The 144,179-nt window shown below is 36.8% G+C and overlaps 1 pseudogene; it reads left to right on the forward strand.

Annotated features, from left to right (window-relative positions):
• Positions 1 to 28,069: 28,069 nt before the first annotated feature.
• Positions 28,070 to 73,135, forward strand: LOC116869861 (annotated as a pseudogene).
• Positions 73,136 to 144,179: the final 71,044 nt, after the last annotated feature.

Below are 144,179 nucleotides of genomic sequence, written 5' to 3' on the forward strand. Positions count from 1 at the left end.
AGAAACTCTTGGTGATTAAGCTTGAAGTGTTTTTTTGTTTTGTTTTGTTTTGAGATAATTATCATCAGCAGTTCAACTAATACCACTGAGTAAAATGATAGAGCTTCTTGATCTCATGACCCTGAGACCAAGACCTGAGCTGAGATGAAGAGTCTGGCACTTAACCAACTGAGCCACGCAGTCACCCCAAAACAATACTGCTTCTCAAGTAACCTTATTAAGTAGAATTTTTTATGATGCTTAAATAGTTAAGCAAAACATTTGTATCCAACTTTGGATATATATAATTCAGGTGATCTGTTTCTGAGAATACAGCCAAAATAGGAAGAAAATACAGTGGAATAATAATGAGAAGAGTGGTCTTAAATCTGTTATTAATGAAAAGCCCTTAAATGGCTTTGTCGAAGTTTCTACATATACAGGAAAGAATTGGACTGGATCTTTAAAATTTAATATTTAGAAATTCTATGTTTAAAAAGTGATCAGATTCATATTAGAGAGAACACTCTGATACAATTTAGGAGGTTTGAATGTCCTTTACTTGCCCTCCCTGCTCCCTGTTCTCCCTAATTTTTTTTCTTGCTTTTCTCCACTCTCTCTTCCTTTCTTCTGCCTCCCCCTCCTCTTCTCTTTTCTGTCTCCCCTCCCCCACTTCTCCTTCTTTCTCTAACTTCTCTTTCTAACTTCTTTTCTTACTTCTTTTCTCTTTTCTTCCTCCTCCCTTCCTCTCCTTTCTTCCTTTCCTTCACTGTTTAGCATATGGATCATGCCTTTAATAAAAGCAAATACATTATATTAACATAGAGGATGAGGAAGTTATACTAGCAGCTTAAAAGAGGAGATGGGGAGTAGGAAAGACACAGTTCAAAGAAGTGATAAATATCTTGGGTTCGAAAACAGCAGTCTTGGAAGATACTTTAGTTTTTTATTTATTTATTTACTTCAGAGAGAGAGCGTGCACACAGAGCGAGAAGGAGAAGCAGACTCCCTGCTGAGCAAAGTCAGATCGAAGCAGGGCTCGATCCCAGGACCCCAGGATCATGGCCTCAGTCAAAGGCAGACACTTAACCAACTGAGCCACTCAGGTGTCCCTTGGTAGAGCCCTTACATGTGGCACCAACAGAAGAAGACAGGGAGCTCTGAACTGTGGGATGTGGATGAAGAGTGTCAGAAATGCCTTGGTGAGAGATGGAAATTGAAAATCATGTTTAGACGTTTAGAACCGCCCGGGCCACAGTCACTCCTATAGGTACTGCACTTTAGAAACTCCTTTGCCGGGGATTCAGGTTCTCTAAAACACTCACCTCACCATGTAGAACTCCCAGAAGAGAATTAGTGTTCTACTCATGCCGTAAAATTAGTGGAGGTCAAAAGCAAACAAATCCTTGTCATATAAACAAAACTTGTCCTCTAGAGCACTTAGGGCAGGTGGGAGGCAGCACAGTACTGTAAAAAAATCACAGCCCTGATGTTGACTTTTACGAGCCATTTGGCGTATGACAAGTTTTTCCTTTTCTTTTTTTTCTTTGACTCTCAATTTCCTCATGCATAACTGGAGATTATACTCATTCCCATGGAGGGATGATGGGAGGATTAAATGAAGCAAAACTGCAAAGCACGTCACATTGAGCCTGAAAACAATGGGTGCTTTCCCTTCAGGTTTTCGTTTTCTCCCCTTTTACCTCTCCCCCTTTTCCTTGCTTCTGATTCTTTTCCTCTCCCTCTTTCCACAGAAGAAACAGAAGTTTGCAATTAAGAGCCCTTAAAATCCAAATGTTCTGTTGAGTTGTTCCTCAGTTTCTTCGGGTCTTTGTGGTGGGCTGTTCCTCCTAAGGACTTCCTGCTGACCTCAGTTTCCAATGTCCTGGACCTATGATGGATCTCCAAGGTGCTGTGGGGCATTTTTAAGATTCTCTCCTCCACCAGTTGGTTTTTAATCCCCTTGGGGACTCTTTGTAATTCCTTAAACTAAAGCTCCCCTAAGGCTATTTATTGGCAATGACAGCCTCTTCCTTTTTTTTTTATTTAAAGAGTGGCTTTACCAGGAAGGAACAATGAGCCTTCTTCTAGGAATATAGGGACAAACCAAGATATGCTTTTTTTGCTGCTTATATTGCATGACCATTGGGTTAACGCTGAAATTACTTTTTCTGAGCATGTTGTATGATTTCATTATATGTAAAATTTACTATGAAATCTTTCATAGATTTTGCCTCTTGGTTTAATCCAGACTGACAGTTTTCATAATCTCAGTAGAGATTCTATCTGGGGCCCTGCATTCAAAGCATGTCTCAGAAATACCTGAGACGAGAGGCTCCCTTTGGATCTGGCCATTGAACCTGACCAACCATTCCACACCATTTGGCATTCAGTTTAGTTTATGAAGGGTGATACCTGTCATTGCTTTATAGTTTAAAGAATGCAAAATAGAGATTCTGCCAAAGAAAAGAGCTACCTGAGAATGGGTGATATTCCAAATCCATCAGGATGAAATAAAGGGACTAGAACAGGGGACTAGAGTTTTACTGTTGACGAGAGAGCAACTTCAATGTGTAGTCGTGGGAAAATGTAGTAGTAGTTCCTGCTGAACAACAGCAACAACACACACACACAAAAAAACAGTTTAAAAGTAGAAGTTGTCCCTGGTTACATTTTATCAAAAAACAATAAATATATCTGCCATGATATTTCCTTACAACTTTATTGAAATAGTTGCCGGGACTCTGAATAGTTTTCAAGATTCCTATGACTAGCACTTCAGCTGTCACTGGTAGACATGGGAGGACTGTGCTCTTTCTGTGGAACCCTGAGAAATCAAGACAGGGGTCAACTACCAGGACTCCATGGCTTGGCTCTTCAGAGGTCAGGATAGGCTCCCCATTACCTGCAGGCATCTGAAGGAGCGGAAGAGACAGCTCATGATGTCACGAACAGCAGCTGTGCCAGCTCCTTTAAAGACTCTGCTCTGGGCTCAGGTCATGATCCTGGGGTTCTGGGATCAAGCCCTGCATCAAGCTCTCTGCTCAGCGGGGTGCCTGCTTCCTCCCCTCTCTCTGCCTGCCTCTCTGCCTGCTTGTGATCTCTGTCTGTCAAATAAATAAATAAAATCTTGAAAAAAAAAAAAGAAGCTTGAAACATTCCTTTTGTTCTAGAAGGTACATGAAGAAGAGGGACCTTCATGAAACACACGCCAAAGACACGTATCTGGTAGGCTGTTTGCGTGTAGAAAATGTCATCTTCAGAACGGAGCAGTACATGCATTGGTAAGAGCTATTTGGTGTTATTGCCATAGCCAATATTTCAGAATCATCTGGTGATCTAACATTACTGAATGTAACTGTCACTGAAGATCCTAAATTGTTTTATTATTTTAAGCTTGTCAAGGCAGTGTAGTGAGAGGTTGAAAGTGTGGGCTTACATTTCTAAGTCTACCTCAAACCTGTGGGTAAAAAACCCAAAAAACAAAAACAAAAAACCCTCAATTTTGTTCTAATTATCTCTAATTAATACCATCTCTATCCAGATAACCCAGTGCTTTGCATAGTTGAGAAGCAGAGGTCTAGATTTTTGATGTTCCTCACTAAGGTAATATCACTAAGCTAGCCATTTGTCCCATGAAATCCATCCCCAAGAAAGTGGTCAGCCCAAAGAGACAAATTTTTTTTTAATGATTTTATTTATTTATTTGACAGAGAGAGAGAGAGACAATGAGAGGGAACACAAGAAGGGGGAGGGTAGAGGGAGAAACAGGCTTCCCTCTGAGCAGGGAGCAGGGCTTGATCCCAGGTCCCTAGGATCACAACCTGAGCTGAAGGCAGACGCTTAACATCTGAGACATCCAGGCACCCCCCAAAGAGACATCTTGAGATGACTTGTTGAACGAGATTCACCAAAAGGAGACTTACATTTCTTGCTATTCAAAATGACAGAGATAAAATGCCTACTTGTTAATGTGGCTCTGTGTCAAGACTTATTTTGGTTTTATCTGGTTAACTTTAGCTGAGGACTTGTAAGAATATCAAGAATATATTCTGGGGACGCCTGGGTGGCTCAGTTGGTTGGGCAGCTGCCTTCGGCTCAGGTCATGATCCCAGCGTCCTGGGATCGAGTCCCACATCGGGCTCCTTGCTCGGCAGAGAGCCTGCTTCTCCCTCTGCCTCTGCCTGCCACTCTGCCTGTGCTCGCTCTTTCTCTGACAAATAAATAAATAAAATCTTAAAATAAAAAGAGAGAATATATTCTGAATAATTTTCTGTAACTATTCCCAATATTTTTTCCCAATATTTAATTTATGAACTAAAATATAGAACTTTTTTCTTATTCTGAAGGCAATCTATGTTTACTGTAGAAAACCAGAAAAGTAGAAAGACAAGTAAAAATGACTTGTGGTTTTACTGTTAAGATATGTTCACAAACTTTAGGTGTATTCTCTTATAGCTATATGTGCATGTGTATGTGTGAGTGTGTATATGTGTGTGAGTGTGTGTGTGTGTGTGTGTATACACATATGTACACTCTCAGGACCAGACTGTATGGAGCAGCTTATCTTCTGCCCTTTAAGACATGAACAGACACTTCTCCAAAGAAGACATACAAATGGACAACAGACACATGAAAAAATGTTCATCATCATTAGCCATGATTTGATTTGATTCAAATCAAAACCACATTGAGATACCACTTACAGCAGTTAGAATGGCCAAAATTAACAAGACAGGAAACAACATGTGTTGGACAGGATGTGGAGAAAGGGGAACCTTCTTACACGGTTGGTGGGAATGCAAGTTGGTGCAGCCATTTTAGGAAACCGTGTGGAGATTCTTTAAGAAATTAAAAATAGAGCTTCCCTAGGACCCTGCAATTGCACTACTGGGTATTTACCCCAAAGATACAGATGTAGTGAAAAGAAGGGCCACCTGTACCCCCATGTTCATAGCAGCAATGGCCACAGTCGCCAAACTGTGGAAAGAACCAAGGTGTCCTTTCAACAAACGAATAGATAAAGAAGATGTCGTCCATATATACAATGGAGTATTATGCCTCCATCAGAAAGGATGAATACCCAACCTTTGTATCAACATGGACAGGACTGGAAGAGATTGTGCTGAATGAAATAAGTCAAGCAGAGACAGTCAGTTATCATATGGTTTCACTTACTTGTGGAGCATAAGGAATAACATGGAGTACATTGGGAGATGGAGAGGAGAAATGAATTGGGGGAAATTGGAGGGGGAGACAAACCATGAGAGACTGTGGTCTCTGAGAGACAACCTGAGGGGTTTTGGGGGAGTGGGGGGTTGGGTGAGCCTGGTGGTGGGTATTACGGTGGGCACTATTGCATGGAGCACTGGGTGTGGTGCCTAAACAATGAATTTTGGAACACTAAAAAAAAAATTAAAATAAATCTTCTGCCTTTTAAAAAACAAAACAAACTTACCATTATATGTTAAGCATTTCTCCAATCTCAAATATTCTATAAGACATTATACTTAATGCCTACATTATTTTTTAATGCTGTTATCATGTGGCTAAACCATATTTTATTTATTTTTAGATGGCTTAAACTGTCTCCAGTCTTATAAGTAATGTTGCTATAAATGTTTGGGAATGAGAATTTTCCAGGCAATATTACCAGCTTGTTTGAGAAGTTTGCACCTATGCGCACTTTTGCCAGCAGTAGACTAGGCAGAGCCAGTCTTGGTGCCCCTTCAATGATTACCAGTGATTACTTTAGGGAGGCAGTCAGGATATTGGTTAAGAGCACAGAGCTCCATTCTGCCACTCAGTAGCACAGTCTTTTTAGCAACTTACTAACCTTTCTGTGTATCATTTTCCTCATCTGTAAAACTGGGGTTAAAATAATAACAAATTCCAGAGTGTTGTAAAGAGTAAATGAGAAAACAAGTATAAATCTCTTAATATAGCAGCTGTCACCTAGTAAGCAGAAAGCTCACTTTTATTAATCTCGCAGATGATCAATACTTTGATAAGCAAAGTATATATCACCATGATTTTGATTGGCATTAATTTAACTTTAGTGAATTTGAACATTGTTTCACAAGTTTCTTATTCTTTGTCTTTTGTAAGATTAACTGTCTGGTCACATCATTTACTCACCATGGTAGCCACGGAGATGAGCTGTTCAAGGAACCATGTCAAGCAAGATGTTGCTGTGGGACCTAAGAGAGCTGTCAGTCGGTCTCTCTCAGCAGTCAGCTCCCTTAGAAATTACTTCAGCTGTGGAGGCTGCTGACCCAGAAATCATGCACCTTCCTAGGGTAGCCCACATTCATTGATGGATAGATGTGGAGTTATAAAGGAATGGACATCTTGGCTCAACCTGGGATAATTCTGAATGGCCATTCTAGCTGTAGAGCCCAACCTTCCCCCCACCATCAATGTTCCCGCCAATGTGGAGTTAGCTGTCAGGTTTATACCAAGCCTCCATTTCTTCTTCTGCCTTATCTTGCTCTACTCCCCCCCCACCCCCGCCAGGAATTGATTCCAAGAACAGTTTCAGTTAAGCCTCTTAAAAAACACTAAACTTTGTCTCCATGTTGCTTTCTGGAGAATCCAAACACTGACACCCATTTTCTCTTGAGGTCTGTATTTTTCTTGTTGACTTGTTATGGTTTTCTCTATATACATATACCCTGTTTATTACAAAATATTTTCTGCTACTTTTTGGTATTTGATTTTGTTTCAGTGTGCTTTTTTGACATACAGAAGTTTTTAATGCTCAAATTATTGAGTCTATCACTTTTATTGTTTTCATGCTTTAAAAAATCCTTATATGATTTCATTTTTAACTCTTTAAATCATTGAGAATACATGTGGGTTAAAGATATAAGTAGAGAATGGAAAAAAATGTACCCCAATGAATAAAATATAGAAGCACTATTTTATTAAATAAAATTTCCTTTACTGGTACAATTTTGAGTTACATTTTTAGGTTACATTTATTACTTAAAATTATTACATATCTTGTGGTTTGTTCCAAGATGATATTGATCAACTTTAGGCCAGTACCACATTACCTTGATTACCCCAGCTTTATAGCGCATTTGTTAATTTTTTAGGATAGTGTTTTCAGGGCACTTTTCTTTATCCCCAAAACATTTTTGTCCACTTTTACACATCATTCTCCAAAATGAGACTTACAATCATTTTGTCAAGCTTCTATCCTATTTCTCCATCCCCACCAAATTTCCTGTTGGGAGTTGGAATACATTTAATGGTATTAAGCCTAAAAATGAACTTGGGTTGTGGTGAATAAACTCTGTAAATTTACTAAAAATGATTGAATTGTACACTTAAAATGGGTGAGTTTTTGCGTATTGAAATTATACTTCAGTAGAGCTGTTCTTAAAAAATGAGTTTTCTATGCAGAAATGTTTTATCTTTAAGCCTTCTTTATATATTTTTTAAAAATTTATTAACTTACCTGAAGTGGGGAAGAGGTGGAGGGAGAGGGAGAACCTCAAGCAGACTCCTTGCTGAGCACTGAATGCTGAGCCTGACATGGGGCTGGATCCCAGGACCTCAAGATCATGACCTGAGCCAAAATCAAGAGTCGGACACTCAGCCAACTGAGACACCCAGGTGCCCCAACCTTCTTTATATTTTTAATGATGTTAGTTGTCTTCACCTCCAACAGGTTCTACCTGTTAAACATTTGTATTTTTTTTTTTTAAGGTAGTCTCAAATGAGATACTGTGATTAAGTCCAGGGGTTGTGAAATCCAAAGAGTGGAATGAACAAAGTGATATCCATATGATAGGCAGCTAAGAGGATAAAATGGTAGTAGAATCACTAGAACAGTGTTTTTTCTACAGGGGTCACAACCACCTTTGTCTTTCGGGCTGAGCAGCTCACATGGAAAATTATAATATCTTGAGGGGAGAGAAGAGCGTATGGGAAAAGCTATGGACACTAAAAGCTGGGTCCCTCTTATAGAGGCATGCCAGTTTAGATTTTTTGAAGAACATAGTGTTAGCCAATCAAACCCCCTCTATCATGTAAATTCAGCCCACTTGCCTCCAATTTATAGCCTTGTTTTATGGTCACCTGAAATTCATATTGAGTTGCCTGCTCTGAGAATTCATCAACAACATGACCATAAAGGGAAAAAAATTCAGCCTAAAACACGGTAACTGCTGAATTAGAGGGAGCTGGCATTTCTCCATAGGCTCCTCTAACTTAGAGGTGAGTGTTTAAGAAAAAAATACAGCCGGTGTCTGGGAGAGCTAATGTGTATGAGAGAAGTCATGGGGATTCTCTGCTAGCCCATTGGGTCTTTTTTCTGCCTGGTTCTAGGCATGTATCATTTTGTGCTGCTGCTTGTTCTTCACCAATTTTCCTACAACATCCACTAAGGACATACTTGAAAGACTTAATTCATAGAAAATGGTCAAGATGTTTTTAAAATTTATTTTTAATTGAAATATAATTGACACATAATGTTATATTAATTTCAGGTGTACAACATAGTGATTCAACAAATCTATACATTATTCTATACTCACCATAAGTTAACTACCATCAGTTGTATTGTTCCAATTTTAGTATATGTGCTGCCGAAGCGAGCACAACTACCATCAGTTGTCATGCAAAACTGTTATATACCATTGACTATATTCCCTATGCTGTCGCTTTTATGTCTGTGACTTCTTCACTCTGTTAGTGAAAGCCTATATCTCCCACTCTCACTCACTCATTTTGCCCATTCCCCTGCTCTGGTAATCATCAGTTTGTTCTCTGTATTTATGGGTCTGCTTCTGCTTTTTGATTTGTTTGTTTGTTTTGTGTGTTTTTTTTTTTTTTGATTACAAATATAAATGAAATCATATGATATTTGTCTTTCTCTATCTGACTTATTTTACTTAACATAACACCTTCTAGGTCTATTCATGTTAGAAGTGGCAAGATCTCATCCTCGTTACAGCCAAGTAATATTTCATTATATATGTATGTATATATATATATAATACACTTACATTATATAATTTAAAATAAATCAATAAATATATATACCACAGATGATCAAGATTTAAAATTCATTACTCGACTGCTTATAATTATCAAAATATATTTCTTCCTGCTAATATGTGGGTAGCAAAACTTGTGCAATGCTTAATAATGTAATCTTATATCATAGGCTTTTTGGTTAAAAATTATATATATAATTTTATAATTTATTAACTTGTGTCTAATTTAATAAAATATAAAAAGCCAATTATATTTTTACAACATAATTTCTCTATTTTTATATTTTAATTGACATGTACATCTTTTTCTTGCCCAAGGACTCTTGCCCAATGGCTCAATGAAGGAATGAATATGAATTCATTCAAATGGATTTGTGTTGTCAGTTCTGATTAGAAGGGGCTTATATCTTAAAATGATACATAACCTCACCAAATGAAAACTTTCCTACTTAGTATATTAATTTAGTCTTTGACAAAAATCTCAGCCTTGTTTTTAAGAGAAGACATTTTGTTTGCATAATTTTTAGGATTGCCAAGTAAGTTATATTCTCTTAATGTAATAATTTCTTAATATTTTCCTAACTATGAATCTCTTTATTTTTTAATTTTTTTTAATAAATTTTATTTTTTTTTAACATATAATATATTTTTATCCCCAGGGGTATAGGTCTGTGAATCGCCAGGTTTACACATTTCACAGCACTCACCATAGCACATACCCTCCCCAGTGTCCATAACCCCACCCCCCCTCTCCCAACCCCCCTCCCCCCATCAATGCTGTTTGTTTTGTGAGATTAAGAGTGACTTATGGTTTGTCTCCCTCCCAATCCCAACTTGTTTCATTTACTCTTCTCCTACCCCCTTAACCCTCCATGTTGTATCTCCTCTCCCTCATATGAGGGAGGTCATATGATAATTGTCTTTCTCTGATTGACTTACTTCGCTAAGCATGATACCCTCTAGTTCCATCCACGTAGTCGCAAATGGCAAGATTTCATTTCTTTTGATGGCTGCATAGTATTCCATCGTGTATATATACCACATCTTCTTTATCCATTTGTCTGTTGATGGACTTCTAGGTTCTTTCCATAGTTTGGCTATTGTAGACATTGCTGCTATAAACATTCGGGTGCACGTGCCCCTTCGGATCACTACGTTTGTATCCTTAGGGTAAATACCCAGTAGTGCAATTGCTGGGTCATAGGGTAGTTCTATTTTCAACATTTTGAGGAACCTCCATGCTGTTTTCCAGAGTGGTTGCACCAGCTTGCATTCCCACCAACAGTATAGGAGGGTTCCCCTTTCTCCACATCCTCGCCAGCATCTGTCATTTCCTGACTTGTTCATTTTAGCCATTCTGACTGGTGTGAGGTGATATCTCATTGTGGTTTTGATTTGTATTTCCCTGATGCCGAGTGATATGGAGCACTTTTTCATGTGTCTGTTGGCCATCTGGATGTCTTCTTTGCAGAAATGTCTGTTCATGTCCTCTGCCCATTTCTTGATTGGATTATTTGTTCTTTGGGTGTTGAGTTTGCTAAGTTCTTTATAGATTTTGGACACTAGCCCTTTATCTGATATGTCGTTTGCAAATATCTTCTCCCATTCTGTCAGTTGTCTTTTGGTTTTGTGAACTGTTTCCTTTGCTGTGCAAAAGCTTTTGATCTTGATAAAATCCCAATAGTTCATTTTTGCCCTTGCTTCCCTTGCCTTTGGCGATGTTCCTAGGAAGATGTTGCTGCGGCTGAGGTCGAAGAGGTTGCTGCCTGTGTTCTCCTCAAGGATTTTGATGGATTCCTTTCTCACATTGAGGTCCTTCATCCACTTTGAGTCTATTTTCATGTGTGGTGTAAGGAAATGATCCAATTTCATTTTTCTGCATGTGGCTGTCCAATTTTCCCAACACCATTTATTGAAGAGGCTGTCTTTTTTCCATTGGACATTCTTTCCTGCTTTGTCGAAGATTAGTTGACCATAGAGTTGAGGGTCTATTTCTGGGCTCTCTATTCTGTTCCATTGATCTATGTGTCTGCTTTTGTGCCAGTACCATGCTGTCTTGATGATGACAGCTTTGTAATAGAGCTTGAAGTCTGGGATTGTGATGCCACCGACTTTGGCTTTCTTTTTCAACATTCCTTTGGCTATTCAAGGTCTTTTCTGGTTCCATATAAATTTTAGGATTGTTTGTTCCATTTCTTTGAAAAAAATGGATGGTACTTTGATAGGAATTGCATTAAATGTGTAGATTGCTTTAGGTAGCATAGACATTTTCACAATATTTATTCTTCCAATCCAGGAGCATGGAACATTTTTCCATTTCTTTGTGTCTTCCTCAATTTCTTTCATGAGTACTTTATAGTTTTCTGAGTATAGATTCTTAGCCTCTTTGGTTAGGTTTATTAGTAGGTATCTTATAGTTTTGGGGGCAATTGTAAATGGGATGGACTCCTTAATTTCTCTTTCTTCTGTCTTGTTGTTGGTGTAGAGAAATACAACTGATTTCTGCGCATTGATTTTATATCCTGACACTTTACTGAATTCCTATACAAGTTCAAGCAGTTTTGGAGTGGAGTCTTTTGGGTTTTCCACATATAGTATCATATCATCTTCAAAGAGTGATAGTTTGACTTCTTCTTTGCCTGTTTGGATGCCTTTAATTTCCTTTTGTTGTCTGATTGCTGAGGCTAGGACTTCTAGTACTATGTTGAATAGCAGTGGTGATAATGGACATCCCTGCCATGTTCCTGACCTTAGCGGAAAAGCTTTCAGTTTTTCTCCATTGAGAATGATATTTGCGATGGGTTTTTCATAGATGGCTTTGATAATATTGAGGTATGTGCCCTCTATCCCTACACTTTGAAGAGTTTTGATCAGGAAGGGATGCTGTACTTTGTCAAATGCTTTTTCAGCATCTATGGAGAGTATCATATGGTTCCTGTTTTTTCTTTTATTAATGTGTTGTATCACATTGATTGATTTGCGGATGTTGAACCAACCTTGCAGCCCTGGAATAAATCCCACTTGGTCGTGGTGAATAATCCTTTTAATGTACTGTTGAATCCTATTGGCTAGTATTTTGGTGAGAATTTTTGCATCTGTGTTCATCCAGGATATTGGTCTGTAGTTCTCTTTTTTGATGGGATCCTTGTCTGGTTTTGGGATCAAGGTGATGCTGGCCTCATAAAATGAGTTTGGAAGTTTTCCTTCCATTTCTATTTTTTGGAACAGTTTCAGGAGAATAGGAATTAGTTCTTCTTTAAATGTTTGGTAGAATTCCCCCGGGAAGCCATCTGGCCCTGGGCTTTTGTTTGTTTGGAGATTTCTGATGACTGTTTCAATCTCCTTACTGGTTATGGGTCTGTTCAGGCTTTCTATTTCTTCCTGGTTCAGTTGTGGTAGTTTATATGTCTCTAGGAATGCATCCATTTCTTCCAGATTGTCAAATTTGTTGGCGTAGAGTTGCTCATAGTATGTTCTTATAATTGTCTGTATTTCTTTGGTGTTTGTTGTGATCTCTCCTCTTTCATTCATGATTTTATTTATTTGGGTCCTTTCTCTTTTCGTTTTGTTAAGTCTGGCCAGGCGTTTACAAATCTTATTAATTCTTTCAAAGAGCCAGCTCCTAGTTTCGTTGATTTGTTCTATTGTTTTTTTTTGGTTTCTATTTCATTGATTTCTGCTCTGATCTTTATGATTTCTCTTCTCCTGCTGGGTTTAGGGTTTCTTTCTTGTTCTTTCTCCAGCTGCTTTATGTGTAGGGTTAGGTTGTGTACCTGAGACCTTTCTTGTTTCTTGAGGAAGGCTTGTACCGCTATATATTTTCCTCTCAGGACTGCCTTTGTTGTGTCCCACAGATTTTGAACCATTGTGTTTTCATTATCATTTATTTCCATGAATTTTTTCAATTCTTCTTTAATTTCCTGGTTGACCCATTCATTCTTTAGAAGGATGCTGTTTAGTCGCCATATATTTGGGTTCTTTCCAAATTTCCTCTTGTGATTGAGTTCTAGCTTCAGAGCATTTTGGTCTGAAAATATGCAGGGAATGATCCCAATCTTTTGATACTGGTTGAGACCTGATTTAGGACCGAGGATGTGATCTATTCTGGAGAATGTTCCATGTGCACTAAAGAAGAATGTGTATTCTGTTGCTTTGGGATGAAATGTTCTGAATATATCTGTGATGTCCATCTGGTCCAATGTGTCATTTAAGGCCTTTACTTCCTTGTTGATCTTTTGCTTGGATGATCTGTCCATTTCAGTGAGGGGAGTGTTAAAGTCCCCTACGATTATTGTATTATTGTTGATGTGTTTCTTTTATTTTGTTATTAATTGGTTTATATAGTTGGGTGCTCCCACGTTAGGGGCATAGATATTTACAATTGTTAGATCTTCTTGTTGGACAGATCCTTTGAGTATGATATAGTGTCCTTCCTCATCTCTTATTATAGTCTTTGGCTTAAAATCTAATTGATCTGATATAAGGATTGCCACTCCTGCTTTCTTCTGATGTCCATTAGCATGGTAAATTCTTTTCCACTCCCTCACTTTAAATCTGGAGGTGTCCTCGGGTCTAAAATGAGTTTCTTGTAGGCAACATATAGATGGGTTTTGTTTTTTTATCCATTCTGATACCCTGTGTCTTTTGATTGGGGCATTTAGCCCATTAACATTCAGGGTAACTATTGAGAGATATGAATTTAGTGCCATTGTATTGCCTGTAAGGTGACTGTTACTGTATATTGTCTCTGTTCCTTTCTGATCTACTACTTTTAGGGTCTCTCTTTGCTTAGAGGACCCCTTTCAATATTTCCTGTAGAGCTGGCTTGGTGTTTGCAAATTCTTTCAGTTTTTGTTTGTCCTGGAAGCTTTTAATCTCTCCTTCTATTTTCAATGATAGCCTAGCTGGATATAGTATTCTTGGCTGCATGTTTTTCTCGTTGAGTGCTCTGAATATATCATGCCAGCTCTTTCTGGCCTGCCAGGTCTCTGTGGATAAGTCTGCTGCCAATCTAATGTTTTTACCATTGTATGTTACAGACTTCTTTTCCCAGGCTGCTCTCAGGATTTTCTCTTTGTCACTAAGACTTGTAAATTTGACTATTAGGTGACGGGGTGTGGACCTATTCTTATTGATTTTGAGTGGGGTTCTCTGAACCTCCTGGATTTTGATGCTTGTTCCCTTCGCCATATTGGGGAAATTCTCTCCAATAATTCTCTCCAATATACCTTCTGCTCCCCTCTCTCTTTCTTTTTCTTCTGGAATCCCAATTATTCTAATGTTGTTTTGTCTTATGGTGTCACTTATCTCTCGAATTCTCCCCTCGTGGTCCAGTAGCTGTTTGTCCCTCTTTTGCTCAGCTTCTTTGTCATTTGGTCTGTCATTTGGTCTTCTATATCGCTAATTCTTTCTTCTGCCTCATTTATCCTAGCAGTGAGAGCCTCCATTTTTGATTGCACCTCATTAATAGCTTTTTTGATTTCAACTTGGTTAGATTTTAGTTCTTTTATTTCTCCAGAAAGGGCTTTTATATCTCCTGAGAGGGCTTCTCTAATATCTTCCATACCTTTTTCGAGCCCAGCTAGAACCTTGAGAATCGTCATTCTGAACTCTAGATCTGACATATTACCAATGTCTGTATTGATTAGGTCCCTAGCCTTTTGTACTGCCTCTTGTTTTTTTTTTTTTTTTTTTTTTTTTTTTTGTGGTGAATTTTTTCGCCGTGTCATTTTGTCCAGATAAGAGTATATGAAGGAGCAAGTAAAATACTAAAAGGGTGGCAACAACCTCAGGAAAATATGCTTTAACCAAATCAGAAGAGTTCCCAAATCGTGAGGGGGGAGAAAGGGGATAAAAAGAGGTTCAGAAAGAAAAAAAAAAAAATTAAACAAAGGAAGAAAACGAATAAAGAGAAAATATAAAAAGGAAAAAAATATATATATTAGATAAACTAGTTAAAAAATGTGAAAAAAGAAAAGGGTAAAAGTTTAAAAAAATTTAGCAGAAGAAGAGAAAAAAATTTGAAAAAGAAAAAAAATTTAATTAACTGCAAGGCTAAAGAATCATGGGGAGAAAGCCATGAGTTCCGTGCTTTGCTTTCTCCTCCTCTGGGATTCCGCTGCTCTCCTTGGTATTGAAACTGTGCTCCTTGTTAGGTGAACTTGGTCCTGGCTGGGTTTCTTGTTGATCTTCTGGGGGAGGGGCCTGTTGTAGTGATTCTCAAGTGTCTTTGCCCCAGGCGGAGTTGCACCGCCCTTACCAGGGGCTGGGCTGAGTAATCTGCTTGGGTTTGCTTTCGGGAGCTTTTGTTCCCTGAGCGCTTTCCGTAGAGTTCCGGAAGACGGGAATGAAGATGGCGGCCTCCCAGTCTCCAGCCCGGAGAAGCCGAGAGCCTGGGGCCCCACTCAGTGCGCCCTCAGAGAACAGCGCCCAATTACTCCCGTCACCCTGGCCTCTGGTCGCGCTCCGAGCTCACCGAGCCTGCGACCGGTTCAAGGTAATCCTAGTTTAGAGCTCACTCCTCGGCTCTGTCTCTGTAGCCAGCTTCCCCGTTCTAATACCTGTAAGCTCTGCGACACTCAGACACCCCCGATCCTCTGTGACCCTGCGGGACCTGAGGCCACACTGACCGCGCGTGGGCTTCACCCCAGTTAAGCCTGTGGAGCGATGTCGTTCAGTGGAACAGACTTTTAAGAGTCCTGATTTTGTGCTCCGTTGCTCTGCGGCTTGCCGGGAGCCGGCCCCTCCCCCCCGTGGTCTATCTTCCTGTCGCTTTGGATTCACTTCTCTGCCAGTCCTACCTTTCAGAAAGTGGTTGATTTTCTGTTTCCAGAATTGCTGTTCTTCTTCTCTTCGATCTCTCATTGGATTTGTAGGTGTTTACAATCTTCAGATAAGCTGTCTAGCTCATATCCCGCTACCTGAAGCAGTCTCAGCCTCCTACTTCTCCGCCATCTTGACTCCTCCCTGAATCTCTTTAAGTTTTATTTGAAAATATTGTATATGTTATGTAAATGGAATAGTAGTGACAGGTATCACTAAATTTTATAGATAATACTTATATTACAAAAAATTTCATACAGCTTAATATGTTATATATTGTTATATATTACAAATGTTAATATTAATATATTATTATTATATGTTATCATTATCTTTATGATTCATCTGTTGATCTAATTACTTTAATGTTAGGTATTTTTGTCTTAGTATAGGTCTCTTTCAGGGTCACAATAATCTTTAGCTTCTTTTTTATTTTATTATATAAGACATTTCATAAAATTGTTTTTTTTCTTTTTCTAAGACTTTAAAAAAAATAAAAAAAAAATTTTATAAACATATAATGTATTATTAGCCCCTGGGGTACAGGTCTGTGAATTGCCAGGTTTATACACTTCACAGCACTCACCATAGCACATACCCTCCCAATAAAATTGGTTTTAATCAATGACACTATTAACCAAAATCTTCTCTAAATTATTTGAATATTTAAAGTACTTAAATTATGGTAAAATTTAAGGCTTTAAGCTTTATTTGGGGATTCACCTTCTACCAAAATTCTCCTTCCCTGATAATATTATAATTATACTTCAGTCTGTATTTTATCACAGTTTGTTTAAGAGATGAATAGTTATCAACCAATGATCTTCCGAGTTAGATTTTGTAACCATGAGAAACTTCCAGAAGGTGAATTGCTGAGACATTTAAGAAGGTTTGACCAAAGTTACAGACAAATCGCTTACAAAGGGATACATTGACAACGAGCCTTGTGCTCTTTCATTTAAAAGGAAGAGTACAAACCATTGTTCTAAAAACACACACATGTTTCAACATAGAGAAAAAAGATGGCACCACCATCATCATCAACCATCACCACCCCACATCTCTACTTTAACCACCACTTAAAAACTCAAAACATGAACTCCACAATTGAATGACATCTTGAACAAGTTTCCCCATCTAAATCCTCTATTATCTACTAAGACACAAAGGTATTCCAGCCCCAATAGTTAGTAATCTTTGCTGTCAACATCTTGATGACATTTTATTTTAATAAAGAGACGTTCTTCCAAACTACTTTGAATCTCTAAATTAGGTGTTAGCTGTAGCACAGTTATTTCTTCCTCTTCCTCAGAGTTAAGGTTTATCAAAAATAAAGAATTTTTAGTCCCAAAGGACTTGGCATATTTCAGAATGTAAGGAGACAGACAGCACCATAATTAATTTTTAAAAGATATAACAAATATTCTGACAGGTTAGTTTGAATAAATGAAAGCTTTTAAGACAGAAAAATTTATTGTTTTGGAAACTACTAAATATCAATTCTGAGTATTTTCCATTTACTGTAACTATTTGTCAAAATTTGATAAAGTGAACTTTGCCCTCAAGTAGTTGGTAGCGAGAGCATAAGCAAGAAGTCTGCTGTCACAGCTGATGGGAATTTTAATTAGGTTGGAGAATAGATGTCTAGGGTTGGGGACAGACTTTCCCTCCAGTTGTAGTCTAAAGAAATAATATTGGACTTTTAAAAAGATTTTATTTATTTATTTGACACAAAGAGACAGATCACAAGGAGGCAAAGAGGCAGGTGGTGGGGGTGGGGAGCGGGCTCCTTGCTGAGCACAGAGCCAGATGTGGGGCTCGATTCCAGGACCCCAAGATGATGACCTGAGCTGAAGACAGAGGCTTAACTCACTGAGCCACCCAGGCACCCCAATAATGTTGGATTTCTAAGATATTACTGTCTTTACCATTTTCAAGGGTAAAAGAGTAGGAAAACTCAGGGAAGCAAGCATTAAAACATATGCACTTCCTATAGCTGAAGAAATCCAAAAGGTTCTGAACAAAGAACAGTGCAAAATGGTCAGTCACTCTTTCTGAATTACAAGGAGATTATAGGCCACAACAAGCAATAACAGATTAATTTGTAGGATGTACACCCCCCCAAAATAGAATGAATGTGTTCATAGGCATCTTTAATAATTTTGATCAATTGACTGTTTTATATTGGATTTAGTTTCTGATGCCCTGAAATAGTCTTTCAGTTTTAGAAATAAAATTTTTAACATTTATCATGGGCACCATGATAAGTACTTTATATATATTATCTAATTTAACTTTTATATACTCTTTTTTGGAGATGGTGAAATGAAGCTTAGATTAAAAAATAGCTATTAAGTGGTACAGGTTGGATTTAAATCTAACTCTATTTACTCCTTATCTCAAAGGGATACTAAAATCAGGTACTTACTTCTGATGAATTTGGAGTAACAAGGATCTCTCACCTGAGAAATCTTGCTAACCCAACAAAAGAAAAAAACTGAGACAAAATATGTGAAAGAATAATCTCAGACATTGGACATTAAGTCAGAGCAGGCTAGTAATCTCTGAGATAAGAAGGAAATAAAGACAGTAAGTCTTACAATTGTCCTGGTGCACTACTTGGAGAGAGTGCTGAGGTCACAACACAGGAAGGGAGCAGAGCCAGTGGTCAGTTGTGGCACTGTCTCACTTGTGATCCACACTGGGAGTATGGGGAAGCAATAGCAGCTGAAGTTAGCAGAGATGACTACCAGGTTGAAGAGAGGGGCAGAGAGAAGGAGATGCAGACATCTTCACGGGCTGCATACACCTTCACGGGTTTCCTCTCTACACTATGACTCTTGTATCCATGCAAAGAACCTCTCTGAGGCCAGAGAAAGAACTACCTGAAAAGATTAAAGGCAACAATCTCCAGCATTTGCACAGGGTCAGTAACAATACCTGTTCCCACCAGCCAGAGTGATAAAAACAAAAGCAAAAACACAACTCTAGTTGACAGGACATCTTCAGTGGGAAAAATTAGTCCTAGACTAAATGCTGCCTGCATCTCACCCTACAAAACTTAAAAGTATGCTCCAAGAGGGTCAGACTGATTATAAGTCAACTAATTGCATTCCAAATAAAGTTTAAGGTTATTTACAGGAACACAAAATATCCAACATCCAACAAAGTAAAATTTATAATATGTGGTATTCAATAAAAAATTATCAAACAAGCCAACAAGCAGTAAAATATGACTCATAATGAGGAGAAAAATCAATCAGTAGAAAGACAAAGGAATTATATGAATGATAGAGTTAGCAGACATGGATGTTCAAAGTTATTGTAATATACTTCATACGTTTCATCAAGAGATGAAAGCTACAGTGTCTAATATTAAAAATATAGTACAGAGTATAGAGTATAGGATATGAGTATATAGAGTATAGGGTATAGAGTATAGAATACAGAGTACATCCTGCAGATGAAACAATGACTGAACTCCATTTCTGTTGAGCAGCTCTGTTGTGTCCAGCTTGAATGTCAATTGGACATAGAGTTCTGTTGCTATAAATTAAACACTGGGACATATTTTTTAAAAAAAGAAAAAAGAAAAAGAAAACCTTTTAAAAAAAGAAAAAAGAAAAAAAAACCTTAAAAACAAGCAGAGAAAAAAACCCATACATGTGCAAAAGATAAAAAGTGAGAAGGATAGTGTATTTCTTATAAGAAACAAGCAAGCAAGAGGACAGTATAGCAAAATATTGAAACTACTGAAGGAAAGAAATGATTATTTCAGAGTTCTTTATCCAATGAAAATATAATTCCAAAGAAGAAGATGAAATATTTTCTCTTTCAGACATGATAAAGCTAAAAGATTTATCAGCAATGGACCTACATTCTGAGAAATGTAGTCTTTCAGGAGAAGGAATATAATACTAGATAAAAATACACAGATACATACAAAATACTCTGTCTTATTTTGTTTATTTTTTTTAAAGATAATTGACTGTTTAAAGCCAAAGTGCTAATGTATCAGGGGGTTTACAACCTGTAATTGCTCTACAACAATGTAGAAGTAAAATTTTGATAAAAATAGCACAAGGGCTGGGAGTGGGTTGAAACAGAAACAAACTACTGTAAAATTCTTACATTGTACCTGAAGCATTATAATATTACCTGAAAGTAGACCAACAAGTTAAAGATGTATACTATAGACCCAGAATCAACCATTAAAAAAATCAAAACTAAGATTTACAGTTAATAAACTAACAAAAGGGATGAAATAGAAACCATTAAAAAGCCAATTAATCAGAAAAAAATACAGAAAAGAGAACAAAGAAGAGACAAATTAAATAAAAAACAATTACAAGATGGTAGATTTAAACTCAAAATATAAATCATCATGATAAATATAAGTGGTCACTGTATTAAAAGAAGAGATTGGCAATTTGGATTAAAACAAAAAGGCAAGACCCAAGTATATGATGTCTGGAAAAAACAAGTAAAAGGAAAAAGATGGAAAAAATATACCATGGTGTGAATAATCAGAAGACGGGAATAGCTATATTAATCTATTATAAAGTAGATATTTTTAAGATTTATTTATTTGAGGGAGAGAGCAAATGCATGAGCTGGGTGAGGGGAGAGAGAACCTCAAACAGACTCCCCACTGAGCCTGGCGCCCAAAATGGGCTGGATCTCACAATCCTGTGATCATGACTTAAACCAAAACCAAGAGTCAGATACTCAACCGACTAAGCCACCCAGGTCCCCCTCATACAAAGTAGATTTCTGAATACATAATCCAAAATGCTATGTCCTGAATAACAGAGTAAATCAAGTAAGTGAAGAAAAAAACTTAAAAAACAGCAAGAAACAATAGGAAAATCTACAATTAGATTCAGAGATTTTAACATCCCTTCTCAATAATTATAGAGCTGGAGTGACAATTAGATGGACAATTCATAGGGCCCAGGGTATTTGAGCAATATAATCCACCAGTTTGATCTTACACTTATAGAATATTACACCCAACAAGAGCAGAATACAAAATGCATTTAGTACATTGATGAAAATAGACCATATTTTAGACTTTGAAACAAGTTTCATTGAATTTAAAAGAATTCAACTCTTCTAAAGTATGTTTTATGGAAACATAATTAAATTAGAAATCAATAACCAAAAGGATTTTAGACAAATCCCCAAATTTGGAAACTAAATAATATAATTCTACATATTCCATGGGTCAAAAAAATCAAAAGTAAAATCAGGATAAAAGTAAAAACACAGCATGCCAAATTTTGTGGGATAAGGCTAAAGCAGTGTTTAGAGAAAACTTTATAGCCATAGATGCCCATGAAAAAATAAGAAAAGTCAAAATCATTGACCTCTGCCTTTGTCTACAGAGACTAGAAGTACAAACTAAAACCAGTGTTTGCAGATATAAGGAAATAATAAACACGTGGGCAGAAATCAATAAAATAAAAAAACTGAAAGAGCAGTGAGACCAAAAGTTGCCTTTCTGAGTAGGTATAAAAACCAGACTGATTAGAAAAGGGAGAACACAAATTATCAATATTAGGAGTTATATAGCTGACAGATATTTATCTACCTATTTTTTTAAAAAATGAAAGAATATTATGAACAATTTTATACCAAAAAATTGATGATTTAGAGTAAATTGACAACTTTCTTGAAAAACATAAATCAACAAAATCACTCTAGAATAGATATCTAGAATAACCTTATGTCTAATAAGTTGAATTTGTAGTTTAAAATCTTTCCACAAAGAGAGCTTCAGGCTGAGTTAACTTGATGGGGGAATTTTACAAAAGTTTAAAGAAAAAAATAATGCCAAGTCTATACAAACACCTCCAGAAAATTGAACAGGACAGAGCACTCAACAATTCATTCTGTGAAAGCAGCATTAACCAGATATCAAAACCAGAAAAAGGTATTAGAAGAAAAAGATATAGACCAATAATCTTCATAAACATAGATGCAAAAATAACAAAATTTTTCTCATAGAATCTATTAGTATTTTTTAAAAAGTGATAATGCAATATGACTAAATAGTGTTGACCCTGGGAACACAAGGTTGGTTTAACAATTGAGAACCAATCAACATAATTCACCACAGTCTCATACCAAAGCAAAACAAAACATATGATCATCTTGCTAGATACTGGAAAATCCATTGACAAAATTAAATATTTATTTTGATAACAATTCTCAGCAAACTATAAATAAAAGGGAAATTTTTCAATCTGATAAGGGAATCTAATAAAAACCTACAACTTAACACATAGATCAATGCAATAGAATAGAAAATCCAGAAATAAACCCATAATTATACAGTCAATTAATCTTCAACAAAGCATATCCAAAAATAACTGATGGGAAAAGACAGTCTCTTTGCCAAATAGTACTGGGAAAACAGAAATATAAAAAAGAACAAGTCTGGATCACTTTCTTGTACTATACACAAAAGTAAATTCAAAATGGATTAACGACCTAAATTTGGGACCTGAAACCATTCAAATCCTAGGAGAGAACACAGGCAGTAACAGTGACTTCTTTGACATCAGCCACAGCAGCTTCTTTCTAGATATATCTCCTAAGGCAAGGGAAACAAAAGCAAAACAAAACTGTCAGGACTTGATCAAAATGAAAACTTCCGCACAGTGAAGGAAACAAGACAACTGAAAGGCAAGCCATGGAATAGAAGATATTTGCAAATGACATATATGATAAAGGGTTAATATCTAAAATCTATAAAGAATTGATAGAACTCAACATCCCTTCCTAAAATAATCCAATTAAAAATTGGCATAAGATAGAAACAGACATATCTCCAAAGGAGACATACAGACACATGAAAAGATGCTTCTTATCATTTACCATTAGGGAAATGAAAACCAAAACTACAATGAGATATCATCTCATATTTGTCAGAATGGGGAAAATCAACAGCGTAGGAAACAACAGATGTTGGTGAGGATGTGGAGAAAGGGGAACCCTCATACACTTTTGGTGGGAATGCAAACTGGTGTAGTTACTCTGGAAAACAGTATGGAGTTTCCTCAAAAGAATGCAAAAACAAGCCTCAGACTAAGAAAATACAGTTGCAAATCATATATTTGATGAAGAATTTATATCCAGAACATGGAAAGAACTCTGGGGAATTTGGCTATGGTTGATAATCCTGATGTAAACATTAGGGTCCATGTATCCCTTCAAATCAGCATTTTTGTATCCTTTGGAAAAATATTTCAATTGCTGGATCATAGGGTAGTTCTATTTTTTAATCCTTTGAGGAAACACTATACTGTGTTCCAGAGTGGTTGCACTGATTTGCATTCCCACCAACAGTGCAAGAAGGTTCCCCTTTCTCTACATCCTCACCAACATCTGTTGTTTCCTATGTTGTTCATTTTAGCACTAAATTCTACACCTGAAACCAATATTAACTGTATGTTAACTGGAATTTAAAGAAAAAGTTGAAAAAAAAAGAAAAAGAGAAGTCACCCTCAGAATAAATAATAATGAAACAAATGACTCAATAAACATGGGAAAAGATTTGAATGAATAGGTCATGAGAAAAATACATGGATAGCAAATAAACAGGAGAAGATGCTTGACATCATTAATCATTAGGAAAACGTGAATTGAAACCACAGTGAGAAACCACTACTCGCCTACTGCAAATAATCTAATAAAATTGACAGTAGGGTTGGTAAGAATGTGGAAAAACTCACCCTGGTTTACTGTGCATGGGACTGAAAGTAGGAAAACAGGGGTGACTGGGTGGCTCAGTCGTTAAGTAAGTGTCCAAGTCTTGGTTTCCGGTCAGGTCACAATCTTGGTGTTGTAAGATTGATCCCTGTGTTGGCATTGGGGTCCACACAGTGCAGGTTCTGCTTGAGATTCTCTCTCTTGCTCTCCTTCCGCCCCTCTCCCCCTACTCGCTCTCTATCTCTCAAATAAATAAAACGTTTTTTAGAAAAGTGGAAAAACAGTTTGGCAGTTTCCTAAAAGTTTAAACATTTACTTACCGTAAGTTCCAGATATTCCACTGAGAGAAATAAAAGTGGAGAAAAAAAGTCTTCACCCAATTACTTCTACATGAACATTCATAGCAACTTCATTTGGAATACTTAAAAACTGGATGTAACACACATATCCATCACCAGGTGAATGGATAAACAATTTGTGGTATATCCTTATAACGAAACATCACTCAGTGTGAAACAGTGATTTATGGAACAGCATGGTAAATATCAAAATCATTATGTGAAGTGGAAGAAGATAGGCTGATAAAAGTACACATTGTATGATTCTAGTTCCATAATATTGTAGAAAATTCAAAATAGTCTACTGACAGAAAGCAGCTCAGTGGTTGCTTCTACACAGGCATTAGGGAGTGAAGAGGGTCACGTGGAAGCGAATAATGCGGGCTACCAGGGAAATTTGGGGTGGTGGCTGTGTTTGTTGCCTTGATATGGTGTGTGTACAAGTATTAAAGTTATCAATTATATTCTTTAAGTATGTGAAATTTATTGTATGTTAATTATAGCAAATAAGTCTACAAATAAGCATGTAAGAAACAAATATATTACTAGGATGCATTTGAAAATCTTGGATTATAACCTTGGTCTGTCTTATTTGACTTCTGTTGTGTCATTAACCACAGCTATTTAAAACATTATTAAAAAAACACTAGGGTTGAATAATCAGTTAACAATAATCCCCATGATTATCAGTATCTGGATAAGGATATATAAGAACGTAGTTGGTTGTTTGGGTAACTGTTCTTTTTAGTTTATTAAAGTTATTAGTGCCTATCCTTAAACAAAATTATGTTTTGGTCATAATTTTTCTTTATTAATAATTATAGAAGCTAAGATATCCATTAAATAACACTTCAATAAGTATGCTGTTTTACAATCATAATTATTCACTCAATTTGGACATGATACAACTCTGAGCTTTCATTCCATAAAAATATTTTAAAGAATTTTTGCTGGATAAGAATTGTATAGTGATTCTTTTTTTTTTTTTTTTCTGTCAGAGAGAAGGAATCGTGCTTCTCGGACTCATGGTAGTTCAGCTTCTCCCTCTGACTTGCTATATGACCATGGGCAAGTTTATTTGATCTCAGCAAGACACACTAAGCTCTTGTATTGCTTCCATCTTGGAATTAGCCACAGAGGATGGAAACACTGTAGACTGGAATTAATAAATGTGCCTCTGGATCAACTGTATCCATTTCTTCAAAGGACTATTACAAAATGACACAAATAAAAAAAAAAAAGGAAACAAACATTTTCTCATATTGAAAAATAAGCATTGGGCTCTCTTGTTCCCAGGATTTCCTGAGATAGGAAAAAATCATGTTCACTATTGCTTTTTGAGGAGTCTTAAATTTAAAATATAGACTCTGACCTGATAACTGTCTCTACTATAACACCTGAATTTGGGCACCTTGCCAGAGACCTTGCTGTTTGTTGGTATTAGACGAAAGATCCTGTAGTAAAATTGTCTACCCCACAAGGTCAACTGCCATAGACAGGTGTGATGGGAAAACCGCTATCTTAGAGCAGAGCTTCTCAGATTTCAACGTGCATGTATAAGGAATCCTGTTCATATGCAGACTCAGGTTTGGTGGGGAGATGCATGAGATTTGGGGCTTTAGTTGGACTTCTGGTTGGTGCCCTTGTTATTGGTCAGTGAATCACACTTTGAGTAAACAAGGTCTTTGACTTTCGTTGGGCCCATTGCTGGGATATGAAGATTTGCTCTTCTATCTCAGAACAGCTGTTAGAGAACTCATGGTTGGAAACTATCTGAACCAGTTAGGATTAGGATTGGCTACATGTGCCCACTTGTAGATTCAACAAGATAATTTCTTTTTCATGTAGAAGTCCTGAGGCCAACGTTCCAAGCCTGGCATTGTGGCTCCACTGTATCCAAGATCCATGTTCCTTCTGTCTTGTTGCTTAGCCATATTTAGTGCCTCACTCCAGGGGCCAAGATGGCTATATGACTGATGGCTGCTTAGTTTAGAGTTGGCAAGAACAGCAAGATACTAGAAAAGGTTGTGCCTTATACCTCTACTACTATTTCTTGGAAATCACATACAAATTTTCTATTTACAGAGAAGAAACATCATTTACATAGGCCAAATCATGTCATGGCCACATGTAGGTGCCAAGGAGTCTGGGCAGAATGTGCCCATCTCAAAAATGGGGTTCTATGTTAAGCTAGAGGTACGGAGGCAGTGCTGGGTTTTGCGAGGCAACTAGCAGTTCCTGCCACAGTATCGCTGTACCCAGTTTGATTAATGGAACTGCCTTTCTTACTGAATTAAAGCTCAGCCCACTAATTAGCCACGTAACCCTGTACTTAACCTAGACAGATCTTAGGATTTTTGCTTGTAAAATGAGAGGTGTGGACCCAGAGACTGAAATAGCAATAAGGTCCTAGAGGGAGAAATTAAGTGGAACTGCCACCTCATGGTAAAGACATAGGGGATGAACTCACTGGCCTGTTTGCCAGGCAAGAATAACATCTAATTCCATCTCCACTCATGTAGAGCTTGCTCTTTTGTAATATATCCCTCTTGTATTCTTTCATCCAGACTGCCCTCAATGTACAACATGGTTTACTGTGGTTATATGCTTTATTGTTATCCTATTTTCCCTTCCTTCATAGGGATAGCACTTTCAAAATATTTACTAAGTAGTAGTAAAAGAGCAATATTTACTAAAATTTGAAAAATGCTATTTATTTAGAAGTTTCAGCTGATGTTTAAAGGAGGGCCCCTGGTTCCAGTTCTGACTTGAATAATGAAGGTTATAGATGTAAAACCTCAAGGAATATAATACAAGTATATACGTTTTTTTGTCAGATGACATTCTCTTCTGTCTCAGTGAAAGAACAAAGTTGACAAGTACTGAAGATCACATTTAACTTTTGAAACTTAGGAGAGGGGTTTCATCAGAATATAAATGTTGTACAATTTAAAGAGTTATTTTACGAGTAGAAAAAATATCACAGTCCTATGAAGATTTATTGTATGTTTTGCATTAAGCCATATAATATTCCATAAGATTCATGTGGTTTATGAAATACCATATTCTAACTAGAAAGCACCCATGCCTAATTCTGCTTAAGCTATTATCACTGAGTGTATATGTCTCTGAAGGTCTGTACATATGTGTAACCTTGCATAGGGAATATGTAATAATCTACATGAAGGCATTTTATGAATCAGTTTTTATCCTCTGTTATAAAGCAAATTAGACTCTAGGGACTTGTGTATTTATTAAATTTGGTTTCCTTCACTTTCTCACAAAAAATAAATCTATCTTCCTTTTGAAAACAATCCCCGTGTATAAAACTAGAAACTAAGAAATCAAGTTTTTTAGACTTCAGACTTTTCTATTTTATGGGGCATTTTAAGAAAGAAAAAAGTCTCAAAATTATAAGAACTTCCAAAATTTATAAAATTGAGATAGAGATATTACTATAATTTGAGGTAATAGTATATATGCTTTTAATTTTGATTAAATAAGTCTTTTTTTTTTTTTTTAAGTCTCTACATCACTCAGGGGAGGTTGGGTGGCTCAGTCAGTTGAGCATCTGACTCTTGGTTTTGGCTCAAGTCATGACCTCAGGGTCATGAAGTTGAACCCTGTGCTGGTCTCTGAGCTCAGTGGGGAGTGTGCTTGAGATTCTCTCTCTCCCCACCCACCCCGTTTCCCCACTGGCTCTCTCTCTCTCTCTCTCTCAAATAAATAAATAAATAAATAAATAAATAAATCTTTTAAAAAATAAGTAGGGGTGCCTGGGTGGCTCAGTCAGTTAAGCATCTGCCTTTCAGCTCAGGTCATGATCCTAGGCTCCTAGGATCAGGTCCCACATTGGGCTCCCTGCTTCTCCCTCTCCTGATCTCCCTGCTTGTGTTCTCTCTTTCTCTCTGTCAAGTAAATAAATAAAATCTTCAAAAAAAATATAAATAAAAGTCTCTATATCAGAGTTCAGCTAGGAGACAAAAACAAAACAAAACAAAACAAAAACAAAACCACACATGGTAATTCAAGCAAGTGAAGTTTATTATAAAAAACTGTTACTTGGTAACTAGGAATTAACTACTAACAGGTAAAGGGAACTCGAAGGAATACAGAAAGAATGGATAAGAGTAGCTACTGACTGTGACTAAGGCAAAGCACCCAAGGAAAGAACACATTTGTAGAGTGTGTGTCACTGGCCCCTGGATGGTGAAGTTTGCTGAAGAATTTCAGGCTGGTAAGCAGGAAACCTCGGGCTGGGATGCCAGTGCCATTCACCAGGAATCAGCTAGAGCACAAAGGGAAGCTGTCTTCTACAGGTCTTCCATACTCTGGGATACTGACTGCGGGACCAGCCAAACTTGCTTGGAGGCTGCTGCAGGTGCGCTGCTGAAACTTGTCAGGTCTCTGGGCACCACTGGGTGCTCAGGAGGGAGGAGAGCACACTGAATAGAAGAAGAGGCTCTTCTGCCCCAGTAGCCCTCTCTCAGCCTCTGCTGACAAACTTTACCGTGATGCCAGTAGACAAAGAAATGTTTGGAGAACCCAGCTTCAGTATCACAAGGCAGAGCCTTGAAGGGCGAATTTGGACCTGAAAGGTAATATACTCATAACTGGAAAAATCACTGTATTTTTTAAAAAAAATTTGAGTAGCTGAACACAAATCACAAATATGAATTATTAAAAATAGAAGAGTATGATTTTTTTGCCACTGTAATCTGGAGAATAATCACAACCAGTAATGCAGTTAAATAATATTTGTTGAAACAAATTCTGAAAACATAACATAATTTAGAAAGGATGTCTAATCTAGAGGGTTTAAAATTAAAGCATTTTAATAAAATAGAGGCATTTTAATCTGAGAGATTAGTCAGTCCAGTTCCCTTATTCATAAAATTAGGGGGAGCCTGAGAACCAGAATTCAATTATTTGTCCAGGGCTAAAGAGTTAGTGAAAGTGGCCATTCATTTGTTCAATGAATATTTATTTAAGAAATGCTCCCAGGTGCCCAGTGTGGCTCTGGGTATCCAGAGGTATATGAACAAAGTATACTCTGAGCCCACAGAGCTTGCACTGAAATTGAGAGAGTCACAAAAGGATAAACAAATGAATACATAATAATTCAGGTACTAGACAAGTGTGATGACAAGAGGGCAGGATGAGAAGACAATAATGTCAGGGGGAAGGGAGAGGCTGGGCTATTTATTATTTTTTTATTAAGATTTTTGTTTATTTCAGAGAGAGAGAGAGAGAGGGCAAGCATGAGCAGGGAGGAGGAAGAAACAAACTCCCCGCTGAGTGGGGAGTCCGACATGGGGCTTGATATCAGGACCCTGGATCATGACCCAAACGGAAGGCCAATATTTACCTGCTGAGCCACCCAGGTGCCTCTAGGCTGGGCTACTTCTATTGGTTCCATTTGGCAGAGATCCAAAAGGAGTTGTCCCATCTCCCAGTCCTGAATACCCAAAGACAATGGCTCTTGGCAAATATATTTCCTAGTTACATCAGACCTTTTGTATTTGTATTCATGTTTTTAAGGATAGAATACGTTTGAATCCACTTAGCCATCAAGGGTGAATGATGCCATCATCCTTTTTTCTCCTGTCTTCTCTTTATAAAGAGACCTTCGGTTATCTGTTCACACAGTTTCAGTTGATAACACTTTAGGAAACTTCAGGCAGATGTAGCTTTTAGGAAACCTGGTTATAAAGGACACAAGCTATACCTCCAAACCTCAGACTGACCGCATATTTTGACATGTTTCAACTAGTTTACTAGATTTCTGGCTGTTTGGATATTATACATGTCTTAAGGGCAATGTTGAAGATGTTGAAAATCACTCAACAGTGTCCTCCATAAGACGATATTTCAGCACTGAGATATTTCTTAATTATATGAGTTTCCACTGGGTGTGTATGCTGGGAATAAACGTTGCTGAAATACCACAAACAATGTTGCGATTTTGTGCTTTAGAAACTAACTGTAGACACAGAAAGGGAGCTGAACATTTGGTGGTTAATGTGTGACCAGGCTATTTTCTGACAAATAGAGCTGACTTTAAAATCAGCATAACTGATATCACTGTCAGACTATAAAAACTTCATCTTAAGTAGGCAATGTAGATCTGCAGATATGCAGCTGATATGCAGCTGAGTTTGGGAAACTAAAAGAAAAGTTATCTCCTTGTTATTCTGAAAATGTCATCAAATTTTAATTTGATTTCAACTGGACATTTTGCAGGTTGTACTAATCTTTATTTCCCTGTAATTGGTCATTCATCCTGTTCTAACTTTTTGGTTAGTGACCCTGTTAATCAATTGTATTCATGTTCTGATTTGTCAAAATTTTATTACTTCAAAGGAGATTTAAAATTTTGTAGTCCTTGAAGGAAATTTTTTTGCTTTTCAATTAATTCATTGGATTCTTTTTGAGAATTCATTGGTTATTAAAATCAGTTTATTGAATTGCTATTTACTAGCATGTGAAAGAAATTATCTGGAATTTAGGCAAAATTGCGATACAAATGGAGATCTTTGAAATGTGTTCATTACCTTATTCAGAGCTCTATTTTGGAGGTTTTGTCATTAATTCAGCACACTATGTGTAAGGGGCTTAAATTCTGAGACCAAATCACTACCAAATTCAAAGCATCATATGATGGAAATAATAACTGAAAAATTCTAAATTCTTTGTCTATCTTTTAATTCGTGTGAGTGTGAAAGTCAAACTAATGCATCTCAGCGCTTACCTTTCAATGATCAAACAACCAAAGACTCAGACCAAAGAAACATTTCCTTTCCTGATTTAAAAAAAAAAAAAGAAAAACATGTATAATATAATAAAAAAGGGTAGAGTGTCTACCAGAAAACTGCCAGTTATAATTTTCTCTTAGATCTCATCCTAATAAGTTTTTAGTTAGTTTTCTAAGCAAATCGGGTGATAATTAAATGTGCCTGGAGGCCTCCTGGAAACATCCAATTATTCCCCTCGTGGAAATCTTCCCCTCAGTTACAATGATGACAGACAACTGCTGGGCTTGGAGCTATGTTGACCACATTAAAGAAAAAAAAATATTTTGTACAGAGCAATGAACGAAAAGGACAAAACTTTTAAATAAGTTCCTCATCTCTTTTTACTTCTCAGATACATACCTTATGTTGAATAGCCAGATCATTTTATTATTGCAAATGCCACGGTTGTAATCTTTTATTGCTTGCAGTAGAGGCCTACAGCATTAAGTTAGTATAAAATTACATATAGTTTAATATATCTGTACAACACCTTTAAACAAGCTTCTCTAGGCAAGAAGGTTATCCGTCTTATAAATCTATTATTCCATTGTACATCTTGATAGCCTAGCATTGCTTCTAGCCATGTTTAAGCATTAAATAGTGCATTATTATTTCACATAAATCAACCAGAGATGTGTGAATTCATAAATTTTACATTTGCACAGACAGTATTTTAAACGTTTTACTGCTTCGTGGGAACTCAGAGCACAAGCCGGTACACAAATCAGGACCTGAGAAATTTCAATAAAATTTAATATCACAATTACATCTTCTCAAAGTCAATGCATGCATATTTTAGAAGTATTTTAACTGAGTCCAAAAATAAAAGTAAAATTTGAGAGGTGGCTTTTTGGTTGCAAGTTTGTCAGTTATTGTTATAATAAGCTAATGAGCACTTCGGCTTTTTATTCTTTATAGCAAGATGGTATAAAGAGGATAAAGCCCTATAAAACTTTGAAATGAAAGAAGAAATACATTAAAACCAGAAATGTTGATAATTGTAATTTACAGAAATAATGCAGATGGAAGATAGTGCAGAATTGATAAGCTTGTATTATAATTAATATACAGCTCTATAGTTGGAGACTGAAATAAATTCTAAAGTCATAACTAAGGCTGTAAGTTATGGAAGGATAAGAATGAGGACTTTTGCAGGTGTTTTTAGGTGATTCTCTCTAATTTGAAAGAGAGCTACATTCTTTTTCTTCTTTCTAAGCATTTTTGTGGAGGGGTGGGATGGTATTTGATGTTTCTTCAAAGTTCTCATTATTTTCCCAGAAAATGTTCCTTTTAAGGTTTTGTTTAGTAGGAAAAGCCTATGAAATTTAATGTACTGGAAGATTTCTGCTTTAGCATGTGTGTAGTGAAAATTACATTCTTGTCAGAATAAGTCCTAATGCATATAATTAACTGAACAAATGCCACACTAATTTGAAAATGACATATTTATCACCTAGAAACAGGTAATGTAGAAAGATAAATTGCTGTGAACATAGAACTTGCTTCCAATCATCATCAAAATCTGGGCAGAAGCTGATAGAAAGAAAAGAAAAGAAACATCCTCATGAATTTTTTTGGACTACTCTTTGCTAAGACACTTTTCAGAGTTACCAGTAGGTGATTCCTGGGGGAAATAAGTGACAAAGGATAGGTAAGAACAACACCCTACTGTGGCCCTTTCCTTTTGTAGTGAGTGATTGTTTATGGTGAGGATTTATTATATCAGGAAACCAGTTTCTGTTTTCCTTTATAAACTTTAGATATTTTCTCCGCCATTCTGAATCTGCCCTTTCTTTCTTGATGGACTAAAAGTTCAAACCCAAGGTTAACAGTACCAGAAGATCATTGTTTAGAGATTAATCTCTTTAGGGTGATAAGCAGAAGACAGACACAGTGAGTCTTTAGAACCCTACAGCTACTCAGAGTAATGACAAGCATTACCATACCCAGGCTGGCTTTGGAATGTTAAAGAAAGCAGATCTAGTTACCATCCATAAAAAACTAATGGAAACTTCTCTCTTACTCTGATGAATGTTGAAAATGGAGTGGCTTAAATAAAAAATCACTTCCCTTATTATGATGTTTGACTATTTAGCATTCATTGGTTTGGGGTCCATTTAGTTTTTGATGGTATTGCTCCGCCTAGTTCCCTTTTTCCGTGTGAAAGTTTCATCTTATTGTCTGGGTCTAGACTATCAAGGATATAAGGAAAAAAATGATTCATTATAGAAATTACATTTTCTGAGCTAAGCCAGAAGGCACTGTCTTTACTTTAGCTCTTGTATAAGCAAGACTTAGTGTTATGTATATATTTTATGTGTATATAATGTTGACTTAGCAATATATATATATTTATACCACACAAGTGGCCCATGCTACCATTACGCAAAATCCCTCTATTTTTCAAAGGCTATATGGAAAAAATTGATGGCTGAGGAAGGAGCATGTATAAACAAACATGTTTAAAAATTCTCAGTGTGTGTCAGCACCATTTAAATAAATATGTGCTTTTTTTTCCATAACACAAACATTACGGGTTAGAGGGGAAATTAGAAAGAAGGGATGGACAGAGAATATGTTGAATTCTAAAGCAGAATGAATTTGTTTCATCGCTCTCTCTTTAAAAAAAAAAAATCTGGTTGCAAACATGGATGTTTCTATTTGAAGTAGAAATGGATTCTTCTGTTTGCTAAATTCATGGGTTCATTTTCCACTGGAGACACAGCAATTAAATTTTTAAAAATAAACACCAGAGAAAGCACTGTCTTTGTGTTTTATTGTTCTATCTTCTGTTTGTATGTTTATTAATTCACCTCAAATGAAATGTTCAGGTTTAAGGAGAAATGAAGACAGTGGGCCAAAAACAAATCAAGAATTGATTGGTCTTAATTTTCATAAGTTTTGCCTCTTCCTATCTATTTTGTTAGACATGTTCATTAAAGATGTATTGTAAGCTGTTACAATGAAAGTGCCATGTCTTTTACACTATTCATCTCCTCAAATGAGCTATATATTAATAATCCTTAGATTTTTATTAGAGTCGGTACAGCTAGGTAATAGGAATAGGATATTGCCTTTTATTAAAAACAAAGTACCATATTTTCTAAATAAAACTGGCCACCATAAGAAGGTAGGCAATGTGACTTTTTTTGCTTGTTTGTTTTCTCTTTATGATGAGTTGTTACTTAGCTAGTTATATCTGCTGAGAGGCAATATGGCATAATAGAGACAGCACAAGTTTTCTATCACAGTACCTTGTTTAGAGGACAGATTCTATCATTTAACATTTCCCAGGACACATGAAAAATTGTCCAACAAACTTTCACAATCTAGACTGATGGCTGGCAAGGATGTACCCTGCCAGAACACATGTCACAGTGTCATGCTCCTGCCCTTCCATAGAACTATTGCATAGAAATGTACAGTTGGCATTGAAACCTGGTTCAATTTGACTCCAGTGACAAGGGATCATACCACTCTATCTTCACCTACAAACTGATTAATATTGTTTGCCCCTTGAATACAAAGAAATGGGAACATTAAAGGCTCTGTCTTAGCTCAGGTTCTTCAGAAAACAGAGAATGAGGCAAAGATTACACTCCTGGTGCCTGACTTGAAAGGTACAAACTCAGGGAAAAAAACAAACGAACAACAACAACCCCCCCCCCCAAAAAAAAACAACAACCAAAAAACAAAAAACAAAAAAAGAAGGAAAGTGGGAGTAATGGTTGGGGAGAGCAACAAAACAAAATGATGTGGTGTGTCACGCTATGTGCTCTTCCTTCAGAATAAGCCACAGAGAGACCCTGTAGATTGCTTGGCAGGTACGTCTGCCCAGACCAAAGGATTGCAGAGAATCCATATCTCTGAGTAGTGCTGCCTGCACACCCCTTCCCACTCTCATTTCCTTTTGTTCCAAGTTCATCACTAGAGAGGGGTTAACTTCTCTGGCCTTTTGGGTTACATCACTTGCCCATTGGGAGGGTATTTGGGATGCCAGATCACACAGCATGTGTGATGTGCCAAGAAGTGACTTACAGGCATGGCTGTACAGTCAGAGCTAAAGGGTAGGGCCTGGCATCCCCAGGGCTGATAGCTGGAAGGCCTTGACATCAGAATTTCAGGGCTTCACTGGATGAAGATGATGAGGATGTAGAAGGCAGACAGTGTGGAGGAAATAGGAGAAAACACATGAGATATTTATCTGAAACAGAGCCTTCAAATGATTCATTCAACTACTGTTTATTAAATGCCAGTTGTGAGGGGCACCTGGCTGGCTCAAACAGTAGAGCATGTGACTCCTGATCTCAGTGTTGTGAGTTTAAGCCCCACATTGGGTGTAAAGCTTAATTAAAAAAAAAAAAAAAAAAGCCAGTTGTGTACCAGGAACTGATAAAGGAACAGTAATAGAAGGAAAAAAAAAAAAAACCTAAAAATTCTCTTCCTTCATGAAAAATACACTCCAGTAGAGGACAAACAGAAAAGTGAGATAAATAAGTATAATATATGGCATTTTGGAAGAAGACCAGATGGAAATGTGGTTATGAAGTGTTTGTAGGCAATAGTAGTCAAAAGACTCCTTACTGAGAGGATTACTTTTGAGTAAAGACCTAAGGAAAGTGTGGGACAATCATGACAATATCCAAGCATGAGCAAATGCAAAGGTTCCAACTTGGGAATGTATTGGTATATTCATGCAAGAGCAAGGAGATGAATGGGGCTGGAGAGGAGTGAGAAATGAGACTAATATGAGATAAAGTCTAGATCATCTTGAGCCATGTACATAATTACAAAGAATTCATCTTACTAGTCACTATACAGTACATCATTAGTTTTTGATTTAGTGTTCCATGATTCGTTGTTTGTATATAACGCCCAGTGTTCCATGTAGTCCGTGCCCTCCTTAATACTGCATGGTGACTAACATAACACAATAAAAAAAAAAATTCATCTGATCATTCAAACATTTTATCCTGGTTGACTCATTTGTTCATCACAACAGTACTGACAAATAGGCAGTCTTATTTCCTTCTAATGGATGAGAACCTGAGCCTCATAACCGTCAGGGGAATTGTCCGAGGTCATAGCTAGTAAAAACTCATGTGGGAATTTCTGGAATCTCCATTACTAGGAGAAATAAACACCCTGAGCAAAGAAAATCCACTTCAGTTTCACTTATTTTTCAGAATCAAAATACCTAAGTATTATCAAGCACTGAGAATAATGATAGGCCATAGCTTTCATGAGAAGCTGTCCTCATTTACTTCTTAAATAACCCTCTGATGTAGGCACTATGATGTTTTTTCATTTTGCAGAAGAGGAAACTGAAATATCTTAGTCACTTACCCAGTGACACAATTGGAAAGTGATAGATCAAGAACTGAAATATGCATGTTCTAGAACCTGTGTTGTTGATAACACATCCCCTTTACAAATATTTTAGTTATTATTGCTATATATCCTATTTTCTTTCTCAGAGTCCTTGTCTTTCATCCTCTTCAGTTTTGAAATATAACCATACTTTTCTTTTTCCTTTCAGATAATTCATTTACTGTCTATTTTTTTCTATTTTAAAGAAAATGAATTAACATATAATTGACAACTTCCTGTGCTTTCTTGACTGTTTTTTTTACTGTATCTCTAAGGTTGTGCCGAAATATTTTCATCCCAGTGGTTTCTTTTTACAATTTTTATCAACATTTTTGCTTTTTTTCCTTTCTTACTGAATTACATCTTTTGTAAATTTTTCAGCATTTATCAGTCAATGAATAGGAAACACTCTCAGTTTATCTTCATGTGAATTCATGTTTATTTTGCCTTTGTTTTTGAGTGATCATTTAGGCAGGTATAGAATTTTATGCTGACAGGTCTTCCTCGTTTTCTGTCATCCATTTTTACTATGAGAATATTGCTTGTCATTCAATTTTTCTTTTTTGTTTTCATGCCCTCTCTTCAGATTTTCTCTCTGTTTTTTGAACTCTACAGTTTCATTACAATGTTTTGATGCAGATTTAAAAAAAATGATTCCACTCATTCCTGTTTTCTTCTTCAATGTAAAGGCTTATTATTTGCTCTTTTCTGGAAAATTCACACTCATTTCTTCTTTGGATACTTCCTTCACTGTGTTCTCTCTGTTTCTTCTTGACCTCCAGAACTTTTACTAAATATACATTACTGGATATCTTTTTACTGTTTTCTAAGTGTCATCTTTCTTTTTATAGTGTCCATATTTTATCTTTCTAATCCTTCATCAATTTTCTCATCATTTATACTTAATCTGCTATTAAACCCAGATATTGAATTTTTAAAAAATTGATTTTATTTGAGTAAAATTTACATACCACGAAATGAATACATTTTAAGTATAAATCTTGATGAGTTTTGAGAAACGTGTATACCTGTCTAGCTGTCTCCTCAGTAGTCAAGATATAGAATATTTTCATCATTTCAATTACCTGTGTTCTTTTGCAGTGAATTCCATCTATGGCCTGTCCCAGGCAACAACTTATTTATATCACAAAATTGACTTTGGCTGTTGTGGAACATTATAAAAATAATCACATAGAGCATGTATATAGTTGCATTTAGCTATTTTCAACTCAAAATAATGTTTTGGAGTATTCTTGGCTGGTTCACACAAAAAAGCATGTGGTTCTTGATCTCTGGGCTGTGAGTTTGAACATATTAGGTGTAGAGATTACTTAAAAATTAAAAAAAAATCTTAAAAATTTAAAAATAATGTTTTTGAGTTTCATCCATATTATATTTATCAAAAACTCATTCTATTTTTGTGCTTTGTGATATTATATTTTATGAATATACTAAAATTTGAATAGTGGATGCCCGATTTTATTTCTCTTCATACATTAAGTCCCCCCAATCCCACAAAAAAACCTCAAAAACCCAAACCATATAACAAACCAGATTTGCAAATTCAACTCTACCTGACTTACACTTTTAGCATTACAGAATAGAAAACCATTAAGATTTCAGGTGATTTCTAAGTAGAATAATAAACCAAATTCTAGAATGTTCTTGCTGACACTGAGCATATAGACTGAGCATATAGGGAGGTATAAAATACTTCATAAAAAAGAGCAGATGGGTGGAGAAATTTAGATCAAAACATAAATTACTCTCAGAAGAAATAAAGTCACAGAGGAAGAGGCAAAATACTGAACACAGAGCTGGAATTTGGTAGTTTACTCCACTGTCTACAGGGAAGGGTGGAATTTGGTAGTTTACTCCACTGTCTACAGGGAAGGGTCTTCAAAGTGAGTGGGGCCAGAAATAACATCATTGAGGAATCATTGTTCTTAGGATAAATCAGATTTATGGAGAAGGAATAGTATCCTTCAGATATGTGACAATGAGACAAAGAAGGAAGTAAGAGGAAAGAAATTAAGAATTTTGAAAAAAATTATGAAAAATTGGTAATAACCTTACCCACTCCTTATTATTATCCATCAAAATATCTGTGTTTTATTAAAATAACAGAAGAGGGCACTCTTGAACTAGCAACCCCAACCATGAATTAAAGAGAAATGGAAAAAAAGCAGATTACAATTACAGGAAAATACTGTAAAATGATAACAAAAAATTTAAATCAAATAATTTCAGCTGCTGAGTATTCTCCTCACCCAAAAACCATAAAGCAGAAAAGTGTAATATGATTCCTCAAACAGAAATAATATTCCTTAAGCATTTGGAGATATGAGAAAATCAAAACAAAACAAAATCCCTTGATCAGAAGTTCAGAATCTAATAACATAAATGTATAAAAAGTCAGGATAACTTTAAATAAGAATTGACTGAATTCAAGAATTATAAGAAAAAGAAGAAAAGTATATCAGAAATGAAGATCACATTACAAGGTATATAAGGGAGAATAGATTCAAATAAATATTTAAAATTAAAAGTATTGCTTCCATCCTGACATTGATAGAAAACCAGAAAACCAATTCTATAAAATTTCCTAGCTTTATTCTGTGAAGACAGCTAAGACTGGACATGGTGACAAGAAGAGAACAAATATACAGAGTATCTGAACTGGCTGAAAGAAGAGAGTAAAAAAAAAAAATACTTACTCATGAGTGGGGTGAGTGGGGGATAGGAAAATTCCTTGCCCAGGATTTTATACTATATTTATCCCTATACCAATACCATTAGAGGTCTGCTACTTCTAAGGGAGGAGAAATTCCTGCCTAAGACACAAGTCAGAGTTTTGCTGTGACAGAGAGTGAATGGAAAACCCACATATGAGACCCTGGTATCCAGAGAACCTTTCCATTTCCCAGGAAGAACATGGGGAACAAACAACAGCCATATACCATCAGAGGAAGGACAAGAGGGTGGAGAAAGAGCAGCCATGCAGCAGCATGCATGGAGGGATGACTGAAAGCTGAGATGGGACAGAAATACTAAGGAAAACATCTAACAAACCAATCCCTCAGCCCAAATCAATGTAATTCACCACTAGAAGAATTGAAGCATATAATACCAGAAAGGTATAATGACCTAACAGTCATTAATGACTAAAGCCTTATGACAAAAGAATAAATATCATAAGCGATACTTATTTCATTATATACATAATGTTCTACACACTATGTCTGTATGGTTCTACACATAATGTTCAATTAAAAGCATACAGTATACAGAAAGCAAGGAAAACCCACCCATTTGTCAACAAATACAGCAATCAACAGAACCAGATCAGAGATGATCAAGATGTCAGAACTATTTGAGATTTATAAATAACTATGTTTCACATGCTAAAGGATTTAGTGGAAAAAGTGGACCACATGTATGAACAGATGAAAAATTTTAGTGGAGAATCAGAAACTCTAATAATATAATGAAAAAAGAAATCTAGACTTATATCCACATACACATGGCACACACACCATCACAGATAAAGAGTGCCTTTGAACAGCTCAGAAAATAAACTGACAGCTGAGGAAAATATCACTGAGAAAAATATCAGGAATGTATCATTCCTTAAAATCATTTAAACTGGCATATACATAGAGGGGGGGAAAAGTGAGAAGAAAGGAACAGAGCATCCAGGAACTATGCAACAATATCAGATAATCTAACATATCTTTAATTATATCCTAGAAAGAAAAAAGTGAAAGATAGGAAATGGGTAGAGGAACTATTTGAAAATATAATGGATAAGAACTTTCCAAAAAGAATGAAAGATATCAAACCACAGATCCAAGAAACTTTAAGAAGCCCAAACAGGACACATACACACACATACTAAACTGCTTTTAACCAAAACAAAAATACTGAAGGAAACCAGAGAAAGAGAAGATCGATTACATAAAAGAAATACACTGTTTTACAGACTACTTGTCAGAAACTATGCAATAATATAGAAACTGACAAATCAATCCTAAAATATTTATAAAAATGCAAAGAATATGGACTAGTCAAAACATTTTTTTTTTTTTTGTAAGTAGCAGTGTTGGTGTTCTCTCACAACCTGATTTTAAGACTAAGTATAAAGTTACAATAACAAAAATAACATTAAAATTGATAGAGACATCAATTAATAGAATAGAAATAGGCTCATATACATATAATCAGTTGATTTTTCACTCGATAATTCAGTGGTAAAGGGATATTATTTTTAAAATATGGTACTGGATGGATGCCTGGGTGGCTCAGTTGGTTAAGTGTCTGAGTCTTCATTTGGGCTCAGATCATGATCTCAGGTTGTAGGTTGGAGCCCCACATCAGGCTCCGAGTTCAGTGGGGAGTCTGCTTGAGATTCTCTCCCTCTTCATCTGTCCTTCCCACATACTCTCACACAGTGTCTCTCTAAAATAAATAAATAAATATTTAAAATAATATATGGCATTGGGATAATTCGATATCCATATAAAGAAAAGAAGCAAGCCAACAAAACAAAACAGAAACTCTCAACCTATTTTTCATACCAAATATAAAAATGAACTGGAAATGGAAAATAGGCCAAATGCAAAACTCGGAGTTGTAAAACCCCAGAAATCCTAGAAAACATAGGACAGATTTTTGTGACCTTGAGTTAAGGACAGTTTTCTTAGACAGAATACAGAAAGCTCAAATCATAAAGAAAAAAATATATAAAATATATAATTGGAAAAAAAATAGCCTTCTCCAACATATATGAAGGACTTTTACAACTTGGTAATTAGAAAATAAGGAACCTAATTTAAAAAGTTGGCACAAGATTTAAGTCGGTGATTTACCACCATGGAGATATGGATTACAAGTAACTACATGAAAAGACGCCCAATAACATATGTCATTAGAGTGATGCAAATTACACATCACAACACACTTTTAGAGCAGCTCAAATTAAAACAAAACAAACTAGCTGACAATGCCAGGTCCTGCAATGAATAGAGACCAACTATTACTCACACACTGCTGGTGTTAATGAAAATGGTATAGCCATTTTGAAAAACCATTTGGCAGTTTTATATAAACTTAAGTTACACTTGTCAACAACCCAGAAATCCTAGACCTAGGTACAAACAAAAGAGAGAAGAAATCACACACACACACACACACACACACACACACACCCCTATATCTGAATGCTTATAGTAGTTTATTCACAATTGCACCAAACTGGAAACAATATAAATGGTCATTACCTGGTTAATGTGTAAACACAGTCTTCTGTTCTCTTTCTACTTCTTTTCATCAATGCACCTACTAAATAGCAAAGGCAACAGCAGAAACTGTTGTCTTTTTTAAAATTTATTTGTATTTTTATTTGTATTTTTTGTATTTTTCCCTTCTCCATTTTAACAATAAAATAGCCAAAAAAAAGGAAAGAAAGAAATTTTTCAATAAATGATGGTTCTCAATTTTCCATTTCACTGTTTGCACAGAAATAACTGTGTGTGTATTCATATAGCTGACCCTTGAACGATTCAGGCTTACAGGATTGAACAGCATGAGTCCACTGATATGTGAATTTTTTTCAGTAAATACTGTCTTATAAATGTATTTTTCTCTTTCTTAGCCTTTTCTTAACAATGTCTTCTTTTTTTGAACTTAGTTTTTGTAAGAATACAGCATGTAATACATATAACATAGAACATATGTGTTAATCAACTATTCATGTTACTGGCAAGACTTCTGGTCATCAGTAGCCTATTCATAGTTGAGTTTTGGAAGAGTCAAAATTTTATGTGGATTTTCAACTTTGTGGGGGTCAGTGATGCAACCCTTCTGTTGTTCGAGGTCAACTGTGTTTGCAGAATTTGTTAGGAATCTGGAATTCTCTCATAATAAAATATCAGAAGCTGAACTACATCCCTATGACATGATAACTACTGAAATTTTGTTATCAGTTTAGAAAATTGATTACAAAAAGTTTAACCTTTTATGCCATTTTCTGAGTATTGCATTTCTGTGTATTTTCGTAGGACCTTTGTGGTAGATTTTTTTTTTAAATGTCAGATATTGTTCCTCTATCCAACTATGTTCTTTTTTTAAAATTTTATTAACATATAATGTATCATTTGCTTCAGGGGTACAGGTCTCTGAATCATCAGTCTTACACAATCCACAGCATTCACCATAGCACATACCCTCCCCATGTCCATAACCCAGCTATCTTATCCCTACACTCCCACCCCTCAGCAACCCTCAGTTTGTTTCCTGAGATTAAGGGTCTCTTATGTTTGTCTCCCTCCCAGGTCCCACTAGGTTCTAACAGTTTCTTTAAAATTGGCACAGATTAGAAATTGCAACAACTCAGAAAAACAATTGTGCTTTCAAGCAATTCCTATTTTTAAATTAAAGTACACTTCAGTATTTTAAACTTCCTTCAAATTACATCCATACGTTAGTAGGACTTCATTTCAAATACTTAGGTGGGATCAGAGGTGCTGGGTTGGGTGCTTGAGGGCAGGGCTTGGTAAATTGGAGATCAGGGCAGGCCTGGATAGGTTGTTATTTTGAGAAGATCTGACTAACAGGACAGAGAATACTGAATGTATATTCCACAGATGGAGCTTTGGGATATTGAGAAAGCTAATTTTCCCCTCCTTTTTCCTTTATTAATATTCCCCACTTCCTACAATGCTCCCAGAACATTGAATGCAAGCCAGCCTATTAAATAACAAGGGATAGAGAAGTGAAACAAACATCAGTTGAATCCCTAAATTTGGTAAAAAGGAATGACATTTAGACATATTTACAAAACCTTACTTGTGCTTTTTATTTTCTTATATAATCTTTTTTTTTTTTTAAGTTGACTCTGTGCCCAGGGTGGAGCCCAACATGGGGCTTTGAACCTATGACCTTGAGATCAAGACCTGAGCTGAGAGCAAGAGTCAGACGCTTAACTGACTGAGCCACCCAGACACCTCTATTATCTAACATAATCTTCATAGAACTCCAACACACAAGAAATATGAAGTTTCACTTATATCATGAGCTAAATAGACTTGGCATGATAACCTAAACATGGTAGATACTGTCCTGTGTCTTTTCTGGAAATATGTATTTTGGATTCTAAATAACAAACCTTTGGAAAAAGAACTATTTGAAACTGCCTGTAGTTGCATTTTTTCAATTATGTGCAAAATTTAAAAAAGTACTTTGTGCAATCATCTTCTTAGAAGAACAAGCATGTTTCAGGGAACAATAGTAAATACTACCTTTGGGACCATACACCCAAGACTTGCTTTTCCATAGTCTTTCTACTCTTTAAAAATCCTCAAGTTAAAACAAGTAAATATACAAAAACAGCTCCTCTTATTCATAATCTCCAAATACTACCCAAAGATAGTGTACGACCTTTTGAAATGCTAATCAGCAACTGTATCTGCTGATAATATCTGCTGGGGTTCACAGTTATTTAATTCACCAACCAGTTAATAAAACACCTTGGATGTAAAATCATTTAGAACCATGATAGAAGAAACCATATGGAGGCTGACTTATAAAAAAAGTATGCTACTTCTTTTCTTGACAGATTGTTCAAGGAACCTCAGAGAACTGAAAACCTCTATAAAGAATAACCCTTGTCTCAAAATAAAAGACTTTTACTGGGATGCATGTATAATCATGAATCTCACATAATAGCAAAATGCAGTAGACTTATTTTTAATAAGAGATTAATAGATAACCAATTTTCTAATATTTTTTCATAGAAAAAAAATTTCAGATTAGAAACGGATATAATTTCCCATATTTTCATATTGAAAATTATAGAGCTTTCCTGCATTTTGAAAACATAAGTGGTTTGGGAGTCATATCTCTATCCATATTTCATAGGAAAAGGGAAAGAAAGGTACTTAGTGCTTTAACAGATAGTAAGATCTTATCATGTTTCATTCAAAATGTTTCAAAACAGTTTTTATTCTCCCCATAATCTTAATAACATCTGGGAATTTTGAGGGTATTTTCATGAGGAGTTTTGAAATGTAGCTAATTTGGTGTTTTGTTAATTGAATATCTTAACGTAGTAGAATTCAGAGACAGAATGGAGGCTCGTCTGTTTTCAATAGTAGAGATACATCCTCCCAAGTATGTTCACATGGACCGACCAGTGGGATGTATTTCTGCGGATGTGGTTGGTTAAGCTCCAGAAGTAGGCAGGAAACATGAATGGAATGAGGAGCTCTGGGAAGAAATAAATTCTGGATATGAAGATTGAAAAGTCAAAGCTAGCCAGTATACCCCAAAATCTTGGACAGCTCACAGAAAGCACTACTTTTCTGAAAGGCTGTAGTCAGCTTATTCCCCTCACTACCAACCCTCCAACCTCAAACCATAGCTGTATAACTCTGCGCCCATTTAATTGGCCTGTTGCTCATCTTCAGGGTTCTGATTTTTGATCTCTTCCTTTAAGTTGGTCACATCTTCGTATCAGACCCTTGGCTCTCTAGTAGATTTTGGGGAGCAAATCTTCCTAGCTCTCTATACCTCAGCCAGCTTTCCTGTAAAGGACTCAGCAATTCTGCCTTGAATGCCTTTTTCTTCCTTTTCTGATGAATTTCTATCAGCCTTAGGACCCATACCAAACGTAAGCTGTCTAAAAAGACTCCCCAATCTTGTGGTTGGTCTATCTCACAGTAATATCTTAGGTATGAACCTATGCCCCACTACACCTGACCCTGCACCACTTTGTATCAACTATCTTAACTGTCATGGATTAATTACTAGTGCAGTTTCTCATCGTCTGCCTCCCTTGTTAGAACTTAAGTTCCCATGGGCAGCAACTGTATCTCCCTCATTTCTATTCCTAGTGTCACTGCCAGGGTGACTTGCCATTATAGGTGCTCAACCAATGTTCATTGAGTGAACGAATTAGGGGTGTTTCTCCTTTGAAAAGATCATCCTCATTTATACCAGCTGGTAGAGCTATCTCTAGTCTAAATGGGAAATTTTTCCTGGGTCCTGTGCTGTGTATCTTCATTCTCAGCCTCTCCATTCTCTGAGCTTTGTTTAACTCTTGAAATATAAACCTGAACAAAGACCAAGGCCCTAACATGTATTTACAATTCTGTTTCTGTAAGTTATAATTTACATTTATTATATCAATTTGAGATCATTTGGAGTGAAGTAGGATTATTAAAATTATTTTTACTGTGATACAAGGCACATAAGCCTCTGTTAGATAAATACAAGGCATTTCAAGATAGTTTACAAGGTTTAATAAAATATATTATTCAGAATTCTCACTTATAAATGCAAATTTTCACCTCCTATTAAATTTAGAATTAAGGTATTCATTACTGCAAAATTTTATTTATTTTTCATTACTGCAATATTTGAAATAGGAAGTATGTTCCAAAAGCTTTTCTTAGTGTTTTTGTTCAATGCTGTGGTTCAAAGTTCTTCACATCCTTAGCTTTCAGTTGGTGTTGATTATATTTTGGTAGTATATAATTTACAAATCCATTTGACAATTTATGTCTGACAATATCAGAAAAAAAAACAACTCCTTCTATTTTTTTGGTAGAAATGTGCATGTTTCTTATTGAGAGAAAGACCACTTAACTGGGATTCAAGAGCCCAGGACTTCAGTGGGAGTTTTGCTAATAAATGGTGGGGTGTCCATGAGTGAGGTAGCAAAGATTCCCTGATATATAAATTGTGACATACTCTACAATCTTCTAAACTGCATTGTTCTGGATACAAGTTCTGTGAGATATTAGTATTCCCTGATAAAAATGTGGTAAAGTAAATGTGGGAAAATTGAGGTAAATGAAGTTAGTAGGATTTTTTCCTCTGAGATTTCTTTGGACTCTTTATATATGATCTCCAAAACTAAGCGGTTTATGTATTATCTCCAAAGTGATTTGGCCATGGAACTCTTTTTAAAGAATTATCTATTGACATAGTTATGGCTAGTCAATAAACTATCTAAAACCCTTAAAGTTCTAGTAGAAATTTAATTTACGGCTATAAAACTCTTTTTTTTTTTTAGTGAAAACAACAGAAGAAGAAAAATGAATAATGGTGAGGAGAAGATGAAATTCAGATATTAAGGGAAACTTTATTAAGTACTTCTGTTCCTGTTTTTAAATTTTAGATGATGCAAGGGGTTCAGTATGTCTTAGAGATTGAATCCATCAAGTACAATACTTTTCTCTTTATAAATTTTAGAAGCACGGAAGATGATAAAGAAAATGTGAGAACAAACAATTATAAGAAAAAAGAACCCACAATGGTAGGCAAGTTCTAGAGAATGGGAATGTCTTGTCCCTCTTGTTTCTCCTTGACAACCTAAGGCAGAGTTGTGCTGGCAAACGCTGGCATACGTGTGTTCTCTGGATGCATAGGAATGTCTCTATTGTCTGCCCAAGTCCCCTTAATCTCTATCTAACCTCTTTCATCCTGAGACTCCCAACACGTAGAGGGAACTGATGATAGATCTTCAGACCAACATCAAGTAGCTGGCAATAGCAACCACAAATCCTATGTGTCAAATGCATGCAACTGAAGGAATTTAATTATAGAAGAAAATCTTATCAATTGGCAACATGAAATTAAGCTATAGAAATGGAATTTGGAGGTTTCTCAAAGAGATACGAACTTATGCTTCATGATAGACTTGACAAAAAACTCAGTTGTGTGTAGCGGAGGCACATTTTATGCCTGCTGACTCTGCTGCTTGATCTCCTGGTAGCAGCTTTGTCAGGTACAAGGATTCCACCACGAACTTGGGTGTCCTCACTTATGGCCGCCGTCTATCAGTGGTGATGCATATAAGGGCTAAAGAATGTGTTTAGGGCAGACACAGACCTGACTCTGTCGCTAGGCCCCTCTGCTGTGAGAAAGTGATGGGCAGATGAAATAAGTCTCTAAAATAAACACACACTACAACTGTATTTTGTTTTGAAACTTTTGTTTAGATGCTTCTTTCATTTCCCTCCAGGCATAGCTTGGCTTACCCCTGTACTCTTACATTAGGTAATTAATCCACATGAATTAACATCAAAATGAAGCATTCTGGATGGTATCGAACTTGGCTTTTAGGTTTTATCACCTCTGAGTGGCTAAAATGGACACATATCCTATGAAAGTACTATAATGCTTTGTTGAAAATTATGTATTTTATTTTTTGGATATAGAAGGTATAAAGTAAGTCCAGGAGGCATACATAGCTATCCTTAAATATGACAATATTCTGACATAAATATGACAATATTTTCCATGTAATAGGTGAATAATTTTGGTTTATCCCAGCATGCAGCATTTAATTTCTAGGTGATTCCAATTCAGTTACATGGAAGATCTCATTCTGGACAATTTTTCAGTTCTTTTTGATAAATTTATTAATTCACTTACCTATACTAGAGGAAGTAATTTGATCCTTGGGTTGTTTATTAAAGTGGAATGAGTGTTTACATCAGAAAAATGAAAGTCATCCAAATCTCTTTCTTTTGTTTTTTTTTTTTTTTTTTCTGTGTGTGTGTGTGTGTATTTTTTTGTTTTATTTTGTTTTGTTTTAAGGAGGGAGGGGCAGAGGGAGAAGCAGACTCTCCACTGAGCAAGGAGCCCAACACAGGGCTCGATCCCAGGACCCTTGGATCATGAGCTGAGCAGAAGACAGACGTTAATGGACTGAGCCACCCCATCAGAGAGAGAAAATCTTAAGCAAGCTCTATGCTCAATGCAGGGCCTGACATGGGGCTTGATCTCATGATCCTGAGATTATGACCTGAGTCTAAATTAAGAGCCAGCTGCTTAACTGACAGAGGCATCCAGGTACCTCCAAATCTATTACTTAATTTAAAAAGAAAGGAGAAAAACACATGGGAGGCCAAGTTCCAAAAATTCCCTTTACCTAAAATATTTTGGTGACAATAATATATTTTGAGTATTTCCTTTTAGGAGGAATGCTTCTTGAAACCTAAGTCATGAGAGTCACCTCATGTGTCACCTATGAAAATCACAGTAATCCTTTCAGACAATGACAGACAACATGTGACATGCTCCTTTGATTCTTTTCACCTTATTTTTTGAAGACAGCTGGAAGGACAAATTAATGGCATTGCCTTTATGAAAATACTGTTGGGTGAACACACCATGACCTAAATACATCTACATTTCTTTATCTTCAATAGCTGCAATGTTCTTTATTCAGTTCATGTGATCTGTATTTCACATCTGTAAACTGAAATCAAATTTCAACCTCCTAATAATTTTAAACAACAACAACAACAAAACTTGTGGGAAAATTTTTGAAAAGAACTTGGCACACAGACTTACCTTGCTTTCATTAGCTTTTGAATAGTTAGTTATTAAACTTTCATTCTGCTATTTATTACTACTTTATAAAGTCACTAACCAGGTTATCCATTTAGTAGGATAAGAAAGTCAGTGCTACATATTCCAGGTTATATTATCTTTGGAATAAATTATTCAGATGATCAATCCAATTCTTTAATTATGTAGGCTTTGCCAAGAAGTTACCTCCGTAAGTGAAATTCAAGCAACAAAAAAAAAAAAAAGAAAAGTTAACTGCATGTAAGAAGCTCCTTTTTGTTTATTTTTGCTGAAAAAATAACCTCAGTGGCTTCTGTTACTTGAAATTCCACCTAACTTTCAAAGAAAACTTAGTTTTATATCAGAAAAACATCTCCCTATAGGCTAATGCATATATTGGAAGGGAACTTGATCTTTTTTCATTCTTTAAATTACAACTCATTTATTTAAAGGAATACTTGTCAAAAGAAAGCTTTAAGTAGTGAGTTAAAAAAGCAGTGTTTAATAATTGAATTGACTGTGATAAAATTGCCTTAGTTTAAATAGACTAGTCTGTTTAATGAATTGTGCTTTTATAGGGTGAGATAAATCTAATGTGAACTCAAGTGGCTACACCAGAAACACTGAATTTGGATAGCTTAGAAGAAAGTCGAGATAAGGCATTTATAATAATGCAGTTACATGTGATTTTATTAAAATTGTTCTTGATTACAAAACAGCGTTTTCTGCCAGGTTAATATATGAACTTAAAATATTATCAAGAATCTTACACACATATTGAACAATTCAGATCACTTGAAGAGGAAGTCCTTAATTTGCTATTTTTTTCCTCACATAAAAATAATAACCAGAGTCTTAATTAAGAACACAGCACTTAGCTTTCAATTTTTAGGTGGAGACTTAACTTACAAACCTTCAGCACTGCAAGAAATCATTTTGGCAATGAGATTGTGGCAGGAAATTAATTTTGTATTTTAAAGTAAATTTGGCAGGTTTACTTTCCTGTTTAATGTGGAAAAGGGTTTTTATAACATACCATTAAGCTACCATGCAGTCAGCCTGTGTAGCCAGGCTTGGTTATCACTTCAAAAGAGAAACTTAGCTGAAACATTTTGTAGCCGTTGATTATACTTCTTGTGTTGTTAAGTGTTGAAATACATTTTATGTGCATAAAAACAGAGAAGCAACGTAAGGGGAAAAAAAACTAAACTAAAACAAGTATAAACATAAAGATCTGTTCTCATCAAAAAAGAATCATGAACTAAGACTGGGTGATGGAATAGGCTGGCAATTCATGTTCAGATTGGCAGAATGGTGGAGACCAAATTCTTTGTTACATAGGTCAAGGCTGAAAGGAAAGAGTAAGGAAAGATATTATCAGTTCACACATACCATTGAACCATTCCGCAATTTAAGAGCTATCTCTTCTTTTTATCTTACCCACGGAATTCCTATTTTAGTGCTTATTATCTGAGAAGTAGCTTGTTAACTTAAGGCAAAAATTCCTTTCACTGTCCACACAGAGACTTCCTGCTTAGTATTTAGGTTCTTACTCTGAGGAGTTTCTAATGATTGCAGTGAAAAATATGAAGTCAAATTCAAGTTTAAAATACGTGAGAAGTTTTCAATATGTAAAATTCTGATATTAAAGTCATGGTCTAGTTTATATTAGTGAGCAAATTGGGAATTAATTATATTTCCAAAACTGATGTTCTTTAATTTTAGAATATTTCGTATAGACTTTTTTATAATTAGACTTTTTAGTTTTTTTTTTAAAGAAGTTATACATGCTTGCTGTAGAAATTTAAAATGATAGAGAAGCAAATAATACTCATCATTCCATCCATTTATCATACATTCCATAACACTTTGAGTGTCTGATATGTACAATATGTATTTCATGCCTTTACGGAGTTTGTGGAATATTAGAGATAGTAGATATTAAACAGATAGTTAAAACGAGGGCTGTAAAATTGCAGCAGACTCCAATGCTATGAAAACAGAGTCCAAGATTCTCCTAGGATGCATAAAATGGGGAGCTATTCTAGATGAGGGGGAGAGGTGGTGTGCTGTGAGGTTGTGTTTTAATCTGAGGTCTGGGCAGACCAAGGATAAGAGGCTGGGATTGATGAATGGAAGAAGAGCATTTTAGATGGGAGGAAATGCAGGTGGCCAGACCCTGAGGCTGGAAGGCCATTGGCATGTTCCCAGAGACCCAAAGGCTTGGAGAGTGGTGATCAGAAGGGAAAGTGACACAGACAGAGTTGGAACGGTGGGTCGGACTCAGTGGCACCTTTTACATCATATGAAGGAACGTGACCATCTTTTAAAAACGATGAGAAATTAAAAAATATTAATAGTTTGAGTTAACTTGCTCTCTCCTGCTCTTTCTCTTTCATTTATTTGAGAATCAGACATTATGTACTGCTTGTAACTTGCTTTTCTCACTACCTTGTAATCTATCATCTATATTTATTAAATGTTCTTCCACAATGATTTTGTTTCTAATAACTAGTTTCATTATATGGATTTTTCATAGTTTACTTAACCACACTCCTATTTTATACCTTTGAATTTTTTGTTGTTTTAGCTATTACTAACACTGGTGTGATGACCATTATTGTGGAGACATATTTGTACACATTCGTAACTGTTTCTTTGGGAAAAATTCACAAACAGCTCAACAGGATTTCTCTGTCAAAGGATAGGACATTTGCAAGCTCTTAATATGAATTGCCAAATTGCTTTCCAGAAAGATTGGAACAAATATTTCTATGGTAGTATAAAAGACCATCTGTGGCAGACCTACTTTTTGAGCCCAAGTTATAGAGATGATTGGGGGAAATTTTCAGGTTCTATGAAACAGTCTTGAACAGCTATTTGCAAAACTGGAATTTACTTGGAGATTCTTATTTGATAATTAAATTTGAGCCATGTGCCTGGAAATCTATAAAATTCCTGACTTCCTATCTGATTGTTTTCAGTTAAGAATGAATCATGGGCAATGATCACTAAAATATGTTGTCAGCGTCAAAGTCTGTAGATGACATGCATTTTTTTTTTACATTTGTATAGGCAGTGAAATATTTTAACTTATACATAAGACACATATAGAAACTCCAAACACTAAAAATATGAATTTGGCACAAATTATTGGAATTAATAGTTAACCATCATCGAGGCTGTGTCCAAAAATACAAAGGATAACACAAAGAAATTCAAAGGTCAAGAAAAATTAGAAAAATATCCTTTTCTCAGTAGGATTATGTCTAACCTCAGATGCTCCAAGCTATTTTTAAGCAATAGCTTGAAATTTTCAACACAAGGACTGATATGTTATCACTGGGTTTCTCACTAATTCCAGCTCTGACTCTTGGCAATGTACCCCAGCTTTGATCTGCCTCTGGCTCTTTGGCTTCCACATTCAGATTTTGTTCTCTCTAGTTTTTACTCATTGCCCTCCTTAATGGATTTTGGCTTATCTTGACGTTCTGGGTTTCTTACTATGTACAACCTCAGATGGGCAGACCTTCCTTACCCTCATGCCCCAGCTCATTCCAATATGGCTATTTGGAGAACACATCTCTGGGGACCATCAATAGGATAGTACTGGCTTTGTCATCTTTGAGTTGGGGCAGATATTTGAGCAAATAAGGTATCTATTCCCTTAAACTGTTCAAAAAGTTATGTAAATTTCCCAATAAACTATCAGATATTTATGATAATTTCTTTTCATGCACTTTGGGCAAAAATATAAAATAAAATAAAATAAAATAAAATACACATTTCCTATCTCCATGACATTTATTGTCAATGCTTATAGTGACATGAAAATTAGAACTAAACAATTAGTATTTTACTTGAATTAATAAGTGAGGATACCATATTTTATAGCACAATCACCCAGAGAGTGACTTGTGTTTTGCAGACATACATAATTAAGTGCTAAATTAAGTGGCTAATTCAGCAAAGGCTCTAGGAATTTAAGGAAGGAGGGAGAGCTCAATGCATGTTTGAGTAGTTGGGGAAAGTTCCTTGGATAAAATGGGCCTCGAGAGTAAATATTATTTAGGTAAGGTGAAATGAGAAGACAGTATTCAGAAGAAAAGAACCATTTTGGCAAAATGAAGGAATGTGACATGATGCCTAGCAACATTTCAATAGTGTGTTCAAGTTTTTCCATACTTTGTGCTGTGACAATTGATAAAGTGTGTTTTTCTTTAGACATAAAATCAATGATCTGACTGACTCACCTTTGTTGGGGGATGTACTTTTTAACTCCATTTCCTAATAATGACAATGGCTTTATTCTGCCTCATCCTGTGTTATTCAGGACCATGTGAGGCTCATAGAATGAGATCTTGGAAAATTATTTCTAAGTAAAGCAAACTGAATATAAGCAAATCAAAAGGAGCAAATAGCTATTTAATCTTTCCATTTCTTCAGCCTCTTGGTTATTTTTTTACTCTTTCCCTTGTATACAACAATCAAATGCTTATAAAAAAATTAGCATTCACAATTATCCTTCAGTTTTCCTTTCAGTTCCTTATTCAGGTCCCTCTGGACTTTAACTATGGAATAGGATACTGTTCTCTCAGCTGGTCTCTCTTATATCATTACTCTCTACTCCAGGTCATAGAAAGCACAGTAACTAACGTATTTTTAAAAATACTGCTTTTATTTCAGGACATTTCCTGATGAAAATCCTTGTATCCTTTTTCCATCACCTGAAAGGCAGAGACCTCCAAAGTCCAGCTCTGTTGTATTTCCCACTAGTGCCCCACAAGGGCGCTCTTACCCAAAAGTTGTTCATCAGAAACTCGCCGGTGTTTGACCCATTTTCTTTGACCCATTTTCCAGTGTGGAATGCTTCCACTTCTCCCTTTTGAACTCATCATGGCCAGTTTCAATATGTACCCCCATCTTCACTAAGCTAGGGGTTCTGTAGAGATCCTACTGCCTGGCTGACACCTTTTCTGATCAGTCTTGTTTCCAGAGATTTCTTCCACTATGTCCAAAATTGAAATTAAAACTTAAGTGTCATGTACAATCTATCTTGTATTGTTATTTATATTCTTCCATATTATCTGGTTGATACAATTAAAAAAATAATCTCTTTGAAGACAGAGATGAGTTTCCATCTCCCACCCCACATGGTAGGATTTACATATGACATTTATAAGTCCTGGATCACACTTGATTTGTTTCTTAAGTATCTTTTAAAGATCATGTGCCTCATTGATAGTAGGAAAAGGAAGAAAAAAGGATGGAATGAGGGAGAACTGCGTTTCATATACTGGATGCTCTCATTTCTTTAAGAAGTTCATACTGTTCAACTGTTGCATTCATTTTGATCTCTCCAGTAGCATTTCAGAGGTTAATAACAGAAACTACCACTTCTCCAGTGGTTTCTATGTGCCAGGCATTACACCGAGTGTTTTACAAGAATTATCTCAGTTAACACACTATTCCTAGGAGATAGACATTATTATGCACATATTTTTGAGGAGGACCTAGAAACTTTCAGATCATTATCAGAACAAGTAGATGGTTAAGACCAAAATTTTAATTCAGCTAGGTTCAATGCTTTTTTCTTTCCTTCCCAAATTTCTGTTATCAAGAAGATTCATCAATGGATCAAAGTGGAATTCAAGTACTTCTGTAAAACTTAAATAGAAGTATCATGTGGTGATTTGAGAAGAACGTTTTCCTTTTTGGAGGGAAGCCTGATTCTTTGATTCTTTGATTACACAAGGTGTTAGAGGAGTTAGGTGAAAAACTTGTCCTTAAATCAGGGTAAGTATTTGTCCTGATCAGGTAGAATATTGAAAGGTGATTAGCTTTTATAGCTAGACATGACATTTGTTGGTGCATTGATCTGTAACTTCCAAGAATAAGTAGGTCTTATTTTCCTCCTTCTAGCCACAAGTTTATTGATTTCTGTGGAAGATGTGGGAAGACACTGGAAGTAGAATATAGAGGATTAGAAATGGAACTCTCTGAAAGGACGAAACATTTTACAAAATTGATGGAACTAAAGGTTTTTATTATCCTGCTTCTTCTTATTCTGTCACCATGAACTTTCTCCCCCTGTAAAGGAATCTATCTTACCAAGTAGGGAAAAATGATTTTAAAAAAGATAAGCCTGAAAAAATTAATTTCAACTTAGCCATATTAGGGTGGCATTAAGGCACTCCCGGGTATATTTTATTGGTCCATTAATATAGGCCCCGAGTGGTTGAATACACCTAAGGCATGTACTGTATTAATGAACCAATAAAACATGCCCTGGAGTGCCTTAATGATATATTACAACCATTTCTATTACATACATAAATGCACTATTTGCTGGCTGTCTTGCATAGTTTTAAAGAAAATCTTCAATTAACTAAAAATATTGCATCAAGAACTCTTACCCACAATAAAAAAAGAGCAACAAAGGATCCTGTAATTAACTTACTAGGCTAGTTACCCATGAGGTGATTCTGGATTGATTTAATCTTTGGAGCTTTTTCATTATAATACTTAGGAAGAACTATTCTTTGGATTTAAAACTGGATACTTTTAGGAAAGGAAACAGATGAAAGCTTACAGAATTCATGCTGATCTCCTTTCTTACTTAAACTATCCAATCCTGGCTTGTGGTTATGAAATTAAATAGGTTTTAATGACTGGATCCAAATATTAGCCTTCTGTGTTCACATTGAAAGAATATCTTTTAGGCATTTGGAGAAATTTTTTACAGCACAATAAGGAATGCAGCACATCCATAGGCAAAAGTGACAGGATTGTGAGTGACACATGGGATAGTGTAAAAATATCTTCTCCTGACCAATGTGGTGTCCCACTTATTTAACTCAGTATCAGCTCTCCTGTTTTTTCACAGGAGCCTTCAACATGGATACGTTTCTATAAGTGGGAGAAGGTGAAGGAGGAAATGGAGAGAAGGAGATATAATGATGAGGATAATGAGTATCATTTGTTTAGTGATTATTATACACCAGAAAATGTTTTAATTATTTTTATACCTATTATCCTTTAGTCTGTGCAACAACCCTATGAAACAGCTACTATTCAATTTATTGTATCCAAAGTAAGAATAGAAACTCTTCCACATGGTAGAGCTTGGGTTTGATCCAGTCCATCTGAATCCAAAGCCCATACTCAAAGCTTGATGTGGCCACTATGAGAAAAACAGAAATATTAAGTTAATGCTTTCTTTGGATTGTGAATACCTTTTGAGTAAAAGTCATTTCTAAACCCTCTATACCAACATATTACATTCTACAGGATATTCTTTTCCTCTCCTCCCTCTTTAGAGGCACACATGTAGAGGAGAGAGAGCTGGTCTACCTGAAGGGGACTTGTAGCAGAGACTTTGAGGATGCAAAGTGACTTGCATGGAGCAATGATCTAACCCTGGTGGGATTGGGTGCATTGCAATATGGTTAGATACCAATGGTAAGAAAGGAGATAAGGTGCCAATGTCTTAACATCTGATCTTGGTGAGAAAGTGATAGTTGAGAGTCAGACATTCTCCCATTCCCCCTGATGCTTAGTTACTAATTAGATCCCCCGAAACTGAGATGCCACCCCAGGGATAATGAGTGAGTTGAGAAAACTTTCAGGCTACTCCTAGATGGAGAAAATACTGCACTGACTGAGTAATCCTGAATTTGGCCATGGGACTGACTGGGGACTCAGAGGCTAGAAATCAGTTGTTAAAGAAAATATAAAGTAAAAAAAAAATTTTTTTTATATACACGTGTTTGAGGTCTGGGATTACTATCCTCAGTGTTTTTATTCATAGACATTTTAATTGCTACAGATTTGTAACCTAAGAGAACCTGACCATGAAATGTTTTAAAAAGCTACTGAAATGATTGCCATTATTGTTTGTTTTAGAATCATAGGTTAGGCACCGAGTCATCATAAAACTGGCCTTTTTGAGGAATCACATTTAACTTAATTTCTTCTTAAAAAGATCTATAAAATACTAGGAATTTCATTATTTTGTCAACTTTTTTCTGAACCAGTTTTTCCAGCTGGATTTTATAATTCTGGAGAACAGTTGCTGACATGTCTTCTCTGACTCCATTTGATTTTTGCTCATAGTTTATATTTGCCTCGCACATTTTGTACTTCAGTGATATAATTCTATTGAATTCATTTATGGAAGGTCTTAATCCATGTGTTGAAAGATATGCTGCAGAGCTGTTCACTCAACCATTGGAATGCAAGAAAGTTGATAAAATAAGCCCAACCATCTTCAAAAAAATTCTGAAAAATCTACCAAACAAGTTATATAACAATATCTTTAAAAATCCCACATATATTGAGAAATAATTGACCCTTCTTTATTTAAAGAGGTTACTGAAGGTTACTTTTTAAAGACCATTAGGTTGGTATTATTTATAATGAAGTAGTAATATAATACTGGACAGTAAATCCACCATACAATTTCACTAGGTAAATCACTGAACCATGCAAGGTCACTGAGTTTATTAAATGACTCATCTGTTGGTTTATGTTCAATTTGGGAACCAGGACATCAGCTCTTCTGTAGAGCTGACTGGATGAGTCAGCTCAGTGTGGTCAGTATCATGTAATAAAGCAGCACCAACATGTGGGACATAACAGTGATGACTGGACAGTTGCAGTGAACAATTTCCTGGATGTGTAATCTCACTGCTCTTACTTTTAAAAAACTTAATGCTGGTTTTGCCAATGGGGACATCTTTGCTGACTCTAATCACGGAAACCTAAATGTGTGTGTGTGTGTGTGTGTGTGTGTGTGTGTGTTGTTTCAAACATTTCTGAAGCACTTTCTTGGGTAATATATCTTGTTGGACACTTTCTATAACCCTAAGACATAGATGTGGACCATATCATCCTCATTTCCAGATGAGGAAACTGTTACTCTGAGATTTACCTCTAAGTGATTTACCCAAGGTATTCACCTGATAAGTGGCAAAATGCATTAGAACCAGGTCTTCTTATGAGTACTCAAGTGTCTTTGTTTTTCTCTTCCCCACACCAAGACTTGGGTATCAACAGGTCAAGGCAGAAGGTCCAGAGTCCAAGGTGGTAGGTTGGGCATGAATGCTGAGAAGGAAACAGAGGAAAGGAAAAAACTGTTGAAATAATGAACCACATCTATGTTTGGGGCATGGATATTTGGTTTTAACTTTATACAACACATAGGATAAACTGGAAATGCTTCTGAGTGGATAAATTTTATAGAGCAGAGATTTAACATCTGAAATAAAAATGGAGCTATGATCTGAAGATCAGATAGGATTTTTATCATCTCATTTAGTTAGAAAACTTTAAATATCCTAAATATCTTGTAATTCTAATTCAATAAATATTGGTTCTGCCTTATTAATATAAAATACTTTATAGTAGAATATAGGTGATAATCCATGCAAACAGAAGTTGGAGGTAGTCATTGGACAAAGGGTAATGAATTGGACATGGTGCTAAGTTTGAGTTTAACACCAAATTCTGCAGCCTCACTTGAACAAATCATTTCTTTGTGGCTTAATTTTCTCAGTTGAAAAATGGGAATAACACAATCTACCTCATAGAAGTATTGTGAGGATTAACCTATAAATTACAGGATTTATTCACCATTGGATAAATTTTAGGAAATCAGCAAATATTCCTCAACTGTAATGTAGTAGTACATGTATATAGGCCCATGTACCTAACCTCAGACAGAGTGCTCATTATTGTCATCAGATTTTCAAAGGACTGTTAGATAAACTATGACTGTATGTGAAAAGGATCTTAAATTGTGGAACTCTATATAAATATTAAGATCCAAGGATAAAGAAGCAATGCTCAGGAGGGGAAAAAAAATGGTAATTTTCAGTAGGAGAAAAATGTCTATTTGTCTCTAACAAACATGGACTAGAATTCTATAAGATGATTTGGTAAGTCTAATTTACATAAAATATAAATTACATATAATGGCAAAATTATTTTAAGTATAGGCTTGTTAAATGGTGCTTTTGAACATATTCCATAGATGATAATCTCTAGTTTACTAGTTTCTCTTTCTTTTTGAAATTGGAATGCATATATCTGAGATCCTTTCATAAGTTGCCTTAGGTGATGCTGTTGAACACTTAAGTGTGGGATTAAACAAGTTTCCCCTGGTTCTGAGTAGTTAAATAATCTGTTCACCTCTTGCTTTGACTTAATGAATTGATTTGTAACATACTTGAAGCACATCAGTCCTTACCTCCTAAAAAAATCCAGTATTTTGAATTACTAATCAATTCTCAATAAATGTTATTTTTGTGGAGATTGTCCTTTCAACACATTAAGCAAAACCAAACTCAACCCCATAGTAGAGTTGAGGGAGGTAATGTGAGGAAAAAGAAATAATATCAAAGTCTTCCATTAGAAAACTTCCCTAAAGTACTAAAGAAGCAGTACTGCATTTAAAAAATAGGCTGGGGTTGGTCAGTGGAGCAACAGATATGTAATTTGGATGGTATTATTGCTCTCTCAGACATAAAGACATCATTGTCTGTGGAAAGAGTTCTATTGTGTAAATAATGTTGAGATGACAGTGGAATATAGATCTCTCAGCCTCTTTCTTGATTTTGGCAAGGTTGAATGTAGTGGAAACCACAGTGGTTCAGGAAGAATGCCCTGTTAACGACGTGATGTTTTATTATAGAAAAACGAAACCAGATGGTATATGCTAGAATAAATGTATCAGTCAGTGTCCCAGCAGGAAATAGATAATTCATTCCAAAGAATAATTCAAGAATTATTTAGTAAAGGGGTCTTTTATGAAGATATACATGGGATATAGGAGAACTATCAAGGAGAGATATCCCAACACTAATCACCCAGAACCTATTTTCCCCCATAGGCCTGAAGAGGGAAATTACCTGGAAGGAGAGTCTTGTGGAGTCACCACCTTGAAAAGCCATGGCCTTTATGGGGAGAACCAGCAAATCAAAGTGTTGCTCCCATAAAGAGGGAGTTAGAAGATTTTAAATACTCTGTTCCCACTCTCCTCTCTCCCTCTAATCTCCTGCCAGGTTGCTAGTGGTTGTACTCAAGTAGAAACCAGAGGGCAAGACAGCTCATTGGTATACTCTTTACAGGCTGGCTTCCTGCAACAGAGGAGGGGGGAGTTTAGCTGAAGGGTTGAATGGAAAATATCTGTTACAGTTATGCTGGAGGGACAAAAAACTCCCCAACTTTGGTGGTTTACAATCCCAAAGTCTTCTCATTCAGGCTAAATGTTCAACATTTGTTTTTTTCACTATGGAATTTGTCATGGGTAGAACATGTAGTTAGAGGCAGCTAAGCTTAAAATATCTGAGATGGCTTTCCCATCAACATTTCTGGTGGTATTTTGAAAATATCAGTTAACCCTCTAAGACTTATTCCCGGAGGTCTTTGCCTTTCAGGATTCAGATTAAACAGAAGGTAGTTTCTCACTACCAAAGTATTAGTCAACTAGCATCAGGCTGTATATCCAAAATAGACTCAATATCCAGCTTCCAGAACAACTCAGAATAAAATAGCTTTTCCTTAGTAGAGATGAGATTGAGATTACCATCACCCTGCTCCTCACCGGTTCTATACTAATTTGGTTTGACTTCCAACTGCTGGCAACAGTTTCCTTTTACTTGAGAGCTTTCTCTGGCACTTGGAGCCTGCTCTGCCTGAGCATGCAACAGCCTCCAAGTGCTGGGGAAATACCACCATTAAGGAGCAGACCTCAGACCCAGAGGGTTTCCCTCATCCATGGATGGGATGGCAGTGAGCTGCACATTGTGCACATTCTAGAAAACCTCTTAGTTTCCTAAGGCCATAAGACTGTAGATACTCAAGGGCAATTTGCTTGATAAAGCATGTTTTTATCGCCTTCCTTCCCTTCCTTTGCTCCCTTCCCCTTTCCCTTACAGTACCTCCTGGGATCCTCTTCCAAATAAATTCTGAGGACTCAAATCTTTGCCTCAGGGTCTGCTACTGGGGGAAGAGAAGATAAGCCAGTGGACTATTTTCTTAGCTACAGGCTTGCTTTTACTTATACTGTATTGTGGGGCTTGAAAGAGCATCAAGAATTCTTTGGGCAAATATCGCTGGTAGGTAAAAAGGATATAGGCAGAGACAAGCAATGGAGCCCAAAGTAGTATAATGAAGGCCTTGATTATAAAGGCTTTTACTAAGGATGATGTAAAAATATTGCAGAATCTTAAGACTTAGAAATTCCCAACATTAGACATCATTCAGAGCATTAAAAAGTAAAATTGTCAACTGTCTGCTGGATAATAAGCTAAATATAAGATATATATTTTAGAGTAATCCACTTTATATATATATATATGCCTTTTAAGAAAGATTTCATGTTTTAATCTTTTAATCTGCAAAAGTTGTCAATTATTTATTCAATAGCTAAATTAGTTGCAAATTCTCTGTCTTCCCCACTCTAGCCAACATGGATAGTGGAAGAGAGACAGGATGACTGTAATAAATACTCCACTCAGAAAACAGAAAATTGCATTATACACAGTAATCACTGGCCCACGGTAATGATGAAATCCTTTTGGACAGCTGTTAAGAAGTCTTGGCAGTGAGGGACGTTCTTTGATTAGAACTTGATTTTGCTCTCAGAGAGGAATGTCCTTGTTCTCTGTGGTATCTGGTTTTGCTATCTTGGACGTTCTTGCTGGTTCTCGTACATTATGTGACATGGCCACATCTGTAGTGGATGTTGAGGGCTCTAGAGTTTTTGCTGAGTACTTCCTGTGTGTATGAGTTTGGTGGCTTAAGAGTTGTTTCAAAACTCAGCCAAAGGCTTTTAAAAAATAAATAAAAGTATACTTTCTATTTTTGCTACTTTATCGGAAATGATTATTCAGGGGTGTCTGGGTGGCTCAGTCGGTTAAGTGTCTGCCTTCAGCTCAGGTTATGGTCTCAGGGTCCTGGGATCAGCCCTGTTTTGGTCTCCCTGCCTAGTGGGGAGCTTGCTTCTCCCTTTCCTGCTCCCCCTGTTTGTGCTGTCTCTCTCTGTCAAATAAATAAACAAAATCTTTAAAAAAAAAAGATCATTTAGAGAAGGAAAAGAGCCTATGTCTAGGCTTAAACTCCAAACCTCACCAAGAGAAGAAAACAAATCCAATAATAATATTACTCCAGTCATGAATATTCTCTTTATAGTAATGTTTAAGTCTTGCAGCCTGGGGAGCAGAAGAAGAAAGGATTAAAGAGACAAGTTCATAAAAAAGCATCATTTACATAGATTTACAGTAAAATATATGCAATACATATTTGGCCATCAAGAGATTCAAAACTATTTATCAAGATTTGATTATATAGGCGATATTTATAAATAAACATTACCTCTTAAATTTCAAAGAATTTCAGGGTAGGTTTTTTTTTTTTTTTAAGCCACATCAATAAACTAATAAACAGATAAACAGAGACCTAATCAGCCAAAGACTTTTAAGTTTTAGCTCACAGTTGTTTTGGCAATATAATTTCCTTTAAAATTACTAAAGACTTTCATCTCTTTGCTTGCACTTAGTTCAATGTGCCAATTGCCATACCTACAATTATTTGTTAGACATCATTCTTATATCGATTTATTTCATTTCTTTTTCATCTCATTTTTTTTTTTTTTTCAAGTCAATGACATTTACTTTATGGCCGTCAATTTTGGCTGAGGGTTTGGCTCAATCTAAACTTTGTCCTGTAGTAGTACCTTCAGATCTTTAAGTTAAAAAAATCTTATTCTTTACTGTTTGGGATAAGCATTCCCAACTTTTCAAAGATTAACATTTCTGGATGCTTCCTTATTCCCTTTCATTTTATATGTACAGTCAAATATAAAATATATTTTAGAGTACTCCATTATGTGCATACACACACTCACACACACACACATAGACACACACACACATCTATTCTTTCTCTCTTGATATATTTGTAAATGCTTTAATCTTTTATTTATTTTTATGTATTTTTAAGTAAACTCTATTGCCTCATGTGGGTCTTGAACTCATGACCCTGAGCATGCTCTGTCAGCTGAGCCAGCCAGGAGCTCCTGCTTTGCTCTTTTAATATGGAAAGACTGCCAATTATTTATTAGATGGCTGAATTGGCTTTGTCTTTTCTGTGGTCCTTTCTTCTTCTAATAGCTTACTAAATAAAGCTACTAATATATAATGGATGCTAATATAATTCTTTTTTCTAGTCTCTTTTGATAGAGCTGCAGGCTAGAAGGTGTGTGGTTTGCCTCTCCAGATACCATCAGCATCACTGTAACTGAGTATTTCCTCACCGCCTAACTTGACAATTCATAATTCCAGTCTCTGATATTAGTTTCCTAGTTTTCTTCTGTCAGTAACACAGATTTTATATCTTTTTTGTTACTGCCCACTGATTGAAATTTCTCTTTAAGGTAACATTAATTACAGTAGCAGGTAAACTTTGAAATATAAGTGACTTAATTCAAAAAGATGTTTGTTTCTTGCTCGAGTAAAACCCAAGAGATAGAAGGGTCGGAGGGTTATGTTTTATAAAGTGACCTAGGTGTCCACATTAGCAACACTTTATTTATTATTTTAAATATGTAATTTTCAAGGCACTGGCATCTAGCCAGCTGATAGGGAAGAGAGAATAGATATTTGTTTATGGATTTTTAAAAATTTTTTTCTCTCTCATTATCTATATTAATACTAAGAATCAAAAGCAAGCAAAGTTTGGTCTCATCTGCTCTAAGAATATTTTCTTCCTTCTCAGAATGCACTTTCAGAAGGTTTTTATAGCCCAACTGAGAAGTAGTACAGGTTATTTATGTTACATTGCATTGGCTTGAAATCAAGCACTTGACCATACCTAACTGTAAGGTAGCTGTGAGCCCAGAAAGACAACATGTAGATTTTGATGAACCCATAACATTATAGTATTCTTTACTACACTGACTGACTATTGTTTTTAAAATTGTCTTTTATATTAAGTGCTCCATTATTTCTACATAAAGGCCATGAAATCATCTTCCTTTAAGAACTATGATTTTCTAATTTCCTCCATTATGATATTTAGTCTGAAATAAAATGAACAACTTTAATTTTATGCATGATATGATAGAACAAAGCATGGACATGAAAATTAAAAGATTAAACTTATATTTGAAACCTGGTACTGTTTGACTGTTTTATATTGGGCAAATTACTTATCTCCTTTAAATTTTATTTTCTTGTTTATACATTGAATGAACTGCACAAGGTGAGTGGCTCTCAACATTTGCTATGACAAAACTTTGATTATCTTTCCTCCCTCCTCCATCATTATTTACAATGTAAGTAATGATTTATTGGACTGAAATTTTAATTAATCAAAGATACAGATAACTGCCAATATATATTTTCAGATCAATGCAATTTGCCATTATTATCACAATTACAGATATGACTATTTTGTTAGGATAGATGATGACAGGGTAGTTATTTATTAAAGAGGTACTAAATTTTATGGCACTGGGTTCATATAGGCAAACAATTTTCTAGAATTTTTGAGTAATTTTAAATTAGTGTACATACTATCACTGATGGTTAGCATAATTAAATAATTTTCTTAATTTGATAAAAATATCTAGTTTCTTATTTTATACTAAGATATTACTATTGTGTATCAATTCCTAGATATATTTTGTGCATTTCAATAAATAGATCCAAATTTCTTACAAATAAGAATGATTTCCTGGGTTATAGTTTTAGTGTTTTTTCATTCCATGGTTTTGATTTTCATCATCAACACCTCTAATTATACTCATGTTAGGTATTCTTTGTTCTATATCTATCAAATTATTTTTAGTCTCTTTGTTTAGTTTTTTAAGTTCTTTTTTTTCTTTTATTTTCTGAACATTGCCTCCTGAGTTGTCTACTTACTCTTATATTACTTTCAATTGAGTCTTCATTTCTAAACCTACTACTTTTATTTCTAATTCTTTATACAGTCATTTTGTTCTCATTTCTCATCTTCCTCTTTTTTAGCTATCACATTTCTGCGTTTTCTTGATTGTGAATTATTTTGTTCGTTAATAGCTTTTGCCATTTAATTCTCTTTTATTTTCTTTGAAAAATTAGGTTACACTAATATAAAAATATGTAACAATGTGTAAAATATGAAAACTCTGCTTTACAGACATATTTTTTCTGGTGAGTCTTCATATTATATATATTTTCCATCTATGCTATTTATGTATTTATTTTTATTTATTTTACATATTTAATTAATACAGGAGTGGTCACAATTCTTCCCTGTTGTTCATATTGAAGTGAGTTGGGGATTTCTGTACTTTAAAGAAGAGATTCCTGTGTAGAGGGTAGAAGTGCATTAAGCCAGATTTTCTAGTATTTGGCTCTTCTTTTGTACCCCTCTCTTCTTGTTGTTGGTGCAGAATATCAATAAATATGCTTTCTCCATATAGCCAAGTTTCCAATATTTTCTGATATTTGTCTGGTGCCTTCCACCATTTATATCTGAATCTTCTTTTCTTTACTCCCTTTGTTTCTGACCTAAGAAATTTATGTTTATTTCAAGAAATTTTAACCCTCAGTCCAGGGTTCTGGTTTTTTTTTTGCTGGGTATTTCTGATAGACCCAAGAAGAGTCTTTTAAAACAAAGACAGTAACAAAGACAAAGAAGAGCATTATATAATGATACAGAGGTCAATCCAGCAAAAACATCAAATTTGTAAACAGTTATGCACCTAACATGGGAACATCTAAATATATCAAGCAAATATTAACAGAAATAAAGGGAGAATTAGACAGCAATAATAGTAGGGAACTTTAATATCCCACTTACATCAATGAATAAATGATCCAAATATAAAATCAAAATGTACATATTGGCTTTAAACAACATATTAGACCAGATGGGCTTAATATATACAAACATTTAACCCCCAAACAGCAGAATATATGTATTTTTCAACTACACATGGAAGGTTCTCCAGGATAAATCACATGTCAGGTCACAAAACAAGTCTCAAGAAACTCAAGAAGATTGAAATAATATCAAATATCTTTTCCTACTTAGTTGGTAGGAGACTAAAAATCAATCATAAGAATAAAACTGAAAAAAAAAGACCTCACAAAAATGTGGAGACAGCAACATATTATTAAACAATCAATGGGTCAACAACAACAACAAAAAAAACAAAGAAGAAATAAAAAATTATTTTCAGAACAATGAAAATGGACACTCAAGCTTCCAAAATCTTTGGGATGTAGCAAAAGCAGCCCTAACGGGGAAGTTCATAGCAATACAGGCTCAACTCAAGAAATGAGAAAAATCTCAAGTAAATAATTTAATCTTATATCTGAGGGAACTAGAAAAAGAAGAACAAAGTCTAAAGTTAGAAGGTAGGAAATAATAAAGATCAGAGTGGAAATAAATAAAATAGAAAAAATATAAAAGATCAATGAAGCTAAGAGCTGCTTCTTTGAAAAGACAAACAAAATTAACAAAACCAGAAACATCAAGGAAAAGAGAGAGATGGCCTAAATAAATAAAGTAAAAAATCAATGAAGAGAAATTTCAGCCAATATTACAACAATATAAAGGATCATAAGAGAGTACTAAAAATAGTGATGTGTGAACAAATTAGACAATTTAGGAAAAAAGGATAATTTCCTACAAGAGTGTAATCTTCCAAGACTGAAATCATGAAGAATTAGAAAGTCTCATTAAACCAATTACTAGTGATGAAATTGAAGTAATCAAAAACTCCCTAAAACAGAAGTCCACTTTCAGATGGCTTCAGAGGTGAATTCTACCACACATTTAAAAAGGAGTTAATATCTACCCTCCTCAATTTATCCCAAAAAATTGAAGATGAGGAAAGAACACTTCTGAGCTTATTTTATGGGGTCAGAAACACCTTGATACCAAGACCAGACAAAGACACTACAAAAAAGGAGAATTCCCGGCTAATACCCCTGATGAACAGAGATGCAAAAATCTTCAACAAAATATTAGCAAACTAAATTCAGCACCACATTAAAAAGTTCATATACCATGACCAAGGGGAATCCATCTTAGGGATTCAAAGATGGTATGACATCACAAATCAATCAACATGATACACTCCATTAACATAGTGAGGGATAAAATTCCTATGATCATTTCAATAGAGGCAGAAAAAGCATTTGGCAAAATTCAACATCTGCTTATGATAAAAAGTCCAAAAAAGTCAACAGAGGGGAACATACCTCAAAATAAGAAGGCCATATACGACAGAACCACAGCTAACATCTTACTTAATGTTGAAAAGCTGAAAATGTTTCCTCTAGGATTAGGAACAAGGTGAGGATGACCACTATTGCTTCTTTTATTCAATATTATTCTGTTAGTTTTGGAAGTCCATATACATACAATGGGATATTAGTTATAATAGAGAATGTAATTTGCCATCTGTGATAACATGAATGGACTTAAAGTGTATTATGCTAAGTGAAATAACTATGACTGAGAAAGATGAGTATCTTATGATTCACTTATATGTGGAATCTAAAACCCAAAATAATTGAAAAAATAAAATCCAAAAAACAGAAAACAATCTAGTAGTTGGCAAAGGGGATATGGGTGTGGACAGGTAAAATAGGTGAAGGAGATTAAGAGATACAAACTTCTAGTTATAAAATAAATAGCAAGATATCATAGGGAATAAAGTCAATAATATTTGAATAATTTTGTATAGTGACAGGGTACCTAGAACTATTGTGGAGATCATTTCATAATGTATGGAAATATTAAATCCCTATGTTGTATACCTGGAACTAACATAATATTGTATGTCGATTATAATTCAATAAAATCTAGTTAGAAATGTCTGACATTTTCTACTTAAATTTATTTACTTCCAGTTTACACACTGCTTAGCAATTAGAGCAAAACTTTGAGCTCAGATTCACTCCACTATATTATTCATTGATTATTCAAATAATTTCTGAGCTAGTGAATTACACCAATTATTGGCCTGGTGCTAGGTATGCAAAGGCAATAAAATTTATTTTTGTTTTTGAGGACCTCATAGTCTTATTGAAAAGATAGGCATCACACTTGCAACTTTCAATGGCATCAGCTTTAACAAAATTATATAATAAAATGGAACTGAGGTTAAAAGGATAAAATAACTACATGACGGGTTCATGAAAGCCTTCTTGGAAGAGACAAAGATTGAATTGAGTCTTAAAAGGTAAGTAGGTGTTTCCAGGTTGATAGTATGCTTATTATTGTGGTAGGTCTAATTGTGCTTAGAAAGTGGTAGCTACATCAACAGATTAATGGATAAAGAAGATGTGGTACATATATGCAATGGAATACTATGCAGCCATCAACACCCCCCCCCCCCGAAATCTTGCCATTTGCAAAGATGTGGATGGAACTAGAGGGTATTATGCTAAGCAAAATAAGTCAATCAGAGAAAGACAATTACCATATTATCTCTCTGATATGAGGAATTTGAGAGGCAGGGTGAGGAGTCATGGGGGGAAGGGAGGGAAAAATGAAACAAGATTAGAGTGGGGAGGGAGACAAGTCATTAAGAAACTCTTAATCTCAGGAAACAGACTGAGGGTTGCTGGAGGGGAGGGAGGTGGGAGGGTGAGGATATGAGTTATGGTGAGTGCTGTGAATTGTGTAAGACTGATGATTCACAGAACTGTACCCCTGAAACAAATAATATGTTATATGTTAATTTAAAAAAAAAGTGGTAGCAACTTTAGTAAAACTGGAATTTAGGGTTGTGTTGGTGGCTCAAACCAAGGGGACAAGAGTTTAGATGGAGTTAGCAAAAGAACGCAAAGCCAGAAGTATGGTGAAAGGGGCTTTCAAGCTAAAATAAGAACGTGATCTAATGCTATAGGCAATAGAAGCCAAGAAAGGTTTTAAAGTAAGCAAATGACATGATTAGATTTAATTACTGGAAAAAAGCTGGTTTCAGCCAACACTTAGCAGATTAGCCAGGAGGTTCTGAGACAGGAAGTGGTTCTAAGAACTTAGGCAAAGGGTGATAAAGTTCAGAATTAGGCACAAAGGATGGAGCAAAGGCCTGGACTTTCTATTTCTAGGTATTTTTATTACAGGTCCCACAATAAAAGGCATGTTTGGACTTTAAAGTGTTTTTAGAAGGAAACATAAAGTAAAATAATAATAATATGTGAACTTCATACCGAGATTAAAAACCTTCAATTAAATTTTAGTTTTTACCAAAAGACCACATATTGAATGGTCTCAACTTTTTGTCTGCCAAGTTCTTTTTATGTGATAAGAGTATTCAAGAAAGAAAAATACTTTCTTTCTAAAAAGAGTGCTAATGTCCACTTTAACACCTCCCTAAATATCTCCAACATGAAACAATTGGCATAGACATACCCAGATCTTCTAGAACCATCAGTATTTTTGATATAAGACAAAAGCAGTCCAGTGAAGAAGTGTCTATTCCCATAGTGCTCGCCAAAGTCAAGGCTCAGATCACAAGTTACTGTTATCTCTTTCATGGGTTTTATGTGTTCAAGAATATGATAATAAAAAAGAAAAACAAGCTCTCTGGTAAACCACATTTATAGCCTCTCAGACTGCAAAGTTCACAGCAAGTGTCCTCCTCTTTTGAAGTCAGTGTATTTCTCGAGAACCAGAAGTGTGCAAGATATAAGCCTGTGGAAGACATGAAGGAGGGTAGGAGAGCATATGAGGTGTTCTGAGCTTAGGGCTCATGGCTCTGTAGGGTACATGGATTTTCAAGTCTTAGGCAGGCTACAGCAGGTCTTCCCACTCTCTGAAATCATGGGAACGATGACAGATGTATGGATTTTTCTGGGGAAAGTGTTAATTGCTTTCATTAGATTCCTCAGCTTTAAAGAGCTGACATTTGACTGGACACAAACAATGACAATAAAGATCAGTATATGATAAGAACAAAAAGAGTGGTTCAAATAATGTTTTACTACTTCAGAAGATAGCCATACAATGTTGGGCACATTTGCCTCTGAGCCTCAGGTTTTTTTCCCATTACCATGTCCTAGGTTTGTTGTGATAATTTATATAGAACAGTTTATACAATACTTGGGAAATGTTTTAACTGCATATTTATGACAAAAGCAGATATGGCATTTGTTATGCATGTGGCTATAAGTATAAAACGTAGTTTTATGTTTTATATTGTGCATAGTGCATAGTGGCTATAAATATAAAACGTAAGCTTAGCACATTGTTGAGAATCAGTCATATTTCATTTATGATCATTTCTTGGAAGATGAAGATCAAGAAAGAAGACAAGTAGCAAGAATGTTTATGTTCTGTAGGTATTATTTTTAAAAGGGCAAACATTAGGTTCTGGTGTTGATCACTTACTGCCATGCTATGACTGAGGAATTTGAGTCAATGATAATACCCAGTGGCAACCTTTACAGTGACTGAGTGAAAGTGATATGATATGATAAATTAACTAGTTTTGGGTAGAATGTACAACCAATAAGGATCAGGCCCTACATCTGATGATGAGGATTGTAAGAACATTTTATTAAATAATTGAACCCAGGTCAAACAAGGGCTGCTGCTTTTCATATCTTGCTTGTTGAGTGATTCTGGGAAATTTAATTTGATTCTTTATCTTCTCCCAACTCTAGTAATTGAAATGTAGGGCAGATGGAGACCTGCATTAGCAAGCCAAAGTCAGAGGGTTTGGTCACTACGTGGCTTTCTTCACCAACACATCAGTCATAAGAAGGAGGCCAGGCTGCACAAGAGCCTTGCTTTAAGACCCAGGCAATATCTTTGTCCACTCTCCTCCACTGATTAGGCCTCTGGCTCAAGAGCTTAAGTTTTGAAGACTTAATTTAACTGGAGGATCATGATGGGCATTCTTTCTTTCTCCTGGTCTACTTCATCCCTCTGTTATCTTCCTGGCTAGCTTACAGGCTACCTAGAAAACTTCATGCCTCTTTTATTTGATTATTTGGTACTGATGTATGTATATCCTCTCAGACAAGCTTTCCCTTGAACAGAAAAATATTTTGATAAACCAAAACAAAACAACTTACCCACAAGACAAAGTGATTACTAGGTGGAGATCTGGTTGGAAGGTATTAGCCAGCTGTGAAGCAGAAACACATTTTCTCCATGCTTTTTCATTATAGTATTCATAAAGTCATACGTAAATTGGATGGCATGTGGTTAGAGCAGTAAGGAGAGAAAGTGTGCTGGAAGGGAGAGAGCATGGGGGTGTACCGCCAGACAGGCTGTGATTGAGAGCCAGGCTACAGGTTACTCTGTGTATCACAGTGGACCATTTACTTCTTAGAAATACCCTTTCCGCAAAATGTGAATGATAATGCCTGACAGAGGAATTTTAAGGATTAAAGGTAAAGTGGGTAAAGTGCTCAGCACCAGTGAATACTGAGTAAATAGAAGTATTTATTGTTTTGTTAATGTTCAATTCTTGCTCTACCTTAAAGAAACTCCATATTAAGTACTTTATTTTTATGTATGCAGCCCATGATTTTTTAATCCTGTGTTATGTGCATAGTGGTAACTGCTAGGAAACAAGGGAGTTAAATAGAATCTGCACATTGAAAGACATAATAGTCTACCTGTCTTGGGGTGTTTGTGTGCATGTCCAAAGAGTAGAGCATTATGATTCCTTATCTTGTTGAAAATTTAACTAAACAAGATGAAATCAGTGAGTTGGTATTTTCATTGTGCCTGTATGATGTAAAAATATGCAGATAGCTCCTATTCAGGAATGGAGGATATGGGAATTCTAAGGAGCTGAATATTGAACCCTGAAATACACTAGGGGCACAAAAGAGATGAGCCATGTTTGTGTAGTTAGTTTCCTAATGGTATGCTACTTCACTTTCCCAACAGTAACTTATTATTTGTCACATTGGATTCTCTCTGAAGTCAACTTGACTTGAGTTTTAGATCCAGGATATTCTTTTTCATTCATTTTTTCTCAAAATGCCAAGTTCCCCAAATAGATTTACAAGTTTTTAAAAAGTTCTAGTCTGCTTTTTCACAACAGGTTTGCCATCAGAACACTGGTGTCATGAAAACCATCACAAAATCTAAAACAAAGTGAGAAAGGAGATGACTCATTGACATCATGGATGCATAGATTCAGGCAAGTTTACCACAACTTGGTCATCTGATCTGCGAATGTGGTGGAAGCAACAAAAGAACAATTGAAATACTTGAGAAGAAGGCTGCTGAGGTAGGAAAGGGCCCTTTCAAGTAGGCCTGGGTGTTGGATAAACTGAAAGCTGAAGGTGAAGATGATATCACCATTGATATCTCCATGTGGAAATTCAAGACCAACAAGTATTATGTGACCATCATTGAGTCCCCCATTATTGATGTCCCAGGACACAGAGACCCCATCTAAAACATAATTACATGCACATTTCAGGCTGTCTGTGCTGTCCTGATCGTCTCTGCTGGTGTTGGTGAATTTGAAGACGATATCTCCAAGAATGGGCAGACCCACGAGCAAACCCTCTGGCTTACACACTGGGTGTAAACAGCTAATAATAATTAGTAAATGACTAATCATTGGGGTTCACAAAATGGATTCCACTGAGCCATCCTACAGCCAGAAGAGATGCGAGGAACTCATTAAGGAAGTCAGCACCTACATTAAGAAGATTGGCTACAATCCTGAGACAGTAGCATTTATGCCAGTTTCTGGTTGGAACAGTGACAGCATACATGCTGTAGCCAAGCACTAACATGCCTTTGTTCAAGGGATGGAAAGTCATCTGTAAAAATGGCAATGTCAGTGGAACCATACTACCTGAAACCCCAGATTGCATCCTGCCACAAACTCGTCCAACTGACAAGCCCTTGCATCTGTCCTTTCAGGATATCTACAGAATTTGTCATATTGGTACTGTCCCTGTGGGTTGAGTGGAGACTTTTGTTTTGTTTTTTGTTTTTAAGATTTATATATTTATTTCAGAGGTGGAGAGGGGTAGAGGGAGAGGGGGAGAGAATACTAAGTAGACTTTATGTTGAGCATGGAGTCCCATGTGGGGCTTGATCTCACACCCCTAAAATCACAACCTGAACTGAAGCCAAGAGCCAGATGCTCAATGGACTGTGCCATTTAGGTGTCCCAGAGATTCATGTTCTTAAACCAGGCATGGTGGTCACCTTTGCTCTAGTCAATGTTATAACTGATATAAAGTCTGCTGAAATGCAGCATGAATCTTTGAGTGAGGCTATTCCTGGGGACAATGTGGGTTTCAATATCAAGAACATATTTGTCAAAGATGTTCGTCATGGCACTGTGGATGGGCACAGTGAAAATGACTCACCTACAGAAGCAGCTGGCTTCACCACTCAGGTGATTATCCTGAAACATCCAGCCAAATAAGTGCTGGATATGCATTTGCATTGGATTATCACACAGCTCACATTGTTGCACGTTTGCTGAACTGAAGGAGAAGACTGACCACAGTTCTGGATAAAAGCTGGAAGATGGCCCCATGTTCCTGAAATCTGGTTATGTTGCTATCATTGATACAGTTCCTGGCAAGCCTATGAGTGTTGGGAGCTTCTCTGATTATCCTCCTCTGGCCATTTTGCTGTTCATGATGTAGAAACCATCTGTCGGTTTCTATGGATGTCCATCAAAGTGGTGGACAAGAAGGCAGTTGGAGCTAGAAAGCTCACCAAGTCTGCCCAGAAAGTTCATAAGTGAATAATATCCCCAACACCCATCACACTAGTCTTAACCAGTGGTGGAAGAATGGTCTCAAAGCTATTTGTGTCAATTCACCATATAAGTTTAATAGTAAAAGACTGGTTAATGATAGCAATGCATTGTAAATCCTTCAGAAGAAAATGAGAACATTTTGTGGACCATTTGTTGTGTGTGTGTATGTGTGTGTGTGTGTGTGTCAGTTTTAAGTCACTAATTTTTAAAAAGATTTTATTTATTTATTTGTCAGAGAGAGAAGAGAGAGAAAGCATAAGCAGGGGAGTGGCAGGCAGAGGCAGAAGGAGAAGGAGGCTTCCTGCTGACTAAGGAGACTAGTGTGGGACTTGATCCCAGAACTCTGGAACCATGACCTGAGCTGAAGGCAGATGCTTAACTGACTGGGCCACCTAGGCATCCCATTAAGTTAGTAATTTTTAAAATCAATACTATTTAATGGAAATAACTTGACCAAAATCCTGTCACAGAATTTTGAGACCCATTAAAATGAACATTTAATGAGAAAAAAATTTAAAAAAATAAAAGATATAATCAAAATTTGCTCTGCATCACTGTTCTTTGTTGTTGCTTTTTCCCAGTGTCCAAGAGACTTTTTAACACTTACTTTACAAAATAAGCAAGTAATCATCTATTTTGGGGATGGAAAAAGAGGAGGTGGGAAATGAGATGTCTGGCCTAACCTCCTGTTATTTAGGCATGGAAATGATTTGTTTAGTGATTCTGCCATAATCATAAAACAGCTTTTGCATTGTCTTGGTTTCTCCATGTGTTTTGAAAGAGAATAGTGTGCTTAAAATCTTGTTTTAATTCTTGGGAACTCAGTGTATATTTGGAGAGGGTGGAAAAGAGGCATTATTGAAAGAAAAATGTTTCTAATACAACTTGGAAGACAACACAGAGAAAGAAGAAAATGAATAAATAATTTTATTTTAGAATTGAAAGGGATTTTAGAGCTCCTCTTGCTTAACTTCCCTCTGTATAGATGACTGAAATGACTTTAAGTATCTTGCTGATGGAAGATTACACAAAATAAGGTGTCCTGACTTCTAGAATAGGGTTTTGCTCCCCTCTAAGTGTTATTATGGGATTACAGTGCAGAATGGTGTAATAAATATCATCATTGCCATTACTGCTTGTGAAGACTGGTTGTATGTACAAAGTTTACATAATACCCGATATGGGAGTCCTAGTACCCTAAAGTAACTGTTTAATGATGATGCCTTTGCTCTCCTCAGACCAGTGAAATGAACACACATTTCTAGTTCCATTTAATGAAAGGTCTCCTTGAGGGCACTAAATCCTGTTCTTCTGGAAAAGCTCATCCACCTCACATGGGTAAACAATTCGTTTCTTCACAAATTTTGTTTACAATCCATAAGCACAATAAATCCTGCTTTGTGTATTGATGTTATCACAAAATTAGAGTTCACTAGAATGAATGGTGGGTATCCATTCTTCACAGTTTCATAGAAAGGAAGAACAGGTTGATTAAACATATTAGATTTATGGTTAATTGACCGTAATTATTCAATTGTGATTACACTGAATACTTCTTTAGTGATGGAAAGTTAGTAGTCATTATGGATGTTTTAAAAATAAAGCAACCTATTTCATAGTTCATAGGTAAATGTTTCTGAGTTTTTTTATTATTAGCATATAATGTATTTTTTGTTTCAGGGATACAGGTGTGTGATTCAACAATCTTATACAATTCACCATACTGACCATAGCACATGCCCTGCCCAATGTCCCATCACCCAGCCACCTCATCCCTCTCACTCGCCTCCCCTCCAGCAACCCTCAGTCTGTTTGCTGAGATTAAGAGTCTCTTCTGGTTTGTTTCCTTCTCTGGTTTCAAGACAGAGGATCAGAGGGAAAGGGAGGGAAAATGTTTCTGAGATTTAAAGAATTTTATCAGCTAGAAAAATTCGCATTGGTTTCACTATATTCACCCAAACTATGTTCTTTCTATCTTTACTTCATTACCTTCCTCAGCATATTGACCTTTAATTCCTCCAGAGACCTAATTTCAAGGTAAATTATATGAAAGTAATTTTTTAAAGATTTCTTTATTTATTTTAAGAGAGAGACTGAGAGTGAGTGGGAAGAGGGGCAGAGGGAGAGAATCTTTCATACAGATTTCCGACTGAGCACAGAACCTGACTGGGCAGCTGGATCCCACAACCTATGAAAATATGACCTGAAAACAAGAAGAGTTGGACACTTAACCCAATGAGCCACCCAGGTGCTCCTATATGAAAGTAATTTTTGAAAGAAAATAGTCAAGACCCAGATATATGAAAAATAAAAATAGAATTTAGGTGGTTAGAATCCTGTGGTGATGCTCATTATCTTCTCTGTTTTTCAAACAAAATCTTCTATTACTGTAGTTATGTCTGGTTAGATGAGTGATTCTATTTTTAAAATAGATTTATAATTCAAGTTGTTTGGATTTTATTCTTTTTGGGGGCCTGCTTTCTTTCTTTTCCTTCCTTCATTCCTTTCTTCCTTCATTCTTCTTTCTTCTTTTTTGGAGAACACAATATGCGTGAAGAAGAAATTGTAAGGGATGACCATTTATATTCCAGTGGCTTCACTCTGGGGAATTCTCTCCTCCCTCTCTATGTCCTAACCAAAAACTGCAAATGAAAGAAAATTTCCAACCGTATGTAAAATTGAGAATATTGCAACATATGAATGGATCCTATATAATTTTGAAGCATCAGCTCTTTATTAAGTCCAATTTATTAAGATTTTTCCTATTATTAGGTCATATCACAGGAGCAGATCTGCTTTTAATGATATTACTAATATATACAATATATGCAAGGTATAGCTATATCAAATCATCATACTGTAAATCAGAAACACAAGGGAGACAAGTAATTTCCATCTTCTCTGGGCTTCATTCCCCTTGTCTGTAAAGAGATGTAAGAGGGTGTGGAATGACTCCTAAGATTAGTTCCTGCACAAACTTTTTATGAACCTATTCTTTTAAAGATTTATCATTTTAGAAAGAGAGAGCCCCTAGTGGGAGGGGCGGAGGAAGAGGGAGAGAATCTCAAGCAGACTCTGCCCTGAGTCCTGAGCCCATTGTGGGGCCTGATCTCATGACCCTCAGGTCATGACCTGAGCCAAAAACAAGAGTTGGATGTTCAACTGACCGAGCCAGCCTATTCTTTATGAATCTATTCTCAACATAAGAACTTTCTAGCAATCCGGACAGTGAAGCACACTGTTACTAGATTACTCACAAGGGAAATACTCTTTTTGTGGTTTAGAATTTAAATCTAAAACTGTTGATGAGGTCCATGAAGAGAGCTTTAGGTTAACTTAGCAAATTATGGTTGGATCTGCCAGTTCCTATGTTAAACACTTAAAACAGGCAACCCATTGTATGTTATTTATTTCATGAAATGCCTTAATCCTTAAAGAGCACAATGGAATCAGAATATCCTTCTAACATTACTCTTCACAATTTAAAAACTTTGATTGTGACTAGCCTTGTTCTTGTTTTTTAAGATGAAAGAGCCTTATTTTTCAAGTGCCCTCACTCTGCTGCACTCTTGCCATCATATATGGGGTATATTTTGGGGTGTTTCCATGGCCCTCCAACTTCACCATGGCCCTCCAACTTCACCATGGCCCTCTCTTACTGTTATGTAAGAAATTGTCAGGTTAATTTGAAGGCCTGGAGAAATGATGATTCTGTATATTTTGAGTTTTATTACAAAAAAATTTTTGCTGGTCTTCCTGGAAGAAAAGCATCACCTAGAAATACATACCCAAACTAGAGTGGCAGGACTTAAAAAACAATTAGAATTCAATCCCCTGGGGACCCTGGGTGACTCAGTGGGTTAAAGCCTCTGCCTTCTGCTCAGGTCATGATCCCAGGGTCCTGGGATCGAGCCCCGCATCAGGCTCTCTGCCCCTCAGGGAGCCTGCTTCCTCCTCTCTCTCTGCCTGCCTCTCTGCTTACTTGTGATCTCTGTCCATCAAATAAATAAATAAAATCTTAAAAAAAAAGAAAAAAAAAAGAATTCAATTCCATTGTTTTGCAGCTGATAAAACCTTTTGTTTTTTCGCTTATTTCTCATCAGCTCTCTTAGCGCTTCCCCGACACCACGCCTTCCTTGCCAGCTCCCCCCAAGACTGATCAGCCTCTGCTTTTCTATCTCCGTGTCAAATACAGAGTTTCCAGCCTCTTTTTTTCTTCTCAGTGAACATTCGAATCAGACATCGTCACAGCTGTTTGGATACTTATTTTCCTAAGCTCCTCTAAAACCCACGAAGGTGGAAGTTGTTTCTTTCTGCTTTCTTCTTTGTATCTCTAATCCCAGCAAAGTGTCTGGCATGTGGCAGGAACTCAGGGTTGAACTAGGAAATACTTGCATCAAGAAACCACGTGTGCCCTGAACCCCACCCCCCGTGACTTCTTCACTGTCAGGATTGCTGGAGATCTCATGGGCTAAAAATAGGTTCTGAAAAAGTTTGTGCAGGAAAGAAACTAAGGAATCATCCCATCTTCTTATGGCCATTTACAGATAAGGAATGATGGCCAGAGAAGGTGAAAATGAGTTCTCTTTTGTGTTCCTGATTTGTACATTTTAAAATAGAAAAAAAACCCACCCAGTAATGTTAACATATAACAAATAATATTCACAACAGGGACAGATGATATAATTTATCATATTTTCCCTAGCTTTATGAGGCATGATTGATAAATAAAATCTGTATATATCTCTCTCTCTGTCTATATCTCTATCTATTTTCTATCTATCTATATGTCGGTAGATAGAGAGTATACAATGTGATGGTTTGATATAGTTATTCATTGTGAAGTGATGACTACAATCAACTAATTAACACATTCACCATCTCATATCATTAAACACCAACCATACGGCTACTTGTGAATCAGAACATTTTGCCTTTTAATTGCTTTGTTGTGATATCTACTGGGCTGTCTCTGAGTGCTTAGGGTTGGGTTGCCTCACAGATGGTATATGGTATGGTATACCAGCCAGGGGCTGTGGTGACAGAGATCGAGAAGGCTGCTTCGAGAGCCTTGAGCAATAGGGCGAGTGGAAGTAGTGGTCTTTGCCTTCATGATTGTCCCAGATGGGGTGGATCTGAAGGGAGTTCTAACCTGGAGAAAGCAAAAAGGTAGATCCTTGCGGGCTTGAGGTGTGGGGACAGTTTCTCCTTTTCTCTTCTGATCTGATATTTGAAATTAGGGTGGAAACAAGAGAATACCAGAATATGCAGGAAACCCAGCCAGAAACATGCCTGATAGGTTGTATATTCTGTCCATGGGAGTCTTCGTGCTGCCCTCCGGGGGTAACAGACTTGTCCTTGACACATTGGCCTCTGAATCTAGACTAGAAGGATCATCACCAAAACTTGCTGGTTTGAGGAGTAGGAGTCCAGTGTCTTGGACTCTGAGAGCCTCATGAAGGAAGCAGAAGCTGCCCGAGTCCCCACAATACATACTCATACATTTATATGAATATTATGCATATGGAAAAATGTATACCATGCATGTTTGTGAATATTCTATTCTTACTGTTGGAATTAGAAATATTAAAATGAAGACAAAATGAGCTAAAATTTCCAAATTCTATGGGAAAAGTTAATTTGTAACATGTTGAAAATAGATACTCAAATAAGATTCTAGAATATCTTCCCCAGAACTAAAAACAAAACAACACCCAAATCTGATCCCCAATAAACTCATTTGAAGCAGGTGTTTCATCAAATAGTAAATCTATAAACAAATATTTCAATGTATGAAGATTCAGAAAACACACACATATTCTAAGAATTTTTTAAAATTTGGTTTGATTATCTCACTGCTCCATTTTTGTTTTTGGCTACCATTTTATTCAGCAAATATATTCCAGAGTAACGTAAAATATGTCCAGTTAGTTCATGAGTTTCTTGAAACAGTTGGTGTCTAAATAACTTTATTCTTGGCAGAAGTGACTTCCTGTTTTAAAAGAAAATAACTTAAAAGGTCTTTTAAGGAAGGCTCATAAGTCTTCTTGGAAATCAAGTGTTTCTTACAAAACATTTTGATGTGTTTAGTACAGAGGAATTAGGAACATATGGGTTACATTTTCCTTAAAATGCACATGGTTTTTAAAAATTAAAGGATAATGTTCTTGGCAAAATAGGTTTTGCCAAACCCAAACTGCTTAAAAAATTGTTCAAGATGTTCAACAAGGCCAAAGGGCCCGAGGCTTCCACAGTCCTAATAATAGAATCAATCAGGAAAACCAGAATGAAGTCACTAAACTCATTTTAACAATCTCCTGAAAAAAAACAACAAAAATAAATCTCAATGTAGTAACAATCACAAGCAATTAGAATATAATAACTTTTATGCTCATATTGAATAAAACCCCAAGCTGGTAGTTAAAATCATGCTGGAGATTCTGGAAAGTTGGCAGGGTCCTTTGCTTGACTGAAATAATTGATTACATCTATAAAATCGGCGAAGAGACTAGAAGGGATTGCACAGATAAAGCACTTACCAGAAACAATTTAAGAATTTTACTGTGGTTGCTTAAAGAATAGAGGTCTGTGTGATTGGTTAAAACCCACACATTCTTTTGTAAAAAGATGTAGGCAGAGGTAATGACCACAAAAATCTCATTAACCTGGTATCGAGCACTACTTGTCTTATCCGGAAAAGAGTCTATTACAGTGCTCAGTGATGTTCCCAGGCATGATGGGATGGGACAGCCCAGGACATCAGACCTGAGGCTGTCTGTGGATATGGTCAGAATCAACGGGGGGTAATGTCAACTGCCAGCCAACAAACGTAAGGGGAATCCGTGTCTCTGCTTGTCAATATCTGTTTCTCAAAAGTACTTCTATTAAAATGATATTTTGGTCTTGCACATAGTAGGGATCTGTTAGAAATCTATTGATTGGATTTGGTTTCTTTGCATGAAAGTATTTTCATATTCTCTTTCAAGTTCTTCATTTTCTGTGCACAACCTGCCTCTGGGCATTATGAATAAGCCTTCAGGGTTCCCCCCACCCCAAGGTTCACTCCTTGGTGTTTTTTTCCCCTAAGTTTCACTCCTTGGCCTTTTAAGAAAAAAAATACCACAAGGCCTTAAAATAATAATAAAAAAATTGTATTCTTCTCAGACTCAGACTTTACATAATCACCTCCAGCTAAAGATACAAGCATTATGTTTACTGGTTGGACCAGTTGAGCCACCAGTGAAAAGGTTCTGGAATCCTTCCAATTTCCTCTTCTCTGCTCAAGATGCATGGCATTGTCTCCTGAGGAGAAGAATTCTAATTACTAGACAACTTGGGAATAGGGCAGGCCAGATCAGCAGACTTTTGAGTAGGATGTAGAGTTTATAGAGAGGCAACGTGCTCATACAAATAACATCGAGTCATTTCTTTTTGTTGTACGAGTTCTCTAGGAAACTACACTTTGAAAGGGGACAAGAGTGAGGCATTGTAAGTCAGAGAGGAGGATTTGGGAGGGTGTCTAGGTTGAGCCATAGGGGTTGTGGTTGTTAGAATTACTGTGTGTATGCAAGGTGGACGGTGTTACCTGGATTTTGATCTAGATCTAAGTGGGTAAGGAATTGTCTGTGTGTGAGTGTGTGAAGGGGAGGAATTTGGCTTTGTCAGAATTGGGTGATGGTGAGGAAGAAAGAGCTTATCTCAAAGGGCACTAAAAAGATATATTTCAAGGCTATGGATTCATTACTAAAAAGTGATTTAAAAGGAGTGATCTAGTTCCGTTGATTAAAGATTTCTAAGGGGAATTAACCTTCAGATGTCAAAGAAAAAATAGTTTAATTAGAATATTTCCAGAAGTCCCTCTCAGTGATATTGACACAAACTTTTTATTCACTATCCTGTCCTTCCTGCCCTACTGTGTCAGACTCTACCCTACTTTATCTTTCTCAGTTTAAATCTTGGTCATAACTCCCTAACATGATTTCATTCTTACCAATGTCTTTATCCACTGTTTGCAAAAAACAGTTCTCTGTAAAGCTTTCTTTGAAAATCCCAGCCCATTGGTTCCTCCTTCAGTTGTCTAAACTCATAATACTTTTATCATTTCTATGGTTTATATAGATATGCCGATATACTACATGCATGGTTTAATTTGTCTCCTTGTCCCCAATTAGATTATAAATCACTTGAGGGAAGAGACCGTATGCCGTATATTTCTCTGTATTTCTTGCAGTGCCTAGCACCTTCTGCATAAGAAGTACTCAGTGAGGGTGCCTGGGTGGCTCAGTGGGTTAAAGCCTCTGCCTTCGGCTCAGGTCATGATCCCAGGGTCCTGGGATCGAGCCCCGCATCGGGCTCTCTGCTCAGCAGGGAGCCTGCTTCCTCCTCTCTCTCTGCCTGCTTCTCTGCCTACTTGTGATCTCTCTCTGTCAAATAAATAAATAAAATCTTAAAAAAAAAGAAGTACTCAGTGAATATTTGTTTGAGTGAATTAATCAAAATCAAGTTCATATATAAAAATGTGCACGTGTGACCCTTGTATGGAGGGATAAAAAAATAACAGATGGCTTTAAAACTTTTGAAAAGGTTTCTCTTCTGTTGCCCCAGAAATATTTTGTTGAAATTCTTCATACTGAGTATAGTCATATTGTTTCTTGATTTCTTAGGAAAGTCATGTTTTTCTGGTGAGTATTAATTCTGATCAACAGCTCAGGTGTGTTAGATGCATAATATTCTTTTTATTCTACAAGCGAATGTGATTTCATTTTGAGAGCCAGTTTCAACAGGGCAACAGACTTAATTGCAGTTTGTTTGGGGTTTCTCTACACTCAGTCTTCCCTGGAGTTGTATCTGACTCTGGAGATCTTAAATAGCTCTATGACTGTAAGTGGAATTGGTCCTTTGCCATTAATTGGGAGGGGGGAATCACAGCTGAGATATCTTTTCCTGTCTACCTTATCTCATTTGGTCTTGTGCTCTTTCTTCTTACTCTATGCCATCTTTAGGGTCAGAGATTTATTCTGCTGTTTCTCTCCATTTTGGGTCACAGAAATCTCTGAGAGGCTAATCTGATCTCATCACCCTAAATTTGTTAGGGTTTCCATCTCTGGGTGAGACCAGCTCTTTAGGATTCTTCCTAAGGACAAAAATCCTGGGATTCTTTTTGGAACCCACCAAAACATCTTTTATGATTCCTCTTAGAACAGTCTCCCTTACAGCTAAAAAGAACTCTGAACTAATAACCAACAGTAGGGGCTTAAAGTAGAAAGAACTATATAAGTATAAGATATGGTTACATTTTAGTATGATTAAACTTAGTATAATTTTATATATTTATACATAAATATATATAAGTATATATATAGTATATTTATACTAATATTCATATATTAGTGTAATATCTTTTCATAAGCAATAATTGCTAGCTGAAATTATTTAAACCAAAGTGATAGGTTCTTCTTTTTCAAATCACTTTTGTTGGGGCACCTGGGTAGCTCAGTGGGTTAAAGCCTCTGCCTTCGGCTCAGGTCATGGTCCCAGAGTCCTGGGATCGAGCCCCGCATCAGTCTCCCTGCTCAGTGGGGAGCCTGCTTCCTCCTCTCTCTCTGCCTGCCTCTCTGCCTACTTGTAATCTGTCTGTCAAACAAATAAATAAAATAAAAAAAAAATAAAATCACTTTTGTTTTTTAATGGCTTCTGATAGAATTAACCTCAGGATTATCTCAAACTTATGTGCTCAGAAACATGCAAAATACAAAAAAATATGGCAGAATATCTGAATCATGTCTGTCAAGTTTACTATGTGGTGTGCAGAATTCTCTACTCAAACTACTACACATAATATTATTAAGTTACAATATGATATGAGATCCCCGAACAATGACTCTGTCAAACATATTTCTGCAAATGGTGATGGGGAAGACATAAGGAAAACAAAGATGTCCTGAATATTAAAAAATTTCCAGTTACTAGGCATTTGAGATGGTGTAGACAAAATGTAGTACGATGCATGACTAAAATTAAAGTAACTGTTTTTCTTGGATGCTTGGGTGGCTCCGTTGGTTAAGCAGCTGACTCTTGATTTCAGCTCGGGTCGTGATCTTGGGGTCGTGGGATCCAGCCCCATATTAGGCTCATGCTTAGTGGGGAGTGTGCTTGAGGATTCTCTCTCTCACTCTGCCCCTTCCTCTCACTCGTGTGGTGTTACTCTTTCTAAAATAAATGAATCAATCTTTTAAAAAAGTGACTATTTTTCTTACATGAAATATATTCAAACCTAGACTTGTTAAAATCATGAGCTTAGATGTATATGAGTTACCTCTGTCCAAATATAATTTTATTAAAGAATCCTCAAATATGGTGGTCAAAATCCTCACGTTTCCTGACACTGGCACTGTGAAAAAGTTCCTAACGCCTCTGACTTGAGTAAAATACTTAAGTCTTTCAAGGTTTTTTTTTTTTTTTTTTGGCCAGCTTCACAGATGCCTTGAATATGCCTGTCCTCTCCTGCTTCTGTTTGGTCTAACCAATCTGCTAATGGAAAGGAGTCAGAAATATTACTCGTGTTTGTTATTTGTATATATATTTAAGGATTTTCTGGGATTCTCAAGAGCAAGAATACCATCCGAGAAAGTGAACCCTCAGAAAGCCGGGAGGAAAGGTGTGATTTAGGTTGAGAATATTTTAAGAGTTCAGAACGTGAAGCCCCAATTATTTAAACATGTAATGTTTGTTGCCTCTATTTAACTGCGTAATTAGATCAAGGGACAAAGTTAAAGATTCCTGCCACTTTCGAGTTTAAGCCTCTGCTGTTTGATATTAAAAGTTTTTTTAGCTGTAAGGGAATAAAACACAACTCATGCTGATTAAGTAAAAACAAAGTAAAAGCTGTGTATGTGTCGGCAGGGGTGGGGGAGGGCTTGTCAGCACACACTACCACAATGCCAAGGCCAGTCTGTATTCAGTCATGGCTGGATCCAAAGATGAAGGCAATATTAAAAGCATCAGTGGCTCTCTCTCCACTGTATGGAGAAACCACTATACGGTTCCATTTTTTTGTGTCACGGTCTCCTTATAAAACGGCTACTCTCCCCTCATACCCTCAAAGCTTAGTAATGCCTAGTAGAAAAAGAAAACCAGCAAAAGTTCTGGGGTTCGGTTGTCCTGGAACGAATTCATTCTGTGCCTATCTCCAAACCACTGTGGACAAAGGGCTAGACTCTATTGATTGGGTCTGGGTCATGTTTTTTGTAGCTGGTGGAAAAAAGGCAGAGGACGCAAAGGGGGTTTGGATGTCCAGAACCACATGAACTGAGAGAAAAATATATTATTGGAAGGAAGAATAACTGGACAACCAAAGATAAGAAATGCCCACTGTGTGTGTTTGTAAGTTACATGAAACAGTAACAGTTTTCTTATTGACCATCTTCACATGTCTATTAATAAAATTAAAAAAGTCACTAAGAGATAACAGACCAGAATCCAAGTGCCAAAACTATTACTCAGTTGTTACAAAAGAGAAGTACACTTTGAAAACCATAAAGTGTTATATTCATATATATACATGAATATATATGTGTTTTTAGTTCTTTCTCTGCTATTAATTTTTATGTCACTGTAATAAATTCAAGTAATCATGAGATGATGTCTCTCTCCTGATTATCTGATACTTTGCAGAAAACACATCCCCATATTTGAAATAAAAGGATGATTATTGTATGTCTTACAATAGTGTTAAAACAGAATTTTAAAGGAGACAGATAATGAATCCTGCGACATTGAATTACTTCAGACTTTACAATATATTCAAAGAAAAATCTTGTCTCTAAAATACCCTTTTGTCTTATTCTGTAACTGAGACTGAGTCACCTGTGTAAATATGACATTTACCATTTTAGAAGTATGTGAAATACATGTATAAATATATAAATATAGCAAATGAATGTAGAACAATATATTGTTGAATTTCTACTACATATATATAGAGAGAGCATATTATATTTCTGTCAAATTGGAAAATACAGCATTAGTTTTGGAAGAAAATACATTTTGTTTGATTTTTTGTTACTAGTGTTTAATAAAGAAAAACTGACTGTGGCCCAATCCCCACTCTGTCGCTAGTTAGCTGTCACCTTGGATCAAGTCACTTAATCTCTTTAGACCTACTTTCCAAATCTGGAAGTTAAAGATATTTGATTAGATGCTATGTAAGGCTGTCTCCAGCTCTAACATTTTATAATTTATGCAAGCTCTGATAATGCCAAATAACAAAATACGTATTTTGGAAGTGAACTAGTCAAACCGCCAAAGACCACCAGTACGTTTTTAAAAAATTGTGTCCCTGCATTCCTAGGGTTACTTGATTCTGTAGAAACCGAGGGTCATTGTGTGTATACTTCCATTGGAATGTTTCAATTCTCAGATGTTCCCGGAGCTCCCACATGATTTTTAGACAGGAAGTTTGATTCAGCTTTTCTTTCTAGAAGAAATAGGCTTCAAGGGCAGAAAAGGATTACAAGGGGATTGCATTGTGATCCATTCAAAATGTTTCAAAGCACATGGTTGATTTTTGGGAATTCCACTATATTGACTTGGCCCATCCGTTGTGAGCTACTTGGTAGCCCCACAGATGTCAAAAGCTCTGTCCTCTTTCTCTGTTGCCACCTTCCGCTTCCTCCAAGGACAGGACTGCAGATCTGCTCTCTCTTTTTACTTTTTTCACAACCTAATTGACTCTACATGCTGTTATCCAGGCATGGCCCTTTGAGGACATTTCCCAACTGGAAAAAACAAACAAACAAACAAACAAACAAAAACCAAAAAACCACACAAATCAAAAACCACAAAAAAACAATAATAAGAATGGCTACAAAATATAATTAATTTTTCTGACTATTAATGCAGGAGGAAAATGTCTAATGGGTTGCAGATTTCTTCCTATTTGAATAGCGTGACCGTGACCAATTCAAAAGGAAACCCCCAGCTGAAGTTGCGTTTCCGTAGTTCCCCTGCATCAGGACAGAGCCCGGGTCTGGGGGATGCTTGGCTTCTACGTATGGAAAGAGAAGTGATATGCACACGGGGAGGGTGTTCAGTTATCGCAAGAGAGCAGAGTTCTTTAAAACAATATTAAGAGTAACGCAGCAAGACTCCACCGTCTCGCTAACCGTTAAATATTTCTGGCTGGCTGCCAGCATCCCTTCACTATTTCTTTGAAGCTTTCTTTTACTTACTACAGTAGAGTAATTAGAGAGTACTTTCTCATCTTTACTTACACACACACACACACACACACACACACATACACTCGCACACCCTGACGTGTTTTGCTCTGACATGTGCTTGCTAGAACCTTCCTTCTGAGGCTGTAGATGAACCTCTTCTAGGAAAGCTCTTAGGGCCAGGTGGCAAGCACTGAATCCTTTGAGCCCTTCTGCTTCTGAATCTCTGCTTTTAAGTGTTTCCCTAATGTATGTAAGGGAGTTTCACCCATGACTTTGGGCTGATTAGATTTTACAAAGAAACTTCCTCCCTGTGGGCAATTAAAAATGGAATAAAACTCCCTTCATCTGGTAGATAGGCAGTTGCAATTTTTGCTTCCTATTACGGCATTTTCTCATTTACCTGATTATGTTTCTCTGTGAAAGGTAACAATCATGCATTTTAAAAAAGTTAAATAAAAAGGAGTTAACCCCCCTGGACAAATACATATATTTGATATGATATACATCTCATAAAAATTACATTGATAATATTTATTTTATTTTTTTAAAAAAGCCCGACAATGCCATTTCTTCTTTGTATTATTATGTTATGTTAGTCACCATACAGTACATCATTAGTTTTTGATGTAGTGTTCCATGATTCATTGTTTGCACATAACACCCAGTGCTCCATGAAATCTGTGCCCTCCTTGATACCCATCACTGGGCTTACCCATTTCCTGACCCCTTTCCCCTCTAAAACCCTCAGTTTATTTCTCAGGATCTGTGGTCTCTCATGGTTCCTCTCCCCTTCCTTTCTCTTGTTTCTCTCCAAGCTGCTAAAAAGATTGAAACCATCACCACCTCTATCACTACAGCAAAAAATTCCTGGTAGACAAAAACTTCCTCTCTCCTAGAATATTGTAGCTTTTGCATTAATATTCACTACACTATTGTGTTCTAATGTATAGATTTAATTCAATCAGTATTTTTTGGGGGGGGATATAAAAAAAGAAAACAAGAGAGCAATTTAAGATAAAGAAATAATGGGTAGAGGAGATATGATTTTTTCTTTTACATTGTTGAGTAAGCCACAGAACTTTTTAAAAAAAATTTTATAATTTTTTATTTTTTTATAAACATACAATGTAATATTAGCCCCAGGGGTACAGGTCCGTGAATCACCAGGTTTACACACTTCACAGCACTCACCATAGCACATACCCTCCCCAATGTCCATAACCCCACACCCTCTCCCTACCCCACTTCCCCTGGCAACCCTAAGTTTGTTTTGTGAGATTAAGAGTCTCTTATGGTTTGTCTCCCTCCCAATCCCATCTTGTTTCGTTTATTCTTTTCCTACCCCCCAAACCCCCTACATTGCATCTCCACTTCCTCATATCAGAGAGATCGTATGATAGTTGTCTTTCTCCAATTGACTTATTTTGCTAAGCATAATACCCTCTAGCTCCATCCACGTCGTCACAAATGGCAAGATTTCATTTCTTTTGATGGCTGCATAGTATTCCATTATATATATCTCACATCTTCTTTATCCATTCATCTGTTGATAGACATCAAGGTTCTTTCCATAGTTTAGCTATTGTGGACATTAGTGCTATAAACATTTGGGTACACGTGCCTCTTTGGATCACTCAGTTTGTATCTTTAGGGTAAATACTCAGTAGTGCAATTGCTGGGTCATAGGGTAGCTCTATTTTCAACTTTTTGAGGTTTTTTTCCATGCTGTTTTCCAGAGTGGCTGCACCAGAGTGGCTGTTTTCCAGAGTGGCTGTTTTCCAGAGTGGCTGCACCAGCTTGCATTCCCACCAACAGTGTAGGAGGGTTTCCCTTTCTCCACATCCTCACCAGCATCTGTCATTTCCTGACTTGTTCATTTTAGCTGTTCTGACTGGTGTGAGGTGATATCTCATTGTGGTTTTGATTTGTATTTCCGTGATGCTGAGTTATGTGGAGCACCTTTTCATGTGTCTGTTGGCCATCTGGATGTCTTCTTTGCAGAAATGTCTAAGCTACAGACCTTTTATACTTGACTATTTATGATCTACAATAGATTTGTGTAGATCCCTAAATAGATCCCTAAAAAATGTCATGTGACGATGGTGACAAATGTCACTTTTGTCATTAGACAAGATAATCAGGCCCACATTATTAATTGCGATGCTTGTTCCAAGAGGGAACATGAGTTTAACACATCTTATGGTGGGACAAAGAGGGCCCTAAGAATGCTATCTATTGCTCTCAAGGAGAGACTCCCACTTTTCCTGCACCCATGTGTATTCAGGTGTCTGAGAGTGGGTCTAGGGTACATAAATAAATAAAATGCAAGGTCATTTCTGGTGGAAAAAAAAATAGACTAAAGGAAAAGGTCAGGGGAAGCTCCAGGCTGTGTCTCAGATTATCTAGGACACAATTGCCAACTTTCTTCAGGGTCCTGATGTACTTCAGTGTGGCAACGTTTTAACAGAACAAATTATACCTATAAAATTTGCTTAGAAGGTCAAGCTATAGCACATTTGGTTTGGTAACTGTAAGTAGTGCATTTTTCACCAGCAGGTGGAGGGACACTATCACAGGGGTTGGCTACAAAAGTGCCAAGATGCCTACTTTTGGCAGCTGGCTGAAGATCAACCTGTTTTTGTTGATATGTACATGATGAACAGTTTTCTCTGCTACCCAAGACACTAAATTTGGGGTTTTCCAATTTCCAAGATGGTTGATTATGATCTCTATGATACCTTCCAAGGCAGTGAAATTGATTCTAATGATGAGATGAAGGAAATGGCTGCACTTAGGTGGGGGGGGGGGTGTTGGATAGACAATGGCTGTACCTCTACTTGCCTCCCTGAGTTACAAGACAAAGACTTCCATGTAAATGCAGGCAACTCAGAGTAGACACTATACATCCATGAATGATGGATGCAGTGGCTAGAATTTGTGGGTTTGTACACTGTGTGTGGTTCTGACCCTCCACCAGGAAGACCATGAGAGTCCACAGTGAGAAAAGTCAAGAAATAAGCATTATTTTCATGTTTAACCACAGAAAGAAAAGCATCAAGAAAACATGTTTTTTAGTTGTAAAACAAAACAGAAAAAAAAATGCATTCAGTTGCCAAACTTGGGATGTATTTATAATTTAAAAAAGTATGTTGGTTGATATTTACCTGTAGTCAACAAAATATTAGAGCATTAGCATTTTTAAGGGCAAATAAATAGCTTTAAAGGTGAAATTTTCTCAGTTAAAATACTTCAATCAAAGTTTCAGTTTTCATCATATTGGGCAAATTAAGAACCATCTCGGCTGATGCTTTCTATTCACATTAACAAAAACCACATTAACACAATAAATACCATAAATACTAAATACCAGGGGACTGGCCTAATGAGTACACAGTCCAAGACTCAAAGTCAGCTTGCTCTGATTTCAAAATAAATCTTCCCACCGTACAATACACATGTGTGCAGATGTGTATAGTGCATAGTACATGCTGCTGAAGTTGATTGGCTAATACTTTATTTTAAATTTTTGCATTTCCATTTATGTGTGATGTTGATTTATAACTTTCTTTTGTGTTATCCTTCTGACTTGCTATCACATTTGTGTTAGGCAGCTAACAGTTTTGTAGATGATTTCCTTCTTATTAGTTTTCTATCACATTCATTTTGACTTACATAGAATTTATTATTTTATTCTTAGTTTTGTCACTTTTACATTATTATTCTTTTTCTAGCTTTTGAATTGAAAGTTGCATTACTCTTTCTCAGTCCTCATTTTTCTCTTTTCTTTTTTTTTTTTTTAAGATGTTATTTTTTGAGAGAGAATGAGCATGAGCTAGTGGGGATGGGGAGTGGCAGGGAGAGAGGGAGAAGCAGACTTCCTGCTGAGCAGAGATCCTGTTGCAAGTTAGTTCCCAGGACCCTGAGATTATGACCTGAGCTGAAGGCAGTTGCTTAAATAACTGACCCAACCATGTGTCCCTTCTTTTTCTTTTTCTTTTTTTAAATATTTTTGAAGTTATAAATTTATTACTAGATATTACTTTAGCTGCATTTCACAGGTTTTAAAATAAATAAGTTCATTGTTTGGTTTCATTTATTTCAAGTAGGAACTGCTTTATAATTTCCATTTCTATTTTCTTTTAAAAATGAGGAGTTATTTAAATGTGCCTGTTTAGGGTGTCTGGGTGGCTCCATCGATTGAGTATTGGACTTTTGATTTTAGTTCAGGTCTTGATTTCAGGGTCCTAAGATTGAGCCCTAAGGCAAGCCCTAAGGCAAGCCCTATGAGATTCTCTCTCTCCCTCTCCCTCACCTCCTCCCCACTCACTCTCTCATTCTATCTAAATAAGTAATTAAAATCTTTAAAAAAAATGTGTCTGTTTAAACTTCTAAATATTTGGGGACCTTTGTTTTTTCATTGCTGAATTCCATTTTGTTTCTTTGTCAGAGGTTATAATCTCTGTGATATTATTTTTTTCCAAATGTATATCTTAATTTATGACCCACTGTCTGAGTCATGGGTTCTGTAAACATTCCATGAGAATTTGATAATAATGCATATTTTTATGATAATCTCAGAATTTATTTAAAACTAACATATGTAAAAATTTTTATTACAAATAAATTTTTTATAAACAAATTTATTTGTAAATAAATGTAATATATTTATTACAAATTTGCTTGTAAATGAATGTAATAAATTTATTATAAATAAATTATAAATATTTATAATTTTATTCTTATTTTATTTATAATTCTAGCCTCTATAGTCTTAACTTTCTTTGCTTCTGAGAGAAATATACTAAAATATACCACTCTGATTCTGTTATTGTATTTTCCTTCATAATTCTTTTAATTTTTGCTTTATATATTTCAAAGTCATGTTGTTAAATGCATAAAGCATGTAGTATTACTTATTTGGCATCAGTGTTTTCTTAACAATTAATTATACTTCAATGATTTTATAATCTGGTGACAAGAGGTTAGAATTAGTAGTTATAGTTAACTGGAATTAATTTGAATTTGCCTGATAAATCTTTTCCCATTTATGTATTTTCAGTCTTTCATTCTGACTTTAAGTTGTTAATATTTAATCTAATCTGATAGTAGATGGGTTGTCTTCTTTTACCTTAATCCTAATTATTGCTGTATTAGGTTTCTTCCATTTTATATTTTCTTTGCCTCTTTTCCTCTCCTTTTTCTGATTCATGTTAGTTTCATGAAGTTTTTACATTTTTTTCCCCATTCTGTAATAGTTGAAAGCTATTAGTTGTATCTGTATCTTTTTTTACATTTTATGTTTATTGTTTATCTTTAATTGTTAACACATACACTCAACTATGAAATCTTTTGACAAATTCTAAACTCATTCAATAGTTCTAATCACTTATGAACCCAAAAAGGACCTTAGCGTCCTTTGGCTATCTATTAAGCTACCTTTCCTCATTTTGTACTACTATTTAGCATCTTTTTAAATTAAAAAGTATAAGCATATGCCATGATTCCATTTATCAAACTTGCCAGCCTATTATGTCAAGATTTGTCCTCATCTTTGTTCTTTTTTTTTTAAGATTTTGTTTATTTACTTGACAGAGACCACAAGTAGGCAGAGAGGCAGTCAGAGAGAGGAGGAAGCAGGCTCTCCACTGAGCAGAGAGCCCGATGTGGGGCTCAATCCCAGGACCCTGAGATCATGACCTGAGCCAAAGGCAGAGGCTTTAACCCACTGAGCCACCCAGGCGCCCCTAATCTTTGTTCTTTACATCCTTTTTTAAAATCTGTATTAACTTGGCTCTAGAGTATTTCGTTAGTAATGAGGGTTTACGGGCAGTAGCTTTCCTTTTATAAATCTAGAATGACTTATATGGGGCTCATTTTGAGCAAGTAAGTAAGTAAGTAATTGGGTTTTGAGCCAATGTGTGTCTCTCTGTTTTGTTCTTGTATTTTCTCTATTATTGACATAGGCTTGGAAGAGTGGAGGTTGGTCAATATTTATTATTTTATACATATCTTATATTACATCTATTAATTATTTTAGGAGCTTAACCTTTACCAACCTCACATCTGAGCATCAGAAATGTTCAAAATTTGGAAAATAACCTTTTAAGCAGATAAGCTTACCACTTATAAGGGTAACAGTCCCTCCAAATTTTAATATTTAGAGATTGGCATAGGTTAAAATAAACAATTTAAAAATTTTTTAATTTAAAACTTTAAATCCTTTTTTCTTGACATCGTTCTTGGTAAACTCTATCCCATCTTTAAAAATTATCATATATTTGCTTTCTAGTCCTCAGGAGTTTCATTGTTGTGATATTTAGTGGTGACGTAGGGGGAGAAGTCAATGTCCCTGTGATTATATCACATTAAGTAATCTTAATGACAAAGTGAATGTGCTCATTAAAATTACGAAGAAAAAAGTGAAATAACTGAAAAGGTGGTGAGAATATATATTTTTATTGAGCAGTTGGGCATGAGGCTTAACTTACTCATGAAATCTGCATAGTTTTAGAATACTTTAAGTCGACAAGACAAATATGTCAGGTTAACTTACATATTTATGTCCACATAATATAAATTAAAAAGCCCTCCCTCTTCTTATATATAAACATAGATTTTGGGGTGCCTGGATGGCTCAGTCAGTTAAGTGGCTGCCTTCAGCTCAGGTCATGATCTCGGGGTCCTGGGATCAGGCCCCACATTGGGGTCCCTGCTCAGCTGGGAGCCTGCTTCTTCCTCTTCCTCTACAGAACACCCTGCTTATGCTCTCTCACTCTCTGTCAAATAAATAAATAAAATCTTTAAAAAGATAAATAAACAGATTTCATGGTATAGAAAAATGTCATGTGATGACATTCATTTAAATGCTGCATCTGAATTAAGTCAAGGAATAAATTTTTAAGCATTGCTTGGATTCCTTAGATGGGGAGGTAGATGTGGAGGCTTCTGTGGGTGAGGAAGATAACATGTGATCCACTGAGCTTGAGCACTTTAATCTCACTCTGATTTTTCTGCACTACCAGTAGCCCCTCAAACCACAAACTACTCAGGTTTTAGACCTAAACTCTAAAACTCTGACCATTTTAAAATAACTTACTTGGTCTTTTTGCTATTAAGTTGTAGGAGTTCCTTATATATTTTGTAACTCAACACTTATCAGATATGTGGTTTACAAATATTTTCTCCCATTCCGCAGGTTATTTTTTTCTCTCTGTCAATGGGCTAAAGACCTGAATAGACATTTCTCCAAATAAGATACACAGATAATTAAAAGGTATTTAAAAGATGCTTAGTGTCACTAATTGTAAGGCAAATGTAAATCAAAACCACAATGAGATATTATCTTACACTTTCCCCTCCAACTCACCGCCCCCCAAAAAGACAAATGTTGGCAAGAATGTGAAGAAATTGGAACTTCTGTAATCTATTGGTGGGAATGCAAAATGACATAGCAGCTGTAGAAAATAGTATGTAGGTACCTCAAATTAGAAAAATAGAACTACCATATGATCGAAAAATTCCACTTCTGGATGTTTATCTGAAAGAATTGATATTGGATCTTGAAGAGATACCTATATCCCAAAGTTCATTGTAGCACTATTCATTGCCAAGATGTAGAAGCAACCTAAATGTCCATCTACAGATGAATGAATGAAAAAATATGGTATATTCATGTAATGGAATATTATTCAGCCTTTAAAAGGAAGAAGTCCTAATAACGTGCCACAACATGGGTAAACCTTGAGGACTATTACCCGTAGTGTGATAGGCTAGTCTCAGAAGGATGCATAGTGAATAATCCAACTTATATGAGGTATCTAAAATAGTCAAATATATAGAATCAAAGAGTTGAATGGTGGTTTCCAGGGGCTAGGGCAGGGTGGGAAATGTGAAGTTGTTATTCAACTGGAATAAAGCTTCAGTTAAGCAAGATGAGTGAGTTTTTTAGATCTGCTGTAAAACATATATCTATAATTAAATAATACTATATTTTATACTTAAAAATTTAAGGTGGTATATCTCATGTTTTTTGTTCTTGGCACAACAACATAAAATTGAAAAAATAATATTATCTTTCTTACAAAGTAATTTATCAAATGAGATTAATAGTACAGTTCCTGGTCCATATATTACTAAATAATTTAAAAGACAAGTCTGTTCAACAAAGGTGTTGGGAAAACTGGACAGCAACATGCAAAAGAATGAAACTGGACCATTTTCTTACACTATACACACACATACAAAAAAATGGATAAAATCACTAAATGTGAGAGAGGAAACTGTCAAAATCCTAGAGAAGAGCACAGACAGTAACTTCTTTGACATTGGCCATAGAAACTTCTTACTAAATACATCATTCGTCCCAAAGGAACTACTGGGATTTCATCAAGATAAAAAACTTCTGCATAGTGAAGGAAAGAATCAACAAAACTAAAAGGCAATATTCAGAATGGGGGAAGATATTTGTAAATGACATATCCTATAAAGGATTAGTATCCAAAATCTATGAAAAATTTATGAATCTCAATACCTGAAAACCAAATAATCTTGATAAGAAATGGACAGAAGACATGAACAGACATATTTCAAAAGATGGCATATGGATGGCCAACAGACACATGAAAAGATGCTCAACATCACTCATCATCAGGGAAATACAAATCAAAACTACAGTGAGATACCACCTCACACCTATTGGAATGGCTAAAATTAACAAAACAGGAAATAACAGATGTTGGCCAGGATGCAGAGAAGGGGGGGGTTCTCTTACACTCTTGATGGGAATACAAACTGGTGCAGTTGCTCTGGAAAACAGTAAGGAGATTCCTCAAAAGGTTAAAAATAGAACTAGTCTGTGATCCAGCAATTGTGCTAAGTACTTACACAAAGGATACAAAGATACTGATTTGAAGGGATACATGCACCGTGATTTTTATAGTAGCACTATCAACTATAACTAAATTATGGAAAGAACTCAAATATCCATCAACTGATGAATGGGTAAAGAAGATGTGGTACATACATACACACACACACACACACACACACACACACACACGATGGAATATTACTCAACCATCAAAAAGAATGAAATCTTGCCATTTGCAATGATGTGGATGGAGCTAGAGTGTATTATGCTAAGTGAATTAAATCACTCAGAGAAAGAGAAATACCATATTAATTCATTCACATGTGGAGTTTAAGAAATAAAACAAATTAACACAGAGGGAAAAAAAGAGGGAAGCAAATCATCAAACATACTCTTACAAATTGAGGGTTGCTGTAGGGGAGGTAGGTTGGAGGACGGGCCAGATGGGTGATGGGTATTAAGGAAGGCTGGTGTGATGAGCACTGGGTGTTGCATTTAAGTGGTGAATTGCCCAATTCTGCTCCTGAAACTAATATTACACTATATGCTAAATGGAATTTAAATAAAAACTTAAACAAAAAAAGAAACAAAAATAAATAAATAAATAAAATTAAAAGTAAAAAACAAACTGGCCACACACCCCCTGGCTTAAGCAATTAAAGCAACCCTTAAAGCAACCCTTTACTTGCACTTGTTTTCCAAATCTGACAAGCACAGAGACTGAAGGCTATTTATTTTCTTCTATTTAGATCCTCATTTACGGAAAACTTTTGCTGACCCCAGATTCCATTCAGAGTTTTTACTAAAATTTTACTCACATTTCTATTTTCTGTTTTCATAAAAGTACCCATATTTCTAATTTATTTGTCTCTTTAAAGTCTATTTAAGATTTCAAACTAGTGTCACTGTTGCTTCCTGAGCCACACCTGTCTCCTGAGCTGCCCTGGCTCTCCATGTTAGTGGTCCCTTCCAGTGGAGGGAGTTGGCTGCTTTAGGCCTGACATGAATGGGCCTCAAATCTACATTTAAGTTTGCTGTTTCATCTCTCATTTACTGCTCTTTTTAGTTCAGCTTTATTTCTATACCTACTGTGTGCTTAAAGCTCCTTTTCTCCTCACCCAAAGATGAGAAGACTGGTTGAATTATCTCTATGAGTCAGACAGTAAATTTTTAGAATTCTTCTTTCTTTCAAGCATATGTCTTTGTGTGACCCAGCCAAATTTGACAATGAGGACATTATCTCCATCAGATACACACATAAGTTTAATACTCTTGGATGTTCTATTTTGTCCACTTTCTTTATCTTTTTTGTCTTTGTGGCTATCCTAAAGTGGGTTCAGTTTTCCTACAAGCCAGTTCTCCATGAACTTCTGAGTACAGTGTAGCCTGGCCAAAATGGCAGCTGCTTTTGAACTCCATGTTTTTCATATTTGTTTTTTTTTTTTTTTTTTATTTTTTTTTTTATATATTTATTTTTTCCCCAGGGGTACAGGTCTGTGAATCTCCAGGTTTACACACTTCACAGCACCCACCATAGCACATACCCACCCCAATGTCCATAACCCCACCCCCCCTCTCCCAACCCCCCTCCCCCCAGCAACCCTCAGTTTGTTTTGTGAGATTAAGAGTCACTTATGGTTTGTCTCCCTCCCAATCCCAACTTTCATATTTGTTTTTAACCATACTTAGTTTCATGAAATTGAGCAAAAGAAGAGAGAAGAACCCTGGGATGAGGAATAGGAATGTGACACACTGTAGTTTTAGAGAAATACATGAAACAGTTTTGTCTTATTTAGAAAATTTTTAAAAATTAATTTAAATAATTCACAACTTACAAGAAGTTCTCTTGTGATATCCATTTGAGGTAACAATGGCAAGATGATGAGTTGTGGGCTCAAGCAACCAGAAATCTTGATGGTAGACCAGGTATTTTTGGTTAGTCTCTAAGTAAACCAAAGTGATTGTCAGTGCCAAGGTGGTTGGATAGATGGTCAATTCCAAATGATACCATCATGAAGGCTACACATTGAGAGAGGAACTTTAGTAAATTATTATGTCATTGACAATAAACTATGAGCACAAATGCATTTAAAGGAGTCTCAGGGATGTGTTTCGATCTACAGTTCTTCGTCTTAGTCCATTTGGGCTGCTATAATACTGTAAATGATATGGCTTATACACAACAGAAATTTAATTCTCATTTCTGGGGGCTGGTGCCAGCATGGTTGGGTTCTAGTGAGAACCCTTTCCTGGGTTCCAGTCTATAGGCTTCTCACTCTGTCCTCACATGCTAGACAGCAGAGAGAGGAAGCAAGCTTTTTCACTGACTCTTGTAAAGACACTAAATTCTTTTTTTTTTTTTTTAGATTTTATTTATTTATTTGACAGACAGAGACCACAAGCAGGCAGAGAGGCAGGCAGAGAGAGGAAGGGAAGCAGGCTCCCTGCTGAGCAGAGAGCCCGATGTGGGGCTCAATCCCAGGACCCTGGGATCATGACCTGAGCCGAAGGCAGAGGCTTTAACCCAGGCGTCACTGAACGTGGATTTTTGACACTGAAATTCCTCCTCTGAGTTTCTAATGTAACTGAGGAAAATTATCCTTGGCCAGGTACTGGAGTTTCTTTGACACCCTCATGGTCCTTTTGACTATTTGATATCCCGACCTTTGGAAATTTTATTTCCTTTATTAAAATATCAATTGATATATTTTATTTGATCTACATTGATTAGAGCAAAATATTTTCATAAATGTGTGTACGATATATGACTTTTCTCTAGATATTACACTTCAATTATTCTACTGACTTAAGAAGCAACTCACTGAGGCAAATATTATGAACACTTTCACAGAGAAATTTTGTAAATGCAAAAGCCATTGAAGTGATTCAAATTTCCTCTTGGCTCCTGCTATTCCTGTGCCTGCCTTGGATCCTGAGATCAGCCATACTGTCGAATCTAGCTGTTAGAAAGTATAAAATGCATCCCACACCTGTCCAGAAGGAGAAAGTCCTGAAATAATTCTTATGCTTTCTCTCTATTGCTGTTCCTCTTTTCTGTTATTTTTCCTTTCTTTTAAGAAAAAAAGAATAGTACTTTGGGACAATTGATTTAGTTAGATAATGCATTGATCAGATCCCTAGCCTGGGGTAAGAGCATAACTTCAAAAACAGTAATAACTAAGACAATCATCTAATTTTACTGAAATAAAACTGAAAATGTACAACCCAAAAAATCATCTCTGTGACTACTTTAGGTGCATTTGTGCTTGTACTTTATTCTCAATGACACAGTAATCTACTAAAGTTCCTCTCTCGACTTTTCTCTTTGCAATCTGGAAGAACAGATTCACCAGTGATTGTGCTCATTTATAAAAGCATCCAAAACAAAATTGAACCCCAAGGCTGATAAGCTATAAAGATGCTGATCAGATATGAGCAGAATGGACCATGCTTTGGGGCTTGCTCAGCTAAAGATGGTTCTAGAAGACTGATGGCTTTATATACACAATTACAAACACACAGCTCTGTCAGATGAATGGGAACTCATGAAATATGGGGCTGTACTTTTATTAAGTAAAAAATGACATTTTGTAAAATACTTCCTAAGATTTAGTAATTTTTTGGAGTTAATTGAATTCCCAACGTTCTTTGGTAGAACACATAATCAAAGGATCTTGCAAGAAAGAACAATCCAATTATATATATATATATATGAAAGTTCTACAAAACAAAGACTAATTGATTTTTTGATGGCTCAAACTAAAAGGGATGAACTTTGTCAAATTTATATAATTGCTATCCATAACCAGTAGAAATCATAATCAGTAAGAAATTAGAAATATGCTTGTTCTTTCTAGCGTTTCTCTTCAAAGAGAGGTTGAATATAAGAAAACAACCTGGGATTCTTTTCGTTGTTATAAATAACACAAACAGTTAAAACTGTAGCTACACAGAGGTAATATATTAAAAATAAGAATGACCTTCAATATGAGATTAATGCACATTTATCAGGGATGGTGTTAGTTCACAAGACCAGGCTTGGATAGATTTGCTCTTGATCATTATATCCTAGTTTTCCCCTATGGCTTTCAGATTCATATTTTAAAAATAATTTGCATCTCTGTAAATGTTTTTTGCCAAATTAAAATTGTATTTGTTGACTCAGTGAATAAGTATGGATGTCAATTTAAAGCTACTTGTATTCTCCAGATTTTATTTCATAATTCTAAAAGTGAAACAATGATGAAAATCCATTACTACCTCCAGTGGCTTTATCTTTCTTGCTCTCAGTTTCTCTATGGAGAATCTTTAGGCCTTGCTTGTTCTGAGTCCCCAGAGTTCTTTTTTCTTTTCTTAAAGATTTTTTAATTTATTTTAGAGAGGAGGGGAGGGACAGAGGGAAAAGGAGAGAATCCTGAAGTAGACTCCTTGCTGAGCATGAGCCCGACATTGGGCTTGATCCCAGGATCCTGAGATCATGACCTGAGCTGAAATCCAGAGTTGGATTCTTAACCGACTGAACCACCCAGGTGCCCTGTCCAGAGTTCTTACTGTTTCTCCTGGCTTCCCACAAAATAAACTAACTCAGATCCCTGTTTATACAGATATATGTGTATGTGTGTGTATCTATCTATCTATCTATCTGGAGAGAGAATATACATATGTATACATACATAAAGAGATAAAGAGATATATAGAGAGACAGATACAGATAGATAGATGATAGATATGGATATATATTCATGAATAATAATAGCTTCCTCTTATGGTAATAAGAAAGGTAATAAGAAAATGAAGCAAGAATCACCAAGGTCCTTGAAGCACTGAAATTAACAAATTTTGATAGTCTCAGAATAATTTGAATTAGGTGAGGAAAATTACATACATTTCTGAAAACTGTTTTTTTTTGAGGGATATTAATTTGTCCTATTGATGCACAAATTTAATTTGAATGAAAATGTCAGAATGAAGACATTTAAGACAGACTGGCCCCCAGTATTTTTAAGGCCCCAGGCAGGAGTGTATAAAGGGAAGCCCACATAACCTATGTGTAAATATTTCAAAGTCAAACTTCTAAATCAAATAAATCAAACTAACAAACCCTCACATAAATATGTTCTATCCTCCTACCTTGACAAATGTAAGTTATCACAACTTGGCAGGCCTGATTTGAATTTGAATTCTAGAACCCCTAGGAGATCTGTACTTCAGGATGATGCCTGGGAGAGCTAGACAGGGACCTCTGGGCACGGCACCCCCCCGCCCATCTTCTCTTCCTCCTCTCTATCTGGTTGTTTACTATACAGTCCTGTAGGCCCTAGTGTGGAGATGCCAGCCTGCATTCCAAACTTCATATGCAACGCTTAGTCCTGGGGGTGTGTAGAGGTATCCCCCACTTTCTGAAAGCTCACCTTATACCCATTTGCTTTTGGAAAAGACATGCATTGGTACCTGTACTCACTAACCAGAAGAAATCTGAAAGGGATTTTTGCTTTTACAAAAAAGACATTACTGAATGTACTAACAGGTCTTTGGAAAAAGTGCAGTGGTCCAACAGGACCTTTTGGAAAGTGTTTTATGCCATTTTGTCTTAGGGAGGGTTTCATAGAAAGGATCTACTTTCAGATATGGGGGGAACCTGTATATTACTGATAGGGTAAACTTGGGGAGAAGGGGCCAATGGTCCTTATAATCTGGGCCACATAATTAGAGACTTCCAGGGTACCAGGTACTGTGACGTGGTCTAGCGGGTAAGGACTCAGAGTAGCCAGGCCCCTTTCTACAGGCTTCTTGCCAACAGGAGAGTCAGGGCCAGAAAAAATCCAGAAAAGGAGTTCCTAAAGCCTAGGGCCCAGGGCAGTGGCCCCACTTTCCCATGTATAGAGATGATATTAATCCAAGTTTTCTATCATGCATTGAGGTGTAGACTCTAACTAAAACAAACAACCAAACAAACAAAAAACAAAAAAACTACTATTCACTTTATATCATACCATTTTTCCTAAGGAATTTTGAAAATAATATTATATAAGCGAACAATAAAACTTAAAAATAGCCTCTAATTGGTGGGAGGGGCGCCTGGGTAGCTCAGTAAGTTAAGCGTCTGACTTCTGCAGGGGTCATGAACTCAGGGTCTTGGGCTGGAGACCTGGGTAGGGTTCTGAGCTCAGCAGGGAGTCTGCTTGTCCCTCTCCCTCTGCTCCTCTCCCAGCTTGTGTTTGCACTCTCTCTCTGAAAAAAGTAAATAAAATCTTTCAAAAACTTGGTGGGAAAATGGTTTGGGAATTACACAGTTTAGGTAAACACATTTTTCAGATGATATTTAAACTACCATAGTTTGTTAGGAATAGGAGAATTTAGGATAAATCTGTAGTTGATATATGGAGGGGGTGTGTTGTAGACAATGATTGCCTCCCAGAGAAGTCCACATTCTAATCCTTGGAAATGGTGAATTTGGTATAAAGAGGAATTCAAGTCCCAGATGGAATTAATGTCGATAATCAGCGGGGTTTAAAATAGGGGTATAAGCCTGTGTTGTTGAGGGGATCGTCACAGATTCACAAGCATTCTGCACAGTGGAAGAGGGAGGCAGAAGAGTAGATCAGAGTGAAGCAGGGTGAGGTCCAGAGAGATTCCAGTTGCCATTGTTAGATCTGAACACGAAGGAAGGGATCAGGTGCCAAGGAATGCAGTGTCTCTAAAATAGGAAAAGGCAAAAACACAGATTTTCCCCGGGAGACTTCAGAAATGAATGCCAGTCCTATCAACACCTTGATTTTCAGTCCAGTGAAAACCATGCCAGACTTCTGAGTTCTGGCACACGAAGATAATAAATGTGTGGCTTTAAGTCATCAACTTTATGGTAATTTATTACAGCAGCAAGAGAAAACTAATACAGGGGATAAGTGTCTCAGCCCAAGGTGACAAACTGAAAATCTCAGCATGTTACTGAAAGTTCCTTATTAAAGTGTAGAATTAACATGCTCTATGTTCTTGATTACCATTTCTGAAAAATGAGGATGAATTTTCTTAAAAACATAGATGAATTTACAATTAGGATAAAAAAATGTCATTAACTCCTTGGTACAGGATTATATTATGATGTACTTGACCTAGTGTATGTATCTGCAAATTTAGTCTTGCGTGGTTAGTTTATCTGTGTAGCCAAAAGACATATTAGTTGTGTTACTTGCATTGTAATTCAATGAAGAGAGAATGATGAGTTTAACCAAATATAGACTGCAAAAGGAATCTCAGTAGTCTTTGAAAGGGTTTAAATGCAAATTGTTAATCATAAAGATAAAGAAGTGGTCCAAGTCTTGAATGGGGTAATGTCTACTGTCTGTCATTATGATGCTCTATGTAGGTAGAGATATTGGATTAAGATAAATTTTTCTTGTGTGTGTGTGTGTGTGTGTTTTTTTTTTTTTTGAGAAAAAGATTTGTTTCCAAAGGATCTGTTCATGATGTCTTAAATCATATCAAAGAAGAAAGTTGTGTGGAATTTTTGATTAATGTATTCCATAGTTTGTTAATGAAAAGATGAACTATACTTAAAATATTGTTAATTTTCCCTGAAAAGGTATTATTAAATCATATATATGTATAGGTGTGTGTCTACATATATATTCAATTATATGAGAATCATGGTCTTTTTTTTTTTTTAAAGATTTTATTTATTTATTTGACAGACAGAGATCACAAGTAGGCAGAGAAGCAGGCAGAGAGAGAGGAGGAAGCAGGCTCCCCGCTGAGCAGAAAGCCCGATGCGGGGCTCGATCCCAGGACCCTGGGATCATGACCTGAGCCAAAAGCAGAGGCTTTAACCCACTGAGCCACCCAGGCACCCGAGAATCATGGTCTTAAAGGAGGATAAAAGGTAAAATATCCAAGCAACTTTCAATTTCTTCTTGACCTTATAAGTACTGAACTTCCAAAAATAGCACAAACAGTGCAGTGAACACAAGAGTAATATAAAATGAAGCTAAAAATGTAAAGCAGTGTAATCAGATGGATATTAGAATTTAAATTCATGTAAGACTTTCTCCCCAAAATCCAGTGTAAAAATCAGAGAATTCATATTAAAATGAACAGACTTCATTCACTATCAAAGGCATTTCTTAAACTGAATTTCCCTTACATCAGGCAGCTTTCTCTCACCTTCTTCCCATTTTTTTTTTTTTTAATCAAGCCTAAGGAAACCTGTAGTGAAGTTCTCTCATAACAAAGTATAATGGGGCCTCCTACACACTGTATGTTGAGGGCTGTCTATTCTATTTTTAAAAGTCTCCAGGGAAGGAGCTTCTACAACTTCCTTGTGAATCTCTGACTTCATACCTGGCAATCTTCCCCTCCCTGGGTCCCCAGGCTGGCCTTCCTCCCTTGCTTAAGAATTTATTATAGATCAAATTATTTTAGGGTTCTGAATATATTGTTATATTTAAACGATACTTTCCCCCAAAGGGGCTCAATTAACACGGTGCAGGCTGTGTGTGCCGTGGAGCGCTATCTTGGAAGAAAGGTGTTCAATTAATATAAGTGGGTGGGATTCAGAGGATAAACACAAATCAAAGGTCTCAGAGGAGCTCTCAAAAGTTTTGAAACTACCGGAACCTGACGTGTGCCTTCCTCCTCCTGGCTGTTCCTGGAGTTAAGAAGTGACGTGCCATTGAAGACAAAGGATCCCAGCCCAAGTCCTGAGGTTAGAATCCTGACCACATTGTCTGTTTCCTCATCAGAGGGTAAAGATGGTGTTTCCCTACCTTATTTTTTTATATGGATTAATTAATATTTGGACAGTATTTTCAAAGACAATTAAATCTTTCTTAGCCTCTCTATAGGTTTGATCCGTTTTTTTATTTCTCAAGACATTTTTATTGTTATTTTCCATCAAAAATTAAACCAAAATGCAGGAGAGAATGGAGTCCCATTTTGTCATAAAATTGTGTGTTGGCATTCAGGAGGAGATATATATCAATTTTTTTCAGAATTTCCATAGTTCTCTAATGGTCTCTACTACCTTTATGCTGTCTTAGAAAAAATAGCAGCAAAATATAACTAGGAATTTTTTAAAAATACTTATATTGCTATTTAATACTACTCATAAACTTTTAATTAAAACATCAGAGAGACGGTCTCATATAAACAGTCAAACATGTTAACTGTGCACTTACGTTAACTATTTACTGTCTGCTTTGGGGGAAAGGGATCTACCCTTTTCATGTTCTATGTTTGCTTGTAAGTCATTTAGAAAAGTTTTTGATCTAAATAAAATTACAATTGTAATTTTTTGTTACATCTTCTTTATTAGAATGAGTGTGAGAGCAGATTTTCCATTGATCTCACTTTTGAGAATTTCTCCTCTTCCTGTTGAGAAAAGCAGGAAAGTTATCTTTATGATGAGCAAGTTGTTTTTGTCTTCCAGTATGTCGATAACAAGCCACTTTCAATATTGGAGGTCCACTTGTCTTCTTGCCTGCCATATATTTAGGGAAGGGACTGGAAGTCCTGTGTACACTAAACTGTTGAACGTATTAACAGAGCTCAGTGGGGAGTGGGAGATTTTACTATCGTGTGGTTTGTCTTTTGTCTTCTGACTCTTGGCCCCAAAGAAACAGAATAAGTGTTCTTCACCACGTTACTTCAAAAATGAGGTCAAGATGAACTTCTTTTCTTTTACTTTTCCACTTCAGCTGCACTGTTAATATAATTCTAAAATAATGACTCTGAATTTAAAAAAAAAGTGTTCAATAGAGTGATTCAGCATTTCCATACATTGCTCAGTGTTCATCAGAAGTGTACTCGTCATCCCCTTCTCCTGTTTCACCCATCCCCCAACCCTATCTGTTTTCCTTCCTGATCCCCATCTGACCCAGGAGATGGAGGCTGGAGGAAAGAGTCTGGGTGTTTGTCTTCCCTTTGGTTTTCTAAACGCATCTTAGAGTTGGAAAGGAAGAGTGTTAGTATCAGCAGAAAAAATAGCAAAGCACCTGGGTGGCCTAGACTGTTAAGTCTCTGACTCATGTCATAATCTCAGGGTCCTCAGATTGAGCCCCAAATCATTCAGACTCTGCTCAGTGGGGAGTCTGCTTGAGATTCTCTCTCCCTCTTCTCTTCCCCCATTCATGCTTTCTTTCTCTAAAATAAATAAATAAAATCTACCCCCCCAAAAGGAAAACATAACAAGGGAGTATGTGGTTCATTGTATCAAAACACACATAAGTTAGCCAAAAGTTCATGTCACAGCAAATAACGGACACAAAGTTTCCCATTTTTGAATTTTTTTCTGTAATACTCAATGCATGTCCATCATGGGTCTAGTACATAATTTCTATTTCTCATTTTCTTCATCTTTAAGAAAGGATAATAATACTTAATCTCAGAAAATATTTTAAAAATGCTTCATAATTCTTAATGAAATGTGTCACATCAGTGCAAAACCTTCTCCTAGTCACTCTTCATATTGTTTAATTATATTTTATCTTTTTTTCAGTAATTATTCAGTTTCTTAACAGATTGTAATGGAGGAACAGCGAAATGAGGGAAGAGGGAAATATAATTTATACTGCATGGTGTTCTAAATAATTCACTGTATGCATTATGTGTGTATTTGGGAGATTAAATTTCTTAAAATAAATTGTTTCAAACTAAAGTCACAATTCTCAGTGGATTAATATTTGAACAATTGGAAAAGAGATTATTTTTAATTTTTTCCATTGTGCAAGAAGAAAGTTAATAAACTTTATTTTGTTCATTTAACATTGTAACTAAATGAAACAATGTTTTCTTCACTGTCATTTTATCACGTCCAAGAAGAGTACATCTCAGTAAGAAACTTGTAATCTGTGTTATTAACCAAAATCATGTTTTAAAACCTTATTTCTTTGTATTTATTATGTCTTTAGGTCTAAAAGAAATATTAAAGTGGGGTTTTGTTAGTTTGGAATATGGACTTGGTATAAGATACTTGAACTTGCTTTAGAAAAAAAATCACTCAGAAATTTATGTGAAGGATTTATTGCACATTCCTCTTTGAGGTGAGCAAAAGCAAGTCTGCTATTGTTGATACCACTTGAAAGCTTATTGAGAGAAATGGTGTGAACACTTGCTTTATTTCTTAACAGCAAACTGATTTTAAATGTTGGGGTTAGAAACCTACTCAACGTTTTTTTCAACTGCTCTCACTCTAATTCATAATTACAAGCTTATTCCAATCTCTGCATAATGAAACCACATTTTAGACCAACAGCTGTTATCTACTTTTTCTGGTAGCCTTGGGGTATGAATATTTTAATATTCATTTTCTATGTGCAGATAAACTAAATACTCCTACTGGAAGTCTATCAAAGTAATCACAAAAATCTTAGTTGCTGTTCTTTCTTCCACATAACACATTGAAAAAAACCTGCTCACTTTATGCTGCATTTTCCATAAACCTGAAAGTGATTTTTTATAAAATGTACAAAGAAGAATATGGAGAAATCCAGGAATACTAAGGTTCATGGGAAAGATTAGAGCCATGGTGTTTTAGTGACCTGAACTTCCATTCTCTTCTGTCTTATGCGGTCAGTTTAAGCCTTGATATTTTGCTGATGGCAATTTTTTCTAATAACTGGTTTTGTGTTGGAAGGCTGTGATTTTCACTTATTGAAATGGTATTAAGTCCTCATATGCAAATAATATGGCCTTAAGGTAGACCACCCCTCCCCCTGCAATTTTCCAGCAAAATCTCACAAACACCATTGTAATGCAGCATACACCATATGGCAACTTCTGGTTTTGGATGGCAGTGAATGAATAGAAAAATTCAAGTTCTGTAGTCCAGTAAAATGTAAAAGGGAAGCAGGAGATACAAGGGTAGTGGAAGACCTCTCAAAGAAATGGAAATAGAGGAATTTGGAGCTGAAGTTGATGGATGTTAATATTGGGAATGGTCAAGACGGGTTCTTCCTATTTTTAGGAAATCTGTAGGAAGATGTTTTTTACCTGTCTGTTTTTCAGCAGAGTCTTAGAACTTATGTTCAGTAAGCAATATTTTTGTGTGGAAAACAACCTATGACATTAGGTCATATCTCTCATTCATGTTAAACCATGACAATTTAAACATATTTGAGGCCTGAGCAAGGTGATGGAAAAATAATGCCAGAAAAAAAAAAAAGCCACATAAAAAATGCTCTATGTAGTTTTTTCTAGTTACAAGGATCAAGTTCTGTGAAAGCTCATTTGGCTTTAGTGAGCACATATGTGGCGATGTCCTACGTGATCTTTCTTTCTGACTTTATGTTCTTGGCTCTTGGGATAACAGAACACAAACACTTAGGCCCTGGATTTTTTGAGAAACAGATGCTTCCCTCCCTTTTTAAAAAGTGGATACATTTGACAGGTCTTGATGGTGAGAGGAGATAGAAACTTCTAATCATTTCCAGGGCTTGTGATGGCTAAAATTTTCATGCTTGTCTCTTCTTTGTACATACTTCCACCCACCTTGGCTCTTCTCTTCTCTTTTTTTTTTTTTTTTTTTTTTTTTGATTGTGATTTAAGAAGTCCCTTCTAGATATCAGGGACATTCCATTTATCTTCAGCCTATTTGTCATTGTCATTTCTTCCTTCGTCTTCGTGTCTTCACAGACACTTGTTCCCTCCACCATTTTCAGCGGAGCCCCAGCTTTTTCAAAGGTCCTGCCATAATACTGCCCTTTCCCCTACATTCCCTTACCTTACCTCTCTAGGTCCCTTAAGTGTCTCCTTTCTGACTCCAAATCATCACTGCTGTCCTGTAGGGCTTCCTGCATTCGGCTTTTATAGGCCTACAGATATTCCTACCATTTACCCAGCAATTTTTCTGTGCTGTGATGATCCTAAGCCCTCTGCATGTCTTCCTTCTCCTTCATCATACTTTAGATGTCCGCTCTTATTATTTCCATGCTGTGATGGAGGAGAACGGAGTGTACTGTGGTTAAATAACTTGTCCAAAGACCAGCAGCTGTTAAGTGGTATCACTGGGAGGCCAAGTTGGGTCCCATACAGAACTCATGCTCTCAGTCGTTATGAGCATATTTGGTTCCTATTCTTTCCTACTCACCATCATTCTCAGCAACACTGGCCTTCCTGGTGTCAGTTCATCAGGCAGGGGTTATGAATTCATTGTTTGAACATTCTGGCATTCTACTTCCAATGTATAGCTGCAGTACTCTAGAAACGCACACAATAGGCCAGCTTTCCACCCCTAACATTTCAGAGCCCCTGGGCTCCTCACAAGGACAAGTCTTTACCTGCCATTCTCCCTCTTTTATCTCCACCGAACCTGCTTCTCTGTGTCTCTCATCCTCCGGACCCACAGCCCGGCCCATTTTACCTCCATCTCTTAACTTCCTTGGACTACGTCACCTTCTCCCACCTGCCTATTCCTTGCTTTGATGCTTCTTACTCCTCAGTCTAGATGAGTCTAAATTCCTAAAGTCTCTTAGTTTTAAACAAGACTTCAACATCAACTGCCAATCTAAAACAATTCCAGAAGTTACTCTATCCATGCCTCTCTTTAGATTACTAGGAAAAAAAAAAAAGAATAGGTTTCTAGGATATCCTCTGGTTTTACATTCCTTCTCTCAGAAGAGGTGGAATTGACTGACAGATACTGATTCTAGCTACAGTGTGGCATTTGCTACTTCTTGGAAGGTCTTCTACTTATCCCCTCTGAGTCCTTGATGCTTTCTCCTGAGGCTTTATTCCAAACCTGCTCTCACATCCTCCTTCCTCACAAACCAACCTTCACCCCAGCAGAGATCCATTGTAACCTTCTTCCAGCCATTCCTAGCTCTGTGCTCTGCTCTCATCCTGTCCTTTCCCATGTGGCGCTCGCTCCCCACATACACGGTCACTTTTGTCTAGCTTTTATTTTGAGCCATTTTTCTCTGGAACTTATTTGTTTCCTTTACCACAGTTTAAGGCTTTCTTATCACAGTGATTCCTCCCTCCTTGCCCTCAAGCACACTTGGGCTTTCCTTTCTTAAAAAAGTTCTTCACTTGACAGCCTGCCTCATCTAGCCAAGGTTTTGTTTCATTGTGGTTTAACGGCCAGTTGTGTTACAGTCTTAAATAAATGCCTTTAACTCACTGTATCCATCCTCCAACAATCTTTCCTTCTTTGATTCCTGGAAATGTGACTTGCGCACCCAGGGTTTTGCTGAAGTGCAGTCATCCGTAAAGTTATTTTTGCTAGATCTTTCTTTTGTCCTTATGGTTGCTGACGTCTCTGTAGAATTTGGTTCTAGTAAGCTGCAACTTCTTAACTAAAAAATGTTCTTTTCTTGACTTTCGTAACAACATTAGTAAAGTTTGTTCCTCCCAACTCTGGCCGTTCTTTTTTGTTTATTCTTTAAGAGTTTTAAAACATGAATCCTGGGAGCTCACGTTCTATTTTATAAAATTATCTCGAAAGAATAATTATCTCATAGTTCAGCTCTAAACCTGTGATATTTAGTTTAAAATCATGATTTCTTTCCCTGACTCTCCAGGTGCCTGTGATATATTTTCACTTGGTTTTTAAGCCACTATTTCTTTAAAGTCTAGAATTGAAATTCTTCAGAAATCACATTTTATTCAGTTATTTTTTTTTTTCCAGGAGGTAGCCACTGCCTGCTACTTGGTAGACGTTCATGTATTTTGGTTTAATTAGGAATTATTAGGAATGCACTTTATTGAGTAGCTACGATAGTTTCCTATAGACAGTGGGATAGGCAGTTTAGATATTTCATTTATTTTTAAAGATTTTATTTATTTATTTATCAGAGAGAGAACACAAGCAGGAGGAGTGGGAGACAGAGGGAAAATCAGGCTCCCTGCTGAGAAAGGAACCTGATTCAGGACTCCATCCCAGGACCCTATGATCATGACCTGAACCTAGGGCCATAGATATTTCACTTAAGATTCTCAGAAGTCCCTGGAGGACTGGCCCTGGGCAAAACCAAGTAATTGCTTACTTCAAACTTTACCCACAGTGCTTCTCTCTCTAGTCACATTCTGGCCAGGGCTGGTCCAGTAATGCAATTCTGGATAATAAAGTCAAAGTGAAACTTTAAAGGGTGGGTCTTCCAGAGAACCTTTGGCTTTTTCTTAGCTCTCATGCCTCTTCCACCTTTACCCTTCCCCATGTACTACCTAGAGCTGCTGCAGCCATCTTGTGAAGGAGAAGAACAGAAAAACCTGGGTCCCTAGTTTCTTTTCCTTAAATATTACTTGTTTAGGTCAGTGGTGTCAACATTCTTCACTCAGTTCTTGTTTTCATCTTGTTTCACTCCCCCAGCTTTTATTTGCATTTCTGCTTTTATTTCTTGACCAATCTGACTCCAGTCTCTCCCCACACCAATTCATTCTGTTGCTACTGTCAGGCTAACCTTACTTCCAGCGTTCTGCTGTCATGTTAGTAATATAGGTGGAAGTGTTCGCTAACGCGAAGTGGTAATCATATTGCAATCTACAAATGTCTCCAGTCAACACATGGTACACCCTAAACTCACACAGTGCTGTAGGTCACTTATATCTCAATAAAAAAATCACATGAAGTAAAATGTTATGTAGATGCCACCAGCAAAAAACTTATTTAAACTTACAGAGAGTTACTATATAAATTTATATAGAACTTATATAGTGTTCATTAATTGATTAACTGTGCCGTTTAATCTTCATAAAGCTATGCAAAGCGTATTTTATTGTCATTGTTACTGAGTAACAGACTTACAAATGGCCAAACCCAGAGCCACCACCCACCAGTAAGTGGATGAATTAGAAATAAAATGCTAGTCCCATGACTCAGAATGCGGTACTTTTAAAACCATATTTCTCTTGTCACACTGCTTTGCAATTTATTTTTTGTGCTCAACAGTCTGCTGGAGTTACTAACATCATGACATATTGAGTGCATTTTAAATAAATTTCCCCAGAACCTTTCTCCATCCTCCACATGTAACTTTTTCCCTTAACTCCCCAACAGAACTCCCCCTTTTAGTCAAACCAGTTTAAATATAGTTTCTCAAGCCTGTTAATGCTGTTTTTCTGCTTGATATTACTTGTTGAAGCTTGGCTCAAATTCCACCTCATCCATATAACTTTTCTATTTTTCAACCTAACTAATTTGGGCCATTCTATTTTTATATTTATATAAAACTTCTTAGAAATTGACCTTATCCTCTCTTGTATTACTTTCTAATAATTTTATGTATTGCAAACCTAACTGATTCATTTAGATTATGTGCTTGAGGATAGGGACTGCAAGTAGTTCTCTGTCCCCTGACATTGTTCAAAATCCAATGCACAGCCCTGGAAGAAACAATGTTAGGAATCACAGAACACACCATTTCTTGACTCTTGCTCCCTTCCCTCCATCTCTCTCTCTCTCTTTCTCTCTCTTTCTTGGCTTCCTTCTTTCTTACCTTCTTGTCTTCCTCCCCCCAACTTCTCTCTTTTTTCCTTTTCTTTTCTTTTTCTTTCATTGTTTAAATTGCTGAATGATGAATGAATTATGCATATCCCACTTCCTCTTACAGTGATTACACACAAACTGCCTGCTAAATCATCACCCCCATCAGCTGACTTTAGCCTTTTGTCATCTATTTTTTCCTGTGCTCCATTGATTCAAATCCATTGCCCTCAATTTTACTGAAGTCTTTTACAATAAATAAACACAAACATTGGGGAAAAAAACAAATATAACCAGCTCCTCCCAGTACTGTTATGTGTGGAGGTCCATAGCTCCGAACCCTGCCTGTTGCCATTAGATATTTAAAACTGGAGAGAATAGAAAGCAGAGAAGCAGGACCAACTACAGAATGCTGTCATAAAAGGGTTATTCAGCCTGGATGTGCTCCATTTAAAATTTACAGTTAACAAATTTGGAAGATGGTTTGAGTTCCAGAAAATTAAGTGGGGACATCACAGGTTGGTTCACTTTCCTACACTGGCACATACATGGTGTACAGAAAACTGGGCTGTCCCAAGACAATTGTGTGTTGAGTTCCAGCTCTGTTTCTAGTGCTTTTATGAACTAAGGTGACTTCTTTTCTTTTCTTTTTTTCTTTTATCTTTTTAGATAAGTGCAAAGAGAAGTGGAAAGACAGAGGGAGAAGGAGAGAGAGAATCTCAAGCAGGCTCCTCATTCAGCATGAAGCCCAACATGGGGCTCCAACTCACGACTGTGAGATCATGTCCTGAGCTGAAATCAGGAGTGGGTTGCTTAAGCCAACGAGACACCCAAGCACCCTATCTTTCTTTTTAAAATCAGATTTAACAACATTTATCAGCACTAAGTCTGTATAAGGTGATGCATAGGACAAAGTAGAGTGAGATGTAAGGCTTAAGCAAAACATTTCTATAAAGACAGAGAGTAACAGTATTAAAAATAAATGTCATGCAGGCAATCATCATCCTAAGATTGAGAGAGAAAAAATAATGCTATACAATGGATGGATTTAAATACTTGTTAATTTGATTACCTATGCCTGGCTAGATCCCATGTTGGAAGCAGTATATCTCCCTTCAACACTGGCAGCTTGATTGCCATGTGAAGTCTAGTCATTATCCATTTCTTCTATGGCATTATGATGGTTCCCATTTTTCTCTCTTTTTGGTGGAAAAAGATTTGTTTGCCTCATGTTTTCAGGTAGGCACTTTTGTAAAGATTTTGTGATCTCCAGGTACAGGGTCAGACATCTTTGTTTTCTGTCTTTTTCTCTTGTATGCATATGTTAATTAAACTCATAAACATTCACTTGGACCTTAGGACTTTAGGAATTTCATGAAACCCTTGGACATATATGAGACATTTCCAAACCTGTGTATATGTGTGTTATTCTGGAAAGAATATCCAGTATTTTCCATTCTTTAATGTGAAAGATTTGTGGTTCTATAAACATTTTAAGAGTTACTACATCTAGTGGCACTTTTCCATGTTTCCCCAGCAGCAGCTGGGGTATTTCTCAGTTTTACTGGACGTTAACTATTGCTTCAGCAAGTATGTTAACATGCGGTCACACATAGACATAATTATGGGAATTCATCGCCACAGTATTTATTATGACTATGTTATCTCATATTTCATCACTTGAATTGTTTATATCCCTGGTAGGTGTGGCCAACACACTAGCCCTCTTAATCACATATGAAGGAGGTGTGGGAAAGCCTTCTCCTTTCTCCAGTCCAGGGCAGTCTGAAGTTTAGTCTGTCTTTTACATGTTAGGTGGAGTCTGAATGTAAGGAGGCAATCACAGTGACTCTACTTGTGAGCAGACTTGATGCCTGGATGCAAACTAGTGAGCTCAGTTTCCAGACTCTGGATTGGCCTAGAAATCTTTGATTTAAGGAGAGGAATTTACTAATCTGCCCCCAGTAGGACCAAAGTCCTCTTTTGGAGCTCTGACCTCAGGACAAGAAGTGACAACTACATTGTTCCTGGAAATGTTGATTTCAAGATGCCCATTGGGCATCCAGTAGGAGATTTTGATTAGGCAGCTGAAAATGTGAGACGAGAGCTTAGGAAGTCTGCCTTGGTGGTCTAAAATCCAGGGTCTTCATCACATAAAACCATTGGACTACATGACATCAACTAAGTATTAAGCATTAATAAATGGAAATCTGAAGACTGCTCCTGAATGACTATCTGAAGTCATTCAGATGAATGAATGAAGACCCTATCTGAAGGACCCTGTAGAAGTTCAACAACCAGGGATAAGGAAATGATGAGGGAAGGGCAAAAGAACCTGAGCAGGTTTTTGCTGACTTGACCAGATAGCTTGCTTTATTCTCTTTCTCATTCTCCTGTTTTTAGCTTTAAACATAATGCAGGCCTAACCCTGCTTTGTGAGGAAGTTTAACATGTGTCAGTATATCGCTAAACCCTGATCCTCTTGTACTAACCTCTTCTTCTGTGGGATAGCCAACAACAGAATCATCTCATTGATCTACCCATCCTGGGGATTCTCCACTCTTATCTTGTGTTGTCTCTAAGAGGGTGGGGCAATCTGAATGGAGGCCTCAGGCTTTGAGTTCACGCACAGTTCCTGATGCTGGACTCTATAGGGCCATTCACTCTGGCATCTGTCCACTTCCAAAGCTCTCCACCCTTAGGATATTACAGTGGCATACTTTGACTGGAAAATCAATTTGTTTTTCATTCATCCCTATAGTGACTTCCTTCTAGACTCTACAAAAAATTTTAAAACCACAGTGGCCACCAAATATCCAGTGGATCTAGTGTTTGCTGGTGGAAGGGTACATGGACCTTCAATTAGCCCAAGCGTCTCTTCCCCTCCAGAAAGAACATTAATTTCTCAAGATACTCGGTTTCTATAAAGTATAAGTTGAAACCGATTATTTCTAGTTTACAATGTTTCTAGAGAGTTTGTTAAACTTTCTCAATTTAGTGAATTCTTACTGCATTGTGGATATTTGTCTTTCTGGCTTATCTAGTCTTGCAAAATAGTTTCTCCAATCTCCCTCTATTTTTCTAAAAATTATCACAACCCTTGATATGTTGATTCACTTTCTTGCATATGGCAAATCTAACAGACAAGTAATCATAGAATCTGAGGGGTTATTAAGAATTTCTCCTTAAATCCAAAATCTTAGGATGTAGCCCTAAAATATAACCCATGCACAGTTGAGCTACTTCTGTAATCATTTATACGTTATCACATTCAAAAGAAACACCAGTTTGGAAATTTAAATCTAGATCATGGAACATACTTTAAATCATGATTATATTGCAAAGGTAGAGTAGAAAATGCAGAGAATGCAGAGTAAATCACCTTAAAATCCTGTACCCCATCTTCCCAAAGGTAGCAAGTGTAGTACTTTCTTGTAAATTGTTCAACGAGAAGAATAACTAAACTTCCCAGAAAAACAACAAAGATGAAACAAACAAGCATAGAACCCAATGAAATACAATAGGTAAGGTTGATGTGGCTGTTGTAGTCATTCATAACTTTCCGTTAAAAATATTGTTTCCAGAAATGCAGTCTCACTGTTCTCGCTGATTAGTGGTGTAGTAAGAAAATATTATACATGTCTATTTGAAAATATACATGTTATGTTAAACACTTTTTATAGCTTTCCAATGGGTGAAAAATTCCATTTGAAAATCACATCTTTAGAATTTTGATTCTATTTCTATATTATTGCCATAAAAATTTTTAAGTATTTTTACTATGGGCGATGATAACCTATTTGGGCCAATGAGCACTCAAGTTTATAAGAAATTAACACTTAGAGATGAATTAGATTTGTATTGGCTTCTCTCCAAGAGTGTCTGGAATGATTTCTTTGTGTTGGGTCTTAGTGACTGTAAGAAGTCCTTATATCCAGTCCCTTAGCTGTTCCTCTTCTGGTTCCTACTTAGTGAAGCCTATGTTCTTTTTCCTTCTCATCCAACAAAGACCATCTCCTCCCCACATAGTGACTGGTAACTACTAAGTTAGGGCAAATATTTGAGGATTTGTATCAGATTGTGAAGTAGGTGGATAGTAAGGAAGTAGAAGAGTAGTGAAAACAGTGCAAGAGGCAAGAGCCATAGCTTCATGGAAAGTTGTGGGCCATGAGAAATTGAATAGGAGTCAGACAGACAAAATTAATTGGACACAGGAAGTCTGAAGTAAATGCCAACAGTCATGTCTTTGATGACGGAACACGTGTACTACTGTGGTCCACAAGTTCTTGACATGACTCCAGTTGAGACGTGTGGTATATTTCACCTGGAGTCTGCTCTCTGATGGCTTGATCAATAGCATGAATAAGGCCATGCCAGGCCTGAAGGACTGGCAGCTTCCACTTCCTGTCTCTTGGGACTGTGACCTAAAATCCCATCCTGTTGGGATGCTGCCTGAAAAGCCAATGGAATGGCCACATGTAGGCTCTCTGATCAGTAGCAGTTAAAGTACCAGCTGACAGCCAGGATCAACCGCCAGTCTCAAGTACAAACCAACTTCCATATGACTCCAGCCTCCAGTCAGTTACCTGTAGTGTTTTTTTTTTTTTTAAGATTTTTTTATTTATTTGAAAGAGAGACAATGAGAGAGAGCATGAAAGGGGAGAAGGTCAGAAGGACTCCCCATGGAGCTGGGAGTCTGATGTGGGACTCGATCCTGAGACTCCAGGATCATGACCTGAGCTGAAGGCAGTTGCTTAACCAACTGAGCCACCCAGGCACCCAGTTACCTGTAGTCTTAAGTCTCCCCAGCTGAGTGCCCAGATATCATAGCATGGAGGCAAGGCATGCCCCCCATGGTTCCCTTTCCTTAATTCTGACTTGCAGAATTCAAGAACACGGTAAAGGGTGCAGTGATTTAGCTATCTATTCTTTATGTAGAAATAATATCTGAAACAACCGTGATTGGGCACAAATATGCCAGAGTTGATCAAAACCTATCTTCTCTTAATTGATACAAATCATATGAGAATCCCAAGTATGCAGCTGTACATCAGAAATGCATGATTTGAGGGACACTTGTGTGGCTCAGTCAGTTAGGTGTAGACTCTTGACTTTAGCTCAGGTCATAATCTCAGTGTCCTGGGACCTGGACCAAACCTCTGCTTGGGGCTCCCCACATCTGCATTCTCCCTCACCCTTTCTCCCTCCCCCTGCTTATGTGTGCATACACACACACACACTCTCTCTCAAATAAATAAATAAATAAATAAATAAATCTTTTTTTTTTAAATTTTTTTTTAATGAGTGATTTTAACCCTCAGTAACAGCTTGTAAATACAGGACTCTGAATAGAGGCAGTTCCCTTTGAATAATAAAAATTTTCCAAAAAATTGTTAAGTTGTAAATAGATTTTCAAGCATGAGAGTATTTCTTTGATGGTGACCTTGTCACTTCCCTTGCTTATGCCATGTGCTTTGTTCTTCCAAACATTTTCGATAAAGGGATCTTTTAAAATCAGTAGATTGCAGCTTGTGGCTGAGGTATCTACATAGTTTAGATGGCCAGCTTTGAACTCCCTCATTATTGTGAAGTTGAAAGAAATGGCTTTACTTCTACAAGTAGGGTCTTCTGCCAAATTTAACTTGTACATTTCTAAATCACTTACATATTTTAAGGGATTAAAATTAAAGATGAGATTAAAAACGTTCCTCTTGGCTTCAAAGGCAGAACCAAAATCTCCACAGAGCCTAACTGACAACCTCCTTTGCCTTTTGAAAAAGGGTGAGGGAAGAAAAGATTCCTTGACGTATTTCTTCCCTTCTTAACCTCTTGTTGTCCAGCCAGTGTTGTTCTGGAGGAAACACTAGAATGGGGAGATAAATTTTGTTTACCTTAGCTTTACTCACACCTAAAGTAACCCTGAAGAAATTGATACTGAGAGCTGCCTGGGTGGCTCAGTTGGTTAAGCACTTGCTTTGGTTCAGGTCATGATCCTAGGGTCCTGGGATCGAGCCCAGAGTTGGAGGTCCATGCTCAGTGGGGAGTCTGCTTCTCCTTCTTCCTCTGCACCTCTCCCTGCTTGTGCTCACTCTCAAGTAAAAAAAATAATATCTTTAAAAAAGAAGAAGAAGAAGAAGAAAAAGAAGAAGAAGGAGGAGGAGGAGGAGGAGGAGGAGGAGAAGAAGAAGAAAGAAAGAAATTGATACTGAATATTTGTCCATTTCTGAACTTGGCTCTGACTCCTCTCCTTAGGAGGGTGGTTGATTTGACATGTTGTGGCAGAATTAATTTTGTTGCCATAACAGTAACTCTCCCCTAATAAATTTTTTCTCTCTAGAGATTTCAACACTTCAAAAGATGATACAGCATACCTTTTGCAAACTAGAGGATGATAAGATTTCATGTAGGCAATGGAGCTGGTGATTACTTCTGAACCCCAACATGTAATTATGGAGGAGAAATGGGGGGACTTTCAACATACTTCTGGTGGCAGAACTGAAGGTGGTGGGGAGAAATGTCAAGTCGGGGTTGAGGTTCAAAGTTAGGAGCTGTTTTCCAGCTCTGCAGCTGCTATAATTACACAATTCTGTATATTGGAACCATTTATCTCCTGCCAACTGTGGTAATTAATTTTGTCTTTAGTCAGTAGAAGGGGGATTGATCTTCTCTTTATGAAAAAGTTTCTCACGCAAATGTTTTCCAGTGTTGAAATGTCAAATGGCTTTTCTTCTGTTTTACAGGTATTTACTGGAATCTGAGCTCACGGTTCTCTGAATCCATGACTAATGCAAGTCAGAACCAGGTTTATTGATGACGTCCACTTTCCTCCATAGGGATCAAAGTTTTCCAATGTATATACTGATTAGAGCTCTTAAATTATCTCTAAGCCTATTTGCATGTAATGCAAGAATCACTACCTATGCAGGTAAGTACCTGTTAGCTGCACAAACAAGAAATATAATCTTTTGCAGGCTTACATTTTCTTTCTGAAAGCTTCTTATAAATTTATAGTTCCTACACTTAACAGAATTATTTAATCCAAATACATCCCAATGGCCTTGTAATGTTAAGTTAGCATTTAAAAGGGGCTTGTCACTGGGCAGCTTTATGTCATTTCCAGAAAACTTGGGTCATACCTTCAAACGTTTTACTTCCCAAAGCTCACTTGGTTTAATATGAGAACATTTTGATGTAAATTTTCTGCAGAGTGTGAAGATATGATTGTTCAAAAAAAGAGGAGGGGGAGAAGAATTTTAAAGGACATGGGGAAATATCTATGAGCTGAATTATCATCTGTACTTTGGTTTGTACAGAAAAGTCCCTGCGAATTAAAGACAGTATATCATTTTAATTTGATTTTTTTTCTTGAGTGTTCAAAGTTTTTGAACTGTCGCTATAAAAGATTGCAGTGATTGAGCAAAACTGGAATTCACCTGTGAGTTTATCCTAAACAGTCAGAGGAATCAAACAATATGGGTGATAGGCACATGAGGACTGTGGATTAAAGAGAATGAAAGGGAAATTTGAGAGTGGCTTGGGATGAAAAAATGTGATGAGAAGATAAAATTGAGGAAAAGCTTAGTTTTGCTTTTTTTTTCCCTAAAAATTTCAGTTAATTTCATGTACCCATCTATCCAGTTCAGTATTGACATTTCAGACCTGGAAGAGCTTTAATGGTGACCATTTCAGTGTTTGTACTTCTCCAACAATTGTTAATGTGGATATGAATCTCCTGGGGATCTTGTTAAAATGCAGATTCTAATTCAGAAGATCTGGGTGGTTCTGCATGTCTAAAAAGCTTCCTGGAACCACACTTTGAGTACCAAGGGTCTTGTCCCCTCTCTACTTCTTCATCCATTTACAGATGAGCATAGCAAGGGCTGGAGATACTCAGTTTCTCAAGGCCACACACCTACTTAGTGGCAAGGGTGGAGGAGAACCAGGTTTTCCGGTCCCCCAGTCCCATATTTTTTTTTACATAGAACCAGAATTTTCCAGTCTAGTTCTATTGACAAAAGGCTATAAAAATCTCGATGCTCTTTGTAGAATATCCTTAAACACTCAAATGCTCAATTCATATTACACAACTGTGCTAAATCAGATAGCATCTTATAATAGACTCTAGCAAGGGAGGTCTATAATTTTAGCAGTGAACATATTGGTTAGGTCAAGAACAGGCCCAGACTTTATGCATCCTGAAGTTTACATAATTTGAGTTCTCTTTAAGAAAAGTATCCAAAGTTACAAATACAGATTCATCTGAATGTTAGTATTCATTTAGAATGGGAGAAGAAATCCCAATCAGTAAAGAGGGCACTGAAAATTTATGCCTCTGTCTTCCGAGATCCCTTTAGGAAATTTATTCAAAATATTTATAAAGAATGGTTCCTACTTGTAGCCTGGAATTTACTCCCAGTACTTTCAAGATTCTGTGTCAGTGAATTATCCTGAAGCTTAACATTCATTAACTTCACTGTAAAGCTGCATCTTGTCTGAGGTAAAGTTTGAGAATCTATAAATCTACGAAGCGGATTACTGGGGGCTTGGGTGATGTTCTAAGTGTTCTTAAGACCCATTCCAAGCCCATTTCATGGAGGGGGTAATCAGTGTGCTCATCCTCGATAAGATTAGACCTTTTGAGATTGTTATCTATTGTTCTTATCATAAGGGGTATTATGCCAATGTTTGCTCTGGACTTTGGAAGTCCATTGGCTTGGAAAGCAGAAAGAGAAACCAATGGAAAACCTAGGAAGACAAGAGACAGTCAATCAACTTTAGCAAATGTGCCTGCTTTAGAACTTTCTCTCACCTGAGCTCTACTTTTCTACTATATTCTTTTATCGTAACTTAGACCATCCCAATTATGACCCAGTTTTTGCTCCTTTGCTAACGTTCAACAGTTGAGGTCAGCAGGATATTAATAAAAGTCGCTGAAACTGTAGAGTTAAACCATAAAGTGCATAACCAATACATTGCCAAAATGTAGAACCAGAACAATATGCATGTGTTACAGGGCTCCTGAATGGTCTCAGAAATTCCTGTTCTGAATTTAAGACATTTTAAGTTTACTTTTTTAATACACACAGCTCTGTTTCAAAAGACATTTGCTATATTTTATTTTCATATGGTAGATATTCTCTCTAGTACTTTGCAGTTTAGCATAGTTTCAGCACAAAAATATGATTGAGCTAAAATTAGCAAAGAGCATAATGGATGTTAAAAACGATCTGAGAGAAAAAGTTAAGAGCATTGCACATTTCTTTGCTATTGATATTATATGATGAATCATAATAACACATTTCAAGTCCTTAATCTTGTCTGTTTGTATTTATTTAACTGGGATATGTAGTTTTGCTATTTCAGTGTTTATCCCAGTTATGGTGGATGCTATTACACACACACATATATAAAATTGATATACAGATGAGAATGATTTATTTAAACTAGACAAACACCCACATTAATTTATGCTATGGAATCAGCTTTGATTTTCTTTTTGTAGCCAACTTGGAAAAAAAAAATCTGGCGAAGCATTTAGTCTCAGAGTTTGCTTTATGAGTGATTTTCTCTGGGAAAAGAAGGGGGGACCTTCTGCTAAATTGGGGATCTGGGCAACCAAGCATCTCTAGGAGGAACAAAGGAAAAGAACAGAGGGGCTAATTGTTTAATTAGTAAATGTCTGCTTGGTTAATGACATATTAATGAGTTTTTAAGACCGTCATATCATTTACCATAAAAGACCCATGTGCCTATCCCTGGATGTACTGTATAATTAAGTAATGTGGCCCAGAGGATTTAATCATTTAAAACCCTGTCATCTTTCTCAAGTTTGCAGATAGAAAAGCCAGCACAGAAGGCACCTGCCAGGTAGAGTCAGGGTGGCACATAATTTTGAACTAAATTGTCTCTCTGCAACGGTTACACAGTCAGATGTCTGCCCAGAAGCAGAATTTTTTTTTTCTTTTGAGAACTGAGAGAGCTGCTAAGATACTGCTGTTTGCTCCTTAGCATTCGGTTGTTGGCAGTGCGAGTGAGTTTGCAGAATGGGGGCCATTCGAGCTGTTTCTGAGTACTTAAAAGAGTAGAGAGGCTCAGAGGACTTTATGATTCTAGAATTGCGCTTTCCAATATGGTAGCCACTTGCCACATGTAGACATTTAAATTTAAGTTAACTAAAGTGATGTAAATTTAGAAGTGCATTTTCTAAATCACATTAACCACATGTCCAGTGCTCAACAGCCACATGTGGCTAGTGGCTATTTTATCTGCAGCGTAGATCTAGAACATTCCCACCATCACAAGGAGCTCTACGCATTTGCTGAATGCAAATGTAGGGAGCAGGTAGGACAGTAGGGAAAGGCATTCACCTGCTTACTTCTACTTCCACCTCTCACAGCTGAAGAGAGGATGCATTCTACACACCCTGGGAGGTCAGCTCAGTCCGACATGACTAGTTCACATCCCCTTTTCGTGGGGGCAGGACCCACATCAGAACATTTTTAGGCATTTGTTTAGACTCGAGAGTGAAAATTGACCTCACCACAAAGTGCACAATTTGGGGGCTATAAATGATGCCCCTACTGGTAAATTATAGAGCTCAGTGCCACAATGAGTGCTATGGAATGTTCAAGCCCAGCTCCTTGTTTAACCTGCTTTGCTCAGATCCTTGAGATCTGCTCATTTCACACCAGCAAAATCAAGTAGAAGTTAGAGCCTGCAGTTCCCCTGTTCCTGCATATGACACTGTGGTTTTCCCTTGAGTTAAATACTGTGTCTAGAAACATTTGGATGTCTTAATTTTCTTGGGCCTTCTGCATAAATAAGAGTTGTCCAAATGGGTCATTTTAAATAATTTACACACCATTCTCTTTTCCTAGGACTCTGCCCTACCATCTAATTTTCATTAACATCTCCTTGTGTCAGGCCTCTATTCTCTTTCCTCAGCCCCTATTATTCTAAATATATTGGATATTTTGCAGATATTATATACTTAATATCCTGTAAACTGTGATTATGTATGTAAGTACGTGCCACCCTATATGATTCCAGTGCATTGTCAGACTGGAAATGCTGAAGCCCCTCTCCTTGATCTGCTGGTAAATGCACAGAGTCTATCCTCTTCAAAATTCCTACTATAGCTCATGTCCCTTGCATTATGAGTCTTTGGCTAGTGCCATGTAATATTGCTGCTACTGACAATGACAGTCACAACACACCTGACACACAGGCTTCCAATAATTTAGGCTTGGAGTGCCACATATCTCCCCAGATTCCCGAAATCACAGAAGCTTTCAAACCCCTAGGGGTCCAACATTATCTTTGTGTCATTGGCAGTGGAAGGACATCAGTCAATTCACTTTCAAAAATATAGTCTGGGAAGTCAAAGGACATAGCTTGAACATAGCTCCATGGCCAAGGGCACATGTATACTTGTGGCTTAGGGAGATCCTGCAGGAAGTACTGCTTGAACATCAAATATGTTACCATAAAATCCACATTTTATTTCTTCTTTTACATCAGGTGGGGTAGATTAGGTCATGGCTCATATATGTTCATTGTCTCCTCACTTCATCCATGGGAAGAGTGTAGTTTCTCTCCCTTGGGCCCTGTGACTTGTTTTGTCTCTTGGTGGATGGAGTGTTCTTTCCCACCCTCGACCTGGGGCTTGGCCGTGTGTTTTTCTTTCATCAGATGGATGTTATCAGATGTAATTCAAGCAGAAGCATAATCTCTGCTTGCTAAATTGGGCTTGCAATCTGGTGCTCTACCTTTCATCACAAGAGGAATATGCATAGGCTTTGAGGAATTCTTCTAAGAGCTGAACCCAACCTGAAGTATAGACCCAAACTTAGCTTATGCTAGCCTGCGTCAGCTAACCTCCAGCTGGCCTGCATATGTATGAATGAGAAATTTGTGCTTATTTTTGTATGCTACTGAGATTTGGGATCAATTCACAGTTGGGACATCAGCCAGATCCTTCCTTTTAATTATTAGTGGGACAATGTTGGTTTATGTAAACCAGTCATAGGGCAACTAGGGCTGCCTTGGCATGACTGTTTTGGTCTCTCTTGCTTTATGCTTTAATGGTTGTGAGACACCTGAAGCCAGAGTAGGATATGGACTTACCTACTCAGTCCCATCTTTCTATATTGACTGTGGTAGAGAAGTACAAGTAGATAATTTTGACTCAGTCATTAAATGCAGAATTAGGTCATGGTCCTGGTTCTTGTAGACCCCCTAGGTACTGATATGATTGTGGTAGTCCCTGGAGAAGTTAATAAATGTATTATCTTCCCTCTTTTCAGGACCATGGTGCAATTGAAAGTCCCTACTCTTCATGACGTTTTCCTTGACCAATAGCTTGGTTTGCATAATAAGTTGTAAACAGATGTAACATACTTTGTGCATTACTTCTGGGCTGAAGCCCTGAGTACCAGTGTTCGCTTTACCTTCATGTTCCTCTTGTTATTGTGACTGACCACTTTTCCACATGGTGGAGAATGGTTTCATGGAAACCAAGTTCAGAGCTGATGGATATGTAGCATGGAAATAGAATCACACATTTGTAGCTGTGCCACTGAATGTTTCCTTTTCTTTTTATTTTCTAAAGCACTATAACCTAACCCAACCTGACTCTTGCAATTCCTTATATTCAAGATGATTGAAATTTAGTAAAGGAGATTAGACAGATTACTATCCAAAGCAATGTGAGATAACACCCTATATATGGTTCAAAATAAATTTTATCTGAATGCTGAAAAAGGGAAATTATTTCTGACCAAGGTGATCAGGAAAGACATGATCAAAGATGAATGAGCAGTTATTTGCATATGACAAGATCTGGATAGACAAATGGTGGGGGGAGGCATTGGAAGGAAATGAAATGGGAATAGAGCAGAAGAGCCCAAGGGACATTTCAAACATGGAGAGCAGACAGATGGGCCTCCAGTCAGGCCCTTTCAAGCAGGGTCATTGCACATAGCTGAGCAGGCTTTCAGTGCTGCATCTTATGCTGTGGCCTTGAGTGTGGAGGCCAACTACTAGAAAAGACCAGATAAGTAGGACAAGGCAGAGGATGAAGAGCCTTGAATATCAGACATAGAAATTTGACCTGTATTTTGTGGGCAATGAGAATCATCAGTGTGTTATGTGTAGAGAGGATGTCAGATCAAAGCAATGTTTTAAGATAGTTTGAGCATGTTTTACATGACAGACAAGGGGAAAAAAAATGAAAGGGATTTCTAGAACTTTCTATTCCCCTCACTTTGGTTAGGAGGTCCACTGCAATGATTGGAGAGTAAGATGGTGAGAGCCTGAAATAAGGCTCAGACTATGAGAATATAAAAATGAAAATGCACTTCTGGATGGAAATGAGTATCATGTGGTTGTTAGTGTAGAGGCTCAGCCATTTACAGGCTGTATAATCTTAGGCAAATTACTACTTAACCACCCTGAGCCTCAGAGTCATTATATGCAAAATGGTGATAACACTAGTACACATTTCACAGACTTCTTGAGGGAAGTAAATGAGAAAATGCATTCATTCCACTGTTTAGTTCATGTAGTAAGTCCCCAGTAATTAGAAGCTACTATTACTTCAAATAATGGCTATTTCGGTTTCTTCCAAGAAGTATTACAGTATTTTTTTTTCTATTAAGCATTAAATTTGCTGTTTCTATGTGATTCTTTTTTAGAATAGAAAGAAAAACTTCCTCAAAATGTTAAGCTATCAATATAAAGGGGAAAAAATGCACTTTACTGTTATTTCAATATCACTCTTCCATTAGACCAGAAACACCAAGTAAGCATGACCATCAAGGCAAGTCTTTTTGTGTAGTTGGTAATTCCTTTGAAGGCCCTGGGGGAGGAGGTTGGTAAAGAAGAATACTGAATAGGAAAGCAAACAAGATTAGGTCAGCACCCAATCTCCCTTTGGGGGGATTCGCAAAACTGTTTTTGTTTGAATAAGCAAACTTGCAAAAGTTTGGTTTATTTCTCACTGAATCCAAAGTTGTCTCTCTATCCTTCAGCTAATATTTTAAAAGGTAAAGCAAATATTCAAAAAGGTAAAATGGTACTTTAAGTAAAAAGTGCAAAAATCAGTTTTCAAAAGTTAGAAAGTCAGCAAAAATAGTGAAAAAAATAATAAAGCTTTCTTTAGCTGTATAAACTAAAGATTGGTGAGTTAGGGCAGTGTCTATGTGGCTCTTTTTTGCCTGGGTCTCTTGTGTAGACACATATATTCCTTTCATCAAAAATCAGTAGGAAGTTATTATTCCATTTTACAAATAAAGAAAGAATAATTCATTAAGTTTATTATTTATTTATTTATTTATTTATTTATATTTTTGAGAATGAGTGCAATAGCGTGTGAGCAGGGGAGGGGCAGAGGGAGAAGAAGAGGGAGAATCCTGAGCAGTTTCCACGTTCAGGGTGGAGCCCATCATAGGGCTCAATCTCACCACCCTGAGGTCATGATCTGAACCAAAATCAAGAGTTAGATGTCCAACTGATTGAACCACCCACGTGCCCCAGGATTTGATAAGTCTAAAAGGCTGAAATAAAAATATGATTTCAATCATTCATTAAATACAGATTTATGATTGCTTACTTTATAACACTGTTCAAAATATTGTGGTATACCATTGACCAAGAAAGACATAGATCCTAATTTCCAACAACTTGAAGCTTTGTGAAGAAAAAATAAATAAAAAAGGAAATAGTGTGAAGAGGGCTTTGATAGCCGTACTCTGAGGGGAAGGCTCCGTGGATGTAATGACCTCAAGGTTAAACATTGCTGGGCATTAAGGGTTAGCATCTGCTAGGGCAAGTGGGCATGACAGCAAGGGAAAGGTTTCCCATTCCTTGCCACTTTAACCCTCTACCATAACCAACTTGATCTGAGGAATTATTATTCCTACTGGAATTATTGTTATCATTTCTTGCTCGGTATCCCTGTTTCTGGCTCTGTACCCTAAGTCTATCCTAACATTACCAGAGTGATCCTGTTAAAATATAGGTCAGATCAAGTCACACAGCTTAAAACTTCCTATTCCTATAAAACATTCAGAAAAATTGAGTGTCCAGTCTATTCATCTTACATGGCTTTACTGAATCTACTACCTTCTTCTTCCATTCAATTGCCAGCACCATTAACTCTCTGATCTCACCTTCATGGCTCTTCCCCTTCCTCATTCTGGTATACAGGCTTCCTTGCTGTTTCTAGAGTGCATACACGTTCCTAGAGCATGCTCCCATCCCAGGACCTTTGCACATGCTAGTCTTTCCTGCTTACAATGTTCTTCTCTCTGACCTCCTTAAGGTCTTTACTTAAATGTCACCTTCTTGGTGAGGTACACCAAATCCCATTTAGGTAAGGTTGTAACCCATCCTTTCACCCTTCCCAGTTTTCCCTCTCTCCCTTTCATCTAAGTCACCATTTATCACACCTACATTTTATTTAATTCACTTTGTTTATTTTCCACCTCCCTCCCCTAGCATGTAAGCTCCACAAGGGAAGGTGTGTTTGTCTGTTTGCTCACTGCTGTATCTGCATTGCTCACAATACTGATGACACAGAATGGTTTCCCACTAAATATTTCTTGACTAAATAAATGAGCACATGGGGCCATAACTGGAACAGTTACAGATGCCTTCTGAGATGAGCTTTCATTTCTTTATGACCACAAAGAGGAAACATTGGTGTCTTCTGGGTGTTACTGGTATGATAGGGTTAGCCCAAAAGATAACCACAAATTCAAAGTAATACTAAGTGTTATAACCTAAGGAGTATGCAGACAAAATTCAGGAAGTTCAGATCTATAATTGTTACTCTGAAAGCCAGAAATAGGAGTCAAATACTGATTTCATTATTTGGATGGATAAGATGGGTAAGCCTATGCCAGGCTTATACTAGATTAATTACTCCTATAGTTTCTTTGCTTCCTTTTCATATTAGAATATAAAATTCATTTATACTGTTCTTCCAGTCTTATCAATAAACCCCATGATCCTTTTCAGTGAGGCTCTGACTCTTAATTTTTGGTTTCTCTTCCATCCAAAATTCATCTTTGTAATTTACCCGAAGTGGCTTATGAAAAACAACAGTTCACTGGATCACTTTATTTATTTATTTTTAAAGATTTTATTTATTTATTTGACAGAAAGAGAGATCACAAGTAGGCAGAGAGGTAGGCAGAAAGAGAGGGAAGCAGGCTCCCTGCTGAGCAGAGAGTCCGATGCAGGACTCGATCCCAGGACCCTGAGATCATGATCCTAGCCGAAGGCAGAGGCTTAACCCACTGAGCCACCCAAGTGTCCCCCTTGCTCATTTTATTAAAAAAAAATATATATATATATAAAAATATATATATATACACGTATATATGTATACGTATATATATACGTGTATGTGTATATATATATATATATATATATATATATATATATATATGTGTGTATATATATATATATATATATATATATATATATATAGTAGGACTATTCAACCCTTGTCTGGATCTATCTGCTCAAAGGATACTAGCAGAACTCAGCTCTTCTCCACCTCACAGCTCTGACTTTCCCATGGACTGGTGTCAATCTCAGACAGTTGTTGTCCTCATGGTAACAAGATGGCTACAGCAGCAGAAACCTAACTACCTTTGAGCTGGCAGCAAAAAGGACGTCACTTTTCTAGTAGTGCCATCAAGACCTGAGATTCACTCTGATTTGACCAGCTTGAGTTACTTGCCACCATGGTCCAGGTCTAGGGAAAATGTGACATAGTGATTGGCTCACCTGTGGGTCAACACTCAGATCATATGAACTGATTATGAGTTTGAGACCAACACAAATCAGTGTCTGTGCCAGAATAAGGTCACTGGGATACTCTGAAGGCAAACCACAAACTTCCTGTTTCCTTCTAGAATTTTCTGTAGGTATTTTAGCCAACAGTCATTCAATTTTATAGGAAAACTACTAAAATGATAGGCTAGGATGACACATTTTGTCTCTTTTACACTAAATTTGCCACATTTTAAGAATATTAGTCATAACATATAAACATCAGAAATTGCCCAACGAATCATTTTAGAGATATTATGACATGAGATTTTTATTTATTTTTATTTTTAAAAGATTTTATTTATTTATTTGAGAGAGAGATATAGTTAGAGATAGTTAGATATATATAAAAATATATATAAATATATATAATATATATTTTATATATAAATATATAAATATATATAATATATATAAAAACTCTCTCTAAATAGTTAGAGAGAGCATGAGCAGAGGGAAGAGGGAGGAGCAGTCTCCCCTCTGAGCAGGGAGCCAGACATGGGGCTTGATTCCAGGACCTTGGGATCATGACCTGAGCCAAAGGCAGATGTTTAGTGACTGAGCCACTCAGGCGCCCCACCAGCATGAGATTTAAATTAAGGTTTTCTTAATGGAAATTTCTCTGATGATGATGATAGATCGATGATAGAGAGGTAATACCTCTATACGGCTACTTTGTGCTAAGCAATTTTAAAAGCCATAACCGCCCCCCCTACAAATATGTATTTTTAAAATTCACTCAGTCCTCACAAGAGCCCTACCACAAGTGCAGTTTTTATCCTGTTTTTATTCCACAAGGAAAGTTCATTTACAAATCTTTTTTTGTTTGTTTGTTTTCTTCTTGATAAAGGGATAACACTCTACAAGGAAGTAAAGAATTGTAGAGAAACCCTAATATATATCAAAAGGCTATAACTACACCCGTTTCAGGGTCACCTCGGCTTCCAAAGTCTGCTCTGTCAGTATTTACCCAACACCTGCAGGAGTCCTGGACACCCCGCACTTTGTAGACAAACACCTGGGGGGAAAGAGTTCTGTATATGATTTTTTTTTTAAAGATTTTATTTATTTATTTGACAGAGAGAGAGATCACAAGTAGGTAGAGAGGCAGACAGAGAGAGGGTGAAGCAGGCTCCCTGCTGAGCAGAGAGCCCACTGTGGGGCTCGATCCCAGGACCCTGGGATCATGACCTGAGCCAAAGGCAGAGGCTTTAACCCACTGAGCCACCCAGGCGTCCCGAGTTCTGTTTATAATTTAATCAGCTGTTCCTAAAACCATGGAGTCTGATGCTTTCTAGGCATGTGCGTTTTCCTTTGGGAGCGCGAACGAACACCTCGGGGAAAGTATGGGGCAGGATAATCCAACAAACGCTGGTAAGCCATTTAACAAACTGGCAGCGTTTCTCTCCTTGTTTTTGGCAGTGTGTTTTATTATCCTGCTCCCTCATGTGTCAGCACTTCTCTCCGTGATATAAAATCAAGAAAAGAAGTTGAAAGTTTTCGGAATAATCCCAAACTGAAGAAATCAGTAAGTGAGATAATTATACCAGCCTCGATGGCTGCCTCTACTAGGAGCCGATTCAACGATTGGCGGTATTCGCACAAAGGGAACATATTTTGCATGACTTGACTTCCAAGCAGTGATTATCCCTTGCAGGCTGTTTGTTTTTTCCAAGTGGTCCTGCTGATTAGAGGCTCTGAGTGAAATCTGTGGTGGTTGATAACCTAGCTACCTTGGCTTTCTGCTACATTAAACCCTTTTGGTCTGCTTTACATGGGCAGCACTAATGCCTGTAGACTTTCTCTGCCTTCAGAAGCGGGATCTCTTTGCCAAGAATTTGCTTCTTGCAGGTCTTCAAGGAGTATATGTTATGCACTGGCAGTATTGATATAAGAATGCAACTTTTGAGATTACGAAGTCTCAGTAGAATATCATGTATTCCTTGATTTGGTAGTTGAATTTTCCAATAATTCAGTGAGTAGTTAATGAATGTTATTCATCATCACCATCTTCAATGCAATGGATATAACATCCCTCAAATGCTATGTTAAGGCATAAGAGTCCCACGTGATGCCCTATATGGAGAGTAGCATAAGACAGAAAAAAATACCAGGGTAGAACACGTTTCAGAAATGTACGTAGATTCAAAACTCATACCACCATCATTCAGCTTCAGCATATCAAAGCCTTGAAGCATCATTCAGCTAAAAGTTATTTATCCAGGAACACCTTACTTTTCCCCATGTGATGGCCTTTATCAGTCCTTGAAACATAATTCCCATAGAGCACGCAGGGCAAAATGCTAATTTTATGAATGTTTATTTGAGCCACATGTGAGTCCTGTTTGCTATCCAGTCACCGCTATAACATTGTGGGGTACCCGGGATTCAGTATTTGCAAAACGACAATACAAATCTAGGTTTTGGATCTTATTTTCCTTGCTCTCAGCCAGGGGTTGGAAAAAGGCCACTTAACGGGCCACACAGTAAATATTTTTTGGCTTTGTGGGCCACGTGGTTTCTGCCACACCTACTCAGGGCTACCCTTGCAGCACAGAAGCAGCCCTGGGCAGTACAGAAAAATGAATGAGGATGACTGTAATGTGGATTTCATGTAATTTTCACATGTGAGGAAATCTGCTTTTTTCTGAACATTTTTAAAAATATAAAAAAACATTCTTAGCTCACAGACTGTGCAAATTCTCAACAGGTTGGATTTGGCAATGAACCAGTTTGCTGGCCTCTGCTCTAAATTCAAATTGGTAAAGGAGATGATGTCTATGTTTCTACCTACACTACGCAGATGGATCTTCTGTACTGCTTTTACTTTTTGTTTTAACTTTTTGTTTGTGCTGTTTAAAAAATTCTGGAGGGGCCCCTGCTCATCTCACAGGTCGTGGGATCAAGCCCCACATTGGGTCCCTGCTCCATGGAGTGTCTGCTTGAAAGATTCTCTCCCTCTGCTCCTCCCTAACCCCCCAAATAAAAAATTAAATCTTGAAAGAAAAAGAAAAGAAAGGAAAGAAAAGGAAAAGAAAAGAAAAGGAAAGAAAAGAAAAAGAAAAAAAAATTCTGGGAACGAAGCAAATTTATAGACTTTTAAATTTGTAAGTCTACCATCCCTCAATGCTCTGTTTAAGTCCTGCAATTCAATTAAGATTTCCCTCTACGGTTTAGTTCTTACGGACATCTCTCTACCCTGAACTGTTCAGAACAATGCCCACCTGGGCCACACCAGTCCAGCTTCTCCTTTGATACTTTGTAGTGCTTTTTGCTTTGCTACCTACATTTCAAAGAATAAAGGTTTTGTAGTCTGGAGATTTTTTTTTTTAAAGCCCTTTTTGATATATTTGATGTTACTTTATAGCAACCCTCCTGAACCCAAACCGTGCATATTGTGCATTGACTGAGCGATAGGAAAGAAGACAATGTACAAATCATACAAGGATGTAAGGATATTGTACACATATATTCAGAGTTAGCACTCAATTGTCTGTGTTTTCAGTGTACAGCAAATAGTATGTTATTGTGTTTGGAGTAGTATGATTTATTCTCAGGTATACAGCTAACAAAGAGGGCAATTGGCTTGCCTTTTCTTTTAATTCAATCATTATTCATACATAGATTCATTCATTCTATACATGCTTATGAAGTTCTGGTAGGCAGGTCCCAATATCAAAGCAGATCTGACCGTCATTCTTGTTGCCAAAATGTGACATCGACTCCGGATCCAGCTTCCGCTGACTCAGTCTCTGAAACATCTCTGTCATCAGCCCTTTCCTCACCTTTCCCTACCCCTACTCCTGCCCCTGTAAGGCCCTCATTATCACTTGACTCAACTATTGGTCTGTCCACATCTTCCATCTTGTACACAGTTGTCAGAGTGACATTTGTTATACAATAAAACTTATCCTTAAGCTATTGCTAGTTTCTTACTTATGACTATAACTTATAACTTATTTCCTACTTATAACTGTTTAATGATTCCTCATATGTATCCTTCAGGACATAGACTTCTCAAGATGTGTGAGACCTCCCATGAGAAGGTCCCAGCCTCCATCCCCAGTCTTATATGTTAGTGTGCTCCAGTAGCAACAACAAATTACCACAGACTGTACTGGGGGTGCTGAGACAAAAGAAATTTATTTCTCACAGTTCTGGAGACTGGAAGTTCAAGACCAATGTGTCAGCAAGTTGCCTTCTCCTGAGGCCTCCCTCTTTGTCTTGAAGATGCCTTCTTCTCCCTGTGTCTCCACAAGGCTTTTGCCCTACATGTATGCATCCTTGGTATCTCCCTGTGTGTCCTAATCTCTTCTTTTTTTTTTTTTAAAGATTTTATTTATTTGACACAGAGAGATCACAGTGCACAGAGAGGCAAGCAGAGAGAGGAGGAAACAGGCTCCCTGCGGAGCAGAGAGCCCCATGTGGGACTCGATCCCAGGACCCTGAGATTATGACCTGAGCTGAAAGCAGCAGCTTAACCCACTGAGCCACCCAGGTGCCCTGTCCTAATCTCTTCTTATAAGGACCCAAGTCATACTGGATTAAGGTTCCTCCCAAACAGCCTCATTATATGTTAATCACCTCTTTCAAAGCCCTGTCTCCAAATAGAGTCAATTCTGACGTACTGGGAGTTAGGGCTCCAACGTATGAAGACACAATCCATCCCATACCACATGTCTAACTTTCTTCCTCCTCCTCGACTGGCAACATTCATGCCTCATATTTCCTCTACTGCATGAAGAGTTCCATACCCCAAGCTTTGCTCAGTCTGTATCCTTTGTATGAGAGATCTTCTTCCTATTCTACACTCTTTTTTTGTCTAATGAATACTGATGATATTTCAAAGTTTGATTTAGACAGAAGCCTCTCATCATTGTCTTTCTTGACTCCTGGTGTCCATGGGGACTTTCAAGTACAACACCTGTGACATGCATTACTGATATAGGTGTCCCTGTGCCTTGAACCTAAACTGTCAACCAGAGCCCATGTTTCTACTCCATGTATGTTTTTTTTCTTTTTTTCAAATGAAAATGACTTACAAAATTTCATTGACTATTTAATTTTATTTATTTATTTGAGAAAGAGAGAGAGAGAAAGGAGGAAGAGAGTGAGAAGGAGAGGAAGAATTCAAAGCAGACTCTGCACTGAGCACAGAGCTGATGTGGGGCTCAATCCTATGAGCCTGAGATCATAACCTGAGCTGAAAACCAAGAGTCAGAAGCTTAACTGACTGAGCCACCCAGGTACCCCAACTTTAATTTTGGGTGACTGGATAAATTGTTAGATAACAGGCAATAGAAATACTGTAATTCCTGGATTACACAAGCAGGAGCTGTGAAGATACTTACACTACTGGAATAAATTTAAGAAATTTAATGTGCAGTCAGATGTTACCTGAGAAACCTCTCAAAGTTAGCCTTATAGGCACTGCACAGGAGTGGACAGAAATTGAACGAGAAAAATTACTTTTAGCTAAAATATTCTTCTCCTGGTTTTATTCACAAGAAGAGGATTTGAGTAAAAGTTTTGCTTTTAATCTCTTAAAAGTGTCCTGGAGTCTGTTTTCCTTCCTTCTTTTTTCCCCTCATAAACACAAAATTCCCTGAAGAATTTTTATCCTGACTCTCTGAGAAAATAGGTAATTTTCTTATTCTATGTTAGACTTCTACTTGGTTTCTTGAGACACATAAAACTTTCTTTGGGGAAAAAATGTTTTGAGACGGAAAACCTCAAAGACAAAATGTACCTATTTCCTACTGAAATACATAACAACTTCCTGTAGATGCTCATGGACAGAAGGGAACTGAAAGAATTCTTATAAAATGCTCATATATTTAGCAAGATTAGACAATGATTTAAGATATTACTTTTTGATACAGATCCACGTGATGATAGATCCTTAGATACCCTTCTCCACAGGTTGTTCTGAGACTTTCTCTATTTAATGAAATGTTAATTTTTTTTAATAAACCATGAATTAGAGTTTTGTAGCCACTATAGCAAACTCGAAACGAATGATGAACTAATGCCACTCAAAGGAGAGAAATCTCCCGCCTGCTGGTCTGACTATCTTGGTGGCTAAGTTACCTACGTGTCTTTGGAAGATTCTCATGTCATGTCATTAAAAACGGCAATGCTATACATCTACCTGATGGTTTTGTCCCTTGGTTAGGTTTTTAGTAATTAGCAAATCTACCCATGTATTCGCTTCGTCATTGGCTCACATTTCATAAGAATTTGCTGGGTACTGGGGACTGTGCTACAGTAATGTACACGGTCCCTCTTTAGATGTTGTCACTTACTCATCAATTTCCTGATGGAGTAGCACAAGAAAACCCTTAACACCTCCAGTGAGGCCTTTCCACCTAAAAAAAAAAAAAAAAGAAGAAGAAGAAGAAGAAGTGCTAAACATTTAACCTGACTGAAAATGTATCACCAAAGTGCTTGGCTTCTGGCACAAACCAGAGACTATGTGGAAACACATCATAAAAATAGATAAAACAAGAGCAGAAAGCCTGGAAGGCTGAAGTTGTCTTTTAGATACGGTCATGGTGACAGCCCAGGCAGTACCCAAAAGAGCCAGAGGATAAAGCAAACTGAACCAGACTTCCAGTCAACAGACATTTACTGAACTCCAGCTCTGCATCAAGCACCGTGATCATTGCTTTTGGGGATACATATAGAGTGAGACGTCTTATCTGCCCTTAAAGAATTTATAAGAGGAGACAGAGATATACAGAAGTGCCACACTAGGCAGGATGCATTAGGTGCTCAATGTGAGAAGAGAAATATGACAAAAGCACTTTGGGAGCATGCAGGAGAAAGTGATTCATTTTTATCATAAATATTGGGGAAGCCTTTGTGCAGAAGATGGGGCTTGCATTGTGCCTGTAATATGGAGTATGCTTTTGAGAGGCAGACAGTAGGAGAAGAGCCAAATAAACAATAAAGAAAAGTCATGAAGAAGACAGTTGCAGTGTGCAGTATTCAGGGTTGGCTAGGAGAAGCCGATTGCTGGGATGTGGTTGCTGGCTAAGCAGCTGAAGGGAGGCTGTTGTTTCCATGTCTGGTGTTGGAGCCTGAAGCCCACAGGGCAGGCAGGCAGGCAGGAAGAAAAGATGGGTGGGAAGCTGGAAGAGCATGGATAAATTGGAACTCCTAAGGTTGGAAGGAGTTCCACAAGGACTGACTGGAACCCATTTAACCTCTCTTACTACCTCTCAGTCTCCATCACTGGTGATGGAAGTGACTTGCAGGAGAGGTGGGGACTATTCTCTTTGGAGTTAAATATGTGCCTGCCCCAGCTGTGGGTAGGCTGGAGGAGGAGAACATGAAGGAGGTAAGACACCACATCTGGTTGCTCCTCCAGCCGACCAGCTGAGCCACAACAAGATGTCTCCTCTGCCACAACAGCTGATGTCCCCACAGACCCTCTCAGCATGCAAAGGACATGGAATCCTGTTTCACATTCCTATTCTAAATCCTGTACAAATGGTCTCTTCTGCTCTACTCCCAACTCAGAACTCAGCAGTGAAGGGAATCTTGGGAAATATAGTTTTAGTTTTCCTAAGTGGACACATTACAAATCAAACACTTGGTGCCCCCCCAAAGCATCCAGGATTATATTTTCCCTGTTCCTGGGTCGCCAAATATTTTACCTTTCAGGGGCCACATAATTTCCTTAGAGTATTACAGAAAATACTCACTAGACCTAACTCATAGTCTAAACTATTTGGGAAAGAATTTACTCATTTGTTAATGATCAATCAACTTGTTCTTTATTCAATTGTTTAGGTCCCAAAGCACTGGAAATTAACACAAGGTGGAGAATAGGATTAAAGAACTGTATCAAGTTGATTCTTTTCTATCTTACTGTGAGGATTAATTTTTAAAAGTGAATGGAGAGATCCATTCTTCATTTTTGCTCAGCTTACAAACTCCAAATACCCCAGAGCTCTTACATATAATTGTAGAACAATCTAGCCTTGAGCCCCTGAAAATATCATGTTGAAACAAAAGGAACAGGTAATAAGTCAAGTGATTCATTTTTGATGGACAAAGACTTTGTTTCCTCTTCCTAGAAACACCTGTGCATCTGGAGAATATCATGCTTAGAAGACACCCTGCAATAAAGGTGAGAAGTTCTTTGTTTGAAACATTAACAGCAACCACCACCCTTAACAAGCAAATGAAGCATAGTTATTTTTTAAAGAACACAAATTAAATGTTCAAACTGCACTTTCCCCTTGAATTTCATGGCTCCCAAAGGAAAAAAAAAAAGTTTGAAAGGATTGAGAAAACAACTTCAAAACAAAATTGAGAATTAAATGAACAAAATTAAAATAGTGTCTGTAGTTCATCCTCACGATTGGGTTACTTGTTTTGTGCATCTTCACAGCCAGCATTGTGTCTCCAGAAACAAAAACTGTATTTCAGGTAGTTCTGAAACTCAGAGGTGAAAGACAAGGTAATTTGGAAGTCCATACTAATGTGACATCTGAAAGAAGGGACTGAATCTGTACTTCAAGGTCAAAGATGACATTCGAAAGGAGTTGCCAATAGTAGAAAAGAAGTGCTGATTCAGAGTTGGCTCTATTACTGTTCCAATTGGAAGTAAATATTAAATCCAGTGACTCGAGATCATAATTCTAGGCTATTGTTTTCTATGAGTTTTACAATTCAGTGTGCTATTTCCAAGAGCTTAGCAAAAGAGTATGAGAGTTTGTCTCTAAATCTTGGAGACCTGGGCACTAGTGCTGTGATAGGGCTAAAATAACTACTAATCCCTCATGTTTGAACAGCACTTTATGATGTGATTTCACATAAGAGATCTTTTTTGATATAACTGTTAAATGGCATATCTTCCATTTTATGGACGATGTGAGTTTTTTGATGTGTAAGATGAGCTGAAATAGGGAAAGTGACAGAAAATTTACAGACCCATGAAATAATATTCCACAATGAGGTATTCTTTATAATTATCTTGGCTGAATAGCACCATCCAAAGTTCTTAAATCATCAACAATGCCATTTTTACTGTAGAGGATAAGAGTTATGATCCTCTGACTCTTTAAATTTTCTTCCTTGACAAAAGTGATCTACCTCTCTAGCCAACCTGTCTCGATGATCCATAACGTTCCTACACTGGTGCCAGATGGATGTGATAGAGGGCTCCTAAAAGGCTCTTGGTGTGAGGAAAATGTTGCTTACAGGTAATGGGAATCTTGTGAGATTTAAAAGTGGGAAGATGCTAGTTTGAGTCATTAATAATCTAATTCAGCTGAATTTACTGTCATGTTGTTAACATCGCTATTTTGGTTTATATAACTTATGACTGAAGACGTTTTTAAAAATTTCAAACATGATATTCATTTCCTTATGGCATGGGTTACTTTTTAATATTACACCTATGTCCATAGGACAGTATCCTAATCAATTTCCATTGAGAAGCTTATAAAGGCATTAAGGGTAACAGTTATTCTGTGTGACAAAAGAGTTATTTACTCCTCCTTCCAGATCTAATGAACCACAAAATCTAGTCATTTCTTATTGCTCTAACCATCACTTTTTGCCTATAGCTGGTATTCAGTCAAAACAGTACAAAAACAACAACAACAACAACAACAACAACACACACACACACACAAAACCAACAAAACAAACCCTAAAACAAGATCAAAACAGTCCAAAGTGTGATCAAGGTAGTTACATTATTTAAACCAAATCCCTGCGAATTACCTACTAGATTTTCTATCCTGAATACCATATGGTCCATCAAAATTAGGATGTCCAGAAAAGAAGCCATTTTATTCAGTCTTAAAGCTGTACTTTCTTTGAAAAGACATTCCTTCTATTATGGTGTCATCACCCACTGACTCTTCCAAGGGAGCAACTTGGGAGTCATCTGTAACCCCATACTTTATCATTTACCATGTGGTGTCAAACCACACTTGTTGTTTCAAATCCAACCACTCTGATTTGTTCCTAGACTAGGTCCTAGGATTCTGGGCCTGCTAGGCCCTCTTATTTATCGCCTGAATCAGTATAGCATTTTTCCAACTGGTTTCTTTGTCATCAGTCTCTCACTATTCTTGTTCCCATGGTTGCCAATTACTTTCCTTTAATTAAATTAAATTAATTAATTTTTATAAGCACCATATGAGTAATACAGAATGTATGGGGGTTCCAACCAAGTAGGCAGTGATGACTTTTCTCATAGGTAATAAAAACAAACTTCTTGGAGGAAGTGCTTTTTGAGTTGGACCTTGAAAGATGACTTCTCAGTTCTTGATGAAAGTAAATTGGAGATCCATTATGAGTGACTGGAGGTTTTAGGATAGGAAAATAATACCATTAGAAAACCCTTTAGGAAGATTAAAAGTGGTGGCTGGAGCCAGATTGAGTAGAAAGGGGATGATCTACAGATAAAAATGCAGTTAGTATGCTATTCTAATTTATTTATTTAATTTTTTTACTGAGGTGTAATTGAAATTAACATTATATTAATTTCATGTATACAACCTAATGAATCAATATTTGTGTACACGGGAAAAGGATAACCACAAGAAGTCTAGTTAGCATCCATCACCACACATAGCTACAATTTTTTTTTCTTGGATGAGAATTTTTAGTATCTACTTTCCTAGCAAATTTCAAATATGAAATACAGCATTATTCACTACAGTCCCCATGCTGTACATTATATCCCCATGGCTTATGTTTTTTTTTTTTTTTTAATGATTGGAAGTTTGTGCTTTTTGATCCCCCTTCACCCATTTTGTCCACCCACACTCCACTTTAATTTTAGTGGAATACTTTGGGGGAGGATGGATGTTGCTTAAAAGAATTCTCTGCTTCCCTATTCAAGCTAGCTTGGCTTATGAATTCCTTAGCAGAGAACAAAGGTCCTTTACAAACTTGCTCATGAGGCTGGTTCAGAAAAATGGAGACATGACCATGGGGTTTATGCTCATAAAAGAAGTAGGGGATTCTGGAGTTGGTAAATAAAACAAGGAAGGCTATTAATGACCCTTATTAATTAATAATGCAAACACTGTATCTAAACTGAGATTGAAACCCAGGAGAACCTGAGTTTGTATTCACGAGGCACATTAGCTGGGCAGAAAGCCTGGTGTATAAAGGATCCAAGAATGAAGAGTGGCGGGGGGGTGCCTGGGTGGCTCAGTTGGTTAAGCGGCTGCCTTCAGCTCAGGACATGATTCCAGGGTCTCAGGATCGAGCCCCCACATCAGCTCTCTGCTCAGCAGAGAGCCTGCTTCTTTCTCCACTCTGCCTGCTACTCTGCTTACTTGTGTTCTCTATCTCTCTGTCAAATAAATAAATAAAAAACCTTTGGAAAAAAAATTTAATGCCACTTAAAATATCGGTAAATGAAGCTATAACAAATTACACAGTTTCCCACTCTGTCCAGTAAATTATTAAAAAAAAAAAAGAATGAAGAGTGGGGTTGTAGGTGGCAGGATCATTTTGGGTGGCATTCTCCCATCACTCTTACACAGCCATCATTAGGTTTAGCAACACAATTTCTTGCTATAACTTGAGCACAACCTGTATCTACCAGACAGTATAGAATGTCCTAGGATTATGAAGAGGAATAACCCAAGATTGCAATTCAATTATTTATTAAGATATTCTGAAACTATTTAAACCATAAAAGTTTAATACTATTATAGACTTCCTATTGTCTGTAAACTTTATCAATATAAATTAACTTTTTACTTAATGTTTTTCTTGTTAAAAAAACAAACGTTTATTTACTAACTTACTCAACAAATATTTACTCAATTCTGATTACATTCTAGATACTGTGATAGGAGCCAATGACAGGTTTATAAACAAAATATGTTGTCAGTAAATGTAGTCCTTACTGTAAATATAACTGATGTCAATATTTTAACCTTGGGTTTTTGGAGGGTGGTGTGTAGAAGGAAAAGGGAGTTGTCCTCTAGAGACTTGTGTGTGATTTTTTTTTTTTTGTTAATATTTCACTTTTTAAATGTTTCTTGTGAGGAACAAGATATGAGATTGTCATTTTCAGTGATTTCTGATGGTCTTTGCCTTGGGAAGGGAGAATTTAGACCCTTTACTTTTATTTGACTATGATGCCTGGTCTATATTCGTTATCCTGATTTATACTTTTATTTTAATTCTTAATTTCTTTCCTCTATTTTCCACCACAACAATTCGAAAGATACCTACTCTTTTCCTCATTCTTCAGTTGCTGTTTTAATCTTTAACAAGAGAACGTTCAAACTTTATGTTATTGTCAAAGTGTGGAACAAAGTCACAACTTTTAATTCTCCTTTTGAAAAGCTGAAGAATTCAGTGCTTTTATTTTTCTTTTCCCTTTAATTTAGGACTTGGTCAACCTAGAGCCTGTTGTGTGTGTGTGTGTAAAATATAGTCCCACATATAGTGGGTTAGAAAACCAAAACTGGCATGTAATCTTAAGCAATTACCTTACCAAATCCTTTGCATCCTAGAAATAATCTTTTTCTTTTGAATGGCAGAGAATTTTTTTTTTAATTAAATCATGGCTTAAAAAAAAATATCAACAACAACAAACAGAAGAAAATTCCACAACTCTTTCCTAACTATTTAAGTAAGATAAAGATATTTTAATTTTTCTTCTGATAATCAGAAAATCAAATGTATTTAGGCCACCATGTGTATGTACTTACTTATCTTTAATGAAGACTGCTATATTACAGCTCATCACCACCAGGGAATAATAATGGTCATTATTATCCATAATAGTCATTTAAAAACTGTGAGTATAATAGCAGTGGCTTAATAATTTAAAATATGAAATAATTTAGAATGTGGCTCTTGAGACCGCAATGGTATGAAGGGAAGCATACCATCAGGGATTAGAAATCCTAAATCCACATCAAAGCTAAGGTGTGGACCAGAGGATACAGACAGCTGTAAAAGACCAAAGCTGGTGTTCCGTCTTAGAGTAACTTAAGGCAACAAATGCCTTCCTTGTCATCCCAGAATCTTTAACATTGGCAAATGGCATAGATGGCAGCTTTAACCCTAGAGTCTTGTAAAGACTGGAAAGGCCTTATAGATCACCTTGTCTGGAAGCTCATCATCAGAGCCCATAAAGCAAGGGAGGTCCAGGATGGCTGAGCTCATTACCAGTGGCAGCTGGATCAGAGACTGCATATCTGGTACCGACTTCAGACTTCTTTCCATTGCCTCCAGTTGCCTCTCGTTTTAATCCCAAGTTTGTGATTCAATGGCAAATGGAAGAGATTTCACTTAAAAACTAGATCAACTAATGTGAAAGTCTGACAAGTCTATTAATAAACCAGTGTGATAAATTCAGCTTCCTCTCCTAACATTAGCTGATCGTATCATTTTTGTCTTATTGAACATTTCACAGTTTCTAAGAGGAATCCACAATGATCAGGCATCCTAAGCAATACCAGTATTTGAACAATCTGTTTCTTTTATTTAAACAAATACAGGCAGGTTGTTGTCTCAGTGATAACTTTTCTCTATGAACATAATTCTTCTTTGGCCTCTGTTTGACACATTGGGGCATTACATTTTCAGTACTAAATTTCATTTCCTTTCAATGGAGTAGTAAGATAGCACATTAGCATTCTACCTTCAAAATGTTCATGGAAAGACATTTTGACCTACGTTAGCCGCATCTTTAGATACCCATAAAGCTTTTACAAGATAAATAAGCAAACCCTTCTGGAGCTGAGGCTTTAGTGTTACTAAAACAGATACATATAATGACCTAGCCCTTCTTTTCTGAATATATATAAGGCACATTATCTGATAAAGAATACCTTCCCAAAAGAAACTAGGGAAATATTAAGTATAATCTTTATCATATGAAAATCTTCCTAAAAAATCACATCTTTTTAAAAACATTCTTGGTCACTGACTCTCACCCAATGATCACTGTAGGAGGTTGAAGAGAAACACAGGCATCAAAATGATTTTTCTCTTTTCGCAGGTAGGCCCACATTAACAATTGCATAGCCTGAGAGTAATTGTTGGGGTCCCCAGTAGAAGGCAAGCCAATGAATAGAATTTGGGGAAAAAACTTGTTGGGTGTATGACTGGATTCCATTACACTGATGATGTTACTTGGAAATATACCTGTGATGCTGTAAATTAACAACCGTGAAGTGACCCAGCTCCACATTGGGGAACTCTTGCAGTGAAGTGCAGGCCAGCTGTTGGGAAGAGAGTCATGGTGGTGGGTGAATCGTGGAGACTCTGGAAACCCGTGTGGAACAAACAGAACTCAGAAGACAGCGTGAAATCTTTAAAGAGCTCCAGCAGATAAATGAATGCTGCGAGGCTTTTTTTTTTTTTTTTAATGAAATCAAAGCTTTAATGAGCTAAAAGAAAGCAAATCCCATGAGCCCTAGGAGTTTTGTAAATAAAGAGACCAGCCTTCCTGTGGGAGTGGGGCTAGCAGATAACTTCCCATTTAGAGGTGCCACAGCCGTCATGTCTTCTGTGCGAAGTTAGCTTGTCTGGACTCATTGTGCTCTCCATTTTTCAAAGTGGAGAACAGACACCACTTGAAAACTTATCCCCTTCGCGATGCCCGGGATGTGATCCATTAGAGATTTATTCGGGTTTCTAAGCACATGTGCCACAGAAGATTAAAAGTGAATAATCAGTCATTTACCTTAATGTGAATGAATGAGGTATCTTCCTGGTAATGTCTCAGTGAACTGCAAGGAAGGGATGGGAATGTTATGGAAGAAGAAGGAAGGCAGAGTGAGGCAGCAGAGAAGAGAACCCCCACCTCTGTGCCCCTGAGGTGTCAGCTGGACAGCCAGAAGAAGAGAAAAGAAGACATTAGGGGAAGAGAAGGAAGAGAGGTGGGAGAGGCTTACACAGAGGACATGAGGCTCAGTGGGCTGCCTACAGTCCTCTTGGTCTGCAAATGTAGTCTTCCTGCCCCAGCCAAGTGTGGCTGTAAATAAGCTCTTGCTTTGTTCTCTACTTTCTCTCCCTTAACCCTCTCATTTTCTTTCCTGTAGTGGAGATCATGTTCCCTACTGATAACACCTCAGTGGACAGCCTTCTTGAGTTGAGCCATGATGTATGAAATTAGCAGAAGGGACGTATCCTGATAGTTTGGGTCTCATGACGTCTCATCCCTGGAAGACAACTCTACTTCTAATTCAGATACTCAGCTATTAAGAGTAGAAATCAAATCAGTTTTTAATATTGAAAGATCCTGGGGTGCTGAGTTAGCTCAGTCTTTAACTGTCTGCCTTTGGCTCAGGTCCTGATCCCAGGGTTCTGGGATTGAGCCCCTATTGAGCTCCCTGTTCAGCAGGAAGCCTGCTTCTCTCTCTCTCACTCCCCCTGCTTGTGTTCCCTCCCTTGCGGTCTCTCTGTCAAATAAATAAATAAGAATCTTTTTAATATATTGAAAGATCCTTCCCTCTCCCACCCTCCATAAAACATAAGCATCAAACCTGGCAGAAAGGTGCATTCATTGGAAACAAAGCTAACTACTTCATGGGGGTGGTGTAGTCCCCTGAGTGCATGACCTGAAAGTCTGTGACCTTTGCTTAGGCATCTCTACCCCCGGCACTCAGACGCTCCCCTTTCAAAAGAGGGAGGATTAGCTAATACTAAGAATACCAGTGTTGAACACCAGCCCTGTGG

This window comes from Lontra canadensis, unplaced genomic scaffold, assembly GCF_010015895.1.
Source record: "Lontra canadensis isolate GAN:19392208 unplaced genomic scaffold, GSC_riverotter_1.0 scaffold21, whole genome shotgun sequence".
Lineage (NCBI taxonomy): Eukaryota > Metazoa > Chordata > Mammalia > Carnivora > Mustelidae > Lontra > Lontra canadensis.